We start from the raw sequence: 128,110 nt of genomic DNA, 5'->3' as shown, positions 1-128,110 counted from the left end.
ATTTCATGAGAGGGGCGTCATTTTCATGAGAGGAGTGAGCAACCCTCATCAAAATGTTTATTTTTCTTGAAGGTGGAAAAAAACCTCTCACGAAAATATATTTTTATGAAGGTATCATATTTTGCTTCCACAAAATATACATAATTTTCGTGAGAGTGTTGGGATCACCTACACAAAAATGAACGTTTTCATGGCAATTTGCCAAATTTTTGATCAATGTTAAATACTATTATAATTATTATGTGGTCATTTGAAGATAGAAGTTTGTATTGTCCATAGAAGACAATTTAATTTTTCATCTATCTCCAATTAATAAATAGTCTAGAATTGACCATATAAGTCTAAATATATTTTTATCCAATTTTTAAAATCTTACTGGAGGTACACCAGTTCAAATTTGGATTATTTTTTATAAGAATATATATTTAAATATGATCGGGTGCTCTAACCTAAGAGGGGGAGGGGGTGAATTAGGCACTATTAAAATCTTAACCTATGGCTCCAACTAGTTTGCACAAAACTCAAACTAGATCAAGTTATCTAGATGTGCAACTACGGATCACCTTAGTGTAAAACCCTCATCCTAAAAGAGTTTTGCAACCTATAGCCAATCCTAACAAGATACTACACTAAGAAAGTAAAAACACACAAGTTGCAATATGAAATGTGGAAGTTTAAAGGGAGGGATGAGAGGAAGCGAACTCTCGACACGAGGATTTATCCCGTGGTTCGGATTGCCACAAAGGCGCCCCTACATCCACGTTGTTGAAGCACTCACGAAGAGTATCGCTTTCGGCAATCAAGTCTCTTCCGTGAACACAATCACGGTCACCTTGATCTCGATCTTCACTAAGGGAGATTGCCCACGAAGAAGGGGTCTCCGTCCGCCGCACAATGTTGTCGACACTGCTCCACACCAAGCCGGAGGGTCGTTGACGTGACGGCGAGCCACCAATGCTCCAAGGAGGCCGGCCACCGAGATACAAGTTTGGTTCACTTTAGAACAACAGCACAAGGATCTAAACCTTACTTGATCACTCACTCAAGAGCTAACCTAGCACTAACACTCACAAAGTTTGTTCTAAGGACTAAGGATTTGATCTTTGTACTCTTGGATGGCTTGGAGGTGTTCTTAGATGTGTGTGTGATGTCTTGGGACTCCCGCAAGCTTCAAATGGCCGGTCAGCAAGTCCTGTAGCCGTTGCTCCAACGGTCAGCGGAAAACAGCATACCATCGGATGAACCGATGCCTCTGCATGGGGTGTCGTCGGTTCATCCGGTCACTCTCAAAACAGAAGTAGTCGTTCAGCTTCTGACGCACAGTCTATAGCACCATCGGTTTAACCGATAACTAGGTGTCGGTTAAACCGGTCACTCACAGCACTCAACTAGCCGTTGGACCTCTTTCTCTCCTGCTGACATCATTACACCAGTGCTATGCTCCGATGCACCATCGGTTCAACTGGCGCTGAAGGCGTGGCTCTTGCGCGCTTGACATTGTCTCTGGAACATAGTACATTGAATGCACCAATGCCTATCTTGACGCCGTCGGTTCAACCGGTGACCTAGCTATCTTGACTTGGTCTTCGCTTGATCTCCATTTGGTGCTCAGACTTGCACCAATGCCAGGCCGTCGGTGTTTGTTCATATTGAGCGTGAATAACATTCTCTTAGAGTGTTAACTCCACTGTGAGACTATAAAAGATAAACTTGTAAACATGTTAGTCTCAAGACACCAAAAATAGTACTCACAATTTGACGAGGGGCAGGGTCCGATCGAGTTGCTTGAGGGTGCTTTTGCAAAAGCTCGAGAACCGAACGTCCATGGCAGATAAGCCTCCTGGAGACTCCCGGCGCTTTGCTTTGCTGGATTTCAAAAGCACGAGAGACCATGGTGAGATGGGAATAAAGAGAGGAGGAGGAGGAGAAGGTCTCGTTGATGGAACTCGCCGGTGACAGGGGTCCTCGGGATGACCTGAAATCGGGGCCGGCGGCGATGGACGCGGTCCGTTCCGTGGCGAGGGGGCTCCGGCGTCGGGATAGCGACGAGGAGGGGCGGATGAGGTGCTGCAGGGCTTGGGGGTCTTCATGAGATGGAGACACGATCCAGGAGGGGGCACAGGCAGCAGGGTCGCTGGGAGGCTAGCCGATCGGCTCCAGCAGCACCGCTGCACCTGTCCACCAGCGTGCTGCACCAAGGATGAGGTGCAGGTGACGAAGATGGGATTCGTGGGCACCATCAGCTCCATGTGCGAGAGAGAGAGAGGGCAGCTGAGGCGGCGCTTCGTGGGGCGGTGCGAGACACAGGCGCGGCAAGCAGAGATGCAAGGAGGCCTAGGGCCGGCGGCAGGGGGGTGTCTATTCATCGCCTTCTGTGATTGGAAGGCGTCCAATCGCAGAATCGAGCGCTGCCCCCGCCGCCTCCGCCGCCCCTCTCACCGCCGCCACGCTAACCGAGCCCGCCACCGCGCCACCTAGCCACCGCCGCCACGCTAACCGAGCCTGCCACCGCGCCGCCTAGCCACCGCCGCGTCGTCTTCTCTTCGCCCCCGCCGCCAGCACCGCCCACCGGAGGTCCGGCCCCGCCGGGCCGGCGGTGCTCCCGCGCCGCCGCGCCCTCCGCCGGCCGAACCGCCTCCGCCGCCGGGCCGCCGCCACCTCCGGCCCCCTCCTCTAGGTCCGGTGACCATTGGAGTCCCGGCATCCCGGAACCTAAAAGCCACCGCCGCCCTCCACCACCCCGGCCGCCGGCGACCTCGCCGGTGGCTGCTCCGCCCACCTACCACCCCTCTCCAGCCAACCCTCCCCCTTTCCTATCTTGCAACCCCACCGGTGGCCGTCCCCCAACCCCCTGCTCGAGGAAGAAGATGAACAGGGGGTGCCGGCGCCTTCTGTGACGCGACGGCTCCCACCCGCGTGCGCGATAAATTGACACGGCCGGCGGCAGCGCTATGCAAGAGGAGCAGGGAGGAACGAGGACTCGTGCCAAGGATGCGAGGGAAATCGGCGAGGTTTCTCTGGGACTCCTACTTGCGTGTGCTACCTGGACTCAAGGGTCGGGCAGGGCAAGCTGGGCCAAGGTTGCATCCACGTTTTCTTTTGGGGCCTCCTAGCGTCCGTGGCGGACACGAAGTCCAGAGGGCGGCCAACACAGGCGTGTTGTGTGCTGCTCCTAGAATCGCTGGACAGGTCTGCCTGTTAGTGTTAGCTAGGTGCGGCCCAACTCATGCAGACCTGAGAGGAAGCTACAAGAAGACAAAGACTTGGAGAGAGGATATACGTGACCAGCTTTCAGAATTTTGCAGGCTAAAAAAAAGTCTCCAGAAAACAAAGTGAGAAGAGAAGAGGCATTCCGCATATTAGCGTAGACACAAAGAAATGAGATATAGATGCAAAAGCTCATGGAGCTTCGACTATGGCCAATTAAGGACCTCTGGCCGGCTGTCTTGCTGGTGCTCCATCAGTCTGGGGTTGCGGTTGAGGTGTGCGGGCAAGAGGCAACTCGTCGAGGCGGGTGCCGTAGGTTTCGACTGGCGCTCCATAACATCAAGTCGTGCGGCGTGGCGATCGGCTCATCGGAACGGCGGCGATGGCCCGCAGGCGGCGCGTCCGGAGATGGAGGGGAATGGGTACTGGCCGAACAAGTTGACCTCGACGTGGTGATGCTCGTGGAAAAGATATTTTTTAGAGCTTTCCAATAAATGAATTTATTTCAAAGAGCAAAAGATAATAAATGCTAGAAAAATCTTGAAAATTCTCAAAATATTTAGGGGATGGATAATTATATTCGAAAAGATGTTCACATCCCAAAACCGCCGTGCACCGTCAATCCACCGCCGCCGCGCCCTCCCGCGGCCGCACGCTGCCATCGCCGCTCCGCCAGGGAGTAAGGGAGAGAGGGAGGCGCCGCCACGCCGGGAGGGAGGGAGGTAGGGAGGCCGGAGGCGCTGCCACACCGGGAGGGAGGGTGGGAGGTGCTGCAGGCGCTAGCCGCTGCCGGCCCGGCAGGCGGGTGTGGGCGTGCGGCGGCGGACGGGGAGGGGGATGGTGGTGACGGCGGCGGCGGGCGCCGTGGGTGGGCGCGCATGGCGGCAGGGCTTGGGGAGGCAGGCACGGCGCGGCGGCGGGCGCCTAGTCAAGCCACGATGGCCGGCGGCTAGAGGGGGGCAGGGGCAGGGGCTGGCGGCTGGCAGGTTGGAGGTGGGAGCGGGAGTGGGAGGATAGAGGCTGATCTAGGGTTTGTGGCTTTGTGGGTCAGTTGGGCCTTTAATGGGCTATTGGGCTGAATGACTCGGTTCTTCGGTTAACCGGGGAACCGAACTGAATTAACCGAGTAAATTTGGTTCCTGATAAACAGGAACCGAACTACTCGGTTTTGGTTCTCGGTTATTTCGGTTCGGTTCTCGGTTTTCGGTTAAATTTGCCCACCCCGACAGCGGGGAGGGGGGGGGGGTTGAGCCGCCCCTACAAATGGTGTTTCTAAGGGCGTGTGAGTTTCTACAGTACCGAAGTCCATTTGTAGCAACATGTTAAATTTAGATCCGCCCCTAAAAATAATTGAGCCGTTGCTACAAATTATTTTTGCAACACCAATGCACCATGCATGGCTGCCCCTCTTGGCCACTATGCCATGCAACACAATGAGTACGTATACAAACTGGATTCTAAAGACTACACAACTGGACAAATAAGATTAACAAAATAAACAGCAAAGAGCGCGAGGATGGCGGCGAGGCGGCAGCAGACCGCAGGGAGCGGCGGGAGTGTTAGATATCTAGGCAATTTTCGGTATATTTTAATTCCAAAATTAAATGTATAAACTAACAATATTTCTATGACTTTAAGGAGTAAAATAAAACATGTGAACATGTTTATACTTATCACACATATAAGCATAAACAATATAAATAACCAAAGTTTCAGGGAGTACCCTGAAGCGGGGCCGTTGCCGGAGGCATTGGCTGCGCTGTTACCAACTGGAGTAGACATCTACTCGGTTGGCCTCAGTCGAAGTAGTCGAACTAAATCGGTGCAGGAAGAAGTTCGCAGTGCAGTCCCGCGAACGGTCACCAAGATGTAGTCGACGTAGTCGTTCGGCCACCAGAATGTAGTCGACGTAGTCGTTCGGCTCGTCCACCAGGAAGTAGTCGTACAATCGGGCAAAGCCTTAGTATTTTTGAGCAGTCACGCTAAAGCGTTACCCAAAAACCTGATTGCCCGCCTATCCCGTGCAGGATCTCAAGGCGAGCAAGGTTTCGGAGGCCTGCTCACGCTAATTCTGTGCGCGCAGAAATTAGCGTTGGGGAACTCAGTTGTTGCAACTAGAGAGGGAGAAGAGAGGAGCCGAGTTGCCTCAGTGCTCTGGTGCAGGATGGATGAGGGGCATGGCACTCCTTATATAGTGACTCAGGTGCTCAGGTTCGTTGAACCTGGACACCATCAGAGTCATTTAGGTGATGCGGTTATGGCCATTAATTACAGATTTAATTGCACGTTTAATCGCACGATTAATTGCTGTCAACAGCAAAATAGCCATCACATCACATCACATCACACCGCGCCGCGCCGCGCTGCACCGCACCGCACCGCACCGCACCGCCCGTCCGGCCGGCCGCGCCGCGCCGCGCCGCGCCGCGCCTCGCCTCGGCCTCGGCCTCGGCCACGGCCACGGCCACGGCCACGGCCACGGCCACGGCCACGGCCACGGCCCGGCCCGGCCCGGCCCGGCGAGGCGAGCGAGCGCGCGCGCGCGTGTGGTTCACCGTCCTCCTCTTACCGGCTTCACAAGTGGTGTACAAGAAGTCCACCTTTTAAGTCGGTTGAGATCCTCCTCAATTCCCGGTACGGAATTAAACATTGATTCCCTAGCATTAATAGTGGGCTTTAAATTCTTTTAATGCTTTAGAATAAATGGGCCAAGCCCATTACTCCAACAATCCCCACCAAGAAATTCAAGCCACACTAGAAATACCCTCATTCTCTCATTGATATACCAGTATTCGACAGAGACTGTTAAGTTGAACTTCCATCTAGGACAAAGGCTACACTTATTCACAACTGTGCAATGGACTATGCCTTGAATTGCCAGTTTTGTGCAAACAAGTTTGACCAGAGCCCTACACTGGTACTAGGCTGCAAAAGCATCCCCGCGGTTTGGAGCTTATAAGTCATACTCCAGGCCCTTCATGAGTTTCTAGAGAATACCCAATTCTCATAGACCATGACCAGTGGTCAAACTCATATAGGTGTGTTCCTTTCAGATGTTCTGTAGGACAACATCTTTTGTTTCAAGAAAACAACTCATTTGTTTAAAAGAAACCACCTGGCACACATTAAGGTATAGACCAACCTGCCATACAGATTAGAAGAGAAATGCACCTTATACACGGAATGAGCCCTTTTCACAAAGGTTCTCTTCTCACAGTCAGACTTTAGTTTTGTTTCACCATCCTAATTCACGGGATCTCCGATCACATAGGACAGGTTTCCACTATAGAATGACTCACGTGGGTCTCAAGCCCAATTCCATAGATGCATTGTCTATCACATTTCGTGAAAGACCCTTTGTAAACTGATCTGCCAGATTTTTAGCCGTCTGAACATAGTCCAGGGCTATAACTCCGGAGTTTCTCAATTTTCTGACAGATTTCAACCGCCTTTTCACATGTCTAGATGACTTCATGTTATCCTTTGAACTATTCACCTTGACAATTACCGTTTGATTGTCACAGTTCATTATGATTGCCGGTAACGGTTTTTCAACTATCGGCAAGTCCATAAGGAGCTCACGAAGCCACTCAGCCTCAACAGTGGCGGTATCTAATGCTGTGAGTTCTGCTTCCATAGTTGACCTCGTTAAGATGGTCTGCTTGCAAGACTTCCAGGAAACAGCTCCACCACCAAGTGTAAACACATATCCACTTGTGGCCTTTATCTCATCAGCATCAGAAATCCAATTTGAATCACTATACCCTTCTAGTACCCTTGGGTACCCGGTGTAGTGAATTCCATAGTTCATTGTCCCCTTCAGATAGCGCATTACTCTTTCAAGACCCTTCCAATGATCATCTCCCGGGTTTGAAACAAACCGGCTCAGTTTGCTTACAGCAAACGAGATGTCAGGTCTTGTAGCGCTCGCTAAATACATTAATGAACCAATGATCTGAGAATATCTCAGCTGATCTCGCATTATCCTTTTGTTCTTTCTAAGAATTAAACTGTCATCATATGGTGTTGAGACAGGTTTATAGTCGCTATAACCAAAGCGACTTAACACCTTCTCCACATAGTGAGACTGTGTAAGAATCACCCCACCATTGATCTCTTTTACCAGCTTTATATTAAGGATAACATCAGCTTCTCCCAGATCCTTCATCTCAAAATTTTGAGATAAAAACTCTTTGACTTCCTTAATCACATTAAGGCTAGTGCCAAAGATCAGTATGTCATCCACATACAAGCACAAAATCACTCCTTCAGCCCCACCATAGCGATAGTACACACATCTGTCAGCTTCGTTCACAACAAAGCCGACAGAGGTCAAAGTTCTATCAAACTTTTCATGCCACTGCTTAGGCGCTTGCTTGAGACCATATAAAGATTTTAACAACTTACAAACCATTCCTTCTTGACCCTTTGATACAAACCCATCCGGCTGATCCATATAGATCTCCTCTTCTAACTCTCCATTGAGGAAAGCCGTCTTAACGTCCATCTGATGAACGAGAAGACCATAAGAGGCTGCCAAGGAAAGTAACACTCGAATTGTGGTCAATCGGGCAACTGGTGAATAAGTGTCAAAGAAATCTTCTCCTTCTTTTTGTGTATAACCCTTGGCCACAAGCCTAGCCTTGTACTTTTCAATAGTACCATCTGGCCTAAGCTTTTTCTTGAACACCCACTTGCATCCAACCGGTTTACATCCATAAGGACGTTCAACGACCTCCCAGGTTCCATTAGACATAATAGAATCCATCTCACTCCTTACTGCTTCCTTCCAATAGTCAGCATCAGGAGATGAATATGCCTCTTCAATGGTTCTGGGTGTATCATCTATGAGGTATACAATGAAATCATCACCAAAAGACTTTACAGTCCTTTGTCTCTTGCTCTTTCTCGGAGCATCATTGTTATCCTCCTCAGGATTTTCTACAAGTGTATGTTCATTGTGTTCTATCGGCTCAGCAGAGCCATCATCCTTGATGAACTCTTGCCTAGATGAACTTGTTTCATCTCTCATGGGAAAAATATTTTCAAAAAATGTAGCATCTCTGGACTCCATTATAGTACCAACATGCATGTCAGGTACTCCAGATTTCACTATTAAAAATCTATATCCAACGCTGTGAATAGCATAACCTAGAAAGATACAATCCACAGTTTTAGGTCCAAGCTTACGTTTCTTGGTTATTGGCACACTCACTTTTGCCAAACAACCCCATGTACGTAAGTATGACAGTGTTGGCCTTTTCTTCTCCCATTCCTCGAAAGGAGTTATCTCTTTATTCTTTGTAGGAACACGGTTTAGGACATGACATGCAGTCAATATAGCCTCACCCCACCATTCCTTGGAAAGTCCCGCTGTATCTAACATGGCGTTAACCAAATCCGTTAGAGTGCGGTTCTTTCTTTCGGCAACCCCATTTGACTGAGGTGAATAGGGAGGCGTCCTCTCATGAATAATACCATGTTCCTCGCAGAATAAAGTGAATAAATTTGAGAAATACTCGCCACCACGATCTGACCTAACTCTTTTGATCTTTCTCTCAAGTTGGTTTTCTACTTCAGCTTTATAGATTTTAAAGTAGTGTAAAGCTTCATCTTTTGACTTCAATAAATAGATGTAACAAAATCTAGTACTATCATCAATCAAAGTCATGAAATATTTTTTACCACCTTTTGTCAACACTCCATTCATTTCGCACAAATCGGAATGAATTAATTCTAAGGGTGCCAAGCTCCTTGCCTCCGCGGTCTTATGAGGCTTACGAGTTTGTTTTGATTCAACACATACATGACACTTAGAATTTTTGACAAAAGTGAACTTTGGAATTAAGCTCAAATTAGCTAAGCGCATCATACAACCAAAATTAACGTGACAAAGCCTTGAATGCCAAACATTTGTTTCATCAACGTTAATAACATTGTATGCAATTTTATTACAAACATCTGACAAAGAAAGACGGAACAAACCTCCGCTTTCATAACCTTTTCCAACAAAAGTACCAAACTTAGACAAGATACATTTATTGGACTCAAAGACTAATTTGAAACCATCTCTACACAGTAGAGAGCCGCTGACGAAATTCTTCTTGATGGTGGGGACATGCTGTACGTTCTTCAGCTGCACGGTCTTCCCCGAAGTAAACTTCAGATTTACCGTACCAACACCAAGAACACGCGCATGTGATCCGTTCCCCATCAGCAAGGAGGAAGTCCCGCCGATCTGGTAAGAAGAGAACAAAGAAGCATCAGCACAAACATGAATATTAGCACCAGTGTCAACCCACCACTCGGGTGAACCAAAGACTGAAAGAACAGTAGGTAATAAATTACCGTACCCCGATGTTCCTCCAGGCTCGCTAATAACCATGTTGGCGGAGTCGTTGCCTTTGCGGTTCGGACACTTTGCAGCAAAGTGATCCGTACTAGCGCACACATAGCAAGCTCCCGTCTTCTTCTTCTTCTTAAAAGTGGTTGTCTTCTTAGTCTTTGGTTGGTTCTGCGGTGGCTTTTTCTTGTTCTTGTGGGAGTTGTTCTTCTGAACAAGATTGGCACTTGAAGCACCAACAACTCCTTTCCCACGTATGTCCTTTGCTCTCGCCTTCTCCTCAACATCAAGAGTCCCTATGAGTCCATCTATTATGAACTCCTGTCTCTTGTGTTTTAGAGAAGTAGCAAAGTCCCTCCAAAGAAGGTGGCAGCTTAGAGATTATACCTCCAGCCACAAACTTATTGGGTAACACACATGGGGACTCTTTGCTGCAATTTTTGAGATCTTTTGCCAGAGTATGTATTTCATGAGCCTGTTCCACTACAGAACGGTCTTCGACCATCCTGTACTCAAGGAACTGCTCCATGATATACAACTCACTCCCGGCGTCAGATACTCCATATTGAGCCTCAAGAGCATCCCACAATGCTTTGCCAGTTGGCAGCCGGATATAAGAATCCACCAGGTTATCACTGAGAACACTAATGATCAAGCCTCGAAAGAGGATATCAGCCTCATCGAACGCACTCCCTTCCTCTAGAGAGAATTGTTCAGGCTTACCCTCTTTTCACATGGATCACTCTCGATAGTGTTAATCACAGTATAAGCCGCTCTTGCCAACGTTTGTAATTTGAACCATCAAAAGGTGATGGTTTGATTGATGCAGCAAAGCTAGATACCGAAAGCCTATTAACACAATCAGGTTTTTGGATTGTTAGATATCTAGGCAATTTTCGGTATATTTTAATTCCAAAATTAAATGTATAAACTAACAATATTTCTATGACTTTAAGGAGTAAAATAAAACATGTGAACATGTTTATACTTATCACACATATAAGCATAAACAATATAAATAACCAAAGTTTCAGGGAGTACCCTGAAGCGGGGCCGTTGCCGGAGGCATTGGCTGCGCTGTTACCAACTGGAGTAGACATCTACTCGGTTGGCCTCAGTCGAAGTAGTCGAACTAAATCGGTGCAGGAAGAAGTTCGCAGTGCAGTCCCGCGAACGGTCACCAAGATGTAGTCGACGTAGTCGTTCGGCCACCAGAATGTAGTCGACGTAGTCGTTCGGCTCGTCCACCAGGAAGTAGTCGTACAATCGGGCAAAGCCTTAGTATTTTTGAGCAGTCACGCTAAAGCGTTACCCAAAAACCTGATTGCCCGCCTATCCCGTGCAGGATCTCAAGGCGAGCAAGGTTTCGGAGGCCTGCTCACGCTAATTCTGTGCGCGCAGAAATTAGCGTTGGGGAACTCAGTTGTTGCAACTAGAGAGGGAGAAGAGAGGAGCCGAGTTGCCTCAGTGCTCTGGTGCAGGATGGATGAGGGGCATGGCACTCCTTATATAGTGACTCAGGTGCTCAGGTTCGTTGAACCTGGACACCATCAGAGTCATTTAGGTGATGCGGTTATGGCCATTAATTACAGATTTAATTGCACGTTTAATCGCACGATTAATTGCTGTCAACAGCAAAATAGCCATCACATCACATCACATCACACCGCGCCGCGCCGCGCTGCACCGCACCGCACCGCCCGTCCGGCCGGCCGCACCGCTCCGCGCCGCGCCGCGCCGCGCCGCGCCGCGCCGCGCCTCGCCTCGGCCTCGGCCTCGGCCACGGCCACGGCCACGGCCACGGCCACGGCCACGGCCCGGCCCGGCCCGGCCGGCCCGGCCCGGCCCGGCCCGGCGAGGCGAGCGAGCGCGCGCGCGCGTGTGGTTCACCGTCCTCCTCTTACCGGCTTCACAAGTGGTGTACAAGAAGTCCACCTTTTAAGTCGGTTGAGATCCTCCTCAATTCCCGGTACGGAATTAAACATTGATTCCCTAGCATTAATAGTGGGCTTTAAATTCTTTTAATGCTTTAGAATAAATGGGCCAAGCCCATTACTCCAACAATCCCCACCAAGAAATTCAAGCCACACTAGAAATACCCTCATTCTCTCATTGATATACCAGTATTCGACAGAGACTGTTAAGTTGAACTTCCATCTAGGACAAAGGCTACACTTATTCACAACTGTGCAATGGACTATGCCTTGAATTGCCAGTTTTGTGCAAACAAGTTTGACCAGAGCCCTACACTGGTACTAGGCTGCAAAAGCATCCCCGCGGTTTGGAGCTTATAAGTCATACTCCAGGCCCTTCATGAGTTTCTAGAGAATACCCAATTCTCATAGACCATGACCAGTGGTCAAACTCATATAGGTGTGTTCCTTTCAGATGTTCTGTAGGACAACATCTTTTGTTTCAAGAAAACAACTCATTTGTTTAAAAGAAACCACCTGGCACACATTAAGGTATAGACCAACCTGCCATACAGATTAGAAGAGAAATGCACCTTATACACGGAATGAGCCCTTTTCACAAAGGTTCTCTTCTCACAGTCAGACTTTAGTTTTGTTTCACCATCCTAATTCACGGGATCTCCGATCACATAGGACAGGTTTCCACTATAGAATGACTCACGTGGGTCTCAAGCCCAATTCCATAGATGCATTGTCTATCACATTTCGTGAAAGACCCTTTGTAAACTGATCTGCCAGATTTTTAGCCGTCTGAACATAGTCCAGGGCTATAACTCCGGAGTTTCTCAATTTTCTGACAGATTTCAACCGCCTTTTCACATGTCTAGATGACTTCATGTTATCCTTTGAACTATTCACCTTGACAATTACCGTTTGATTGTCACAGTTCATTATGATTGCCGGTAACGGTTTTTCAACTATCGGCAAGTCCATAAGGAGCTCACGAAGCCACTCAGCCTCAACAGTGGCGGTATCTAATGCTGTGAGTTCTGCTTCCATAGTTGACCTCGTTAAGATGGTCTGCTTGCAAGACTTCCAGGAAACAGCTCCACCACCAAGTGTAAACACATATCCACTTGTGGCCTTTATCTCATCAGCATCAGAAATCCAATTTGAATCACTATACCCTTCTAGTACCCTTGGGTACCCGGTGTAGTGAATTCCATAGTTCATTGTCCCCTTCAGATAGCGCATTACTCTTTCAAGACCCTTCCAATGATCATCTCCCGGGTTTGAAACAAACCGGCTCAGTTTGCTTACAGCAAACGAGATGTCAGGTCTTGTAGCGCTCGCTAAATACATTAATGAACCAATGATCTGAGAATATCTCAGCTGATCTCGCATTATCCTTTTGTTCTTTCTAAGAATTAAACTGGCATCATATGGTGTTGAGACAGGTTTATAGTCGCTATAACCAAAGCGACTTAACACCTTCTCCACATAGTGAGACTGTGTAAGAATCACCCCACCATTGATCTCTTTTACCAGCTTTATATTAAGGATAACATCAGCTTCTCCCAGATCCTTCATCTCAAAATTTTGAGATAAAAACTCTTTGACTTCCTTAATCACATTAAGGCTAGTGCCAAAGATCAGTATGTCATCCACATACAAGCACAAAATCACTCCTTCAGCCCCACCATAGCGATAGTACACACATCTGTCAGCTTCGTTCACAACAAAGCCGGCAGAGGTCAAAGTTCTATCAAACTTTTCATGCCACTGCTTAGGCGCTTGCTTGAGACCATATAAAGATTTTAACAACTTACAAACCATTCCTTCTTGACCCTTTGATACAAACCCATCCGGCTGATCCATATAGATCTCCTCTTCTAACTCTCCATTGAGGAAAGTCGTCTTAACGTCCATCTGATGAACGAGAAGACCATAAGAGGCTGCCAAGGAAAGTAACACTCGAATTGTGGTCAATCGGGCAACTGGTGAATAAGTGTCAAAGAAATCTTCTCCTTCTTTTTGTGTATAACCCTTGGCCACAAGCCTAGCCTTGTACTTTTCAATAGTACCATCTGGCCTAAGCTTTTTCTTGAACACCCACTTGCATCCAACCGGTTTACATCCATAAGGACGTTCAACGACCTCCCAGGTTCCATTAGACATAATAGAATCCATCTCACTCCTTACTGCTTCCTTCCAATAGTCAGCATCAGGAGATGAATATGCCTCTTCAATGGTTCTGGGTGTATCATCTATGAGGTATACAATGAAATCATCACCAAAAGACTTTACAGTCCTTTGTCTCTTGCTCTTTCTCGGAGCATCATTGTTATCCTCCTCAGGATTTTCTACAAGTGTATGTTCATTGTGTTCTATCGGCTCAGCAGAGCCATCATCCTTGATGAACTCTTGCCTAGATGAACTTGTTTCATCTCTCATGGGAAAAATATTTTCAAAAAATGTAGCATCTCTGGACTCCATTATAGTACCAACATGCATGTCAGGTACTCCAGATTTCACTATTAAAAATCTATATCCAACGCTGTGAATAGCATAACCTAGAAAGATACAATCCACAGTTTTAGGTCCAAGCTTACGTTTCTTGGTTATTGGCACACTCACTTTTGCCAAACAACCCCATGTACGTAAGTATGACAGTGTTGGCCTTTTCTTCTCCCATTCCTCGAAAGGAGTTATCTCTTTATTCTTTGTAGGAACACGGTTTAGGACATGACATGCAGTCAATATAGCCTCACCCCACCATTCCTTGGAAAGTCCCGCTGTATCTAACATGGCGTTAACCAAATCCGTTAGAGTGCGGTTCTTTCTTTCGGCAACCCCATTTGACTGAGGTGAATAGGGAGGCGTCCTCTCATGAATAATACCATGTTCCTCGCAGAATAAAGTGAATAAATTTGAGAAATACTCGCCACCACGATCTGACCTAACTCTTTTGATCTTTCTCTCAAGTTGGTTTTCTACTTCAGCTTTATAGATTTTAAAGTAGTGTAAAGCTTCATCTTTTGACTTCAATAAATAGATGTAACAAAATCTAGTACTATCATCAATCAAAGTCATGAAATATTTTTTACCACCTTTTGTCAACACTCCATTCATTTCGCACAAATCGGAATGAATTAATTCTAAGGGTGCCAAGCTCCTTGCCTCCGCGGTCTTATGAGGCTTACGAGTTTGTTTTGATTCAACACATACATGACACTTAGAATTTTTGACAAAAGTGAACTTTGGAATTAAGCTCAAATTAGCTAAGCGCATCATACAACCAAAATTAACGTGACAAAGCCTCGAATGCCAAACATTTGTTTCATCAACGTTAATAACATTGTATGCAATTTTATTACAAACATCTGACAAAGAAAGACGGAACAAACCTCCGCTTTCATAACCTTTTCCAACAAAAGTACCAAACTTAGACAAGATACATTTATTGGACTCAAAGACTAATTTGAAACCATCTCTACACAGTAGAGAGCCGCTGACGAAATTCTTCTTGATGGTGGGGACATGCTGTACGTTCTTCAGCTGCACGGTCTTCCCCGAAGTAAACTTCAGATTTACCGTACCAACACCAAGAACACGCGCATGTGATCCGTTCCCCATCAGCAAGGAGGAAGTCCCGCCGGTCTGGTAAGAAGAGAACAAAGAAGCATCAGCACAAACATGAATATTAGCACCAGTGTCAACCCACCACTCGGGTGAACCAAAGACTGAAAGAACAGTAGGTAATAAATTACCGTACCCCGATGTTCCTCCAGGCTCGCTAATAACCATGTTGGCGGAGTCGTTGCCTTTGCGGTTCGGACACTTTGCAGCAAAGTGATCCGTACTAGCGCACACATAGCAAGCTCCCGTCTTCTTCTTCTTCTTAAAAGTGGTTGTCTTCTTAGTCTTTGGTTGGTTCTGCGGTGGCTTTTTCTTGTTCTTGTGGGAGTTGTTCTTCTGAACAAGATTGGCACTTGAAGCACCAACAACTCCTTTCCCACGTATGTCCTTTGCTCTCGCCTTCTCCTCAACATCAAGAGTCCCTATGAGTCCATCTATTATGAACTCCTGTCTCTTGTGTTTTAGAGAAGTAGCAAAGTCCCTCCAAAGAAGGTGGCAGCTTAGAGATTATACCTCCAGCCACAAACTTATTGGGTAACACACATGGGGACTCTTTGCTGCAATTTTTGAGATCTTTTGCCAGAGTATGTATTTCATGAGCCTGTTCCACTACAGAACGGTCTTCGACCATCCTGTACTCAAGGAACTGCTCCATGATATACAACTCACTCCCGGCGTCAGATACTCCATATTGAGCCTCAAGAGCATCCCACAATGCTTTGCCAGTTGGCAGCCGGATATAAGAATCCACCAGGTTATCACTGAGAACACTAATGATCAAGCCTCGAAAGAGGATATCAGCCTCATCGAACGCACTCCCTTCCTCTAGAGAGAATTGTTCAGGCTTACCCTCTTTTCACATGGATCACTCTCGATAGTGTTAACCACAGTATAAGCCGCTCTTGCCAACGTTTGTAATTTGAACCATCAAAAGGTGATGGTTTGATTGATGCAGCAAAGCTAGATACCGAAAGCCTATTAACACAATCAGGTTTTTGGATTGTTAGATATCTAGGCAATTTTCGGTATATTTTAATTCCAAAATTAAATGTATAAACTAACAATATTTCTATGACTTTAAGGAGTAAAATAAAACATGTGAACATGTTTATACTTATCACACATATAAGCATAAACAATATAAATAACCAAAGTTTCAGGGAGTACCCTGAAGCGGGGCCGTTGCCGGAGGCATTGGCTGCGCTGTTACCAACTGGAGTAGACATCTACTCGGTTGGCCTCAGTCGAAGTAGTCGAACTAAATCGGTGCAGGAAGAAGTTCGCAGTGCAGTCCCGCGAACGGTCACCAAGATGTAGTCGACGTAGTCGTTCGGCCACCAGAATGTAGTCGACGTAGTCGTTCGGCTCGTCCACCAGGAAGTAGTCGTACAATCGGGCAAAGCCTTAGTATTTTTGAGCAGTCACGCTAAAGCGTTACCCAAAAACCTGATTGCCCGCCTATCCCGTGCAGGATCTCAAGGCGAGCAAGGTTTCGGAGGCCTGCTCACGCTAATTCTGTGCGCGCAGAAATTAGCGTTGGGGAACTCAGTTGTTGCAACTAGAGAGGGAGAAGAGAGGAGCCGAGTTGCCTCAGTGCTCTGGTGCAGGATGGATGAGGGGCATGGCACTCCTTATATAGTGACTCAGGTGCTCAGGTTCGTTGAACCTGGACACCATCAGAGTCATTTAGGTGATGCGGTTATGGCCATTAATTACAGATTTAATTGCACGTTTAATCGCACGATTAATTGCTGTCAACAGCAAAATAGCCATCACATCACACCGCGCCTCGGCCTCGGCCTCGGCCACGGCCACGGCCCGGCCCGGCGAGGCGAGCGAGCGCGCGCGCGCGTGTGGTTCACCGTCCTCCTCTTACCGGCTTCACAAGTGGTGTACAAGAAGTCCACCTTTTAAGTCGGTTGAGATCCTCCTCAATTCCCGGTACGGAATTAAACATTGATTCCCTAGCATTAATAGTGGGCTTTAAATTCTTTTAATGCTTTAGAATAAATGGGCCAAGCCCATTACTCCAACAGTGAGGGAGTCGCGGAGCACGCCACACGCGGACGAGGCACTTGAGGAGAGGAGCTCGTCGGGGAGCGCGGAGATGGGGGATCCTTGGTGTCGAAAACTGGGTTGGTTGTGGATCCATGGCTGCCAGATTGGGAGGGAGTCGTTGCTCACTCGATCACTGGCTCACTGCGTCCGATCCCGCCCCTCTGGCCTCGCACTCGCCTTGCTTCTTGTGGAAGTCCACGGGTGACAAATTTGGGAGTAAGGAGGAGGCGGGAGGTGGGGGACGAGCCGTTGGGCACAGCTAGTGCCGCTGACCCGCGGGCGACGGATCGCGGTGGTTTGAAAAATCAAAATGGAAATGGGCGTGTTTTAATAAGGAAATTGCACGTTGTTTGTAATGTGTGAAAAATAGTCAGCTTTCTAGTGAGATGTTTATCATCCTGACTCGACAAAGGAATATCATGCTAGCACTAACTAGCACCATGCATTGACCAAATAACCAAGCATGTGGCGAGTTGCGGCGGAAGCTTCCTTTTTTCATTAGAAAAGGAATGCTAGTGTAATAATAATGGAACACGTGGTCTCGTGCTCTTCAGAATTTCTTAAGTTGCACCATGATTGGAGCAAGAATAATTTCAAACACTACGCGAAAACGCGTATTTGCCGTGTGCTTTCTATCAAGCACACGACAAAGAAACTCTTGGTCATGTGCACCCACAGCAAAAATATAATACATGGTAAAGTCATGCTTTGTTGTGTGTTTCTTTTTTGCGCTTTGCCGTGTGCTTTTTTCTGACGCAAAGCCATGCTTTGGTGTGTGTTTTATTTAGGCATACGTCAAAGTAAACATTTTTTTCTCTCTTCTCACCTCAAAACTCTTTCTACTATTCACATACAACATATGGTGCTCCATGTTAAAATTTTGTACATTTTTATGTTTATTTGCTATATTTAACTAATTAATTGTATTTCAAGCAATTTTTTGAATTAAATCAAATTTGAACCGCAAGTGATTCAAATAATATAATAAAATAAGTGAAAAATGATATTCATGTTATTTAACCTAGTTTATAGCCTTATCCACCAAATGAAAATAAATTTTGAACATCATGTCCTCGAAACACGACCATGAATGTGTGTTCGAATGACTTTAAAATTCTAAAATAAGAAAATCAAGTTTGAAAATTATGAGATTTGTCAATATCTCATGATATCATACATGAAGGCTGTGGTAAAAATTTGAGTGGGTTTCGCAATTTTGTCACGTACGTGCTTACAAATAGAAATATTTGCGAAGAAGAATTAGAAAGTTGAGAAGGATGTGGTTAGGTTTGGAGTGAGAGTGACGATCGAATTCGGATTTGACTTTAAATTTTTTTCTATAGCCAATGGACAATATAAATTGTTGCATATAAATTTTGGTAATTTTTTGGAACCGATTGATAATTTTAATGTAACAAGTGGAATTACAGAATTAATATATAATATGAATTTGAGCTTGAAACATATGAAATAATAATTTTTTTCACATAGAATCATCAAACATGAATTGTTGAGTCACTTTGACAAGCTAAAAATTGTGACAAAGTTATGCAAACATGAAATAGCGGAACAAATTGAATGGTAAAAAAATTAAAAGTAAAAATAATTATTTCAAACAGACTTTGCCGTGTGCCAGCTGAAGGACATACGGCAAAGCAAGTCTTTGACGTGTGCCAGATCAAGGCACACGGCAGATGACCAGGCTTTGCCTTAAATTCAAATTTCATAAATAACCTTGGATGGGGAAACGCCCAAAACAAAAGTTGTAGATCTCAAAAAGTTATAAAACTCTGTAGTTGACAACTTTTTGATTTAAATCCGTTTAGAGTCTCAAACAAGTAATTTACACTTGAATTAGTATAATATGTGAGGAAAGAAAACGTAGTATAAACACAAATGAGTGTGTCGTGTAGTGGTAGAGAAGGTTACAAGTAAGGGAGAGGTTGTGGATTCGAATCCCGTTGGATGCGTAGTGTCTGAAAGATACCGCAACTTGCGATTAGGGGGAGCGGGTGTGTGGCTGGCCGGTGGGTTCCTCCTCAGATTATTTTTTTATTTTTAAAGTCAGTTTTCTGAAATTTTTTTTTGCCGAATGTTTTTAAGTACTTGGCAAACTCTTTACCGTGTGCCCGATAAATGGCACATGGCAAAAAACCTCTTTGCCGACGCCTATCTGCCGTGCGCCATTTGCCGTGTGCAACATACGGCAAAAGCTTTGACGTGTGTAAAAGAGCCTTTGCCGTGTGCCTCTAGCACACGCCAAACTGGCCGACTCCGATAGTGAAATGACTAATTTGGTGACCAGCAACCACGATAAGAAGAGCGGAAACAATGCCAGTTGCCACTTGTACTTCCAGACCGCAGGGATCGGAAACAAGTTCCTCCACAGCATCCCACAATGCTGGCGACATCAGGTTGTAGAAGCGGCCAGTGGGGTGGCTTCTTCCTCCAAGCTGCCATGAACGCCGACGGTATATCAGGTGGGTACCCTCCCGCTCGGCTGCGGCTGCGGCAGGAGCTGAGGCTAGCAGGGGCCACCGCCACCCACCGAGCCATGTCGCCCACCCTGGCGGCGCCGCCCAGTGGCGACGAGGAGTTCACAGAGGTGGTAGTGGTGCGGCATGGGGAAACCACCTGGAACGCCTCCCACATCATCCAGGTCGGTCGCCCCTCCTGATTCTCCGCCATCTCCGCCATCTTGCTGCGGCAGGAGCTGAGGCTAGCTGGGTCACAACGTACCACACATGATTGGTTGCTGGCAATTTGTCCATCCTTCGAATGTTAATGCATTTATTTATGCATGTTTTGATCTGCCATCCATCTCTTCAATAAAAATACACTCCAAAGATTCAATATTTAACTACCTCATACCACAATGTCTCTTTTGTCATATCTGCACCTAACTAGAAAATGGCGATATGACTGGAAGAAAACAATACCTTTAGCGTCCATATTTACTTACATGATGTTGATGATGAATGGATAATCCAGCAATACTATCTTGACTATATAAATCAGTCATGCGTGTAGTATATATGTGATATCTTTTGGTTCTTAAACGTTGAATATTGGCTGGTTGAATTTTGGAAGCTGCTGGAAAAGGACGCGGCATCTATTTATCACGCACGCGGGTGCGATGCGTGTTGTCGCAGAAGGCATAGCTGCGGCACCGCTGGAACTCCGCCAGCACCGTCGGTTGTCAAGCTACTGGGTTAGGGTCCTAGGGGTTCTAGGTTGCCGGAGTTGAGATCGGGCCACCGGGTTCTGAGGTATAGATGGTCGCCGGGGGTCGTCGGCCCGCGGTGGAGCCGGTCAAGAAGGCGGTGAGGTGGGGCAGCGGGGGCGCTGCCCGCGGACAGTGGAGGATGGCGGCCGGGCGGGGATGGTGAGGGGGAGATGGGAGCGTGATAATTAGTGATGGCAGTGGTGGAGGATGACAATGGAGGCGCTGGAGCCGGGGGAGAAGGGGTGCAGCAACTGATGCAATTCACTAAAAGTGATGATTAGACACCCTTAGAAAAGGATGCGAAACCTTTTGCATTAAACTGCAGCAATATGGTCCTATCATCTACGAAAAATGCTAGATTTTGGAGCTCCTTGTAGCCATTCCTCCATTAGCTGTCATTTCTTTAAGAAAAAGGAAATTATTTTACTGACGGAAATAAAGATCCTTCAACAGGGACAATTGGACCCAGAGCTAAATGAGATTGGTAGACAGCAAGCCCTTGTGGTATGGTTCATTTTCTCAAACTGCAATTCAGAACTGATTATTGTTTGCAGTTCCATGACAAGCAATGCAATAACATTTTTGTAAAAAATCTGGTAAATTTATAAGGTGGCTCATCGGCTGTCAAAAGAAGGCAAACCAGCTGCCATATACTCTTCCGATTTGAAGCGTGCTGCTGAGACTGCAGAAATTGTAGCAAAAGTTTGTGGTGTAACAAATGTAAGGGCATTCTATTCTTTTTTTTTTGAAAGGAAATGGAATAAGTTCATTGTGTATTCTATCTGTCCCGTTTCTCAAATGTTTTTTTCTTCAGTTGGTGGTGAATGAGGCACTGAGAGAAATGCACATGGGATATCTCCAAGGCTTGAAGTGGGATGATGCTGTAAATAAAAATCCAGATGTTTTTAGGAGCTTTGGCATTTTTGGTATTACTGAGGGCTCTGATCCTGATAGTAGAAATAAAGAAATACCGGTAAATTCACATCTTAATTTATCCAGATTGAAATATTAATTCGTGACTTGTGAAGTAAGGCTAGGATGTCAAGCATATATCATCCTCAAGCTTTTAAAGTTTTAATGCGAAAATAGTACTGAAGATTTGGCATATATGGGCCGGGCAAGATAGCCTTGTCCTTCTTGTTTTTCTTTTCACTTACGAATTACAATGGCTGATCATACTTATTCAGATCTTGAATCGACTTAAGCCATGTGAATAGCTGTACCAATGTTTTGAACATGCTGTTGCTAGTTACAACTGAAGGAGAAGTTGATAATAGCTCAAGTTTCCCTTAAGTACTTTACTTTGCACCGATGATAAACCCATGGAAGTATGTACTTCACTCTCAAGGCTTATCAACACTTTGTATTTTCAGGGTGGTGGAGAGAGCCTGAAACAGTTGACCGAGCGATGTGTCTCCTATTTGAATAAGATTGCCCAGGAACACAGAGGTATTCTGCAAACCAGATTCTTATTAATACTCTGCCACACCATTTGAATCAGTCTAAACTAATGTGGAGCTTCTATCAACTTTTTGTCAATTTTGAGTGATTAGAACTTGATTTGGAATTCGAAAAGTTTGAAACAATTCGTAAAAGTTTTTTTCTATATATTTTGGAAGTATATATATGAACTTGTTTGAGAGCATGGGATGAGTTTACGGACCATTATATATGTGAATTTTGAGAGTACGAGGACCGGGATGAGAACTCGGGACAAATTCAAGGACTGGAATGAGAGCGTGAGAAAAGTTCAAGGACTATTATGTGCATTATAAGAATACCGGGATTGGGATAAGAGCCTAGGACAAGTTTAAGGATTGCCGGTGAAATTTACCCTAAACTAGTCTATCAACTGGTGCTCCGCACGAGCTAATTAAAATTAATATAAGAATGAGGCCAATAATTATAATTATCTATCTCATGCCCTTTTTCATCTATTAAATATTCTAACACATACTCTATAATATATATTTATCATTATCTTGTTCCAATAGATTTTATTTTGCATCACACCTCCACATGTATTCAATATATATTTAGTTGAACTATTTGTTTGTAAATTATATTCTTGTCTCTTCCATCATACATGAATACATGGCGACTTATATCTTTGGTAGTGTTTTTATATAAATAATATATTAATAATGATAGAAACAATAATTTTTAGAATTTTATATTGGTGCACTTTAATATTTTAGTATAATTATATAATTTAGATTTATATTTAGGAGTAATTTAACTTGTAATAATAATAATACAATTGGATAATCTATATGCAAATTTAAGGGGTATTTGTATTATTTTTATAATGGTGTAGGTGAGTAATTTACACAAAGATTAGGGGGTTACTTTAGATTTCTTTTATAATGACAGAGGTGGATAATTTAGATACATGTTTAGGGGGTTATTTTAGTTTATTTTCATAATGATAGAGGTGGATAACTTATTAGAAAAGATAACAGATCCGATAGTTATTATAATTAGAGTTGTTAGATTGATGGCCAGATGTTTTTAATTTCTGTGAGAATTTATAGGATTTCTCAATTTTTTTAGAGTGTCCATCTAGGATCCTAGGAGGCTTCATTGGCAGTAATAGCAAGTTACCTGCTCATTGGCAGCTTTGACGTCTGATGTGCTTGGTTCTATGCTAAATTGATAACCAGGCCCGTATTTGGCCCCGTGCGGGCCGTGCGACCGCACAGGGCCTCCAAATTCGAAGGGCCCCTAAAATACTAGGTATACATTAAGTATAATTATATAGATAATTTAATTTAGTTGATTGTTGGCCCAATTTGTGGCAAAACATGGCCCAAATTGCTCCTGGAAGATGAATTATCGTAGGCGTATCGCTTGCCGCTTCCTTTCGCACGGGTGCTGCTCGGGGTCACGCGTGTGACCCCGAGTGGACCTGTCACAGCACCCCAACCTCTCCAGAATTTCATGTTTTGGGCCTAAAGTCGGTCCAATAAACCAGGCCACTGTGTTTTGTTGCTAGAACAAATTTCTTTTGTTCCGTAATGATTTTTTTTCTTGCGCAAACAATAATAATTGTTGCAGCAACAATAAAAATTCTAGAATAAAAATAGTTATTGGCCCTTATGTGATGATTTGACTGTCAGTCACACGTGGGACTTCTAACATTTGCGCTTTCACACAGTACATCGCGCTTGCCGGCTACTATCGCTTGACATTCGCGATTCTGCACAATGCACTAGGGCCCCAGTGCATTGTTTCGCACAGGGCCTCCGGATTTGCCGGTACGGCCCTGTTGATAACAATATTGTCACTGCCTTGACAGGGGAGCGGGTTGTGGTGTTCTCCCACTATGCAGCCATACTAGAGCTGTGTCGTTACACAGATCCACCCAACGGCTCGATTCGTCGGAAAATTCCAAACACTTCACTGAATGTTTTCCGTATCTCCGGCGTCACCGGCAAGTGGATCCTTGAGAGGTATGGAGACGATAGCCATGTCGATGGAAATGACTTTCTGGAGAACTCTTTCAGCGGTGACGGTGCCTCTGCCTAACGCGTGCAGTGAGGGGGGTCATCAGTTCATGGAGACGACGCGATCGTTGCAGGCGATAGATTTAATTAGGCACGCGCTAGCTGAAGGGGTTTCCGTGTTTTTACATTACTATTTTTTTTCTGTGTACTAGTAACATTGCACGTGCGTGCTATGTTTTAATACGGTAAAATAAAAAGTTGTGAAAGATCAAATTGGTTTGGAATTGAGTCCCAAGCAATCGAGCTCCACAATTCCTTTACTTTTACACAACCTTCAATGAGGATTGAGGGCTGATCATATTTGGTGAACGAGACTCGAGCGACTAGCAGGCCAGCCTCTAAATCAAATGGTCTGGGTTTGAATCTCGTCGGCCGCACGCTCGTTAGAGTTGGAGGGTGGGTTAGCCGAGGCGTAAGAACCCTGGTGCCTAGCGTCCTTTACGCAGGGGTGCTGCTCTAGCCTTTGGCCCCTCCATATTTGGTTACAAATACAAAAATATAAACTTAATATGCAACATTCATAACCTATGCTTTTAATCAAGCCATAGCTGCCACCGGCACCAACGAAATAGATTATCCAGCTGCACTTTTAAGGAAGAACGTAATGGATGTAGGATGATTTCTCGAATAAGTCTAAATCCTTGCTGTTGATTGTTAGACATCGAGCCACCGAGAAGCGCGGTGCTAAATTACTAACGTGATCGAAACACCGACACACACTTTGCGAAATACCGACGCACACTTTGCTTAAATTCTTTCCTAGCTTCCTTAATTTCTCACAAGGTGAGAAAATGAATTGTACCGTCTCCCTTTATATTATGCCACTAGTGGGCACAATTAGAGAAGCAGCTGTAATATCTAAGAACTTGGTTGTTATCAAACTAGTGCATAGCCAAAATTCTCGCAACTTGCATTATTGAAAACCTTTGCACGGATGGGTGTAATCAGCGGCGGATCTAAGGGGGGGGGCTGGGGGGGGGCTCCAGCCCCCCTAAGAGTAACTAATCACACTTACTTTAAATCACCATTAAATCTTCATGCAAATTAACAACTCCATTGATTCAGCCCCCCCTTGTCCTCCATCCTAACTCCGCCACTGGGTGTAATGAAGGCGGCATCCTTGTAGCCTGTTCACACATTGAAGGTTTGGGAGTCGAAGCAGTGCACAGCCTGGACAAAGCGGACACTACTGGTGTCGTCCTTGCTGGGCATGAGCAGGCCCATCATCTTGTGCATGACGATGACGGCATGCCTATCGGCGGGGAGCAGGACCAGGTACTTGGTGTTGACATGCTTGACCCGCTTCCGGCACTGCACATCTATGGGCTTGTAGTGGCATGGATCGGTGCGGCGGGGTCTTGACTCTTGCCGAGTCGGGGAGGAAGCGGGCTCGGGGCAGACACGGGAAGACGGCTGAGGTCACCGGGTGAGGATGAGATTTGTCGCCGCCACCGGATCTCCACTTGTGTCAGGCAGCTTGGGAACTCCATGGTCCTCTATGCTCCTACCTTGGCCGCGGGGCGGGCGCGAGGGTGATCGGATGGCTGCGGCTGCGCAATAGAGAGGAGGCAGGGATCTGGGGTAAGCTTGAGGGAAAGGAATGGGTCGGGTGGGGAGGTGGAAGATGGAAGGGTGCGGAGAGCAGTGGCGGCCATGGGAGGAGGACTGGAGGATTCCGCATCGAGTGCATCCGAGGAGGCTGAGGGATGGGAAAGAGATGCTAGGATTTCAGATGAGCATTATTTATATGGTGGGGACGTGATCAAATCCATCGAATCGGCGATGGACGGCTAGGAAGATTCGATGACTATTTGGGGCGGGCCAAGTTTTATTCCTTCTATGCTCAATGTTTTCTCTTTTTCTTTTTTATTTTATTGCACTATTGGAAAGTAATGCACAAAAATAATAATTTTTTATATAGCAATATATTTTGTACACGTAATATACAACATCTAAGTTGTCATGCGGGAGTTTAAATTTTATTGAATTTCTGCGTGCTTATTGTAATTCCAAGTTGAATTACATGTACCTCCAATAAAATTTAAAAGAAAAAATTAATAAAAATTACATTTAGGCACATATGATCCATTCTAGACCACATCTCGAGATAGAAGAAAATTTCAATTGTCTTCTAAGGACAATTCAAACTTTTGTCTCCAAATTATCACTTAATAATTACAATAATATCTAAATTTAGTCAAAATAATTGTAGAAATTGACATAGTAATATAATTTTAGTTTATAAGCTTGCCATTAAAAAACTTAAATAGTCTTAAAACATAGGAACATTCATAAAAGATACATCTGTCATACAGTTTCTTATAACTCAAGTCAAACTCGTACACATCTCAAATTTAGACGGAACCTTACCTTTAACTTCCTATTCATAAGTATGAATTTACATCCCCAATTGTTATAAACAAGTTATTTTTCTTTTTTTAAATAAATAATTAAGGCACCCTTGCATAGTAGCTCACAAAATAAATTCTTTTAGATACACTAATATTTTTCAAATGTAATATACAACATCTACGTTTTCATTTACTTGTTTCAAATTTTTTTGAATAGATTTGGTATTTTATATTATTTTGTAACGAACATGGCACCATTTATGCCATTTCGAGTGATTTTGGTGATCATATGACAACGCAATCAATGAGACTAATGGTTTTGTTAAGTGAATATTTCTAGATCCCAGGGATAAAGTAAAAATGCCATACAAAACAAAACACAAAGAAAGAACTCAAAGAAACGCTGAATTGGACGAGTTCTACTAAAATCAGTAGCATCGGAAGAACCGATGCCTATAGCATCGGTGCATCCGATGGTTGTCGGAAGATTCAATGCCTTGGCATTAGTGCAAGTCTGAGCACCAAATGGAGATCAAGCGAAGACCAAGTCAAGATAGCTAGGTCACCGGTTGAACCGACGGCGTCAAGATAGGCATCGGTGCATTCAATGTTCAATGTTCCAGAGACGATGTCAAGCGCGCAGGAGCCACGCCTTCAGCACCGATTGAACCGGTGGTGCATCGGAGCATAGCACCGGTGTAATGATGTCAGCAGGAGAGAAAGAGGTCCAACGGCTAATTGAGTGCTGTGAGTGACCGGTTTAACCGACACCCAGTCATCTTTTAAACCGATGGTGCTGCAGACTGTGCGTCAGAAGCTGAACGGCTACTTCAGGTTTGAGAGTGACCGGATGAACCGACGCCAACCCATGCAGAGTCATCGGTTCATCCGATGGTATGCTGTTTTCCGCTGACCGTTGGAGCAACGGCTACAAGACTTGGTGGCCTATATATACGCCTCACTCCGACCATTTGAAGCTTGCGGGAGTCCCAAGACATCACACACACATCCAAGAACACCTCCAAACCATCCAAGAGCATAAAGATCAAATCCTTAGTCCTTAGCACAAGCTTTGTGAGTGTTAGTGCTAGGTTTGCTCTTGAGTGAGTGATCAAGCAAGGTTTAGATCCTTGTGCTATGGTTCTAGAGTGAACCAAAGTTGTATTTCGGTGACCGGCCTTCTTAGAGCATTGGTGGCTCGCCGGCACGTCAACGACCCTCCGGCTTGGTGTGGAGCGGCGTCGACAACATTGTGCGGGGGACGGAGACCCCTCCTTCGTGGGCAATCTCCATTAGTGAAGATCGAGATCAAGTTGAAAGTGATTGTGTTCACGGAAGAGACTTGATTGCCGAAAGCGATACTCTTCGTGAGTGCTTCAACAACGTGGACGTAGGGGCGTCTTTGTGGCTATCCGAACCATGGGATAAATCCTCGTGTCGAGAGTTCGTTTCTTCTCATCCCTCTCTTTAAACTTCCGCATTTCATATTACAACTTGTGTGCCTTTACTTTCTTAGTGTAGTATCTTGCTAGGATTGGCTATAGGTTGCAAAACTCTTTTAGGATGAGGGTTTTACACTAAGGTGAATCGTAGTTGCACATCTAGATAGTTTGATCTAGTTTAAGTTTTGTGCAAACTAGTTGGAGCCATAGGTTAAGGTTTAATAGTGCCTAATTCACCCCCTCCCCCTCTTGGGCTAGAGCATCCGATCGCTTTCATATTTAAATATATATTCTTATAAAAAATAATCCAAATTTGAACTGGTGTACCTCCAGTAAGATTTTAAAAATTGGATAAAAAATATATTTAGACTTATATGGTCAATTCTAGACTATTTATTAATTGGAGATAGATGAAAAATTAAATTGTCTTCTATGGACAATACAAACTTCTATCTTCAAATAACCACATAATAATTATAATAGTATTTAAAATTGATCAAAAATTTTGCAAATTGCCATGAAAACGTTCATTTTTGTGTAGGTGATCCCAACACTCTCATGAAAATTATGTATATTTTGTGGAGGCAAAATATGATACATTCATAAAAATATATTTTCGTGAGAGGTTTTTTTTGACCTTCAAGAAAAATAAACATTTTGATGAGGGTTGCTCACTCCTCTCATGAAAATGACGCCCCTCTCATGAAATCTCCGTTTTTTGATAGTGAAATGTTCGGGTGTTAACCTCTCTGTGGACTGCTTGGTGTACAAGTATATCTTCTACATAGACAAAACCCTACAAAATTCCACATTTCTGAATTTAACACCCTAATTTTCACTTTAGAAGTTCTAGAGTAGTTCTATAATTTTCAGGTTTCAAAAAGACAAGTTTTTGGAATATTTAAAACTCACCATAGGCTCAAAATTTGAATTATTGCATTCATGCTGGCGTATATTTTATTTTGGTAAGGTTGTGTTTGAGTTTCTGAACATCCCAGAATTTTTTCTGAATTTTATGGGATTTATTTCTACTTTCTATGAGTTTATTTTGTTTTCTTATTGTTATAAACCATTTTGGCACTATTTTCCGTGCATTGTGGCATCGTTTCGACGCTGCACCGGCGATCCGCCACTGTGGCAACTGGCGGCGCCGCTGCCCTCTGGCGTTTCGCCACTTTTTTGCTGCCCCGACCATCGGATCCCAATTTGGTGGCACAGATTCAGGCCTAACCCAGTCAAACCCCAGCACCGCCAGTCAACCCTGCAAAATTACCCCTTAGTTTGTCCAAAATCAACCAGCCCTCCGGTTCTATTAAAAAATAATTCCTTTTCAGCCCAAATTCTTTCACAAAACCCCTCTGACTTTTTCTAGAATAGAACCCTCTATCCAATTAGGTATTTTATCACGTTAGCTCTTCAATTTTTATACAAAATTATGTTTTAGCCCCCGGTTTTTTCTGTTTAGCTCTTTTAATAGATTTTCTCACGTATAAGTCCATACAGAGCCTATTTAGCATATATTTAGCATTTTAAGTCCGTTTTAAGTGCTCATAATACTGTTTTGATCACTGTAACACGTAGAACTAGGTTTTAAGCCTTTTGTCAATGGTTGGTGTAGTGTTTTAATTTATTTTTATTGTTTGCTTGTATGTCTTTGTGTGCTTGGCCTGTTCGTGACGAGTAGATGAGGAGCCGTTCGAGAATCTTCAAGATCAAGAGTTTGAAGACTTTGAGCAGTAGCAGCAAGTATATTCCTTGATAATGTTTCAGTCCTAATAATTTTTATGCTTGCATGCATTAAATTGATGGGGTCCTATTAGGATCCTAATTGATTATCCTTGTTCTTGAAAAGCTGGGTTACTTTTACAAAACTTTTTGGGTAGTTTGCTTAGCTGCTGAACAATGGTTAGGGGTGATTTATGAAATTGATACTTGAGGCATGAGACCTTAATGTATACCTTTTTGGAACCATACCATGGTTGGGTGAACTTAATTAAAATCAACCATGAAGCGACCACTCGGGAAAACAACACAACCACGAGAACTATATGGCTCTGGTCTTAGCTAATTAATTACATGTCTCTAGCTTGTTAGTGGAACAACGCAACCACGAGAACTATATGGCTCTGGTCTTGGCTGATTAATTACATGTCTCTAGCTTGTTAGTAGCTTACCGAAAGGCACATGGGGGGTCTGTGATGAGGGGTTCGCTACCTGCCAAGGGTGAATTCTTTTGTTTGGTTTTTTGTCACGCCTTGGGGAGGTTCACTTACGCAGTTGCTGAAATCTTAGTGGGCTACTATTGGTTAGGGGGGCTACTATTGGTTAGGGAGTCTTTGTGAAGACCTCGCAGTGTACCCATAGAGCCATACCTTTATAAAGAAGTGTGGTGAATATGCCTGATCATCACTGTGTCACAGGTAACACGACTCGTGGGTAAAGTGTGCAACCTCTGCAGAGTGAAAACTGATATATCAGTCGTGCTCACAATCAAGAGCGGCTTAGACCTTCATATGTCTACTTAATTGAATCATTGTTTAATTCAGTGGTTTAATTGTTCCCATATTCATTTGTTATTTCAGTTATCAATATATTTTTCATAGATGTGGGATGATTTCACGCATGTTAGTAAATAGGGAAATTTGGATCTGTACCATTAAAAGATCACAAAATTAGATATATACCATCGTTATCTCACTGACATGTGGGGTTCACATGAGTCAATGATATATGGGTCCGATGGTATATATCTAACTTTTGGATCTGTTAATAGGTTGTTACAGCTGTTGTTATAATGCTTACCGCTTATTCAGCTAGTCATATTCCTTGTTTAAGTCTTTCATGTCATTTATTTTCCAATATACTTGCTGAGTATGACATGTGCACACCCTGGTTATAACCAAACTACTTAACAAGGCCAGTTTGAGGACTTTCCGGAGGATACTCGGGACTTCTAGGCGTATGTTCCCCCAGACAACTGCCTGTGAAGTTTGGATGATCCGCTGCTAGAATAAATGCAAATTGAAACACTTATTTATTTATGTTATGACATTCATCTTAGTTTGTAATGAATAACTGCGGTACTTTATGACATTGCTACTGTTATTCACTTATGTCATCATGTGTGTAATTTTTATCCTGACGCACATATAATTTATGGCTCGATTTATTCCTTCATAATTTGGTGTGACACCGAACATATCTGAATCTCATATAAGAAGTAATATGAGGTCCTAGATTATGCATGAAATGAAAAAGAGATCATTTGTGGCAACTAGTATCATTTTATTGAATTCAAATTTAGACAATGTATTTTAATCTAAGACGTTATAAATTGGCATGCACTACCGCATAAAAGGTTTATAGGGGCGGGTAAAATAGTATTTTTAGGGGCGGACGTCGCACCCGTCCCTGGGTACGTTACCCGTTCCTAGAAATTGATTTCCAGGGGCGGGTCATCCCATCACCCGTCCCTAGAAATCGATTTCTAGAGGCGGATGATGGGGCGACCCGTCCCTAGTAATCAATTAAAAAAATAAAAACAAACCACCGCTGCGTGTGCGCGTCCACGCCGCCGTGCGTCCGCGTCCGTGCCGCAGCCCCACGTGGAGTCGAGTGACTGCCAGGTGCCGCAGCCCCACGTGCAAGAGGAAGAAGACTGGGGAGACAGTGACGAGATTCAGATGGGGACTGTGGGGAGGAAGAGAGAGAGAGAGGTGAGTGCGGTGCATGTGCGCTGCTGATAGTTTGTAGGGATAAGGAGGAGACAGACATGTGCAGACCCGCGCCAGTCCGCACCACTGGGTTTCAATTTTTCAGGGCGTGGGTTGTTGTCACCCGCCCCTAAAAATGGGCAGCTATTTGTAGGGGCGGGTGGTGCCGTCACCCGGCCCTGAAGATGCATTTCCAGGGGCGGGTGAAATGCTATGGTACCCAAATTTTTTTTGTAGAAACGGGATATATTTGCACCCGCCCTTAAAAAAAAAGAGGCGTCCTTAAAAATCGTTTCTGTAGTAGTGATGTATTATTGATGGCAGATTTTTTTAATATTTTCTTTTGTGGATGGATGCCATATGATTTTCGTTTTCTCAAATCAACATGATATGTTCTTAAAGTCTATGATTTGCATAAGCATGCACGATAGATAATTAGATATCTCCTTTTTTTGTTGGTTTTTGGTAAATGCATGTATCACCTGCTGATAGGTGTTGCATCCATAGCATAGTAGGCATGCACCCAACCGAAAGTAAAATAGCCCACAAACATGTATTCATCACATTTCCTTAGTTAATCAAAGCTACACATATGTCATAAAGGTTATGCTTTGAATATTTTTATTAGTGAAGTGGATATATCTCCTTTATCAAACTCCATCAGGGATGAAAGCTGCATCCGTCTGCACCACAACCTGGCAGCAAAAACATGACCAATTCATATTGCTACTTATCAGCGGATTAAATGCTGGATAATAAGTGAAATATGAAATGGATAAGCTGTTGATGCTAATTACCTGGTGATTATGATGAGGAGATGGAGGAGGACTATAAACTACACAGAGGACTTCCAGATCTCGGATCCTTTTTCCGAAGGCTTCCTGTTCCACAAGTTTAAGTAGTTTAACGATGCAGTCCATGTCCATCCCCGGCACTTCTCTCACCGTTCTGCAACAGCGTGACCAGGGCTGAGGCGCATCGGTAGGTTTATCCCTATGAATGTAAGATGCACAGTGGATGATGATGGCTTGCTTCTGCGCCCTGGTACAATGACCATGAACAGCTACTTGGGGGGGACAAATGATTGCAAACACAAGGAGGAGAGCTGCTACTCTCTTAGGCATCATTTTTATGAGCTAACCTGATCATATATTTGGCTCTGACATAGTGCTCCAATATATATAGGAAACAAACTGTGAGAGAGAAAGGTCTGGATACCATGCCATTGATGAAGCTTAGTTAATATATACCACAACACAACGAGCAAGATGGATACTCATATGCATCAGACAGGATATGTTAACATATCTGTAGGATAAGTTAATATATATTGCAGTAGTGACTCTTTGTCTGAGTGAGCTTGTTGCAATATGAAAAATGATTGAAGAAACCAGATACATAAATTGAGGCCATCATCCGATCCCATCCATCTTCTCCTACCACCACAAATTTATCCCATCTGATTAATTAAAGAAATCAGCTAGAATTGACCCAGAAACTAAACTAAAGGCCGGTTTGGAACAAATAAAAATATTAAAAGGAATCTGAAAATCTCCAGTCTATATAGAAAAGATGCTGTGAGAGTTGTTTTAAAACCCTCTCTGATGAGAAACATCTGGATACCATATGCACGGTGGCAAGATACAACAACAACAACAACAACAAAGCCTTTTATCCCAAGCGAGTTGGGGTTGGCTAGAGATGAAACCCCAAAAACACAAAAGTCATGGTTCAGGCACGTTGATAGCTACTCTCCAAGCGCTCCTATCCAAAGCTAGCTCCTCAGAGATATCCCAATCTCTAAGGTTTCTCTTAACCGACTCGTCCCAAGTCAGTTTAGGTCTACCTCTACCCCTCTTTACCTTATCAACACGCTTTAGCATCCCACTACGCAGCGGCGCCTCCGGAGACCTCCGTTGGACATGTCCAAACAATCTCAACCGATGTTGGGTAAGTTTCTCCTCAATTTGTGCCACCCCTACCCTTTCCCGAATAGCTTCGTTCCGGACTCTATCCCTCCTTGTGTGCCCGCAAAACCACCGTAACATCCGCATCTATGCCACACTCAGTTGCTGGACATGTCACCTTTTTGTACGCCAACATTCATCACCGTATAACATCGCCGGGCGAATCGCTGTCCTATAGAACTTACCTTTTAGCTTTTGTGGCACCCTCCTGTCATAGAGGACACCAGAAGCTTGACGCCATTTTCAACCAACCAGCTGAGATTCTATGCCTAACATCTTCATCAATGTCGCCATCCTTTTGTAGCATCGAACCTAAATACCGAAAAGTATCCTTATGGGTTACCGCTTGCCCATTGAGACTAACGTCACCACCCTCATGCCTAGATGCGCTGAAATCGCACATCATGTACTCGGTCTTAGTCCTACTAAGTCTGAACCCTTTTGACTCTAATGTGCGTCTCCACAGCTCTAACTTCCTATTTACCCCTGCTCTACTCTTGTTCACTAGCACCACATCATCAGCAAAGAGCATACACCAAGGGATATCATCTTGTATGTCCCTTGCGACCTCATCCATCACCAAAGCAAATAAATAAGGGCTCAATGCCGACCCCTGATGAAGGCCTATGTTAATAGGAAAGTCAGTGGTGTCGTCACCACACGTCCGGACAAACGTCATCGCATTCTTGTACATATCCTTGATGAGGGTAATGTACTTAGTTGGGACTTTGTGCTTCTCCAAGGCCCACCACATGACATTTCTCGGTTTGAGAAAGATATGCTACCATTTATTAATCATTGTTAATGCCAGAACAACCTTTGAGAAAGATGGATACTCTTCTCAGTTTGCTTACAATAAGATTTGAGCTCATTATTATTGGAGGAATTATTTATGTAGGCATCAAAATTGCAGATGTTATACTGTTGAAAAGAACATTAGATGACAAACCATAAATTCTCAATGCAAAGACATTTTTTCCTGATATAGGTAGTAGTGCAGAATAAATTTTGAATTCGCATAAAAAACATGCAGTGACTGTCAAACCGCTTGTGCTGTTCAAATTTGACCATTATTGTACTAGAATATTTGGGAATCAACCACCAGACCTTCAAGAGAGGCACAAACCTTGAATTGGGTAGTCACGGGTAGTCTGTTGCCGGTTAGAGTATCTAATAATAACATGAAGGAAAATCAGAAGTTTAACATCCACTTGTCTCCCTAATTAAGGAATATAATACAACAATCTATGGCTAATTATTAGAAGTTAGGAATTGAAGTGACATCGTATTTGGAAAATCTGAATAGGTTACTTTGTGTTTGCATGTTAATCTGAAAAACAAAGCAACAACCACAAGTAACAATATATTGATGCTCCTACTGTAGTAATGAATAAAATGCAGATGTTTTCTTAGACATGAACTTTTTCGTGTCTATAATTGTTATTCTGTACATGTCTACTGGGCCGACAAGTATATATATATGGTTGCTCCAGAATTGGTTCAGTCAAATATTGTAGCAGGCTGTAAAACCTAAAAACGAATGATGATTTCACGTTTCGGAGAGATGACCTAGCAAAGAATATTTTAATTTCCAAAATGTAAGCAAACTAACAATTGCATGAAGTAAGTTAATTGAACTTACCTTTGTTTTCAGCATTTGTTTTTACCACTACTGTAAAAAAACAACTAGAAAACCCTTCTCCCAGAAGGCGGAAATCTGCATTTCCATCTGTTAAAAAAATGAGGATGCTGAAAATATGCATCTATGTCATAAGAGTAGGACCACAACATTATTGTTAAAAATATGGAGAAAGGAGGCACACAGTTTTTCCTTCGCAAGCACACTAAGAGGTCATTGAATTCATCAAACAGTAGGAAAAATGTTGATTCGTCTGCACTGTTCCTTTCCTTATCTTACTTTTCTAGTTGTTCAAATTTAAAAGGTACAACCATATTATCTAATTTCCAATCCACATAAGCTTGTACATTCCGACCTCCTCTTCACTCATATCATGTCCTAAGCTTGACATATAATTATGAATCTAACTTTATGTTCATATGTTTCTCATCTTTTTAATTCATATATATGACTTTCTGTAAACTCAACTTTTTGTAGAACATTTTTTTAAGATAATGCAGTTATTTTGATAATGCACAGCCAACAGCACATATCTGGTCTGTGAAGTTCAGAGATCAACTTCTTCACCACCATTTTCGTTTTAATCATGTAATCAAAGACTCAGTAGTCACCTGGCTTACTTCTCTGTAACTATTTTTTTTCTCTCTCTCTCCCCCCTGTAAGTATCTCTCCTAACATTTTCTTACCTTATTAATGAAAATGAAGCGCTGTGGGGATCTCCCCCACAGTTTTCCCTCAAAAAAAATCTTTTATGTATCAAAATGATCGATGATTACTGCATTATATATATAATGAAATTATTGTGGTTATTTTCAATTCCTGGTAGTGGGCTTATTAAATTTACATAAATGACTCTAATAAGAAAAATAGTCTAACTTATCAGTAGCTATAGACACTAATAATCCACCAGAGCTGCTGGAGATAGATATAGTTGCATAACTATAGTGACCATAAATAGTGCGTGAATAGTTAATTAAGAATTCTGCATGGCCATAACAGAAAGTCATTTTTGTAGTGTCAAAATATCTAAAAGAGACATCATTGAGATAAGTTGAATTCCAAAGTTCTAAAACATTCAGTAATCAAACTCATCAGCATTTCAGACTGTGATCTCAACTCAGAATGAACTCATTTACTTGAATGGGTAACAAGCAATAAAGTCAGCAAAAAAGATTTTGTGGACCCGGCATCTGTCGTCAGTGAACAAGCATACACATGGTTGCATGATTTGGCTCAAACATGAATAGCATTCAAACATTTGATGTTTTGAAATGATATTAGCAGAAGCAGTACAGATTGTGAAGACTGAAGACACTGGCGGATTTAGGCCTAGGGCCACTAGGGGTAGGGATGCAAGTGGGTATCCAATGGTATTTTTTGGGTCAGCTAATTAATTACGATGGCATGCCACTCTAGTTCATTTCTCCTCCCAAATTATTTACACATAATGTCATTCTAGTTCATTTTATCTTCAAGCTCAGGCATCCCATTGAGCATCCACTGGAACCAGCTTTGGGACTCCATGTGCCCATGTTAGTGAATAGTCTACAACTAGGACGAAATATGTAGTAGCTACAGATAAACCATTGGAGTTTTGCAGCATGATTGCAGACATTCTTTGAGAAAATAGGCAAGAAATAATAGAGCTCAAATACTAATGAGGTCTCAATTGATATATGTTATGAAACAAAATCCCAGTAACTCATCAGACATATGGAACGAATACGAGGTTAGTCAGCTCAGGTATCGGACAAAGCATATATCTAATTTGAGTACGTTTATCTAAATTATATAATACATCAGTGATAATTTTGCAGTTTCCACAAAACAAACATTACTTAAATGACATAACTTCCACGAAATAACACTACCCATTATTACATCCAGTGTTTAAAGGATGGCAATGTACTCAGTTTATAGCACAGTACATGATCATATGCTTTTATTTCACTCCAGAAAGTTGACATCATTCAAAACCTACATAAAACCTTGAGGCATATCTGGCTTGATTGAATGACTAGCAGAAACATTTTCTCCAGCATAGTTGGCAGCCTTTCTTCCTCTAGCATATTTGCTTGTACCTGTATACCAAATATGTTATATTGTCATGTTGACCATAATAGGGAAAAAATTATTTGGAACTTGGAAGATTGATTAAGGCATTAAACAGTTCATGATGTTCCAGCTTTGCTAGTAAATTAACACTAGTTGCATCGTTAAATCATTCCGTACAAAGTAAAGTTTCCAAGCTGCATTGCAAAATATAGCAGCTGCATAGAGATCAACACTACTACAATTCTGGATTTTGCAAGGCACTTAAAAAAGGCCTCTGAGGCGGGCACAAAAAATGAATGCCTCTGGGCATTAACAGAGGCGGTCATTATTTATTAACTGAGGCGGTTACAAAAAACACCTCAGAAAATTGATTAACAGAGGCGGTCAAACATAACACGACCGCCTCAGTTAATAGATCGGCCCAATTGAAGCCCAATTGAGCCCGATTGCTGAGAGAAGTATATAAGAAACCCTAACTCTCTTTCTCTCTCTCTCTGGCGGCCGCACTCTCCCTCAGAGTGGCATGCACCAAAACGCCTCAGAAAATGCTCATTTTCTATGACCTTAGGTCTGAGGCATTTCCAAGAAACGCCTCTGAAAATAAAAAATGCACGTCTCTGAAAATAAAAAATGTAGTAGTGCAAATAGTCTCTCAACTTAAGCATATTGGATATGTATATACAGTTGAAGGGCACATACCGGCTGAATTATGACCACCCGGACAAGCTGTCTTCTGCATAAACCAAAAATATGAATGAATCAAGTTATATATTTATGGAAACAAATACATAATAGTACTATGATGATTTTACTGATGCGACAGTTGCACTAAAAGAGATCTATCTGATTATAATGTAGAAACTTTATATTTATATCTGGTTATATATGGGTATTCAGGCGGTGGTGGACACATTTATTCTCGTGCTATAAGTTTTTGAAAAGGGGTGACTACCTTCTTCTGAAGTTTTCTCCCTTTGAACATGCCTGTTTTCAACCCATTTCCATTCTTCAGGAAGTCTTTCACATCATTTTTGGAACGGAAGTCCCTGCGGTACTCCCTATGTTGAAAGGTCTACATATAACCAATTTACATGTCGTTAATATCATACATTTACATAAAAATAATGATTGGAGAAAAATGTATGCTATAGTCCCTTGATTACAAGGACTGTATGTTTTGTTCCCAGCCACTTGCATCAAAATTTTTCTTTCAAACAACAAATTCTATGCTGCATACATGCACAACATAATAGAATTATAATATCTTGCGAAAATAAACTCATATCAATTTGAAACATCATTGATGGAAATTTTCCAGGATTTTGAGACACAAGGTGGCCCATCCTAGTTTAGAGATTTTTCAACACACAATGCACCATCCCTGCATTATTAAATAATTGTCTTCAACATTAGTTTCTACTGCCATGGGCATGCATAACATACAAAACTATATATAATATATTGTGAACTATTTTTCGTGAAATTATTCAACTCATACCGATTTCAGAAAATGTTGACAGAAAATTAAAACTTAAATGTTTTCACCGTGCAACAGATCTTTATTTTCCATGAATAAAATAAGAATGATGTCATTGAATGCATGTTCTTTAGTGATAATGTGCTCAGTATTTTATTGAGCATCCCTACATTTACTGAAACATTACTAAGATATTATGATATAGATCACTGGCTCATTATATATCAGAATAGCTAGCGGCAATGACTTTTTGCTCTACAACATTTCATGCACTTCCTCTTCTTCTCCTCACGGATAAAAAATGATATTCATAATAAACACAAGATTCAGGATAAAATTAATAATGTGCGCACACAAGCATTATTAGAATATAATGCTACAGAAGCAACTCTTATTTCGAACTTTCTTGAAATATGATTGAAAAATGCAAAAAGTGCCTTGAAACCACTCAACAAAATGTCCAGATATAAATTTATATATTTGAAAATAGTGCCATGCATGAATATAATCCTGGTCAACTGAAACACGCCAAGATGCTATAGTTACATAAAAAAAGATAGTTTAAATGAATTTACACATAACATAGAACAACGCAATAGGCAGAAGAGCGATCAGAACGATGTGTTGACATCTAGGGGATGAAAAAGCCTACGAAGAGAACATCGCTTGTCTGTGCATATGTACAGAGAGAGGGTATATATGTCCTACAAGGAATTATATCTATGTATATCATTTAACTTCAGGACCAAAAAATGCCAGTTTCGAATAGATATATTCTTCAGTTAGCAGTGAATATTTTTCAGGTCCGGTAGCATAAGGCATATGTGAACAAAGCCACAGATCTAGATATTTCTTTTTTGCGAGGAAGATCTAGATATACAGATGCAAAGCTAATCAAATATGGAGAAGATCTCAGCACTTTTTATATAGAAATACTAACCCAGTCCTTGCGCCCATCATTTCTAGTTTCAATGAAAGCTGTCCAGTCTCCTTCCTTGTAATATTCATGTGACTTCAAGTCGGAGGGAACGGGAACTTCTTGTTTTCCAGCACGAGCAGATTGGCCTCTTAAGCGGCGTAGTTCATCTGCATCAAACGGGACTGGATTCGTACCTCCATAGGGAGCCAGAATCATACGTAAAGGAACCGCTTCTACCGGATTCAGACCCTTCATCTTTGGATCTTGAATATTCACCGGAACTAGCGCAGCAGACACAGTCTCTTCCTCCTCTGAATATATCACTGCAGGAGGGACTTCACTATCGGAACAGGTTGATGAGCTCATCTCAGAGTCACTCCACGGATCTAGGGTTTCCGTAGTTGATGAATCCATGGACTAGACTACTGACAGAGCTGCTTGCCTTATTTCTCTTCTTATTTGTTAGTGGAGCGAGGGGGCTTGTGAGTGTTATATAGTCCAAAACAAAATGTTTGCTTGTTCTTCTGGATGAACTCTAAAGCTATAATAGTCCAGAATTAAAGGCTGCTTGTTTTACGTGAACTATAAAGCTAAACTAGTATGCAAAATGGAAGCTTGCTTCTTTTCCTAGGTGAACTGTACAAGCTATACAACGTAGTAACGGACACTAGGGATATCATCCAGCTATGTAAATTTAATGCATTCCTAGCAAAAACCATTTGCCAGTTTTTCCAATCTGTGTTCTACCAAGAGCAAGTTGTTTTCCTCAGGCTGACGGTCTGATCCAGCCAAATTGTTCAACCAGCTTTTAAAATCCAGCTTGTGATTCAAACACCACCTCGGGTTATGGTACAGTTTTTACTGTCCACCAACCCCAAGAATCTCACAAGCTATGCTCATCCCGCGTGGAGCACCTGAATCTATTTGTTGGCCACCACAGTGGCCCCCACTGACATGGCCGCCGCTGCATGCTGCCACAATGAGCACGCGCCGCAACAGGCCTCACCCTGGAGCACGTTGATTCCTTTCCCTTCGCTGCCTGTCCTGACCTTGCGCCAGTGGGAGACCTTAGCAAGTCAATGAGGTAAGTTAGGGTACACAAACATTGCATCGGATGGAGATGCAAAACAATTATTCATACAAGCACACACACTCTACAAGACAAGTTGTAACATGAGGATGCCATCAAAACTAGTTGTGCTAATACTATTTGTGATATACATTAAGGATAAGTAGCTCACACAACATCAAGCATCGACCATGGAAATTAGTTCATGATTGCTATCAACATAGAGTGCTAGAGTCTAGAGCATGCTCGTATAAGTTGATAGTATTAATTAAGGTAGTTGCTAGCTAATTTAGACAATCAAGAAATAATGATAGCTACTGGAACATCACATTTTAGTTTAGGTAGAGATCTTCATTATATAAGAGAAGCTAACAAATCTTATTCTACTTAATTAAAACAGCATCATTACTCAAGCTATTCCATGGAGGTTACTAACCACAAAAGCATATCGTAATTATTTTTCATTATGAGAGAAAGGTTGATAGCTCACATAAGCACAAGTGATTCACTAGGCATTTTGCGAGTAAATTAATCCTAGAACGACATATATTCAAATTTGTATCCATCTACAAACATTTAATGAAAGCTAATATTGACAACAACTTATCATGGTTATAGGTAATTAACAAGAGTGTTTCAAGATTTTAGAAGAGCTGCATGAAATAATTAACCATGCAATCAACTAGGGAACAAGCTCTTAATTAATAAATTAGAAACTATATGAACATACAACCATTTCATAGGTGTTATAAATTTTAGACAGTAGATAAAGGTTGAGCATAATAAATAAAATTGGATTCACAATTTTTTAGGCACATATGCACTTGTTGTGGAATTTACTAGTTAACTAGGTTTAAATAGATATAGATTAAACTATACCAATCTAGAAACAATTCACACAAAACAACATGTCTAATGGATAGTACACATCATAAGTAAGCTAGCAAAATTGGTTTCATAATTTTTGGAATAATAGGGAATTAATTATGCAATTAACAAGATAAAAAAATGTTTAATTAAATTGGAAAATAATATAATTATTTTGGGAGCAAAATATTTTTAACAAGTAGAGAACGTCAAGACGAAACCAACAAAATTTGTTTCACATCAATTGGAGCTATTTTCAACTTTATATGAATTTTACAAGATGATGCATAGTTGAGCACATAAACCGGTTACTGTTCCTACCGCGCTACAGTACTGCGGACCGTCCGGTCTGCCGTACAAGCCCGGGATGAGTTCTAGAAATACAAGTTCTGTGTGGAATTTGGAAGTGAACTGCGGACCGTCCGGGGGTGAATGGCGGACTGTCCGCCGTAGAAAATTCTAGAGACGTGTTTTTGTGCAGAGGCTCGGTGTTGGAGGCCACGACTCGCGGACTGTCCGGCCGTAGGTCGCGGACCGTTCGCTCGTCGGCCAAGGTTCACCGGCGGCACCTCCGGCATCGATTTTGAGTGCGGTTTGTTTTTATAGGTTTCTAAGGACATGGGAAACTTGTTTTGGCTAGAAGATTTGACATGCATGGAGTTTCTAAAGCTCTAAGTCATCAATGGTGAAGGACCATGAATGGGCTAGGGTGCTTGATTGAGGGCAAAGGAAGGAAGATGATTGGCAAGGGGAGCTCACCGGCGATGAGTAGAGCACGAGTAAGGGGCCACTTGTTGGAGTAGAGCGGCGTCGGTGTAGATCGGGTCGAGTTCATCCTTGAGAGCTTGGGGAAGATGAAGAAGAAGCTTGGGGATGTCCTTCTCCTCGATCTTCTGCGAGAAAGAGGTGGCCGAGGTGGTGGAGGAGCTCGTCGGCATCATCCTTCTCTAGTCCTCCATCGATCTCCGGCGAGGGTGGGGTGGATTTGGTGGGAGAGTGTGAGTTCTTCCTCCATGTCTTGGTTGGGGAAGAGCAAGGAAGAGGAAAGGAGTGTTATGTGGGGGAAGAGAGGCAACGGGAAGGGGAGGGGGCGCTGGTGGTGGTGGAGCATCAGTGGGACTGGACAAGGATATGTGGCACATCTTCTCTACGCAGGCGACACGCACGCAGGGTCCTCTCGCGGACCGTCCGCGGTAGAGGAGCGGACCGTCCGGAGGGGAGGGTTACATTACATGCTGGTTTTGTATAGAAACTTCTTCCTTTACTCCAACCTCAAAAACTGATCTTCCAAGCCTCTAAAAGTTCCACCAATTTTTGTGTTGATACTAGAAATCAAGAGCAACCCATTTTGTTTGGAATTGGTAGAAAATCTATTGTGCATTTGAAATGAAAATTCTTCCTGAAATGCTATTTTTGGATTTTCGGCTAAGCTGTTTGGCTTCAAGATGGTTTCCTAAAATCCGGGAAAAATCACCTAATTTCATATTTTTCAAAGTAGTATTTTATCAAAATAATTTCCAACATAAGTCATATAATTAAAATGCAAGTTGCTTCACAAACTATGGGTTCCACATATATAAACAATTCAAAATTAAAATTAGATTCATTCAATTCAAGCACAAAATCTTTATGAATGCTTAACTCAAGCTCGTGATGCAATGCTTAACATGATAATTACAGTTGGGTCGTTACAAATTTTACCCCACTTAGAAGAATCTCGTCCCGAGATTCAAACAAAAGCTTGAAAAAGGAGATGGTAAAAGATGGAATTGTTGGTAGAACACTATAGTGAGATATTCGATGGTAATATATGGCCAAGAGCTTGGTAGACCAGGAACTTTACAGTCTGATAATTAAAGATGAGTTCATCTAACTAAGATAGAATATGTGAGGTATTGACCTTGATTGGCTTGTGTAGAGATTTTTGTTTCCTAGGGAAGAGGAAGAAAGGGATAGTCACCATAGTTGTGGAATTTATAATTTTGGGTGTGCTAGCTCATTGAAAGTTTTCTCTAAAGGATCGAAGAAACACCTAAAGAAGGTAAAGATGCGAGATTGCAATCAATCCACTTAGATGTTGCCTACTAGATTTGGTGATGGACACATTTTTGGTGAAAGAGAGTATGAGGTAAAGTATAAAGGAAATTGAATTGGTTCTACAAAGGACTGATTTCAAGGGATTCCTATATGTTTATGAGCAGCTATAGGTACCTATTCTTGACAAGGTTACTCCCCAGCTTAATCTAATATTGGCTCAAAGGTAGCATTTTGGCTATTCCCCAAATCCCTGTTCACGGTATATGCTCATTTGAAATCACATGATTGCTCATGACAATTGATGGGTGATGCAATTATTTACATAGATGCAGTTTTATTAATAGTAGTCCTAAGGGGACAACATGGAAACACAATGCATGACATGATGCAATTCTTGGTGCATCGCATGATTGTAATGGTGCAATACACATATGAGATGGTGTAGGTGCAATAGTGCAGATTATAGTGCACATAAATACATGATTGCAATTTTTTTTGAAGAATGGGAACACTTTGACTAGGACATATGTGGCATACCTACAACTTGCTAGAGGGGTTGTCATGGTGTTACTTCTATCTTACACCTAGCACAAGGATAGTTAGTTATGAACCAAGTTCACTTGCTTAAGGCACACTATGGTTCGAACTAGGTAGGATCATGGTGAGTGGGAGCTATTTTTGAGATTATAGATAGGCTTTTTCGGGGTCAAGAATGATTGATTTTAACCTAGAAGGTCATCACAACACGCATAGCCTACAAAGCATTAGGAAGGGTTGACTTGGCAAAATATTAGATGGATTGGTGTTTATAAGATGGAATAGAGTAGAGGGGATCTAAATTGGAAGCTACTATTACCATGAGAATGACTTACTTTGTTAGATAGGATCGGAGCTATAGGATGTGATTGGGTATCAAGAATAAGAGCACTAGAAACTTTAAAGACCAAAGTAGTGCACCAGAAGACTTTTGTAGCATGTCAAAACCATATGCCCGAGCACCAGCGCGCGCCTAACGGCACAACCATGTGGTTGCAGCACACATGGGGCCCTAGGTTCCGTCGCGGCACTATGGGTCACATGGAATGGCACCACCATAAGCAAGCCACCGATAGCAACCAAATGGCACATATCACCAAAGAACATATTTTCTAAAGTTTTGGATAGCAAGGAGGTGATCAATTTAGTAGGTAATCTATGGAATAAAAACTGGTAAAATATCTAGTTATTGATAACATGGGAAAGTTAGATGACTCATGTGAAAGAATTTGGACAACAAGAGTGGAAGATTTCTATAGATGTTGGACAGCAAGGTACCAAATACAAAATCATGTATGCTCATGAAAATCATTAGCAATACATATACAATGAATGGATGCAACATGATGATGACTACATTACCGCAATTCTAGCCACTATGCCAGAAACGCAGATTGGAGACGCGGAAAAACATGCATCGGAGACGAAAAAACTCGCGTCACCAAATTTTCGTCACCGATGTAAATCACATCGGTGACGCGGATTTCTCGCGTCACCGAAGACCTCTTATCGGAGACGCGTTTCTTAATTATCCGCGTCACCTATAAGGATTAACAGTGACGCGCCTCATTACTCCCGCGTCTCCAATATTGGGTCATTGGAGACGCGGATTAGTAACTAGCATCTCCTATTACGAATTAAAAAAATATAAAAAAATAAAAATAGGTGACAGAAATTAACAAAAATAAGCCAAATCTACATCATATATAGTTCATCCTCTGATCACACATACATATGTGCATACATCTGTGCTCATACATACATCATAGTGCCTCCTCTATTCTGCTACCTTATTTTCCAGCGGTTCCTAACACTTCTTATCTGAACTAATACATAAGCTAAACCCAATAGCGTTCTACAAGAACTAAACCTTGACATTTCACTTTTGAGCCATGTTGGTGAATACTACATACTGGATCATCTGATAGTTTCGATCCAGAAGCATACATTCCTGCAAGTAATCAACAGTAGCATATAGGTTAGATGATAACTGCTAGCAAGGTTTATTTCAATTTAGTTTAAGGATGGTATGGAAGCATCAACAGTAGCAGTAAAAACAGTGAACAAAATACTCCAAAGAGCACAATAAACAAGCTTTGAATCTACAAAGCCACAAGGGACAGAAGATCAAGCAAATGCAGATATAGTCCTCAAAAAGCCAGAGATTCAGCAGATTCTTTTGGGAATTTCTACATAGAAACAAAATGATCAAATTTCTTAACTAGAGCAAGGGTAAACTGTGGCCTTATCAATTCGGAAGTGAGAAGGCAAGCTGCAGGCTATTACGTCAACTAACAGGGCACTTAATTACTGTGACAAAAAAATTGGTTCACATAGTGTGCCAGAACCGTCTAAATTAAACCGGCTTAAGTGTGCTAACTATTATCTTAAGTGTCAATCAAGTCACCGCGCACTTAAAACGGTGTAATCTGGCAGCCTGTTGGGTTAAGGATCGAAAACACCGGAAGTCTCACACAAAGGTGAGCGCAGATGATTACAAGCAGACAGAAGTTTTTCAAATTTAAATTACAAAATAGAGTTTAACAAAATGAATTTAAATAAAATATCAGAGTTCAAAATACAGCGGAAATTAAATAGAAGTTTGATTTAAAAACCACGATACTACGAAGGCGTGAGGATGTCACATCGAGCCCACCGGTGTGAATCCTGGTTAGTTCCAACCAGCAACAAATACCTGAAAACAGGGTAACAACAAACCCTGTGTATACTAATACTCAGCAAGACTTACCCGACTAGTGGTATATACTTAGCCGACTCCTAGACATGCAAAGCTTTTTGGCTCTGGAGTTATTTTACTAAAAAAGCTGCTAACAATGGATCCTCACCTTCAAATTTTAGCTCAGGTTTAGTATAAATTTACCAACTATATTTGCCTGAATTTCTAGAGCACACATGGTAGAATAGAGAAATTATCTGGTAACATCACAATCCAGTTCTCTTCATTCCATTCTCGTTCCAAGTTCTTACTACGATGTGACGAAGTGACCAAAGTTCTCATATTCGCGAGTCACGGCGAATCGATCCGATTTAACCTTGCAAGGTGGACCTAACCAACACGACACATATAAACCACACTGGACCACACATGTCAACTGTTCTCATCATTACCACGACATCTGAACCACGCCTGCCAAAACCCGGGTGAAGGGCCCCTCGCATCGAACTCCCAAAGAACCTGGAGGCGACATACAATCCAACAACCGCCATCATTCCATGCCCAGAGTAGCAGGTTGCATTTCAAAGTATCGTTGTAAATCAGGTCTACAGCTTACCGGTTTCGACTACCTCCTACTTCTATCATTCCACGCCCAGAGTAACACGTTTTAGGATTCTATCATATAGAGCATAAAAAGATACAGCTAACAAAACTGATTTTGTATTTTTAGCATTTTTCTACAATTTACTATGCATTTTTCAAGTTTTCAGCTAAATTTTGAAAAAGGTCCTGCAGCCACTATTCATATGAGTCTCAGACTTCGCAAAAAGACCCCTGGAATTCTTCCTATTGTTGCGTGGGGTCCCTGGCTGCCATTACAGTGAGCACAAGCTCACTGAGCTCCATGGGGATGGCACTCCCGGCCTCCGTTCTCGAAGCCAAGGACATGGGGAGAGAGAGGAGAGTGAGGGGGTTCTATTTGGTGACTCCAAGCACGGGAGAAAGGGTGGAAGGCGGTCGACACCAAACGGCCATTGTTGCCGCCTCGGGAGCTCGTGAGGAGCTCTGTTCCGACAGGGAAAAGGAAGGGCACAAATTGGGGCGGGTAGAGGAGGGTACGGGGGTGCTCACCACGGCCTCAATCAGGTGAGGGACCGCCGGAGGAAGGGGATCGACGGGCGGGTCGGAGCTTCGAGCAGAGCTCCAATGGCGGCCAGGCGGTGCGGGACTGATTCCGGTTGCTTCAGCCGGAGAGGAGCGCGGCCAGAGCTTGGGGAAGGTGGAGGAGGGGTTGGAGATGGCGCTCGCGCGAGGAATCGAAGGGAGGGTGACGGGAAAGGCCGGTGCAGCTCTGCTCACCTCTAGTCGATGTGAGGAGAAAAGGGTATCGACCAGGGAGCGAAATGGATCCAGACGGGAGGATAAGGTTGGACTGAGGCATGGACATGCGTATAGGGAGCAGGTGGTCCAGTGGAAGATTTCAAACAAAATTTAGCTCGATTTTGATCATCCAAATCTCAGTATTTCACATTGAAACTTGAAATTAGATCAAAACAAGAGTTGTAAAGGGAGAAAAGATCTACAACATTTATATTGGACAAAAGTTGATCTGAGTCTTGGATTATGGCGAAAATTCACTACAAGAAACCATTTAATCTGTGACGAATTCTGACAAATTTTTGTAACGTTTTCAGAGATCGTCACAGATTTGCAAATGGCCCATTTGGGCTCTAATTCGGGCCCAGTTTCTATGACGAACCTTTGATAATCGTCATGGATTGAAAATTAAAATCCTCACAAAATAAGTTGCCTTTATTTGCTTGTGATGGAAGAAAAAAAATTCTCCCGCAGAATTGGTGATAAGAAAAACAAAGAGCTGCTCACCAAAAAAATAACGATAAAAAATTGGGAAAAAAAAAGAGAGAATGGAGCATTCGAACCATGGTCTCCAAGACTAGGCCGCCGCACCATAACACTGTTCTACACTTTCATTTGTGAAAAAGTTTGGTATTATCCTTTATATACTAATATACGTGGTATTATCCTTTATATACTAATATACGTGCTTTAATTTAGAAAAATAAAAAAAAACGTGAGCTAATAGGGCATCGAACTCTGATCTTCAAGATAAGAAGCGCAAGCCCTACCAACTGCTCTGTACCTTCGGTTATGATGATGAATGGTATTATCCTATTTATAGACTAGTATCTCATGTTTTAATAATTTGGAGAAAAAAAAGGCGCAGAGAGCAGCGGGGATTCGAACCCAGGGCATGGCGATAAGACCCGGGTGCCCTACCAATGAGCCGGGCCTTTGGTTGTGGTGAATTGGATAATAATTATTTTATATACTAGTGTTGTGACGTGGCCCTACAATGAAGAACTGATGTGTGATTCATTTTTTTCTTTTTGATCCGGAATTAAATTTTGTAATTAGTATTTCTTCCTCATATGAACTCCAAATTTGATGGTTCTTTTTTCTGAATTTTTGTAAAATCAGGATATTTTATTTAGTGGCTTTTGTTTGTACGTTAATTACTATATCTTGATTGTTTTCGTAATACATGTTTTATTCCAATTAAATAGAGAATTGAAAAACATGTTTTTGCATAACAATTGGTAATGTAACTTGATATTTGTTCAATGTTATGGTCAACATAAGGTGGTGTCTAAATTTGAGGCGCATACAAGTTTGAACATGTTATGAGGTATTCAAATCTCAAAGTTTGACTTGAGATATATGAAACTATGTGAGAGAGGTATCCATTTGTGAACAATGTATAGTGACATACTATTAGAACTACTTGATTTTTTTATGGGAAGCTAAACGACCAAAAATATGTTGTCATTCCAATTTGTAGAATTTTCAGACCAAATTTAGATATTATTATAATTATTCTATGGCATCTTAGTGAGATAGAAGTATGAATTATCTATAGGAAACAATTGAATTATTGATCTATCTGGAGAATATGGGTTATAATGGAACATATGAGGCTAAATATTGATCTATTAAATGTAAAAATTGTACTGAGGTATATAAGATAAATTATTTTATAAGTTATCTTGCAAGGGTGATATTTTTAACTACATGTAAAAACAATAAATAGTATTGGGCTCAAAGTAACATCAAATTCGGCTTGGCCAGCTCACCTCCCATTTGGCCCCACATGTTAGTCACACGAGATATTTTAGCTGCCCCACCACGCGCAACTCGCCCGCGTGCGAAATTTTCCAATGAACGGGCGCGGGTGTTTCAAATTTCAGAGACGTAAAAACCTTCCCCTAGCTGAACCCACTTCCACCCTTCTCCCTCTACCTCCCCTCCTCCCCGCCGCCACCCTCCTCCCTCTCCCTCTCCTCCCAACGCTGCCACGCCCACCCCTCCCCAACCACCACCGCCGCGCCCTGTACTTCAACCACCTGCCGGATGCTCGACCCCGCGACGACAGGCAGCGACCGGCCGTCGATGCGCCAGATCCGTCGTCACCTCCTCCCTCCTCCATCCTCGCCTCCTGCCGTCGTGGACAGCCCTACCCCCGCTGCCGGCAGATCCACCGCTGTACGCCCGGATCCCGGGCTCCCCCTGCCGGATCCGTCCCCTGCCGGCCCGGGAGGGCAGTTCCCGCTCTTCCCGGTGCCTCCTGCTGCTCGGATGGGGCATGGCTGCTGCGCGTGGCTCCCGGGGGCCCCCGACTCGCGTGGCTCCGGCGCAGGCAGCATGACTCATGGAGTCGGGCCCAGCCGTCGCGTCCTCCCGTCCACCCACCACTGCAGACAGGAGGCTGCCGTTGCCATGGAGGATCCTCTTCTCAGATCCATCTCCGCCCTCCACAACTCACCCTGCAGCAGCGACGGGTGCAGTGGATCCACAAACTCCTCCACCATTCCGCCATGGCAGCCTGGGCGCCGTGGCCCTTCTTCGCCGCGGATCTTGGGGCGATGTTCTGGGCGGAGCCCCCCTTCCAATCGCCACCTCCGCATCTTCCCGACCCAAAGCAGTGGAGACGGCACTGTGGCGAGATCCAGGTGGGGGCTGTAGGCTAAATCCTGCACGGTAACACACTATAGCCACATAGTAGTGTTTCTCCTCTCTTTTTCTTGCATAGGTGTTCTTGCTTGTGCAAATTTTGCTCCGATCCCTTTTAACCATCCTACAACCAGTACTACTACAATAAGGGTAGCAGAGTAATAGAAGAGAGCAGATGGGGCATGCACATAACCTGTTTGATTAAATGCCTTAATGCTCAACATCTATTATGCCTCTCTACCGTAACTATGGATGTGTTTTTACTTAAGTCTCTTGAAAAGCAAATGCTTGAGCACATCTCTTCATTGTTCTATCTTTTCTATTTATCATCTGCTGTAATGATTATTAAATATCTCACTGTGCCCTTGATGTATGCTTGGTGCTAACTGCTTGCACTGTGCCCTTGATGTATGCTTGGTGCTAACTGGTGTGTTGCTATGCTGATGCTTCCACTCCCCATGGTCCTGAGGCTGGAGCTCCTCGCCGGCGGCCGTGGCGATGCGCAAGCCCAAGGTAAGCTGTCCTCCCTCCGATGTGGACAACTAGGAGCATTGGTTCTGAATGTGTTTCATCACAAGCAACAATATACTTTCAGTCTATTTGTGCAGGGACAACAACAGCTGAGGTCTTTTCTCGTCGACAGTGCAACAGTTGCAGCTGGACTTCTCTCAGTTTGATCTGATGGTGTCCTACTGAAGCTTGGCACTTGTATCAGGTAAGCATGTAAGGAGCCGAAGGTCTATGAGGTTTGTAATGTTTGAAGCCAAATGTAGAAAGTTGATCTAACATGCTTAGAATTCTTCTTATATATTTTCTCAATTGTTTTAGATTTTGAAAATGAACCCTGAGGACGAAGCTGAAGAGGATGGTGCTAATATTGACTTGGACTCACAAATAAATAAACTTACCTGAATTGATTTTAGTTGATGTCTAATGTCATGAATGCTCTTCACTTTATCATTGCCTGTTGATTGAATAATGTGCCTGTCTAATTTACAAGAGATATCTGATAGTTATGCACTTGCCTGTTGAGTGTTGAGTGAATAATTGGTTGTTACTTCGACTTATGAAAGATGACAACTGCGCCCCGGATTGCTTCTGTTATAAGAATACTATTAGGATAATATAGTTGATCTATTTGCTACATGCATCAAAATAATGTAGGGATCTGTTTTGCTACATGCATCTGTTCAGCTCTGAATGTCTATTGCATGAACTTTTTTAGCATGTCCTTTTGCCTGCATTGTCTCTGCTAAATGATACTAGTTTTGTTCCTCAGTGCTTGTGGTAGTAGCTACCTAATATCGATTAGTACTGTATAGTAGTATTTTACTAGAGATAACTTAGTATATGTTTGAAGAATAGATAGATGTCTTTCTTCTATTATGCACTTGTTTTTATCTAGATCTTAGGGTTTTAGCTACCTGACTAGGATGAGCATTCATACAGTAGGATGTGCTTAAGATTTGTTATTGCAACCAAATGCTAAGATCTGTTTGTACATATGTGAGTTATACTGCAGATTTGTTATGTTTAAGGACATTCAAAATATAATAACTACACTACCTGCTAATAGTTTTTTGTGTTGTTTTTTTATTTGCTGGTTGGAGCAAGCAAGGAAGGATGCGAGAGACTGAGCATCACAACCCAAAAGATGGTACACTTCTATAAAAAATGGTTGCAGCAAGCAAGGGAGTATGTGTTAATCAGACTTCAACTGATATTTCAGAGAACAAGTGTAATCAGCTATTGTGATGTGCTTCTGAATGTAACCTGAGATGTTGAATCTTTTGTTTATTGAGATTATGATATACTGGACCTAATATGCTGTAATTCTGATAAATGGGCTGAAAACTTACTATGTCATTTGGGCTGTAATGACTATTCTGGTGAATGTATGACAAATTGGATTGAATTTGATGGGCTCAAATTTAGTGCACTTGTTTAGTGAGCTTTGATTTGATAGTGGATAAAAAAATGGCCCAACTGACTGGCTCAGTTCTAAAATGGGCTGTCATTCTCCACATCATTAGTGATGTCACCAGCCACGTCATCAATGACGTCATCATCCACGTCACGAGCCATGTCATTGCACACGTGTCATCATCATTATCCACCTCACTAGTCCTGTTGGTTGACGTGGCAAACATTTGTGACGTTAAATTTCGTCACGAATGTTGGGTTTGGGCTGGACTTGGATTTGGTTGCACAGGCCTAAGGGCATTTTACGACGGTTAGAAAACGTCATAGATTGTGCTGATTTGTGACGATTTTAAAGAAAACATCACCTGATTTAATCTATGACGCTCAATACATGACGCTGTCTGAAATCGTCACTAACAATTTTTTATGACGAATTTTCAGCGATCTATGACGAAAATGTTCCGTCATAGAATAAATGGTTTCTTGTAGTGTTAATATTGTTTTAATGGATGTATAATTCTAACATAAAAATTTTATAGGAATTTAAGATATTTGAGATATATGTTGTTTATATTTGACGTATGGCTAGGTAACAGATAGTATTAAAGAATCGTATAGAAATGGAAACAAATGTTAAAGTGTCATAGTGGTTCGCCATGCTTAGCACCAGCGATAGGTTCCAGTTTCGAATCCCTCTAGTGGCGCTTAGTTGCATTTTGTTTTTTTTTAATTGAAGCTTGACCAGGTGGATGTTGATCTGGCTGTCGCGCGCCGGGGCTCCCAACCGGGTGACACATGATGACTGGGCCAAGCCACACCAGGTTATCTAGGGTAAAATGCCACAAACTTTCAGAACAGTAGAAGTGGCACAGTGGTTAGAGCGTGTGGGCCTGAAACGCTAGATCAGGGTTCAAATCCCATCTTTTCCACAATTTTTTTGATTTAAATCCAGCATGCCCATACTGACACATGGGCCTGTGCCAGACACGTGGAACTGGTGGTTCAAGATGACTAGGCCAGAAAACTATTTTTTTAGCAAAACCAGAAAACTAATGACGGCTTCATTTTCAATCTATGACGGTTAGTGAGGTTCGTCACAGAAATCGGGCCCGAATTTGGGCTTGGATGGGCTATTTGCAAATTTGTGATGAAAATTCACAAATCGTCATAGATGGTCCATCGTTTATGACATTCTTTGAATTCGTCACGAAAAATTCGTCACAGATTAAATGTTGCATACTAAGTTTATATTTTTGTATTTGTAACCAAATATGGAAGGGCCAAAGGCTAGAGCAGCCCCCCTGCGTCAAGGACGCTAGGCACCAGGGTTCTTAATTAGGCCTCGGCTAACCCACCCTCCAACTCTAACGAGCGTGCGGCCGACGAGATTCAAACCCAGACCATTTGATTTAGAGGCTGGCCTGCTAGTCGCTCGAGTCTCGTTCCCCAAATATGATCAGCCCTCAATCCTCATTGAAGGTTGTGTAAAAGTAAAGGAATTGTGGAGCTCGATTGCTTGGGACTCAATTCCAAACCAATTTGATCTTTCACAACTTTTTTTTTACCGTATTAAAACATAGCACGCACGTGCAATGTTACTAGTACACAGAAAAAAAATAGTAATGTAAAAACACGGAAACCCCTTCAGCTAGCGCGTGCCTAATTAAATCAATCGCCTGCAACGATCGCGTCGTCTCCATGAACTGATGACCCCCCTCACTGCACGCGTTAGGCAGAGGCACCGTCACCGCTGAAAGAGTTCTCCAGAAAGTCATTTCCATCGACATGGCTATCGTCTCCATACCTCTCAAGGATCCACTTGCCGGTGACGCCGGAGATACGGAAAACATTCAGTGAAGTGTTTGGAATTTTCCGACGAATCGAGCCGTTGGGTGGATCTGTGTAACGACACAGCTCTAGTATGGCTGCATAGTGGGAGACCACCACAACCCGCTCCCCTGTCAAGGCAGTGACAATATTGTTATCAATTTAGCATAGAACCAAGCACATCAGACGTCAAAGCTGCCAATGAGCAGGTAACTTGCTATTACTAATTGAAGGCTTCTTTGGAGCCTCTACATGAAGTCACCTAGGATCCTAAATGGACACTCTAAAAAATTGAGAAATCCTATAAATTCTCACAGAAATTAAAAACATCTGGCCATCAATCCCACAACTCTAATTATTGTTTCTATCATTATTAATATATTATTTATATAAAAATACTACCAAAGATATAAGTCGCCATGTATTCATGTATGATGGAACAGGCAAGAATATAATTTACAAACAAATAGTTCAACTAAATATATATTGAATACATGTGGAGGTGTGATGCAAAATAAAATTTATTGGAACAAGATAATGATAAATATATATTATAGAGTATGTGTTAGAATATTTAATAGATAAAAAAGGGCATGAGATAGACAATTATAATTATTAGCATCATTCTTATATTAATTTTAATTAGCTCGTGCGGAGCACCAGTTGATAGACTAGTTTAGAGTAAATTTCACCGGCAATCCTTAAACTTGTCCTAGGCTCTTATCCCAATCCCGGTATTCTTAAAATGCACATAATAGTCCTTGAACTTTTCTCACGCTCTCATCCCAGTCCTTCAAATTTGTCCCGAGTTCTCATCCCGGTCCTCGTACTCTCAAAATTCACAGCACTCAACTAGCCGTTGGACCTCTTTCTCTCCTGTTGACGTCATTACACCGGTGCTATGCTCCGATGCACCACCGGTTCAACCGGTGCTGAAGGCGTGGCTCCTACGCGCTTGACATCGTCTCTGGAACATAGTACATTGAATGCACCGATGCCAATCTTGATGCGTCGGTTCAACCGGTGACCTAGCTATCTTGACTTGGTCTTCGCTTGATCTCCATTTGGTGCTCAGACTTGCACCAATGCCAGGGCATCGGATCTTCCGACAACCATCGGATGCACCGATGCTATAGGCATCGGTTCTTCCGGTGCTACTGATTTCAGTAAAACTCGTCAAATTCAGCGTTTCTTTGAGTTCTTTCTTCGTGTTTTCCTTTGTATGGCCTTTTTACTTCATCCCTGGGATCTAGAAATGTTCACTTAATAAAACCATTAGTCTCATTGATTGTGTTGTCATACGATCACCAAAATCACTCGAAATGATATAAATGGTGCCATGTTCGTTACAAAATAATATAAAATACCAAATCTATTACATTTGAAAACGTAGATGTTGTATATTACATTTGAAAAATATTTGTGTATTTAAAAGAATTTATTTTGTGAGCTACTATGCAAGGGTGCCTTAATTATTTATTTAAAAAAAGGAAAAATAACTTGTTTATAACAATTAGGGATGTAAATTCATACTTATGAATAGGAAGTTAAAGGTAAGGTTCCGTCTAAATTTGAGATGTGTACGAGTTTGACTTGAGTTATAAGAAACTGTATGACAGATGTATCTTTTATGAACAATGTATGTTCCTATGTTTTAAGACTATTTAAGTTTTTTAATGGCAAGCTTATGAACTAAAATTATATTACTATGTCAATTTCTAGAATTATTTTGACTAAATTTAGATATTATTGTAATTATTAAGTGATAATTTGGAGATAGAAGTTTGAATTGTCCTTAGAAGACAATTGAAATTTTCTTCTATCTCGTGATGTGGTCTAGAATGGATCATACGTGCCTAAATGTAATTTTTATTAATTTTTTCTTTTAAATTTTATTGGAGGTACACGTAATTCAACTTAGAATTACAATAAGCACGCAGAAATTCAATAAAATTTAAACTCCCGCATGACAACTTAGATGTTGTATATTACGTGTACAAAATATATTGCTATATAAAAAACTATTATTTTTGTGCGTTACTTTCCAATAGTGCAATAAAATAAAAAAGAAAAAGAGAAAACATTGAGCATAGAAGGAATAAAACTTGGCCCGCCCCAAATAGTCATCGACTCTTCCTAGCCGTCCATCGCCGATTCGATGGATTTGATCACGCCCCCACCATATAAATAATGCTCATCTGAAATTCTAGCATCTCTTTCCCATCCCTCAGCCTCCTCGGATGCACTCGATGCGGAATCCTCCAGTCCTCCTCCCATGGCCGCCACTGCTCTCCGCACCCTTCCATCTTCCACCTCCCCACCGGACCCATTCCTTTCCCTCAAGCTTACCCCAGATCCCTGCCTCCTCTCTACTGCACAGCCGCAGCCATCCGATCACCCTCGCGCCCGCCCCGCGGCCAAGGTAGGAGCATGGAGGACCATGGAGTTCCCAAGCTGCCTGACACAAGTGGAGATCCGGTGGCGGCGACAAATCTCATCCTCACCCGGTGACCTCAGCCGTCTTCCCGTGTCTGCCCCGAGCCCGCTCCCTCCCCGACTCGGCAAGAGTCAAGACCCCGCCGCACCGATCCATGCCACTACAAGCCCATAGATGTGCAGTGCCGGAAGCGGGTCAAGCATGTCAACACCAAGTACCTGGTCCTGCTCCCCGCCGATAGGCATGCCGTCATCGTCATGCACAAGATGATGGGCCCCTGCTCATGCCCAGCAAGGACGACACCAGTAGTGTCCGCTTTGTCCAGGCTGTGCACTGCTTCGACTCCCAAACCTTCAATGTGTGAGCAGGCTACAAGGATGCCGCCTTCGTTACACCCATCCGTGCAAAGATTTTCAATAATGCAAGTTGTGAGAATTTTGGCTATGCACTAGTTTGATAACAACCAAGTTCTTAGATATTACAGCTGCTTCTCTAATTGTGCCCACTAGTGGCATAATATAAAGGGAGACGGTACAATTCATTTTCGCACCTTGTGAGAAATTAAGGAAGCTAGGAAAGAATTTAAGCAAAGTGTGCGTCGGTATTTCACAAAGTGTGTGTCGGTGTTTCGATCACGTTAGTAATTTAGCACCGCGCTTCTCGGTGGCTCGATGTCTAACAATCAACAGCAAGGGTTTAGACTTATTCGAGAAATCATCCTACATCCATTACGTTCTTCCTTAAAAGTGCAGCTGGATAATCTATTTCTTTGGTGCCAGTGGCAGCTATGGCTTGATTAAAAGCATAGGTTATGAATGTTGCATATTAAGTTTATATTTTTGCATTTGTAACCAAATATGGAGGGGCCAAAGGCTAGAGCAGCCCCCCTGCGTAAAGGACGCTAGGCACCAGGGTTCTTACGCCTCGGCTAACCCACCCTCCAACTCTAACGAGCGTGCGGCCGACGAGATTCAAACCCAGACCATTTGATTTAGAGGCTGGCCTGCTAGTCGCTCGAGTCTCGTTCACCAAATATGATCAGCCCTCAATCCTCATTGAAGGTTGTGTAAAAGTAAAGGAATTGTGGAGCTCGATTGCTTGGGACTCAATTCCAAACCAATTTGATCCTTCACAACTTTTTTTTTACCGTATTAAAACATAGCACGCACGTGCAATGTTACTAGTACACAGAAAAAAAAATAGTAATGTAAAAACACGGAAACCCCTTCAGCTAGCGCGTGCCTAATTAAATCAATCGCCTGCAACGATCGCGTCGTGTCCATGAACTGATGAACTGCACGCGTTAGGTAGAGGCACCGTCACCGCTGAAAGAGTTCTCCAGAAAGTCATTTCCATCGACATGGCTATCGTCTCCATACCTCTCAAGGATCCACTTGCCGGTGACGCCGGAGATACGGAAAACATTCAGTGAAGTGTTTGGAATTTTCCGACGAATCGAGCCGTTGGGTGGATCTGTGTAACGACACAGCTCTAGTATGGCTTCATAGTGGGAGACCACCACAACCCGCTCCCCTGTCAAGGCAGTGACAATATTGTTATCAATTTAGCATAGAACCAAGCACATCAGACGTCAAAGCTGCCAATGAGCAGGTAACTTGCTATTACTGCCAATGAAGGCACCTAGGATCCTAGATGGACACTCTAAAAAATTGAGAAATCCTATAAATTCTCACAGAAATTAAAAACATCTGGCCATCAATCCAACAACTCTAATTATAATAACTATCGTATCTGTTATCTTTTCTAATAAATTATCCACCTCTATCATTATGAAAATAAACTAAAATAACCCCCTAAACATGTATCTAAATTATCCACCTCTGTCATTATAAAAGAAATCTAAAGTAACCCCCTAATCTTTGTGTAAATTACTCACCTACACCATTATAGAAATAATACAAATACCCCCTTAAATTTGCATATAGATTATCCAATTGTATTATTATTATTACAAGTTAAATTACTCCTAAATCTAAATCTAAATTATATAATTATACTAAAATATTAAAGTGCACCAATATAAAATTCTAAAAATTATTGTTTCTATCATTATTAATATATTATTTATATGAAAATACTACTAAAGATATAAGTCGCCATGTATTCATGTATGATGGAAGAGACAAGAATATAATTTACAAACAAATAGTTCAACTAAATATATATTGAATACATGTGGAGGTGTGATGCAAAATAAAATCTATTGGAACAAGATAATGATAAATATATATTATAGACTATGTGTTAGAATATTTAATAGATGAAAAAAGGCATGAGATAGATAATTATAATTATTGGCCTCATTCTTATATTAATTCTAATTAGCTCGTGCGGAGCACCAGTTGATAGACTAGTTTAGAGTAAATTTCACCGGCAATCCTTAAACTTGTCCTAGGCTCTTATCCCAATCCCGGTATTCTTAAAATGCACATAATAGTCCTTGAACTTTTCTCACGCTCTCATCCCAGTCCTTGAATTTGTCCCGAGTTCTCATCCCGGTTCTCGTACTCTCAAAATTCACATATATAATGGTCCGTAAACTCATCCCATGCTCTCAAACAAGTTCATATATATACTTCCAAAATATATAGAAAAAACTTTTACGAATTGTTTCAAACTTTTCGAATTCCAAATCAAGTTCTAATCACTCAAAATTGACAAAAAGTTGATAGAAGCTCCACATTAGTTTAGACTGATTCAAATGGTGTGGCAGAGTATTAATAAGAATCTGGTTTGCAGAATACCTCTGTGTTCCTGGGCAATCTTATTCAAATAGGAGACACATTGCTCGGTCAACTGATTCAGGCTCTCTCCACCACCCTGAAAATACAAAGTGTTGATAAGCCTTGAGAGTGAAGTACATACTTCCATGGGTTTATCATCGGTGCAAAGTAAAGTACTTAAGGGAAACTTGAGCTATTATCAACTTCTCCTTCAGTTGTAGCTAGCAACAGCATGTTCAAAACATTGGTACAGCTATTCACATGGCTTAAGTCGATTAAAGATCTGAATAAGTATGCTCAGCCATTGTAATTCGTAAGTGAAAAGAAAAACAAGAAGGACAAGACTATCTTTGCCCGGCCCATATATGCCAAATCTTCAGTACTATTTTCGCATTAAAACTTTAAAAGCTTGAGGATGATATATGCTTGACATCCTAGCCTTACTTCACAAGTCACGAATTAATATTTCAATCTGGATAAATTAAGATGTGAATTTACCGGTATTTCTTTATTTCTACTATCAGGATCAGAGCCCTCAGTAATTTCAAAAATGCCAAAGCTCCTAAAAACATCTGGATTTTTATTTACAGCATCATCCCACTTCAAGCCTTGGAGATATCCCATGTGCATTTCTCTCAGTGCCTCATTCACCACCAACTGAAAAAAAAACATTTGAGAAACGGGACAGATAGAATACACAATGAACTTATTCCATTTCCTTTCAGAAAAAAAGAATAGAATGCCCTTACATTTGTTACACCACAAACTTTTGCTACAATTTCTGCAGTCTCAGCAGCACGCTTCAAATCGGAAGAGTATATGGCAGCTGGTTTGCCTTCTTTTGACAGCCGATGAGCCACCTTATAAATTTACCAGATTTTTTACAAAAATGTTTTTGCATTGCTTGTCATGGAACTGCAAACAATAATCAGTTCTGAATTGCAGTTTGAGAAAATGAACCATACCACAAGGGCTTGCTGTCTACCAATCTCATTTAGCTCTGGGTCCAATTGTCCCTGTTGAAGGATCTTTATTCCCGTCAGTAAAATAATTTCCTTTTTCTTAAAGAAATGACAGCTAATGGAGGAATGTCTACAAGGAGCTCCAAAATCTAGCATTTTTCGTAGATGATAGGACCATATTGCTGCAGTTTAATGCAAAAGGTTTCGCATCCTTTTCTAAGGGTGTCTAATCATCACTTTTAGCGAATTGCATCGGTTGCTGCACCCCTTCTCCCCCGGCTCCAGCGCCTCCATTGTCATCCTCCACCGCTGCCATCACTAATTATCACGTTCCCATCTCCCCCTCACCATCCCCGCCCGGCCGCCATCCTCCACTGTCCGCGGGCAGCGCCCCCGCTGCCCCGCCTCACCGCCTTCTTGACCGGCTCCACCGCGGGCCGACGACCCCCGGCGACCATTTATACTTCAGAACCCGGTGACCCGATCTTAACTCCGGCAACCCAGAACCCCTAGGACCCTAACCCGGTAGCTTGACAACCGATGGTGCTGGCGGAGTTCCAGCGGTGCCGCAGCTATGCCTTCTGCGACAACACGCATCACACCCGCGTGCGTGATAAATAGATGCCGCGTCCTTTTCCAGCAGCTTCCAAAATTCAACCAGCCAATATTCAACGTTTAAGAGCCAAAAGATCTCACATATATACTACACGCATGACTGATTTATATAGCCAAGATAGTATTGCTGGATTATCCATTCATCATCAACATCATGTAAGTAAATATGGACGCTAAAGGTATTGTTTTCTTCCAGTCATATCGCCATTTTCTATTTAGGTGCAGATATGACAAAAGAGACATTGTGGTATGAGGTAGTTAAATATTGAATCTTTGGAGTGTATTTCTATTGAAGAGATGGATGGCAGATCAAAACATGCATAAATAAATGCATTAACATTCGAAGGATGGACAAATTGCCAACAACCAATCATGTGTGGTACGTTATGACCCGTCAACAGCTTCCCTTTTGTTTGGAAAACAGCAAGATGGCGAAGAATTAGGAGGGGCGACCGACCTGGATGATGTGGGAGGCGTTCCAGGTGGTTTCCCCATGCCGCACCACTACCACCTCTGTGAACTCCTCGTCGCCACTGGGCGCCGCCGCCAGGGTGGGCGACATGGCACGGTGGGTGGCGGTGGCCCCTGCTAACCTCAGCTCCTGCCGCAGCCGCAGCCGAGAGGGAGGGTACCCACCTGATATACCGTCGGCGTTCACGGCAGCTTGGAGGAAGAAGCCACCCCGCTGGCCGCTTCTACAACCTGATGTCGCCAGCATTGTGGGATGCTGTGGAGGAACTTGTTTCCGCTCCCTGCAGTCTGGAAGTACAAGTGGCAACTGGCATTGTTTCCGCTCCTCTTCTTATCGTGGTTGCTGGTCACCAAATTAGTCATTTCACTATTGGAGTCGGCCAGTTTGGCGTGTGCTAGTGATAAAATTGCGAAACCCACTCAAATTTTTACCACAGCCTTCATGTATGATATCATGAGATATTGACAAATCTCATAATTTTCAAACTTGATTTTCTTATTTTAGAATTTCAAAGTCATTCGAACACACGTTCATGGTCGTGTTTCCAGGACATGATGTTCAAAATTTCTTTTCATGTAACATGAATATCATTTTTTACTTATTTTATTCTATTATTTGAATCACTTGCGGTTCAAATTTGATTTAATTCAAAAAAATTCTTGAAATACAATTAATTAGTTAAATATAGACAATAAACATAAAAATGTACAAAAATTTAACATGGAGCACCATATGTTGTATGTGAATAGTAGAAAAAGTTTTGAGGTGAGAAGAGAAAAAAATGTTTACTTTGACGTATGCCTAAATAAAATACACACCAAAGCATGGCTTTGCGTCAGAAAAAAGCACACGGCAAAGCGCCAAAAAGAAACACACGACAAAGCATGACTTTACCATGTATTATATTTTTGCCGTGGGTGCACGTGACCAAGAGTTTCTTTGTCGTGTGCTTGATAGAAAGCACACGGCAAATACACGTTTTCGCGTAGTGTTTGAAACTATTCTTGCTCCAATCATGGTGCAACTTAAGAAATTCTGAAGAGCACGAGACCACGTGTTCCATTATTATTACACTAGCATTCCTTTTCTAATGAAAAAAGGAAGCTTCCGCAGCAACTCGCCACATGCTTGGTTATTTGGTCAATGCATGGTGCTAGTTAGTGCTAGCATGATATTCCTTTGTCGAGTCAGGATGATAAACATCTCACTAGAAAGCTGACTATTTTTCACACATTACAAACAACGTGCAATTTCCTTATCAAAACACGCCCATTTCCATTTTGATTTTTCAAACCACCGCGATCCGTCGCCCGCGGGTCAGCTGTGCCCAACGGCTCGTCCCCCACCTCCCGCCTCCTCCTTACTCCCAAATTTGTCACCCGTGGACTTCCCCAAGAAGCAAGGCGAGTGCGAGGCCAGAGGGGCGGGATCGGACGCAGTGAGCCAGTGATCGAGTGAGCTGCGACTCCCTCCCAATCTGGCAGCCATGGCTGCCTCCTCAACCAACCCAGTTTTCCGCGTGTGGCGTGCCCCGCGACTCCCTCCCGCCGCTCCCTGCGGTCTGCCGCCATCCTCGCCTCTTTGCTGTTTATTTTGTTAATCTTATTTGTCCAGTTGTGTAGTCTTTAGAATCCAGTTTGTATACGTACTCATTGTGTTGCATGGCATAGTGGCCAAGAGGGGCAGCCATGCATGGTGCATTGGTGTTGCAAGCGCCTGGCTGCCCGCCCGCACACGCTTAAGTGGGATGAAACTTCTCTGCGGTGGTGTCGCACGATGCATGTGTGCAATACCACAAAGGATGATTACGCGTGGCGAGATCAACACTCACGGGATTGTGATTCTGCGTGAGTGTTGATCACCACATATAGGGGCGGATTTAGCGGTGAGTCTAGAGGGGCTCGAGTCACTGCTATAAAAATAATTTGTAGCAACGGCTCAATTATTTTTAGGGGCAGATCTATATTTAACCTGTTGCTACAAATAGACTTCGGTACTGTAGAAACTCACACGCCCTTAGAAACACCATTTGTAGGGGCGGCTCAACCCCCCCCCTCCGCTGGAACCGAAACCGAAAGAACCGAAACTAAGTAGTTCGGTTCCCTGTTCGGTTCCTGTTTCTCAGGAACCAAATTTACTCGGTTAATTCGGTTCGGTTCCCCGGTTAACCGAAGAACCGAGTCATTCAGCCCAATAGCCCATTAAAGGCCCAACTGACCCACAAAGCCACAAACCCTAGATCAGCCTCCATCCTCCCACTCCCGCTCCCACCTCCAACCTGCCCGCCGCCAGCCCCCTGCCCCTGCCCCCCTTTAGCCGCCGGCCATCGTGGCCTGACTAGGCGCCCGCCGCCGCGCCGTGCCTGCCTCCCCAAGCCCCGCCGCCATGCGCGCCCACCCACGGCGCCCGCCGCCGCCGCCGCCACCTCCACCACCACCACCCCCCCTCCCCGGCCGCCGCCGCACGCCCACACCCCCCCCCCCCCCCCCCCGCCGGGCCGGCAGCGGCCAGCGCCCGCATAACCTCCCTCCCTCCCTCCCTCCCGGCGCGGCGGCGCCTCCCTCTCTCCCATACTCCCCGGCGGAGCGGCGACGGCAGCGCGCGGCCGCGGGAGGGCGCGGCGGCGGTGGATAGACGGCGCACGGCGGCTGTCACAGCCCAAAATTTCAATTTTGGGATGTGAACATCTTTTCGAATATAATTATCCATCCCCTAAATATTTTGAGAATTTTCAAGATTTTTCTAGCATTTATTCTCTTTTTCTCCTTGAAATAAATTCAGTTATTGGAAAGCTCTAAAAAAATCTTTTCCACGAGCATCACCACGTCGAGGTCAACTTGTTCGGCCAGTACCCATTGCCCTCCATCTCCGGACGCGCCGCCTGCGGGCCATCGCCGCCGTTCCGATGAGCCGATCGCCACGCCGCACGACTTGATGTCATGGAGCGCCAGTCGAAACCTACGGCACCCGCCTCGACGAGTTGCCTCTTGCCCGCACACCTCAACCGCAACCACAGACTGATGGAGCACCAGCAAGACAGCCGGCCAGAGGTCCTTAATTGGCCATAGTCGAAGCTCCATGAGCTTTTGCATCTATATCTCATTTCTTTGTGTCTACGCTAATATGCGGAATGCCTCTTCTCTTCTCACTTTGTTTTCTGGAGACATTTTTTTAGCCTGCAAAATTCTGAAAGCTGGTCACGTATATCCTCTCTCCAAGTCTTTGTCTTCTTGTAGCTTCCTCTCAGGTCTGCATGAGTTGGGCCGCACCTAGCTAACACTAACAGGCAGACCTGTCCAGCGATTCTAGGAGCAGCACACAACACGCCTGTGTTGGCCGCCCTCTGGACTTCGTGTCCGCCACGGAGGCTAGGAGGCCCCAAAAGAAAACGTGGATGCAACCTTGGCCCAGCTTGCCCTGCCCGACCCTTGAGTCTAGGTAGCACACGCAAGTAGGAGTCCCAGAGAAACCTCGCCGATTTCCCTCGCATGCTTGGCACGAGTCCTCGTTCCTCCCTGCTCCTCTTGCATAGCGCTGCCGCCGGCCGTGTCAATTTATCGCGCACGCGGGTGGGAGCCGTCGCGTCACAGAAGGCGCCGGCACCCCCTGTCCATCTTCTTCCTCGAGCAGAGGGTTGGGGGACGGCCGCCGGCGGGGTTGCAAGATACGAAAGGGGGAGGGTTGGCCGGGGAGGGGTGGTAGGTGGGCGGAGCAGCCACCGGCGAGGTCGCCGGCGGCCGGGGTGGTGGAGGGCGGCGGTGGCTTTTAGGTTCCCGGTTGCCGGGAGTCCAATGGTCACCGGACCTAGAGGAGGGGGCCGGAGGTGGCGGCGGCCCGGCGGCGGAGGCGGTTCGGCCGGCGGAGGGCGCGGCGGCACGGGAGCGCCGCCGGCCGGCCGGGGCCGGACCTCCGGTGGGCGGTGCCGACGGCGGGGGCGAAGAGAAGAAGACGCGGCGGTGGCTAGGCGGCGCGGTGGCGGGCTCGGTTAGCGTGGCGGCGGTGAGGGGGGCGGCGGAGGCGGCGGGGGCAGCGCTCGATTCTGCGATTGAACGCCTTCCAATCACAGAAGGTGATGAATAGACGCCCCCCTGCCACCGGCCCTAGGCCTCCTTGCATCTCTGCTTGCCGTGCCTGTGTCTCGCACCGCCCCACGAAGCGCCGCCTCAGCTGCCCTCTCTCTCGCACATGGAGCTGCCATGGACGTTTGGTTCTCGAGCTTTTGCAAAAGCACCCTCAATCAACTCGATCGGACCCTGCCCCTCGTCAAATTGTGAGTACTATTTTTGGTGTCTTGAGACTAACATGTTTGCAAATTTATCTTTTATAGTCTCACAATGGAGTTAACACTCTAAGAGAATGTTATTCACGCTCAATGTGAACAAACAATTCTATGAGAGTGATTAGATAAATTGTACTTTCATGTATATTGAGTCATGCTTTATTGAACTTAAATGCTCATATATAAGTTCATATGCTATGCGCTCATACATTTGCTTAACATTGGTGTACCAAGTGCTCAATTGGTATCTTTGTCAAATTTCTTATCATTTTTAGAGCTACCTCCGTGCATGATATGATCTAAACTTTCTAGTTATAACATCTAGTTGTGCGCTTGATTTTTACATTATCTTTTTGTGCACATACTTATGGAAAACTTAGCTCATATCATGCTAGTTTTGTGATTTTGTGATCCACCGTAGTAAATTTTCAATTGGTATCTTCATTGATATCATACAATTGGATCATGAGTCATGAAACAAACTCCCTAGCCTACTAATCTTCTCTTGAGCTATATTGTTTTGCAAGACCTTTTAGGTAAAAGACTTTTTAGGTGATTTGATTCCAAAGGAGGAGAGATGTGGATTAAAGCAAGTCATGTTCCCAACAAAGGAGGAGAAATGCCAAGTGAATCAAGTCATGAGGGAGAAGTAGCGAGATAGGAGGAGGAACAAAAGGGGGAATCATGGTTTTAGGGGGAGGCCAAACCATCATTGGATGGTAGTAAGCATCCAAGCGAGTGTAAGTGGTTCAATTTGTAAATTCTTGCAAATTTTATGCTTGCTTTGATTGTGTTGTCATCAATCACCAAAAAGGGGGGAGATTGTAACGAACATGGCACCATTTATGCCATTTCGAGTGATTTTGGTGATCATATGACAACGCAATCAATGGAACTAATGGTTTTGTTAAGTGAACATTTCTAGATCCCAGGGATGAAGTAAAAATGCCATACAAAATAAAACACGAAGAAAGAACTCAAAGAAACGCTGAATTGGACGAGTTCTACTGAAATCAGTAGCACCGGAAGAACCGATGGTTGTCGAAAGATCCGACGCCCTGGCATTGGTGCAAGTCTGAGCACCAAATGGAGATCAAGCGAAGGCCAAGTCAAGATAGCTAGGTCACTGGTTGAACCGACGGCGTCAAGATAGGCATCGGTGCATTCAATGTACTATGTTCCAGAGACAATGTCAAGCGCGCAGGAGCCACGCCTTCAGCACCAGTTGAACCGGTGGTGCATCGGAGCATAGCACTGGTGTAATGACGTCAGCAGCAGAGAAAGAGGTCCAACGGCTAGTTGAGTGCTATGAGTGACCGGTTTAACCGACACCCAGTCATCGGTTAAACCGATGGTGCTACAGACTGTGCGTCATAAGCTGAACGGCTACTTCTGGTTTGAGAGTGACCGGATGAACCGACGCCACCCCATGCAGAGGCATCGGTTCATCCGATGGTATGCTGTTTTCCGCTAACCGTTGGAGCAACGGCTACAAGACTTGCTGACCGGCCATTTGAAGCTTGCGGGAGTCCCAAGACATCACACACACATCCAAGAACACCTCCAAGCCATCCAAGAGTACAAAGATCAAATTCTTAGTCCTTAGCACAAACTTTTGTGAGTGTTAGTGCTATGTTATCTCTTGAGTGAGTGATCAAGTAAGGTTTAGATCCTTGTGCTGTGGTTCTAAAGTGAACCAAACTTGTATCTCGGTGACCGGCCTCCTTGGAGCATTGGTGGCTCGCCGTCACGTCAACGACCCTCCGGCTTGGTGTGGAGCAGCGTTGACAACATTGTGCAGGGGACGGAGACCCCTCCTTCGTGGGCAATCTCCCTTAGTGAAGATCGAGATCAAGGTGACCGTGATTGTGTTCACAGAAGAGACTTGATTGCCGAAAGCGATACTCTTCGTGAGTGCTTCAACAACGTGGACGTAGGGGCGCCTTTGTGGCAATCCGATCCATGGGATAAATCCTCGTGTCGAGAGTTCGCTTCCTCTCATCCCTCCATTTAAGCTTTTGCATTTCATATTGCAACTTGTGTGCCTTTACTTTCTTAGTGTAGTATCTTGTTAGGATTGGCTATAGGTTGCAAAACTCTTTTGGAATGAGGGTTTTACACTAAGGTGAACCGTAGTTGCACGTCTAGATAGCTTGATCTAGTTTAAGTTTTGTGCAAACTAGTTGGAGCCATAGGTTAAGGTTTTAATAGTGCATAATTCACCCCCTCACCCTCTTAGGTTAGAGCACCCGATCGCTTTCATATTTAAATATATATTCTTATAAAAAATAATCCAAATTTGAAATGGTGTACCTCCAGTAAGATTTTAAAAATTGGATAAAAAATATATTTAGACTTATATGGTCAATTCTAGACTATTTATTAATTGGAGATAGATGAAAAATTAAATTTTCTTCTATGGACAATACAAACTTCTATCTTCAAATAACCACATAATAATTATAATAGTATTTAAAATTGATCAAAAATTTTGCAAATTGCCATGAAAACGTTCATTTTTGTGTAGGTGATCCCAACACTCTCATGAAAATTATGTATATTTTGTGGAGGCAAAATATGATACCTTCATAAAAATATATTTTCGTGAGAGGTTTTTTTCCACCTTCAAGAAAAATAAACATTTCGATGAGGGTTGCTCACTCCTCTCATGAAAATGACGCCCCTCTCATGAAATCTCCATTTTTTGATAGTGAAATGATCGGGTGTTAACCTCTCTGTGGACTGCTTGGTGTACAAGTATATCTTCTACATAGACAAAACCCTACGAAATTCCACATTTCTGAATTTAACACCCTAATTTTCACTTTAGAAGTTCTAGAGTAGTTCTATAATTTTCAGGTTTCAAAAAGACTAGTTTTTGGAATATTTAAAACTCACCATAGGCTCAAAATTTGAATTATTGCATTCATGCTGGTGTATATTTTATTTTGGTAAGGTTGTGTTTGAGTTTCTGAACATCACAAAATTTTTTCTGAATTTTATGGGTTTTATTTCTACTTTCTATGAGTTTATTTCTTTTTCTTGGTGTTATAAACCATTTTGGCACTATTTTTAGTGCACTGTGGCATCATTTCGACGCTGCACCGGCGATCCGCCACCGTGGCAACGGGCGGCGCCGCTGCCCTCTGGCGTTTCGCCACCTTTTTGCTGCCCCGACCATCAGATCCCGATCTGGTGGCACAGATTCAGACCTAACCCAGTCAAACCCAGCACCGCCAGTCAACCCTGAAAAATTACCCCTTAATTTTTCAAAATCAACCAGTGCTCCGGTTCTATTAAAAAATAATTCCTTTTCAGCCCAAATTCTTTCACAAAACCCCTCTGTCTTTTTCTAGAATAGAACCCTATATCCAATTAGGTATTTTATCACGTTAGCTCTTCAATTTTTATACAAAATTATGTTTTAGCCCCCGGTTTTTTCTATTTAGCTCTTTTAATAGATTTTCTCACGTAGAAGTCCCTACAGAGCCGTATTTAGCATATATTTAGCGTTTTAAGTCTGTATTAAGTGCTCGTAATACTGTTTTGATCGTTGTAACGCGTAGAACTAGATTTTAAGCCTTTTTTCAATGGTTGGTGTAGTGTTTTAATTTATTTCTATTGTTTGCTTGTATGTCTTTGTGTGCTTGGCCTGTTCGTGATGAGTAGATGAGGAGCCGTTCGAGAATCTTCAAGATCAAGAGTTTGAAGACTTTGAGCAGTAGCAGCAAGTATATTCCTTGATAATGTTTCAGTCCTAATAATTTTTATGCTTGCATGCATTAAATTGATGGGGTCCTATTAGGATCCTAATTGATTATCCTTGTTCTTGAAAAGCTGGGTTACTTTACAAAACTTTTTGGGTAGTTTGCTTAGCTGTTGAACAATGGTTAGGGGTGGTTTATGAAATTGATACTTGAGGCATGAGACCTTAATGTATACCTTTTTGGAACAATACCATGGTTTGGTGAACTTAATTAAAATCAACCATGAAGCGACCACTCGGAAAAACAACACAACCACGAGAATTATATGACTCTGGTTTTAGCTAATTAATTACATGTCTCTAGCTTGTTAGTAGAACAACGCAACCACGAGAACTATATGGCTCTGGTCTTGGCTGATTAATTACATTTCTCTAGCTTGTTAGTAGCTTACCGGAAGGCGCATGGGGGGTCTGTGATGAGGGGTTCGCTGCCTGCCAAGGGTGCATTCTTTTGTTTGGTTTTTGGTCACGCCTTGGGGGAGGTTCACTCACGCAGCTGCTGAAATTTTAGTGGGCTACTATTGGTTAGGGGGGGCTACTATTGGTTAGGGAGTCTTTGTGAAGACCTCGTAGTGTACCAATAGAGCCATACCTTTATAAAGAAGTGTGGTGAATATGCCTGATCATCACTGCGTGACAGGTAACACGACTCGTGGGTAAAGTGTGCAACCTCTGCAGAGTGAAAACTAATATTTGCTCATAATCAAGAGCGGCTTAGACCTTCATATGTCTACTTAATTGGATCATTGTTTAATTCAGTGGTTTAATTGTTCCCATATTCATTTGTTATTTCAGTTATCAATATATTTTTCATAGATGTGGGATGATTTCACGCATGTTAGTAAATAGGGAAATTTGGATCTGTACCATTAAAAGATCACAAAATTAGATATATACCATCGTTATCTCACTGACATGTGGGGTTCACATGAGTCAATGATATATGGGTCCGATGGTATATATCTAACTTTTGGATCTTTTAATAGGTTGTTATAGCTATTGTTATAATGCTTACCGCTTATTCAGCCAGTCATATTCCTTGTTTAAGTCTTTCATGTCATTTATTTTCCAATATACTTGCTGAGAATGACATGTGCACACCCTGGTTATAACCAAACTACTTAACAAGGCCAGTTTGAGGACTTCCCGGAGGATACTCGGGACTTCTAGGCGTATGTTCCCCCAGACAGCTGCCTGTGAAGTTTGGATGGTCCGCTGCTAGAATAAATGCAAATTGAAACACTTATTTATTTATGTTATGACATTCATCTTAGTTTGTAATGAATAACTGCGGTACTTTATGACATTGCTACTGTTATTCACTTATGTCATCATATGTGTAATTTTTATCCTGACGCACATATAATTTATGGCTCAATTTATTCCTTCATAATTTGGTGTGACACTGAACATATCTGAATCTCATATAAGAAGTAATATGAGGTCCTAGATTATGCATGAAATGAAAAAGAGATCATTTGTGGCAACTAGTATCATTTTATTGAATTCATATTTAGACAATGTATTTTAATCTAAGACGTTATAAATTGGCATGCACTACCGCATAAAAAGTTTATAGGGGCAGGTGAAATAGTATTTTTAGGGGCGGACGTCGCACCCGTCCCTGCTTTCCGCAGCTAAAAATAACTGTTTGCAGGGGCGAGTACGTTACCCGTTCCTAGAAATCGATTTCCAGGAGCGGGTCATCCCATCACCCGTCCCTAGAAATCGATTTCTAGAGGCGGATGATGAGGGTGACCCGGCCCTAGTAATCAATTAAAAAAAAATAAAAAAAACCACCGCTGCGCGTGCGCGTCCACGCCGCCGCACGTCCGCGTCCGTGCCACCGCCGCGTCTGCGGCGCGGCCACGCCTCCGTCGCCGCGGGTCCGCGGCGCATCCACGCCGAGCCAGACCACCGGGCCCACATTGCCGCACCCGCGCTGCGCCTAGCCGCCGGAGCAGCGCCCGCGCCGAGCCAGGCCGCCGGATCTGCAGGTGCGCATCATATTTTGTAGGGATAAGGAGGAGACAGACATGTGTAGACCTGCGCCAGTCTGCACCATTGGGTTTCAATTTTTCCAAGGGCGGGGATTGTTGTCACCCGCCCCTAAAAATGGGCAGCTATTTGTAGGGGCGGGTGGTGCCGTCACCCGCCCCTGAAGATGCATTTCCAGGGGCGGGTGAAATGCTACAGTACCCAATTTTTTTTAGAAACGGGGTATATTTGCACCCGCCCTTAAGAAAAAGATGCGTCCTTAAAAATCGTTTCTGTAGTAGTGATGTATTATAGATGGCAGATTTTTTTTAATATTTTCTTTTGTGGATGGATGCCATATGATTTTCGTTTTCTCAAATCAACATGATATGTTCTTAAAGTCTATGATTTGCATAAGCATGCACGATAGATAATTAGATATCTCCTTTTTTTTGTTGGTTTTTGGTAAATGCATGTATCACCTGCTGATAGGTGTTGCATCCATAGCATAGTAGGCATGCACCCAACCGAAAGTAAAATAGCCCACAAACATTTATTCATCACATTTCCTTAGTTAATCAAAGCTACACATATGTCATAAAGGTTATGCTTTGAATATTGTTATTAGTGAAGTGGATATATCTCCTTTATCAAACTCCATCAGGGATGAAAGCTGCATCCGTCTGCACCACAACCTGGCAGCAAAAACATGACCAATTCATATTGCTACTTATCAGCGGATTAAATGCTGGATAATAAGTGAAATATGAAATGGATAAGCTGTTGATGCTAATTACCTGGTGATTATGATGAGGAGATGGAGGAGGACTATAAACTACACAGAGGACTTCCAGATCTCGGATCCTTTTTCCGAAGGCTTCCTGTTCCACAAGTTTAAGTAGTTTAACGATGCAGTCCATGTCCATCCCCGGCACTTCTCTCACCGTTCTGCAACAGCGTGACCAGGGCTGAGGCGCATCGGTAGGTTTATCCCTATGAATGTAAGATGCACAGTGGATGATGATGGCTTGCTTCTGCGCCCTGGTACAATGACCATGAACAGCTACTTGGGGGGGACAAATGATTGCAAACACAAGGAGGAGAGCTGCTACTCTCTTAGGCATCATTTTTATGAGCTAACCTGATCATATATTTGGCTCTGACATAGTGCTCCAATATATATAGGAAACAAACTGTGAGAGAGAAAGGTCTGGATACCATGCCATTGATGAAGCTTAGTTAATATATACCACAACACAACGAGCAAGATGGATACTCATATGCATCAGACAGGATATGTTAACATATCTGTAGGATAAGTTAATATATATTGCAGTAGTGACTCTTTGTCTGAGTGAGCTTGTTGCAATATGAAAAATGATTGAAGAAACCAGATACATAAATTGAGGCCATCATCCGATCCCATCCATCTTCTCCTACCACCACAAATTTATCCCATCTGATTAATTAAAGAAATCAGCTAGAATTGACCCAGAAACTAAACTAAAGGCCTGTTTGGAACAAATAAAAATATTAAAAGGAATCTTAAAATCTCCAGTCTATATAGAAAAGATGCTGTGAGAGTTGTTTTAAAACCCTCTCTGATGAGAAAGATCTGGATACTATATGCACGGTGGCAAGATACAACAACAATAACAACAACAACAAAGCCTTTTGTCCCAAGCGAGTTGGGGTAAGCTAGAGATGAAACCCAAAAGACACAAAAGTCATGGTTCAGGCACGTTGATAGCTACTCTCCAACCGCTCCTATCCAAAGCTAGCTCTTCAGAGATATCCCAATCTCTAAGGTCTCTCTTAACCGACTCGTCCCAAGTCAGTTTAGGTCTACATCTACCCCTCTTTACCTTATCAACACGCTTTAGCACCCCACTACACAGCGGCACCTCCGGAGGTCTCCGTTGGACATGTCCAAACAATCTCAACCGATGTTGGGTAAGTTTCTCCTCAATTTGTGTCACCCCTACCCTTTCTCGAATAGCTTCGTTCTGGACTCTATCCCTCCTTGTGTGCCCGCAAAACCACCGTAACATCCGCATCTATGCCACACTCAGTTGCTGGACATGTCGCCTTTTTGTAGGCCAACATTCAGCACCGTATAATATCGCCGGGCGAATCGCTGTCCTATAGAACTTACCTTTTAGCTTTTGTGGCACCCTCCTGTCACAGAGGACACCAGAAGCTTGATGCCATTTCAACCAACCAGCTGAGATTCTATGCCTAACATCTTCATCAATGTCGCCATCCTTTTGTAACATCGAACCTAAATACCAAAAAGTATCCTTATGGGTTACCGCTTGCCCATCGAGACTAACGTCACCACCCTCATGCCTAGATGCGCTGAAATCGCACATCATGTACTCGGTCTTGGTCCTACTAAGTCTGAACCCTTTTGACTCTAATGTGCATCTCCACAGCTCTAACTTCCTATTTACCCCTGCTCTACTCTCGTTCACTAACACCACATCATCAGCAAAGAGCATACACCAAGGGATATCATCTTGTATGTCCCTTGTAACCTCATCCATCACCAAAGAAAATGAATAAAGGCTCAATGCCTACCCCTGATGAAGGCCTATGTTAATAGGAAAGTCAGTGGTGTCGCCACCACACTTCCGGACAAACGTCATCGCATTCTTGTACATATCCTTGATGAGGGTAATGTACTTAGTTGGGACTTTGTGCTTCTCCAAGGCCCACCACATGACATTTCTCGGTTTGAGAAAGATATGCTACCATTTATTAATTATTGTTAATGCCAGAACAACCTTTGAGAAAGATGGATACTCTTCTCAGTTTGCTTACAATAAGATTTGAGCTCATTATTATTGGAGGAATTATTTATGTAGGCATCAAAATTGCAGATGTTATACTGTTGAAAAGAACATTAGATGACAAACCATAAATTCTCAATGCAAAGACATTTTTCCTGATATAGGTAGTAGTGCAGAATAAATTTTGAATTCGCATAAAAAACATGCAGTGACTGTCAAACCGCTTGTGCTGTTCAAATTTGACCATTATTGTACTAGAATATTTGGGAATCAACCACCAGACCTTCAAGAGAGGCACAAACCTTGAATTGGGTAGTCACGGGTAGTCTGTTGCCGGTTAGAGTATCTAATAATAACATGAAGGAAAATCAGAAGTTTAACATCCACTTGTCTCCCTAATTAAGGAATATAATACAACAATCTATGGCTAATTATTAGAAGTTAGGAATTGAAGTGACATCGTATTTGGAAAATCTGAATAGGTTACTTTGTGTTTGCATGTTAATCTGAAAAACAAAGCAACAACCACAAGTAACAATATATTGATGCTCCTACTGTAGTAATGAATAAAATGCAGATGTTTTCTTAGACATGAACTTTTTCGTGTCTATAATTGTTATTCTGTACATGTCTACTGGGCCGACAAGTATATATATATGGTTGCTCCAGAATTGGTTCAGTCAAATATTGTAGCAGGCTGTAAAACCTAAAAATGAATGATGATTTCACGTTTCGGCGAGATGACCTAGCAAAGAATATTTTAATTTCCAACATGAAAGCAAACTAACAATTGCATGAAGTAAGTTAATTGAACTTACCTTTGTTTTCAGCATTTGTTTTTACCACTACTGTAAAAAAACAACTAGAAAACCCTTCTCCCAGAAGGCGGAAATCTGCATTTCCATCAGTTAAAAAAATGAGGATGCTGAAAATATGCATCTATGTCATAAGAGTAGGACCACAGCATTATTGTTAAAAATATGGAGAAAGGAGGCACACAGTTTTTCCTTCGCAAGCACACTAAGAGGTCATTGAATTCATCAAACAGTAGGAAAAATGTTGATTCGCCTGCACTGTTCCTTTCCTTATCTTACTTTTCTAGTTGTTCAAATTTAAAAGGTACAACCATATTATCTAATTTCCAATCCACATAAGCTTGTACATTCCGACCTCCTCTTCACTCATATCATGTCCTAAGCTTGACATATAATTATGAATCTAACTTTATGTTCATATGTTTCTCATCTTTTTAATTCATATATATGACTTGCTGTAAACTCAACTTTTTGTAGAACATTTTTTTAAGATAATGCAGTTATTTTGATAATGCACAGCCAACAGCACATATCTGGTCTGTGAAGTTCAGAGATCAACTTCTTCTCCACCATTTTCGTTTTAATCATGTAATCAAAGACTCAGTAGTCACCTGGCTTACTTCTCTGTAACTATTTTTTTTCTCTCTCTCTCTCTCCCCACTGTAAGTATCTCTCCTAACATTTTCTAACCTTATTAATGAAAATGAAGCGCTGTGGGGATCTCCCCCACAGTTTTCCTTCAAAAAAAATCTTTTATGTATCAAACTGATCGATGATTACTGCATTATATATATATAATGAAATTATTGTGGTTATTTTCAATTCCTGGTAGTGGGCTTATTAAATTTACATAAATGACTCTAATAAGAAAAATAGTCTAACTTATCAGTAGCTATAGACACTAATAATCCACCAGAGCTGCTGGAGATAGATATAGTTGCATAACTATAGTGACCATAAATAGTGCGTGAATAGTTAATTAAGAATTCTGCATGGCCATAACAGAAAGTCATTTTTGTAGTGTCAAAATATCTAAAAGAGACATCATTGAGATAAGTTGAATTCCAAAGTTCTAAAACATTCAGTAATCAAACTCATCAGCATTTCAGACTGTGATCTCAACTCAGAATGAACTCATTTACTTGAATGGGTAACAAGCAATAAAGTCAGCAAAAAAGATTTTGTGGACCCGGCATCTGTCGTCAGTCAACAAGCATACACATGGTTGCATGACTTGGCTCAAACATGAATAGCATTCAAACATTTGATGTTTTGAAATGATATTAGCAGAAGCAGTACAGATTGTGAAGACTGAAGACACTGGCGGATTTAGGCCTAGGGCCACTAGGGGTAGGGATGCAAGTGGGTATCCAATGGTATTTTTTGGGTCAGCTAATTAATTACGATGGCATGTCACTCTAGTTCATTTCTCCTCCCAAATTATTTACACATAATGTCATTCTAGTTCATTTTATCAACTTTTTGTGTCGACCCAACAACCCAAAAATTATCTAACATGCATCCTTAACTAGGGGCGAGAAGAATCTCTGTTCCAGTGGTGACGTCCAACTTCAAGCTCAGGCATCCCATTGAGCATCCACTGGAACCAGCTTTGGGACTCCATGTGCCCATGTTAGTGAATAGTCTACAACTAGGACGAAATATGTAGTAGCTACAGATAAACCATTGGAGTTTTGCAGCATGATTGCAGACATTCTTTGAGAAAATAGGCAAGAAATAATAGAGCTCAAATACTAATGAGGTCTCAATTGATATATGTTATGAAACAAAATCCCAGTAACTCATCAGACATATGGAACGAATACGAGGTTAGTCAGCTCAGGTATCGGACAAAGCATATATCTAATTTGAGTACGTTTATCTAAATTATATAATACATCAGTGATAATTTTGCAGTTTCCACAAAACAAACATTAAATGACATAACTTCCACGAAATAACACTACCCATTATTACATCCAGTGTTTAAAGGATACCAAACTAGCAAACATATTTCCTCCATAAGAAGCATCATATTGTTTGATGCACTTTATGGACTTGTTCTTACAGAAGTAATGGATGGCAATGTACTCAGTTTATAGCACAGTACATGATCATATGCTTTTATTTCACTCCAGAAAGTTGACATCATTCAAAACCTACATAAAACCTGGAGGCATATCTGGCTTGATTGAATGACTAGCAGAAACATTTTCTCCAGCATAGTTGGCAGCCTTTCTTCCTCTAGCATATTTGCTTGTACCTGTATACCAAATATGTTATATTGTCATGTTGACCATAATAGGGAAAAAATTATTTGGAACTTGGAAGATTGATTAAGGCATTAAACAGTTCATGATGTTCCAGCTTTGCTAGTAAATTAACACTAGTTGCATCGTTAAATCATTCCATACAAAGTAAAGTTTCCAAGCTGCATTGCAAAATATAGCAGCTGCATAGAGATCAACACTACTACAATTCTGGATTTTGCAAGGCACTTAAAAAAGGCCTCTGAGGCGGGCACAAAAATGAACACCTCTGTTATTGCCTAGCATTAACAGAGGCGGTCATTATTTATTAATTGAGGCGGTTACAAAAAACACCTCAGAAAATTGATTAATAGAGGTGGTCAAACATAACACGACCACCTCAGTTAATAGATCGGCCCCATTAAAGCCCAATTGAGCCTGGTTGCTGAGAGAAGTATATAAGAAACCCTAACTCCCTCAAACCCTAACTCTCTTTCTCTCTCTGGCGGCCGCACTCTCCCTCCCTCCCTCCCTCCCTCCCTCCCTCTCTCCCCCCCTCTCTCTCTCTCTCTCTCTCTCTCTCTCTCTCCTCTCTCTCTCTCTCTCTCTCTCTCTCTCTCTCTCTCTCTCTCTCTCCCGACGCCGCCCGCGCACAGATGCCGCGCAGCCTTGACGTCGTCCCCTCCCCACGCTGCCCCCGCCCCGACGTCGTCCCCTCCCCGTGCGCAGCCCTCTCTCGCACTGTGTAGTCCCTCCCCGCGCCGAGCGAGGGCCAGATCCAGCAAGTCGGGGCCGGATCCAGCGAGCGGGGATCCGTGGTGCGCGGTGGCGGCGGCCGTGGATGGCGTGCGGCGCCGGGAGTGTGGCAGCGGGCCCCGTGGCGGCGCGGTGGCGGCGACGGGCGTGCAATGGTGGGCCGCCGTGGCGGCGCGGACGGCCCGGCGGCGGCACAGAGGGCGTGCGGCAGTGGACGACGGCGGCCGCCGCGGCTGGCGGTGGCGCGACCCAGATGGGCTCGCCGGGCCCGTGATGGGCTCGGCGGGCCTATCATGGGTTTTTATTTTTTTATTTTTTTTATTTGATTAACTGAGGCGTGAACTAAAACGCCTCAGAAAATGCTCATTTTCTGTGACCTTAGGTCTGAGGCATTTCCAAGAAACGCCTCTGAAAATAAAAAATGCACTTCTCTGAAAATAAAAATGTAGTAGTACAAATAGTCTCTCAACTTAAGCATATTTGATATGTATATACAGTTGAAGGGCACATACCGAATGAATTATGACCACCCGGACAAGCTGTCTTCTGCATAAACCAAAAATATGATTGAATCAAGTTATATATTTATGGAAACAAATACATAATAGTACTATGATGATTTTACTGATGCGACAGTTACACTAAAAGAGATCTATCTGATTATAATGTAGAAACTTTATATTTATATCTGGTTGTATATGGGTATTCAGGCGGTGGTGGACACATTTATTCTCGTGCTATAAGTTTTTGAAAAGGGGTGACTACCTTCTTCTGAAGTTTTCTCCCTTTGAACATGCCTGTTTTCAACCCATTTCCATTCTTCAGGAAGTCTTTCACATCATTTTTGGAACGGAAGTCCCTGCGGTACTCCCTATGTTGAAAGGTCTACATATAACCAATTTACATGTCGTTAATATCATACATTTACATAAAAATAATGATTGGAGAATAATGTATGCTATAGTCCCATGATTACAAGGACTGTATGTTTTGTTCCCAGCCACTTGCATCAAAATTTTTCTTTCAAACAACAAATTCTATGATGCATACATGCACAACATAATAGAATTATAATATCTTGCGAAAATAAACTCATATGAATTTGAAATATCATTGTTGGAAATTTTCCAGGATTTTGAGACACAAGGTGGCCCATCCTAGTTTAGAGATTTTTCAACACACAATGCACCATCCCTGCATTATTAAATAATTGTCTTCAACATTAGTTTCTACTGTCATGGGCATGCATAACATACAAAACTATATATAATATATTGTGAACTATTTTTCGTGAAATTATTCAACTCATACCGATTTCAGAAAATGTTGACAGAAAATTAAAACTTAAATGTTTTCACTGTGCAACAGATCTTTATTTTCCATGAATAAAATAAGAATGATGTCATTGAATGCATGTTCTTTAGTGATAATGTGCTCAGTATTTTATTGAGCATCCCTACATTTGCTGAAACATTACTAAGATATTATGATATAGATCACTGGCTCATTATATATCAGAATAGCTAGCGGCAATGACTTTTTGCTCTACAACATTTCATGCACTTGCTCTTCTTCTCCTTACGGATAAAAAATGATATTCATAATAAACACAAGATTCAGGATAAAATTAATAATGTGCGCACACAAGCATTATTAGAATATAATGCTACAGCAGCAACTCTTATTTCGAACTTTCTTGAAATATGATTGAAAAATGCAAAAAGTGCCTTGAAACCACTCAACAAAATGTCCAGATATAAATTTATATATTTGAAAATAGTGCCATGCATGAATATAATCCTGGTCAACTGAAACACGCCAAGATGCTATAGTTACATAAAAAAAGATAGTTTAAATGAATTTACACATAACATAGAACAACGCAATAGGCAGAAGAGCGATCAGAACGATGTGTTGACATCTAGGGGATGAAAAAGCCTACGAAGAGAAGGAACATCGCTTGTCTGTGCATATGTACAGAGAGAGGGTATATATGTCCTACAAGGAATTATATCTATGTATATCATTTAACTTCAGGACCAAAAAATGCCAGTTTCGAATAGATATATTCTTCAGTTAGCAGTGAATATTTTTCAGGTCCGGTAGCATAAGGCATATGTGAACAAAGCCACAGATCTAGATATTTCTTTTTTGCGAGGAAGATCTAGATATACAGATGCAAAGCTAATCAAATATGGAGAAGATCTCAGCACTTTTTATATAGAAATACTAACCCAGTCCTTGCGCCCATCATTTCTAGTTTCAATGAAAGCTGTCCAGTCTCCTTCCTTGTAATATTCATGTGACTTCAAGTCGGAGGGAACGGGAACTTCTTGTTTTCCAGCACGAGCAGATTGGCCTCTTAAGCGGCGTAGTTCATCTGCATCAAACGGGACTGGATTCGTACCTCCATAGGGAGCCAGAATCATACGTAAAGGAACCGCTTCTACCGGATTCAGACCCTTCATCTTTGGATCTTGAATATTCACCGGAACTAGCGCAGCAGACACAGTCTCTTCCTCCTCTGAATATATCACTGCAGGAGGGACTTCACTATCGGAAAAGGTTGATGAACTCACCTCAGAGTCACTCCACGGATCTAGGGTTTCCGTAGTTGATGAATCCATGGACTAGACTACTGACAGAGCTGCTTGCCTTATTTCTCTTCTTGTTTGTTAGTGGAGCGAGGGGGCTTGTGAGTGTTATATAGTCCAAAACAAAAGTTTTGCTTGTTCTTCTGGATGAACACTAAAGCTATAATAGTCCAAAATTAAAGGCTGCTTGTTTTACGTGAACTATAAAGCTAAACTAGTATGCAAAATGGAAGCTTGCTTCTTTTCCTAGGTGAACTGTACAAGCTATACAACGTAGTAACGGACACTAGGGATATCATCCAGCTATGTAAATTTAATGCATTCCTAGCAAAAACCATTTGCCAGTTTTTCCAATCTGTGTTCTACCAAGAGCAAGTTGTTTTCCTCAGGCTGACGGTCTGATCCAGCCAAATTGTTCAACCAGCTTTTAAAATCCAGCGTGTGATTCAAACACCACCTCGGGTTATGGTACAGTTTTTACTGTCCACCAACCCCAAGAATCTCACAAGCTATGCTCATCCCGCGTGGAGCACCTGAATCTATTTGTTGGCCACCACAGTGGCCCCCACTGACATGGCCGCCGCTGCATGCTGCCACAATGAGCACGCGCCGCAACAGGCCTCACCCTGGAGCACGTTGATTCCTTTCCCTTCGCTGCCTGTCCTGACCTTGCGCCAGTGGGAGACCTTAGCAAGTCAATGAGGTAAGTTAGGGTACACAAACATTGCATCGGATGGAGATGCAAAACAATTATTCATACAAGCACACACACTCTACAAGACAAGTTGTAACATGAGGATGCCATCAAAACTAGTTGTGCTAATACTATTTGTGATATACATTAAGGATAAGTAGCTCACACAACATCAAGCATCGACCATGGAAATTAGTTCATGATTGCTATCAACATAGAGTGCTAGAGTCTAGAGCATGCTCGTATAAGTTGATAGTATTAATTAAGGTAGTTGCTAGCTAATTTAGACAATCAAGAAATAATGATAGCTACTGGAACATCACATTTTAGTTTAGGTAAAGATCTTCATTATATAAGAGAAGCTAGCAAATCTTATTCTACTTAATTAAAACAGCATCATTACTCATGCTATTCCATGGAGGTTACTAACCACAAAAGCATATCATAATTATTTTTCATTATGAGCGAAAGGTTGATAGCTCACATGAGCACAAGTGATTCACTAGGCATTTTGTGAGTAAATTAATCCTAGAACGACATATATTCAAATTTGTATCCATCTACAAACATTTAATGAAAGCTAATATTTACAACAACTTATCATGGTTATAGGTAATTAACAAGAGTGTTTCAAGATTTTAGAAGAGCAGCATGAAATAATTAACCATGCAATCAACTAGGGAACAAGCTCTTAATTAATAAATTAGAAACTATATGAACATACAACCATTTCATAGGTGTTATAAATTTTAGACAGTAGATAAAGGTTGAGCATAGTAAATAAAATTGGATTCACAATTTTTTAGGCACATATGCACTTGTTGTGGAATTTACTAGTTAACTAGGTTTAAATAGATATAGATTAAACTATACCAATCTAGAAACAATTCACACAAAACAACATGTCTAATGGATAGTACACATCATAAGGAAGCTAGCAAAATTGGTTTCATAATTTTTGGACTAACAGGGAATTAATTATGCAATTAACAAGATAAAAAAATGTTTAATTAAATTGGAAAATAATATAATTATTTTGGGAGCAAAATATTTTTAACAAGTAGAGAACGTCAAGACGAAACCAACAAAATTTGTTTCACATCAATTGGAGCTATTTTCAATTTTATATGAATTTTACAAGATGATGCATAGTTGAGCACCTAAACCGGTTATTGTTCCTACCGCGCTAGAGTACTGCGGACCGTCCGGTCTGCCGTACAAGCCCGGGATGAGTTCTAGAAACGCAAGTTCTGTGTGGAATTTGGAAGTGAACTGCGGACCGTCCGGGGGTGAATGGCGGACTGTCTGCCGTAGAAAATTCTAGAGACGTGTTTTTGTGCAGAGGCTCGATGTTGGAGGCCACGACTCGCGGACTGTCCGGCTGTAGGTCGCGGACCGTTCGCTCGTCGGCCGAGGTTCACCGGCGAGGTCATCGGCGGCACCTCCGGCATCGATTTTGAGTGCGGTTTGTTTTTATAGGTTTCTAAGGACATGGGGAACTTGTTTTGGCTAGAAGATTTGACATGCATGGAGTTTCTAAAGCTCTAAGTCATCAATGGTGAAGGACCATGAATGGGCTAGGGTGCTTGATTGAGGGCAAAGGAAGGAAGATGATTGGTAAGGGGAGCTCACCGGCGACGAGTAGAGCACGAGTAAGGGGCCACTTGTTGGAGTAGAGCGGCGTCGGTGTAGATCGGGTCGAGTTCATCCTTGAGAGCTTGTGGAAGATGAAGAAGAAGCTTGGGGATGTCCTTCTCCTCGGTCTTCTGCGAGAAAGAGGAGCTCGCCGGCGTCGTCCTTCTCTAGTCCTCCATCGATCTCCGGCGAGGGTGGGGTGGATTTGGTGGGAGAGTGTGAGTTCTTCCTCCATGACTTGGTTGGGGAAGAGCAAGGAAGAGGAAAGGAGTGTTCTGTGGGGGAAGAGAGGCAACGGGGAGGGGAGGGGGCGCTGGTGGTGCTGGAGCGTCAGTGGGACTTGACGAGGACATGTGGCACATCTTCTCTACGCAGGCGACACGCACGTAGGGTCCTCTCGCGGACCGTCCGCGGTAGAGGAGCGGACCGTCCGGAGGGGAGGGTTACGTTACATGCTGGTTCTGTACAGAAACTTCTTCCTTTACTCCAACCTCAAAAACTGATCTTCCAAGCCTCTAAAAGTTCCACCAATTTTTGTGTTGATACTAGAAATCAAGAGCAACCCATTTTGTTTGGAATTGGTGGAAAATCTATTGTGCATTTGAAATGAAAATTCTTCCCGAAATACTATTTTTGGGTTTTCGGCTAAGCTGTTTGGCTTCAAGATGGTTTCCTAAAATCCGGGAAAAATCACCTAATTTCATATTTTTCAAAGTAGTATTTTATCAAAATAATTTCTAACATAAGTCATATAATTAAAATGCAAGTTGCTTCACAAACTATGGGTTCCGCATATATAAACAATTCAAAATTAAATTTAGATGCATTCAATTCAAGCACAAAATCTTTATGAATGCATAACTCAAGCTCGTGATGCAATGTTTAACATGATAATTACAGTTGGGTCGTTACAAATTTTACCCCCCTTAGAAGAATCTCGTCCCGAGATTCAAACAAAAGGTTGAAAAAGGATATGGTAAAAGATGGAATTGTTGGTAGAACACTATAGTGAGATATTCGATGGTAATATATGGCCAAGAGCTTGGTAGACCAGGAACTTTATAGTCTGATAATTAAAGAAGAGTTCATCTAACTAAGATAGAATATGTGAGGTATTGACCTTGATTGGCTTGTGTAGAGATTTTTGTTTCCTAGGGAAGAGGAAGAAAGGGATAGTCACCATAATTGTGGAATTTATAATTTTGGGTGTGCTAGCTCATTGAAAGTTTTCTCTAAAGGATCGAAGAAACTCCTAAAGAAGGTAAAGATGCGAGATTGCAATCAATCCACTTAGATGTTGCCTACTAGATTTGGTGATGGACACATTTTTGGTGAAAGAGAGTATGAGGTAAAGTATAAAGGAAATTGAATTGGTTCTACAAAGGACTGATTTCAAGGGATTCCTATACGTTTATGAGCAGCTATAGGTACCTATTCTTGACAAGGTTACTCCCCAGCTTAATCTAGATATTGGCTCAAAGGTAGCATTTTGGCTATTCCCCAAATCCCTGTTCACGGTATATGCTCATTTGAAATCACATGATTGCTCATGACAATTGATGGGTGATGCAATTATTTACAAAGATGCAGTTTTATTAATAGTAGTCCTAAGGGGACAACATGGAAACACAATGCATGACATGATGCAATTCTTGGTGCATCGCATGATTGTAATGGTGCAATACACATATGAGATGGTGTAGGTGCAATAGTGCAGATTATGCAAGGATGCACATGCTCATAATGGTTATTATAGTGCACATAAATACATGATTGCAATTTTTTTTGAAGAATGGGAACACTTTGACTAGGACATATGTGGCATACCTACAACTTGCTTGAGGGGTTGTCATGGTGTTACTTCTATCTTACACCTAGCACAAGGATAGTTAGTTATGAACCAAGTTCACTTGCTTAAGGCACACTATGGTTCAAACTAGGTAGGATCATGGTGAGTGGGAGCTATTTTTGAGATGATAGATAGGCTTTTTCGGGGTCAAGAATGATTGATTTTAACCTAGAAGGTCATCACAACACTCATAGCCTACAAAGCATTAGGAAGGGTTGACTTGGCAAAATATTAGATGGATTGGTGTTTATAAGATGGAATAGAGTAGAGGGGATCTAAATTGGAAGCTACTATTACCATGAGAATGACTTACTTTGTTAGATAGGATCGGAGCTATTGGATGTGATTGGGTATCAAGAATAAGAGCACTAGAAACTTTAAAGACCAAAGTAGTGCACCAGAAGACTTTTGTAGCATGTCAAAACCATATGCCCGAGCACTAGCGCGCGCCTAACAGCACAACCATGTGGTTGTAGCACACATGGGGCCCTAGGTTCCGTCGCGGCACTATGGGTCACATGGAATGGCACCACCATAAGCAAGCCACCGATAGCAACCAAATGGCACATATCACCAAAGAACATGTTTTCTAAAGTTTTGGACAGCAAGGAGGTGATCAATTTAGTAGGTAATCTATGGAATAAAAACTGGTAAAATATCTAGTTATTGATAACATGGGAAAGTTAGATGACTCATGTGAAAGAATTTGGACAACAAGAGTGGAAGATTTCTATAGATGTTGGACAGCAAGGTACCAAATACAAAATCATGTATGCTCATGAAAATCATTAGCAATACATATACAATGAATGGATGCAACATGATGATGACTACATCACCGCAATTCTAGCCACTATGCCAGAAATGCAGATTGGAGACGCGGAAAAACAGGCATCGGAGACGAAAAAAACTCGCGTCACCAAATTTTCGTCACCGATGTAAATCACATCGGTGACGCGGATTTCTCGCGTCACCGAAGACCTCTTATCGGAGACGCGTTTCTTAATTATCGGCGTCACCTATAAGGATTAACAGTGACGCGCCTCATTACTCCCGCGTCTCCAATATTGGGTCATTGGAGACGCGGATTAGTAACTAGCGTCTCCTATGACGAATTAAAAAAATATAAAAAATAAAAATAGGTGACAGAAATTAACAAAAATAGGCCAAATCTACATCATATATAGTTCATCCTCTGATCACACATACATATGTGCATACATCTGTGCTCATACATACATCATAGTGCCTCCTCTATTATGCTACCTTATTTTCCAGCAGTTCCTAACACTTCTTATCTGAACTAATACATAAGCTAAACCCAATGGCGTTCTACAAGAACTAAACCTTGACTTTTCACTTTTGAGCCATGTTGGTGAATACTACATACTGGATCATCTGATAGTTTCGATCCAGAAGCATACATTCCTGCAAGTAATCAACAGTAGCATATAGGTTAGATGATAACTGCTAGCAAGGTTTATTTCAATTTAGTTTAAGGATGGTATGGAAGCATCAACAGTAGCAGTAAAAACAGTGAACAAAATACTCCAAAGAGCACAATAAACAAGCTTTGAATCTACAAAGCCACAAGGGACAGAAGATCAAGCAAATGCAGATATAGTCCTCAAAAAGCCAGAGATTCAGCAGATTCTTTTGGGAATTTCTACATAGAAACAAAATGATCAAATTTCTTAACTAGAGCAAGGGTAAACTGTGGCCTTATCAATTCGGAAGTGAGCAGGCAAGCTGCAGGCTATTACATCAACTAACAGGGCACTTAATTACTGTGACAAAAAAATTGGTTCACATAGTGTGACAGAACCGTCTAAATTAAACCGGCTTAAGTGCGCTAACTATTATCTTAAGTGTCAATCAAGTCACCGCGCACTTAAAACGGTGTAATCCGGCAGCCTGTTGGGTTAAGGATCGAAAACACTGGAAGTCTCACCCGAAGGCGAGCGCAGATGATTACAAGCAGACAGAAGTTTTTTAAATTTAAATTACAAAACAGAGTTTAACAAAATGAATTTAAATAAAATATCAGAGTTCAAAATGCAGCGGAAATTAAATAAAAGTTTGATTTAAAAACCACGATACTACGAAGGCGTGAGGATGTCACATCGAGCCCACCGGTGTGAATCCTGGTTAGCTCCAACCAGCAACAAATACCTGAAAATAGGGTAATAACAAACCCTGAGTATACTAATACTCAGCAAGACTTACCCGACTAGTGGTATATACTTAGCCGAGTCGTAGACATGCAAAGCTTTTTGGCTCTGGAGTTATTTTACTAAAAAAGCTGCTAACAATGGATCCTCACCTTCAAATTTTAGCTCAGGTTTAGTATAAATTTACCAACTATATTTGCCTGAATTTCTAGAGCACACATGGTAGAACAGAGAAATTCTCTGGTAACATCACAATCCAGTTCTCTTCATTCCATTCTCGTTCCAAGTTCTTACTACGATGTGACGAAGTGACCAAAGTTCTCATATTCGCGAGTCACGGCGAATCGATCCGATTTAATCTTGCAAGGTGGACCTAACCAACACGACACATGTAAGCCACACTGGACCACACATGTTAACTGTTCTCATCATTACCACGACATCTGAACCACGCTTGCCAAAACCCGGGTGAAGGGCCCCTCGCATCGAACTCCCAAAGAACCCGGAGGCGACATACAATCCAACAACCGCCATCATTCCACGCCCAGAGTAGCAGGTCGCATTTCAAAGTATCGTTGTAAATCAGGTCTACAGCTTACCGGTTTCGACTACCTCCTACTTCTATCATTCCACACCCAGAGTAACACGTTTTAGGATTCTATCATATAGAGCATAAAAAGATACAGCTAACAAAACTGATTTTGTATTTTTAGCATTTTTCTACAATTTACTATGCATTTTTCAAGTTTGCAGCTAAATTTTGAAAAAGGTCCTGCGGCCACTATTCATATGAGTCTCAGACTTCGCAAAAAGACCCCTGTAATTCTTCCTATTGTTGCGTGGGGTCCCTGGCTGCCATTACAGTGAGCACGAGCTCACTGAGCTCCATGGGGATGGAACTCCCGGCCTCCATTCTCGAAGCCAAGGACATGGGGAGAGAGAGGAGAGTGAGGGGGTTCTATTTGGTGACTCCAAGCACGGGAGAAAGGGTGGAAGGCGGTCGACACTAAACGGCCATTGTTGCCACCTCGGGAGCTCGTGAGGAGCTCTGTTCCGACAGGGAAAAGGAAGGGCGCGAATTGGGGCGGGTAGAGGAGGGTACGGGGGTGCTCACCACGGCCTCAATCAGGTGAGGGACTGTCGGAGGAAGGGGATCGACGGGCGGGTCGGAGCTTCGAGCAGAGCTCCAATGGCGGCTAGGCGGTGCGGGACTGATTCCGGTTGCTTCGGCCGGGGAGGAGCGCGGCCGGAGCTTGGGGAAGGTGGAGGAGGGGTTGGAGATGGCGCCCGCGCGAGGAATCGAAGGGAGGGCGATGGGAAAGGCCGGTGCAGCTCTGCTCACCTCTATTTTTTTTTCACCTTCAAGAAAAATAAACATTTTGATGAGGGTTGCTCACTCCTCTCATGAAAATGACGCCCCTCTCATGAAATCTCCATTTTTTTATAGTGAAATGTTCGGGTGTTAACCTCTCTGTGGACTGCTTGGTGTACAAGTATATCTTCTACATAGACAAAACCCTACGAAATTCCACATTTCTGAATTTAACACCCTAATTTTCACTTTAGAAGTTCTAGAGTAGTTCTATAATTTTCAGGTTTCCAAAAGACTAGTTTTTGGAATATTTAAAACTCACCATAGGCTCAAAATTTGAATTATTGCATTCATGCTGGTGTATATTTTATTTTGGTAAGGTTGTGTTTGAGTTTCTGAACATCCCAGAATTTTTTCTGAATTTTATGGGTTTTATTTCTACTTTCTATGAGTTTATTTCGTTTTCTTGTTGTTATAAACCATTTTGGCACTATTTTTCGTGCACTGTGGCATCGTTTCGACGCTGCACCGGCGATCCGCCACCGTGGCAACTGGCGGCGCCGCTGCCCTCTGCCATTTCGCCACCTTTTTGCTGCCCTGACCATCGGATCCCGATCTGGTGGCACAGATTCAGTCCTAATCCAGTCAAACCCCAGCACCGCCAGCCAACCCTGCAAAATTACCTCTTAATTTTTTCCAAAATCAACCAGCGCTCCGGTTCTATTAAAAAATAATTCCTTTTCAGCCCAAATTCTTTCACAAAACCCCTTTGTCTTTTTCTAGAATAGAACCCTCTATCCAATTAGGTATTTTATCACGTTAGCTCTTCAATTTTTATACAAAATTATGTTTTAGCCCCCGGTTTTTTCTGTTTAGCTCTTTTAATAGATTTTCTCACGTATAAGTCCCTACAGAGCCGTATTTAGCATATATTTAGCGTTTTATGTCCGTTTTAAGTGCTCATAATACTGTTTTGATTGTTGTAACGCGTAGAACTAGATTTTAAGCCTTTTGTCAATGGTTGGTGTAGTGTTTTAATTTATTTCTATTGTTTGCTTGTATGTCTTTGTGTGCTTGGCCTGTTCGTGACGAGTAGATGAGGAGCCGTTCGAGAATCTTCAAGATCAAGAGTTTGAAGACTTTGAGAAGTAGCAGCAAGTATATTCCTTGATAATGTTTCAGTCCTAATAATTTTTATGCTTGCATGCATTAAATTGATGGGGTCCTATTAGGATCCTAATTGATTATCCTTGTTCTTGAAAAGCTGGGTTACTTTTACAAAACATTTTGGATAGTTTGCTTAGCTGTTGAACAATGGTTAGGGGTGGTTTATGAAATTGATACTTGAGGCATGAGACCTTAATGTATACATTTTTGGTACAATACCATGGTTTGGTGAACTTAATTAAAATCAACCATGAAGCGACCACTCGGGAAAACAACACAACCACGAGAACTATATGGCTTTGGTCTTAGCTAATTAATTACATGTCTCTAGCTTGTTAGTAGAACAACGCAACCACGAGAACTATATGGCTCTGGTCTTGGCTGATTAATTACATATCTCTAGCTTGTTAGTAGCTTACCGGAAGGCGCATGGGGGGTCTGTGATGAGGGGTTCGCTGCCTGCCAAGGGTGCATTATTTTGTTTGGTTTTTTGTCACACCATGGGGGTGGTTCACTCACGCAGCTGCTGAAATCTTAGTGAGCTACTATTGGTTAGGGGGGCTACTATTGGTTAGGGAGTCTTTGTGAAGACCTCGTAGTGTACCCATAGAGCCATACCTTTATAAAGAAGTGTGGTGAATATGCCTGATCATCACTGCGTGATAGGTAGCACGACTCGTGGGTAAAGTGTGCAACCTCTGTAGAGTGAAAACTGATATATCAGTCGTGCTCACAATCAAGAGCGGCTTAGACCTTCATATGTTTGCTTAATTGAATCATTGTTTAATTTAGTGGTTTAATTGTTCCCATATTCATTTGTTATTTCTGTTATCAATATATTTTTCATAGATGTGGGATGATTTCACGCATGTTAGTAAATAGGGAAATTTGGATCTGTACCATTAAAAGATCACAAAATTAGATATATACCATCGTTATCTCACTAACATGTGGGGTTCACATGAGTCAATGATATATGGGTCCGATGGTATATATCTAACTTTTGGATCTGTTAATAGGTTGTTGCAGCTGTTGTTATAATGCTTACCGCTTATTCAGCCAGTCATATTCCTTGTTTAAGTCTTTCATGTCATTTATTTTCCAATATACTTGCTGAGTATGACATGTGCACACCCTGGTTATAACCAAACTACTTAACAAGGCCAGTTTGAGGACTTTCCGGAGGATACTCGGGACTTCTAGGCATATGTTCCCCCAGACAACTGCCTGTGAAGTTTGGATGATCCGCTGCTAGAATAAATGCAAATTGAAACACTTATTTATTTATGTTATGACATTCATCTTAGTTTGTAATGAATAACTGCGGTACTTTATGACATTGCTACTGTTATTCACTTATGTCATCATGTGTGTAATTTTTATCCTGACGCACATATAATTTATGGCTCGATTTATTCCTTCATAATTTGGTGTGACACCGAACATATCTGAATCTCATATAAGAAGTAATATGAGGTCCTAGATTATGCATGAAATGAAAAAGAGATCATTTGTGGCAACTAGTATCATTTTATTGAATTCATATTTAGACAATGTATTTTAATCTAAGACGTTATAAATTGGCATGCACTACCGCATAAAAGTTTTCTAGGGGCGGGTAAAATAGTATTTTTAGGGGCGGACGTCGCACCCGTCCCTGGGTACATTACCCGTTCCTAGAAATTGATTTCCAGGGGCGGGTCATCCCATCACTCGTCCCTAGAAATCGATTTCTAGAGGCGGATGATGGGGGCGACCCGTCCCTAGTAATCAATTAAAAAAATAAAAACAAACCACCGTTGCGCGTGCGCGTCCACGCCGCCGCGCGTCCGCATCCGTGCCGCAGCCCCACGTGGAGTCGAGTGACTGCCAGGTGCGGCAGCCCCACGTGCAAGAGGAAGAAGACTGGGGAGACAGTGACGAGATTCAGATGGGGACTGTGGGGAGGAAGAGAGAGAGAGAGGTGAGTGCGGTGCATGTGCGCTGCTGATATTTTGTAGGGATAAGGAGGAGACAGACATGTACAGACCCGCGCCAGTCCGCACCACTGGGTTTCAATTTTTCAGGGCATGGGTTGTTGTCACCCGCCCCTAAAAATGGGCAGCTATTTGTTGGGGCGGGTGGTGCCGTCACCCGCCCCTGAAGATGCATTTCCAGAGGCGGGTGAAATGCTATGGTACCCAATTTTTTTTGTAGAAACGGGGTATATTTGCACCCACCTTAAAAAAAAAAGAGGCGTCCTTAAAAATCGTTTCTGTAGTAGTGATGTATTATAGATGGCAGATTTTTTTTAATATTTTCTTTTGTGGAGGGATGCCATATTATTTTCGTTTTCTCAAATCAACATGATATGTTCTTAAAGTCTATGATTTGCATAAGCATGCACGATAGATAATTAGATATCTCCTTTTTTTGTTGGTTTTTGGTAAATGCATGTATCACCTGCTGATAGGTGTTGCATCCATAGCATAGTAGGCATGCACCCAACTGAAAGTAAAATAGCCCACAAACATTTATTCATCACATTTCCTTAGTTAATCAAAGCTACACATATGTCATAAAGGTTATGCTTTGAATATTGTTATTAGTGAAGTGGATATATCTCCTTTATCAAACTCCATCAGGGATGAAAGCTGCATCCGTCTGCACCACAACCTGGCAGCAAAAACATGACCAATTCATATTGCTACTTATCAGCGGATTAAATGCTGGATAATAAGTGAAATATGAAATGGATAAGCTGTTGATGCTAATTACCTGGTGATTATGATGAGAAGATGGAGGAGGACTATAAACTACACAGAGGACTTCCAGATCTCGGATCCTTTTTCCGAAGGCTTCCTGTTCCACAAGTTTAAGTAGTTTAACGATGCAGTCCATGTCCATCCCCGGCACTTCTCTCACCGTTCTGCAACAGCGTGACCAGGGCTGAGGCGCATCGGTAGGTTTATCCCTATGAATGTAAGATGCACAGTGGATGATGATGGCTTGCTTCTGCGCCCTGGTACAATGACCATGAACAGCTACTTGGGGGGGACAAATGATTGCAAACACAAGGAGGAGAGCTGCTACTCTCTTAGGCATCATTTTTATGAGCTAACCTGACCATATATTTGGCTCTGACATAGTGCTCCAATATATATAGGAAACAAACTGTGAGAGAGAAAGGTCTGGATACCATGCCATTGATGAAGCTTAGTTAATATATACCACAACACAACGAGCAAGATGGATACTCATATGCATCAGACAGGATATGTTAACATATCTGTAGGATAAGTTATTATATATTGCAGTAGTGACAAGAAACAACAACAACAAAGCCTTTTGTCCCAAGCGAGTTGGGGTAGGCTAGAGATGAAACCCAAAAGACACAAAAGTTATGGTTCAGGCACGTTGATAGCTACTCTCCAAGCACTCCTATCCAAAGCTAGCTCCTCAGAGATATCCCAATCTCTAAGGTCTCTCTTAACCGACTCGTCCCAAGTCAGTTTAGGTCTACCTCTACCCCTCTTTACCTTATCAACACGCTTTAGCACCCCACTACGCAGCGGCACCTCCAGAGGCCTCCGTTGGACATGTCCAAACAATCTCAACCGATGTTAGGTAAGTTTCTCCTCAATTTGTGCCACCCCTACCCTTTCCCGAATATCTTCGTTCTGGACTCTATCCCTCCTTGTGTGCCCGCAAAACCACCGTAACATCCGCATCTCTGCCACACTCAGTTGCTGGACATGTCACCTTTTTGTAGGCCAACATTCAGCACCGTATAACATCGCCGGGCGAATCGCTGTCCTATAGAACTTACCTTTTAGCTTTTGTGGCACCCTCCAGTCACAGAGGACACCAGAAGCTTGACGCCATTTCAACCAACCAGCTGAGATTCTATGCCTAACATCTTCATCAATGTCGCCATCCTTTTGTAGCATCGAACCTAAATACCAAAAAGTATCCTTATGGGTTACCACTTGCCCAGATGCGCTGAAATTGCACATCATGTACTCGGTCTTGGTCCTACTAAGTCTGAACTCTTTTGACTCTAATGTGCGTTTCCACAGCTCTAACTTCCTATTTACCCCTGCTCTACTCTCGTTCACTAGCACCACATCATCAGCAAAGAGCATACACCAAGGGATATCATCTTGTATGTCCCTTGTGACCTCATCCATCACCAAAGCAAATAAATAAGGGCTCAATGCCGACCCCTGATGAAGGCCTATGTTAATAGGAAACTCAGTGGTGTCGCCACCACACGTCCGGACAAGCGTCATCGCATTCTTGTACATATCCTTGATGAGGGTAATGTACTTAGTTGGGACTTTGTGCTTCTCCAAGGCCCACCACATGACATTTCTCGGTTTGAGAAAGATATGCTACCATTTATTAATCATTGTTAATGCCAGAACAACCTTTGAGAAAGATGGATACTCTTCTCAGTTTGCTTACAATAAGATTTGAGCTCATTATTATTGGAGGAATTATTTATGTAGGCATCAAAATTGCAGATGTTATACTGTTGAAAAGAACAATAGATGACAAACCATAAATTCTCAATGCAAAGACATTTTTCCAGATATAGGTAGTAGTGCAGAATAAATTTTGAATTCGCATAAAAACCATGCGGTGACTGTCAAACCGCTTGTGCTGTTCAAATTTGACCATTATTGTACTAGAATATTTGGGAATCAACCACCAGACCTTCAAGAGAGGCACAAACAGGATTGGGACCTTGAATTGGGTAGTCATGGGTAGTCTGTTGCCGGTTAGAGTACCTAATAATAACATGAAGGAAAATCAGAAGTTTAACATCCACTTGTCTCCCTAATTAAGGAATATAATACAACAATCTATGGCTAATTATTAGAAGTTAGGAATTGAAGTGACATCGTATTTGGAAAATCTGAATAGGTTACTTTGTGTTTGCATGTTAATCTGAAAAACAAAGCAACAACCACAAGTAACAATATATTGATGCTCCTACCGTAGTAATGAATAAAATGCAGATGTTTTCTTAGACATGAACTTTTTCGTGTCTATAATTGTTATTCTGTACATGTCTACTGGGCCGACAAGTATATATATATGGTTGCTCCAGAATTGGTTCAGTCAAATATTGTAGCAGGCTGTAAAACCTAAAAACGAATGATGATTTCACGTTTCGGCGAGATGACCTAGCAATGAACATTTTTTTAAGATAATGCAGTTATTTTGATAATGCACAGCCAACAGCACATATCTGGTCTGTGAAGTTCAGAGATCAACTTCTTCTCCACCATTTTCGTTTTAATCATGTAATCAAAGACTCAGTAGTCACCTGGCTTACTTCTCTGTAACTATTTTTTTTTCTCTCTCTCTCCCCCCTGTAAGTATCTCTCCTAACATTTTCTAACCTTATCAATGAAAATGAAGCGCTGTGGGGATCTCCCCCACAGTTTTCCTTCAAAAAAAATCTTTTATGTATCAAACTGATCGATGATTACTGCATTATATATATAATGAAATTATTGTGGTTATTTTCAATTCCTGGTAGTGGGCTTATTAAATTTACATAAATGACTCTAATAAGAAAAATAGTCTAACTTATCAGTAGCTATAGACACTAATAATCCACCAGAGCTGCTGGAGATAGATATAGTTGCATAACTATAGTGACCATAAATAGTGCGTGAATAGTTAATTAAGAATTCTGCATGGCCATAACAGAAAGTCATTTTTGTAGTGTCAAAATATCTAAAAGAGACATCATTGAGATAAGTTGAATTCCAAAGTTCTAAAACATTCAGTAATCAATCTCATCAGCATTTCAGACTGTGATCTCAACTCAGAATGAACTCATTTACTTGAATGGGTAACAAGCAATAAAGTCAGCAAAAAAGATTTTGTGGACCCGGCATCTGTCGTCAGTCAACAAGCATACACATGGTTGCATGACTTGGCTCAAACATGAATAGCATTCAAACATTTGATGTTTTGAAATGATATTAGCAGAAGCAGTACAGATTGTGAAGACTGAAGACACTGGCGGATTTAGGCCTAGGGGGGTAGGGATGCAAGTGGGTATCCAATGGTATTTTTTGGGTCAGCTAATTAATTACGATGGCATGTCACTCTAGTTCATTTCTCCTCCCAAATTATTTACACATAATGTCATTCTAGTTCATTTTATCAACTTTTTGTGTCGACCCAACAACCCAAAAATTATCTAACATGCATCCTTAACTAGGGGCGAGAAGAATCTCTGTTCCAGTGGTGACGTCCAACTTCAAGCTCAGGCATCCCATTGAGCATCCACTGGAACCAGCTTTGGGACTCCATGTGCCCATGTTAGTGAATAGTCTACAACTAGGAGGAAATATGTAGTAGCTACAGATAAACCATTGGAGTTTTGCAGCATGATTGCAGACATTCTTTGAGAAAATAGGCAAGAAATAATAGAGCTCAAATACTAATGAGGTCTCAATTGATATATGTTATGAAACAAAATCCCAGTAACTCATCAGACATATGGAACGAATACGAGGTTAGTCAGCTCAGGTATCGGACAAAGCATATATCTAATTTGAGTACGTTTATCTAAATTATATAATACATCAGTGATAATTTTGCAGTTTCCACAAAACAAACATTACTTAAATGACATAACTTCCACGAAATAACACTACCCATTATTACATCCAGTTTAAAGGATACCAAACTAGCAAAGGCCTCTAGGGCGGGCACAAAAAATGAACGCCTCTGTTAATGCCCAGGCGGTCATTGTTTATTAACTGAGGCGGTTACAAAAAAACACCTCAGAAAATTGATTAACAGAGGCGGTCAAACATAACACGACCGCCTCAGTTAATAGATCGGCCCAATTGAACCCAGTTGCTGAGAAAAGTATATAAGAAACCCTAACTCTCTTTCTCTCTCTCTGGCGGCCGCACTCTCCCTCTCTCTCTCTCTCTCTCCCTTCTCCCTCTCCCGATGCCGCCCGCGCACAGATGCCGCGCAGCCTTGGCGTCGTCCCCTCCCCGCGCCGCCCCCGCCCCGACGTCGTCCCCTCCCCATGCGTAGCCCTCTCTCGCGCTGCATAGTCCCTCCCCGCGCCGAGCGGGGGCCAGATCCGGCGAGCCGGGGGCGGATCCGGCGAGCGGGGACCGGATCCGGCCCTCCCCGGCAGAGGGCTGCGCTCGGCGGGCGTGCGGCGGCCCCGGATGGCATGCTGTTGCGGGCATGCGGCGGCGGGCCCCCGTGGTGCGCGGTGTCAGCGGCCGTGGATGGTGTACGGTACCGGGAGTGCGGCAGCGGGCCCCGTGGCGGCGCGGTGGCGGCGGCGGGCGTGCAATGGTCGGCCGCCGTGGCGGCGCGGACGGCCCGGCGGCGGCACAGAGGGCGTGCGGCAGTGGACGACGGCGGCCGCCGCGGCTGGCGGTGGCGCGACCCAGATGGGCTCGCCGGGCCCGTGATGGGCTCGGCGGGCCTGTCATGGGTTTTTCTTTTTCTTTTTCCTTTTTTTATTTGATTAACTGAGGCGTGCACCAAAACGCCTCAGAAAATGCTCGTTTTCTGTGACCTTAGGTCTGAAGCATTTCCAAGAAACGCCTCTGAAAATGAAAAATGCACGTCTCTGAAAATAAAAAATGTAGTAGTGCAAATAGTCTCTCAACTTAAGCATATTTGATATGTATATACAGTTGAAGGGCACATACCGGCTGAATTATGACCACCCGGACAAGCTGTCTTCTGCACAAACCAAAAATATGAATGAATCAAGTTATATATTTATGGAAACAAATACATAATAGTACTATGATGATTTTACTGATGCGACAATTACACTAAAAGAGATCTATCTGATTATAATGTAGAAACTTTATATTTATATCTGGTTATATATGGGTATTCAGGCGGTGGTGGACACATTTATTCTCGTGCTATAAGTTTTTGAAAAGGGGTGACTACCTTCTTCTGAAGTTTTCTCCCTTTGAACATGCCTGTTTTCAACCCATTTCCATTCTTCAGGAAGTCTTTCACATCATTTTTGGAACGGAAGTCCCTGCGGTACTCTCTATGTTGAAAGGTCTACATATAACCAATTTACATGTCGTTAATATCATACATTTACATAAAAATAATGATTGGAGAATAATGTATGCTATAGTCCCTTGATTACAAGGACTGTATGTTTTGTTCTGTAACACCCGTATTTTCAAATTAGGAGCCTAAATAAATTTGATTAGGTTTACTGTAGGCTCGATAAGGTTTCATCTAATTTATCTTGAATTTAGAGCATTTGTCGGGAATCAAATAAAATATTTAGCCATAAAATAAATATAAGAAAAATAGGTGTGTGCATTTCATGCTGGTTTGCATCTTTATTTGCTTGTTGTTCAATTTAAATTCAAATCCTTGGGTTTGAATTTAATTTGAAAGAGTTTGAATCGTTTCAGAAAATGAGAAGGCTTTTCTTTTTCCCCTTCCCTTTTCCAGCCCAAACCGGCCCACTTTCCTTTTCCTTCCCGCGGCCCGGTTTCCTCGCGCCGGCCCGTTCCCCGCCTCCTGGCCCAGTCCAGCCCAGCGCCCTCTCTCCCTCTGTCGCGTGGGGCCCGTCCGTCATCCCCGACCTCGGGGAGGACTCGGACTCTCCCCGAGTCCGGGAGGAGCACGCTGCGCGCGCCGCCCCGACCCGGCGTGGCCCGCACGCCAAGACCCAGTCCCGTACTATAAAAGCAACGCCCCGCGACCCCTGAACCCCCAATCGAACCGAAGCCGCCGCCTCCACAAACCTTAGCTGCACCGTCGCCTTTGAAGTTCCGCCGGAGCTCGATCCAACGCTGCGCCGCCGTTCCGTCGCGCCCCCGCCGCTTTCAAGCCCTCCAGGAGCTTCGCATCAAGGTGGTGATGCTCTTCGATCCTTTTTCTTCCTTTATCTTGCTTTTTCGCGCGCGCATTAGCTCGTCGGAGCAAGCGCCGCCGCCGTTCCGCCATGCGCCGTAGCGAGCTCTGCTCCGCCCGCCTCAGCTAGCGCAGCTACCCCAGATCGTTTTCCCGCGCCGCGCTCTTGCTCCCAGTGCCAGCCGCGCTCGAAATCTATCCCGGACGGCCGTTTTCGGCCCATGCCGGCGATGCGCTGCCGCCCAGTCTCGCCGCCGGCGCTATGCGCCGCCACCAGCGCCGCCGCTCAGCCCCGACCCGCTTGCGGCCGTCAGATCTAAATCGGACGGTCCAAATTAGATCGGATCTCAAGTCAACTAGTCAGAAAACGGTCAACTGTGTTCTTTTTGCACTAAAGCCCCTCTGATTTTCCAAAATTAATCCGCCGTCCACTGCTGTTGAAAAGTATTTACGAAAAAGTCCTTTCTTTTATGGTTTAGCCCCTGAGTATAAGGTTTAATTACGTTTTAGCCCTTAGATCTTGTTTTAGCCATAACTTTCTCGTTTTAGATCCGTTTTCGATGATCTTTACGCTCACGCGATCGTTGCAACGAGTAGTATAGTTTAGTAACCTCTTTTTGTACTGTTTATGTTGTTTGGTGTACTGTTTCTTATTGTTTGTACTTGTTTGCTTGCATGTGCGTGTTCGGTGCGATAGACGGTCCGCAGTTCGAGGAGCAGCAGCAAGATCAAGACTTCGGAGGACCGGACCAGCAGCAGTTTGAGAAAGGCAAGTGGACCCTTGATCATGTTTTGACCCATGAAATCACCAAATCTATCACATTTACTTTTATGTTCATGCATGTGTCTATAATATGATGGGAACCGAGTTAAGGACATGCCTAGTATTGTTTACCTTATTCCTTGATCAACTTGGGTTTAATTTCATGTTGGGTAGCTATTGCTAGTTGCTTTACCTTGGATATGGGTGGATAATATTACAAATGCTATACTTGTACTTCATGTTCATGATGGTTTAATATTGTTAATCAAGATCATATGTGTTAATTGGAACATGGAGAACCACCCAAGAAAACAGTACAACCACAATTACTATATGGCTCTGGTCTTGGCTGATTAATTAGAAACTCTAGCTTGTGACAATCTTACCAAAAGGGCAAGAGGGGATGCATTGATGGGATATAGCTCAGTCCTCTTGGGGCAATTGGTATTGTTTTATGATCCTTTGGCAAGGTATCACCTCATTAGGGCAGTGCTATGACTACTTTGGCTTGAAACCTTAGCGGGTTGTCATAGGTTAGGGAATCTTTGTAAAGGCCTCGTAGCGTCCCTATGCAGTCATACCTAAGAAAGTGTGATATGGTGCTTGGCCCGCACTTGCATGGTTGGGTTTAAAGTTCTTCGGAGCTTTTACGCGAATTGTGGTGAAAGTGTACAACCTCTGCAGAGTTAAAACTAACCGGTTAGCCGTGCTCACGGTCAAGAGCGGCTTGGACCCTCACATGATAATTGAACCTGAAGTTGATCTAAATCGATGCTTTACTTATGGTTATGTTGTATATCTTCATATATGCTTATCTTGTGGGTTTAATGGTATATACTTATATCTAGTTAATGCTTGCTAATAAAATATGATCAACTAAAATTGCTGAGTGCAGTTAAAACCGTGTCAGCTATTCCTTGAAATAGCCTTGCATATATTATAGTTGTTTCCCTACCACTTGTTGAGTACCAACCATAAGTGTACTCACCCTTGCATACTTGCTGCTCAGACCGTAATAACAACTGCCCGGAGTTTCCAGAAGACTTCGAGGATTTCTAGGCATATGTCTCCCAGTCATCTGCATGTGCTGAAGAAGATTCCGCTGCTACTCTTTAGACGTTTATTTATTCGCTTTAGACTTTCGGTTTTGTAATAAAGTCTTTAATACTCTCTTTACGCTTGCACTAGTTGTGATATTCACTTATTGTTTAATCATATGTGTGTAAACTGATCCTGGCGCACATATGAGATGCATTCGGTTTGCCTTCATAAATCGGGTGTGACATGTTCCCAGCCACTTGAATCAAAATTTTTCTTTCAAACAACAAATTCTATGCTGCATACATGCACAACATAATAGAATTATAATATCTTGCCAAAATAAACTCATATCAATTTGAAACATCATTGATGGAAATTTTCCAGGATTTTGAGACACAAGGTGGCCCATCCTAGTTTAGAGATTTTTCAACACACAATGCACCATCCCTGCATTATTAAATAATTGTCTTCAACATTAGTTTCTACTGTCATGGGCATGCATAACATACAAAACTATATATAATATATTGTGAACTATTTTTCGTGAAATTATTCAACTCATACCGATTTCAGAAAATGTTGACAGAAAATTAAAACTTAAATGTTTTCACCGTGCAACAGATCTTTATTTTCCATGAATAAAATAAGAATGATGTCATTGAATGCATGTTCTTTAGTGATAATGTGCTCAGTATTTTATTGAGCATCCCTACATTTACTGAAACATTACTAAGATATTATGATATAGATCACTGGCTCATTATATATCAGAATAGCTAGCGGCAATGACTTTTTGCTCTACAACATTTCATGCACTTGCTCTTCTTCTCCTTACGGATAAAAAATGATATTCATAATAAACACAAGATTCAGGATAAAATTAATAATGTGCGCACACAAGCATTATTAGAATATAATGCTACAGCAGCAACTCTTATTTCGAACTTTCTTGAAATATGATTGAAAAATGCAAAAAGTGCCTTGAAACCACTCAACAAAATGTCCAGATATAAATTTATATATTTGAAAATAGTGCCATGCATGAATATAATCCTGGTCAACTGAAACACGCCAAGATGCTATAGTTACATAAAAAAAGATAGTTTAAATGAATTTACACATAACATAGAACAACGCAATAGGCAGAAGAGCGATCAGAACGATGTGTTGACATCTAGGGGATGAAAAAGCCTACGAAGAGAACATCGCTTGTCTGTGCATATGTACAGAGAGAGGGTATATATGTCCTACAAGGAATTATATCTATGTATATCATTTAACTTCAGGACCAAAAAATGCCAGTTTCGAATAGATCGAGTACCGCCAAAGAGAAACATACATAGCAATCATAAACCGCGTCATCTGAGAAAATATATATTCTTCAGTTAGCAGTGAATATTTTTCAGGTGCGGTAGCACAAGGCATATGTGAACAAAGCCACAGATCTAGATATTTCTTTTTTGCGAGGAAGATCTAGATATACAGATGCAAAGCTAATCAAATATGGAGAAGATCTCAGCACTTTTTATATAGAAATACTAACCCAGTCCTTGCGCCCATCATTTCTAGTTTCAATGAAAGCTGTCCAGTCTCCTTCCTTGTAATATTCATGTGACTTCAAGTCGGAGGGAACGGGAACTTCTTGTTTTCCAGCACGAGCAGATTGGCCTCTTAAGCGGCGTAGTTCATCTGCATCAAACGGGACTGGATTCGTACCTCCATAGGGAGCCAGAATCATACGTAAAGGAACCGCTTCTACCGGATTCAGACCCTTCATCTTTGGATCTTGAATATTCACCGGAACTAGCGCAGCAGACACAGTCTCTTCCTCCTCTGAATATATCACTGCAGGAGGGACTTCACTATCGGAACAGGTTGATGAACTCATCTCAGAGTCACTCCACGGATCTAGGGTTTCCGTAGTTGATGAATCCATGGACTAGACTACTGACAGAGCTGCTTGCCTTATTTCTCTTCTTATTTCACCATTTGCCAGTTTTTCCAATCTGTGTTCTACCAAGAGCAAGCTGTTTTCCTCAGGCTGACGGTCTGATCCAGCCAAATTGTTCAACCAGCTTTTAAAATCCAGCTTGTGATTCAAACACCACCTCGGCTTATGGTACAGCTTTTACTGTCCACCAACCCCAAGAATCTCACAAGCTATAGCTCATCCCGCGTGGAGCACCTGAATCTATTTGTTGGCCACCACAGTGGCCCCCGCTGACATGGCCGCCGCTGCATGCTGCCACAATGAGCACGCGCCGCAACAGGCCTCACCCTGGAGCACGTTGATTCCTTTCCCTTCGCTGCCTGTCCTGACCTTGCGCCAGTGGGAGACCTTAGCTGGAGCCGGGTTCTTGCCTTCTTGGATACAGAAGCAAGAGAAACTGAACAATGGAGAGAGGTGTACGTATTCCTGGCTGCTCTGCGACATTACCTCCAAATTTTTAGCTTGGAATAGCGGGAAGAATTGGGGCCGTTCAAGGTTTCGCTATCCGCCACATTGCATTTCATAGGAACTGTGAGGAACGGCCCAAATTATTTTGATTAAACCGGGTCATCATTCATTGATCAACCCAGCTTAAGCGAGATAACCCCGGTACTCCCTGGTATGCGCCTTGAGCATCGCCCAGGATCAACTCGCATACCGTTTGTTCACGTCGTAGCAACCATCACCAGGATACATAGGAGAGCAAAATTTTAAACTTTTGATTAAAAGTCTTAATTATCTTACAAAACTCATGGAGTTAACTATAACATAAACAACTAAACATGAGGATTTTCAGCATTTAAAGGTTCTCTACAAACTAAGGTGTATCCTAGGTCTAAGTGGATAACCTACCATGTTTTTCTCATGATTCAGAGTCTAAACGCAGCGGATATTTACAGAGTATTAGGTAGCAAATACTACACCCCATCACAAACCGCGCCGAATCCGCTCAATGAAGGGTCCGCGTATGGTACCAAGCTTACCATCCCATTATAAAGCATGTGGTTCGTACGGAAAAGTGCTCAAGAAACCGGCATCCAAAGAGACGGTCCTTAACCAACTCAAGCAAGCCTAAACAATTTGGATTGCACTTCCGACATGGCCTTACCACACTTGCTCAAGTCTCGATCCTTCATTCATATCTTTCTCATATTTTAATCTTTCTCATCTACTCGAGTATATTTAAGCAAACACCCTATAGCTCGCGAGTGATGGTGACCTTGCCATCTCTCGACTTCTACCGTAAGCTAAGCATGGCTAAGCAAATTAATTAGAGGAGTCTAAACATACATAATTTACCTAGTATAAGTTGTTCTAGAGCTAAAAGGAAAAACATGCCAAGTGGGTTCTACACAAATCACATGACTAGATAGTGTTAAGCCCATGCACAAGCAATAATTTATAATAGCAAATTAAGATTCAAAAGTAAGGTTTGAAATACATAGGTGCCTGCCTTGGTACTCCGCAACCACGACACTCCGGAACGTCATCCTCTAAGAAAGTAGAAAATGCATGAATTAGAAAGGATGACAATGCATATGCTCATGATGAATTAGAAAAGATGCCATGAATGCATATGCTTATGAGATGCAATGACTTATGAGAGGTAAAGGTTGACATGATTCAAGTTCATAAAGTAAGCAAGTCAATGAGGTAAGTTAGGGTACACAAACATGGCATCGGATGGAGATGCAAAACAATTATTCATACAAGCACACACACTCTACAAGACAAGTTGTAACATGAGGATGCAATCAAAACTAGTTGTGCTAATACTATTTGTGATATACATTAAGGATAAGTAGCGCACACAACATCAAGCATCGACCATGGAAATTAGTTCATGATTGCTATCAACATAGAGTGCTAGAGTCTAGAGCATGCTCGTATAAGTTGATAGTATTAATTAAGGTAGTTGCTAGCTAATTTAGACAATCAAGAAATAATGATAGCTACTGGAACATCACATTTTAGTTTAGGTAAAGATCTTCATTATATAAGAGAAGCTAGCAAATCTTATTCTACTTAATTAAAACAGCATCATTACTCAAACTATTCCATGGAGGTTACTAACCACAAAAGCATATCGTAATTATTTTTCATTATGAGAGAAAGGTTGATAGCTCACATGAGCACAAGTGATTCACTAGGCATTTTGCGAGTAAATTAATCCTAGAACGACATATATTCAAATTTGTATCCATCTACAAACATTTAATGAAAGCTAATATTTACAACAACTTATCATGGTTATAGGTAATTAACAAGAGTGTTTGAAGATTTTAGAAGAGCAGCATGAAATAATTAACCATGCAATCAACTAGGGAACAAGCTCTTAATTAATAAATTAGAAACTATATGAAAATACAACAATTTCATAGGTGTTATAAATTTTAGACAGTAGATAAAGGTTGAGCATAGTAAATAAAATTGGATTCACAATTTTTGAGGCACATATGCACTTGTTGTGGTATTTACTAGTTAACTAGGTTTAAATAGATATAGATTAAACTATACCAATCTAGAAACAATTCACACAAAACAACATGTCTAATGGATAGTACACATCATAAGGAAGCTAGCAAAATTGGTTTCATAATTTTTGGACTAACAGGGAATTAATTATGCAATTAACAAGATAAAAAATGTTTAATTAAATTGGAAAATAATATAATTATTTTGGGAGAAAAATATTTTTAACAAGTAGAGAACGTCAAGACGAAACCAACAAAATTTGTTTCACATCAATTGGAGTTATTTTCAATTTTATATGAATTTTACAAGATGATGCATAGTTGAGCACCTAAACTGGTTACTGTTCCTACCGCGCTACAGTACTGCGGACCGTCCGGTCTGCCGTACAAGCCCGGGATGAGTTCCAGAAACGCAAGTTCTGTGTGGAAATTGGAAGTGAACTGCGGACCGTCCGGGGGTGAATGGCGGACTGTCCGCCGTAGAAAATTCTAGAGACGTGTTTTTGTGCAGAGGTTCGGTGTTGGAGGCCACGACTCGCGGACTGTCCGGCCGTAGGTCGCGGACCGTTCGCTCGTCGGCCGAGGTTCACCGGCGAGGTCACCGGCGGCACCTCCGGCATCGATTTTGAGTGCGGTTTGTTTTTATAGGTTTCTAAGGACATGGGGAACTTGTTTTGGCTAGAAGATTTGACATGCATGGAGTTTCTAAATCTCTGTGTCATCAATGGTGAAGGACCATGAATGGGCTAGGGTGCTTGATTGAGGGCAAAGGAAGGAAGATGATTGGCAAGGGGAGCTCACCGGCGACGAGTAGAGCACGAGTAAGGGGCCACTTGGAGTAGAGCGGCGTCGGTGTAGATCGGGTCGAGTTCATCGTTGAGAGCTTGGGCAAGATGAAGAAGAAGATTGGGGATGTCCTTCTCCTCGGTCTTCTGCGAGAAAGAGGTGGCCGAGGTGGTGGAGGAGCTCGTCGGCGTCGTCCTTCTCTAGTCCTCCATCGATCTCCGGCGAGGGTGGGGTGGATTTGGTGGGAGAGTGTGAGTTCTTCCTCCATGACTTGGTTGGGGAGGAGCAAGGAAGAGGAAAGGAGTGTTCTGTGAGGGAAGAGGCAATGGGGAGGGGAGGGGGCGCTGGTGGTGGTGGAGCGTCAGTGGGACTTGACGAGGATATGTGTCACATCTTCTCTACGCAGGCGACACGCACGCAGGGTCCTCTCGCGGACCGTCCGCGGTAGAGGAGCGGACTGTCCGGAGGGGAGGGTTACGTTACATGCTGGTTCTGTATAGAAACTTCTTCCTTTACTCCAACCTCAAAAACTGATCTTCCAAGCCTCTAAAAGTTCCACCAATTTTTGTGTTGATATTAGAAATCAAGAGCAACCCATTTTGTTTGGAATTGGTAGAAAATCTATTGTGCATTTGAAATGAAAATTCTTCCTGAAATGCTATTTTTGAGTTTTCGGCTAAGCTGTTTGGCTTCAAGATGGTTTCCTAAAATCCGGGAAAAATCATCTAATTTCATATTTTTCAATGTAGTATTTTATCAAAATAATTTCCAACATAAGTCATATAATTAAAATGCAAGTTGCTTCACAAACTATGGGTTCCACATATATAAACAATTCAAAATTAAATTTAGATTCATTCAATTCAAGCACAAAATCTTTATGAATGCTTAACTCAAGCTCGTGATGCAATGCTTAACATGATAATTACAGTTGGGTCGTTACAAATTTTACCCCCTTAGAAGAATCTCGTCCCGAGATTCAAACAAAAGCTTGAAAAAGGAGATGGTAAAAGATGGAATTGTTGGTAGAATACTATAGTGAGATATTCGATGGTAATATATGGCCAAGAGCTTGGTAGACCAGGAACTTTACAGTCTGATAATTAAAGATGAGTTCATCTAACTATGATAGAATATGTGAGGTATTGACCTTGATTGGCTTGTGTAGAGATTTTTGTTTCCTAGGGAAGAGGAAGAAAGGGATAGTCACAATAGTTGTGGAATTTATAATTTTGGGTGTGCTAGCTCATTGAAAGTTTTCTCTAAAGGATCTAAGAAACACCTAAAGAAGGTAAAGATGCGAGATTGCAATCAATCCATTTAGATGTTGCCTACTAGATTTGGTGATGGACACATTTTTGGTGAAAGAGAGTATGAGGTAAAGTATAAAGGAAATTGAATTGGTTCTACAAAGGGCTGATTTCAAGGGATTCATATATGTTTATGAGCAGCTATAGGTACCTATTCTTGACAAGGTTACTCCCCAGCTTAATCTATATATTGGCTCAAAGGTAGCATTTTGGCTATTCCCCAAATCCCTGTTCACGTTATATGCTCATTTGAAATCACATGATTGCTCATGACAATTGATGGGTGATGCAATTATTTACAAAGATGCAGTTTTATTAATAGTAGTCCTAAGGGGACAACATGGAAACACAATGCATGACATGATGCAATTCTTGGTGCATCGCATGATTGTAATGGTGCAATACACATATGAGATGGTGTAGGTGCAATAGTGCAGATTATGCAAGGATGCACATGCTCATAATGGTTATTATAGTGCACATAAATACATGATTGCAATTTTTTTTGAAGAATGGGAACACTTTGACTAGGACATATGTGGCATACCTACAACTTGCTAGAGGGCTTGTCATGGTGTTACTTCTATCTTACACCTAGCACAAGGATAGTTAGTTATGAACCAAGTTCACTTGCTTAAGGCACACTATGGTTCGAACTAGGTAGGATCATGGTGAGTGGGAGCTATTTTTGAGATGATAGATAGGCTTTTTCGGGGTCAAGAATGATTGATTTTAACCTAGAAGGTCATCACAACACTCATAGCCTACAAAGCATTAGGAAGGGTTGACTTGGCAAAATATTAGATGGATTGGTGTTTATAAGATGGAATAGAGTAGAGGGGATCTAAATTGGAAGCTACTATTACCATGAGAATGACTTACTTTGTTAGATAGGATCGGAGCTATAGGATGTGATTGGGTATCAAGAATAAGAGCACTAGAAGCTTTAAAGACCAAAGTAGTGCACCAGAAGACTTTTGTAGCATGTCAAAACCATATGCCCGAGCACCAGCGCGCGCCTAACGGCACAACCATGTGGTTGCAGCACACATGGGGCCCTAGGTTCCGTCGCGGCACTATGGGTCACATGGAATGGCACCACCATAAGCAAGCCACCGATAGCAACCAAATGGCACATATCACCAAAGAACATATTTTCTAAAGTTTTGGACAGCAAGGAGGTGATCAATTTAGTAGGTAATCTATGGAATAAAAACTGGTAAAATATCTAGTTATTGATAACATGGGAAAGTTAGATGACTCATGTGAAAGAATTTGGACAACAAGAGTGGAAGATTTCTATAGATGTTGGACAGCAATGTACCAAATACAAAATCATGTATGCTCATGAAAATCATTAGCAATACATATACAATGAATGGATGCAACATGATGATGACTACATTACCGCAATTCTAGCCACTATGCCAGAAACGCAGATTGGAGACGCGAAAAAACATGCATCGGAGACGAAAAAAACTCGCGTCACCAAATTTTCGTCACCGATGTAAATCACATCGGTGACACGGATTTCTCACGTCACCGAAGACCTCTTATCGGAGACGCGTTTCTTAATTATCCGCATCACCTATAAGGATTAACAGTGACGCGCCTCATTACTCCCGCGTCTCCAATATTGGGTCATTGGAGACGCGGATTAGTAACTAGCGTCTCCTATGACGAATTAAAAAAATATAAAAAAATAAAAATAGGTGACGGAAATTAACAAAAATAGGCCAAATCTACATCATATATAGTTCATCCTCTTATCACACATAGATATGTGCATACATCTGTGCTCATACATACATCATAGTGCCTCCTCTATTCTGCTACCTTATTTTCCAGCGGTTCCTAACACTTCTTATCTGAACTAATACATAAGCTAAACCCAATGGCGTTCTACAAGAACTAAACCTTGACTTTTCACTTTTGAGCCATGTTGGTGAATACTACATACTGGATCATCTGATAGTTTCGATCCAGAAGCATACATTCCTGCAAGTAATCAACAGTAGCATATAGGTTAGATGATAACTGCTACCAAGGTTTATTTCAATTTAGTTTAAGGATGGTATGGAAGCATCAACAGTAGCAGTAAAAACAGTGAACAAAATACTCCAAAGAGCACAATAAACAAGCTTTGAATCTACAAAGCCACAAGGGACAGAAGATCAAGCAAATGCAGATATAGTCCTCAAAAAGCCAGAGATTCAGCAGATTCTTTTGGGAATTTCTACATAGAAACAAAATGATCAAATTTCTTAACTAGAGCAAGGGTAAACTGTGGCCTTATCAATTCGGAAGTGAGCAGGCAAGCTGCAGGCTATTACGTCAACTAATAGGGCACTTAATTACTGTGACAAAAAATTTGGTTCACATAGTGTGACAGAACCGTCTAAATTAAACCGGCTTAAGTGCGCTAACTATTATCTTAAGTGTCAATCAAGTCACCGCGCACTTAAAATGGTGTAATTCGGCAGCCTGTTGGGTTAAGGATCGAAAACACTAGAAGTCTCACCCGAAGGCGAGCGCAGATGATTACAAGCAGACAGAAGTTTTTCAAATTTAAATTACAAAACAGAGTTTAACAAAATGAATTTAAATAAAATATCAGAGTTCAAAATACAGCAGAAATTAAATAGAAGTTTGATTTAAAAACCACGATACTACGAAGGCGTGAGGATGTCACATCGAGCCCACCAGTGTGAATCCTGGTTAGCTCCAACCAGCAACAAATACCTGAAAACAGGGTAACAACAAACCCTGAGTATACTAATACTCAGCAAGACTTACTCGACTAGTGGTATATACTTAGCCGACTCCTAGACATGCAAAGCTTTTTGGCTCTGGAGTTATTTTACTGAAAAAGCTGCTAACAATGGATTCTCACCTTCAAATTTTAGCTCAGGTTTAGTATAAATTTACCAACTATATTTGCCTGAATTTCTAGAGCACACATTGTAAAACAGAGAAATTCTCTGGTAACATCACAATCCAGTTCTCTTCTTTCCATTCTCGTTCCAAGTTCTTACTACGATGTGATGAAGTGACCAAGGTTCTCATATTCGCGAGTCACGGCGAATCGATCCGATTTAACCTTGCAAGGTGGACCTAGCCAACACGACACATGTAAGCCACACTGACCACACATGTCAACTGTTCTCATCATTACCACGACATCTGAACCACGCCTGCCAAAACCCGGGTGAAGGGCCCCTCGCAGCGAACTCCCAAAGAACCCGGAGGCGACATACAATCCAACACCTGCCATCATTCTACGCCCAGAGTAGCAGGTCGCATTTCAAAGTATCGTTGTAAATCAAGTCTACAGCTTACCGGTTTCGACTACCTCCTACTTCTATCATTCCACGCCTAGAGTAACATGTTTTAGGATTCTATCATATAGAGCATAAAAAGATACAGCTAACAAAACTGATTTTGTATTTTTAGCATTTTTCTACAATTTACTATGCATTTTTCAAGTTTGCAGCTAAATTTTGAAAAAGGTCCTGCGGGCACTATTCGTATGAGTCTCAGACTTTGCAAAAAGACCCCTGGAATTCTTCCTATTGTTGCGTGGGGTCCCTGGCTGCCATTACAGTGAGCACGAGCTCACTGAGCTCCATGGGGATGGCACTTCCGGCCTCCGTTCTCGAAGCCAAGGAAATGGGGAGAGAGAGGAGAGTGAGGGGGTTCTATTTGGTGACTCCAAGCATGGGAGAAAGGGTGGAAGGCGGTCGACACCAAACGGCCATTGTTGCCGTCTCGGGAGCTCGTGAGGAGCTCTGTTTCGACAGGGAAAAGGAAGGGCGCGAATTGGGACGGGTAGAGGAGGGTACGGGGGTGCTCACCACGGCCTCAATCAGGTGAGGGACCGCCGGAGGAAGGGGATCGACGGGCGGGTCGGAGCTTCGAGCAGAGCTCCAATGGCGGCCAGGCGGTGCGGGACTGATTCCGGTTGCTTCGGCCGGGGAGGAGCGCGGCCGGAGCTTGGGGAAGGTGGAGGAGGCGTTGGAGATGGCGCTCGCGCGAGGAATCGAAGGGAGGGCGATGGGAAAGGCCGGTGCAGCTCTGCTCACCTCTAGTCGATGTGAGGAGAAAAGGGGATCGACCAGGGAGCGAAATGGATCGAGACGGGAGGATAAGGTTGGACTGAGGCATGGGCATGCGTATAGGGAGCAGGTGGCACAGTGGAAGATTTCAAACAAAATTTAGCTCGATTTTGATCGTCCAAAACTCAGTATTTCACATTGAAACTTGAAATTAGATCAAAACAAGAGTTGTAGAGGGAGAAAAGATCTACAACATTGATATTGGACAAAAGTTGATCTGAGTCTTGGATTATGGCGAAAATTCACTACAAGAAATCTGTGACGAATTCTGACGAAATTTTTGTAACGTTTTCAGAGATCGTCACAGATTTGCAAATGGCCCATTTGGGCTCCAATTCGGGCCCAGTTTCTATGACGAACCTTTGATAACCGTCATGGATTGAAAATTAAAATCATCACAAAATAAGTTGCCTTTATTTGCTTGTGATGGAAGAAAAAAAAATTCTCCCGCAGAATTGGTGATAAGAAAAACAAAGAGCTGCTCATCAAAAAAAATAACGATAAAAAAATGGGAGAAAAAAAGAGAGAATGGAGCATTCGAACCATGGTCTCGAAGACCAGGCCGCCGCACCATAACACTGTTCTACACCTTCATTTGAGCTAATAGGGCATCGAACTCTGATCTTCAAGATAAGAAGCGCAAGCCCTACCAACTGCTCCACACCTTCGGTTATGATGATGAATGGTATTATCCTATTTATAGACTAGTATCTCATGTTTTAATAATTTGGAGAAAAAAGAGGCGCATAGAGCAGCGGGGATTCGAACCGGGGCATGGCGATAAGACCCGGGTGCCCAACCAATGAGCCGGGCCTTTGTTTGTGGTGAATTGGATAATAATTATTTTATATACTAGTGTTGTGACGTGGCCCTACAATGAAGAACTGATGTGTGATTCATCTTTTTCTTTTTGATCCGGAATTAAATTTTGTAATTAGTATTTCTTCCTCATATGAACTCCAAATTTGATGGTTCTTTTTTCTGAATTTTTGTAAAATCAGGATCTTTTATTTAGTGGCTTTTGTTTGTACGTTAATTACTATATCTTGATTGTTTTCGTAATACATGTTTTATTCCAATTAAATAGAGAATTGAAAAACATGTTTTTGCATAACAATAGGTAATGTAACTTGATATTTGTTCAATGTTATGGTCAACATAAGGTGGTGTCTAAATTTGAGGTGCATACAAGTTCGAACATGTTATGAGGTATTCAAATCTCAAAGTTTGACTTGAGATATATGAAACTATGTGAGAGAGGTATCCATTTGTGAACAATGTATAGTGACATACTATTAGAACTACTTGATTTTTTTTATGGGAAGCTAAACGACCAAAAATATGTTGTCATTCCAATTTGTAGAATTTTCAGACCAAACTTAGATATTATTATAATTATTCTATGGCATCTTAGTGAGATAGAAGTATGAATTATCTATAGGAAACAATTGAATTATTGATCTATCTGGAGAATATGGGTTATAATGGAACATATGAGGCTAAATATTGATCTATTAAATGTAAAAATTGTACTGAGGTATATAAGATAAATTATTTTATAAGTTATCTTGCAAGGGTGATATTTTTAATTACATGTAAAAACAATAAATAGTATTGGGCTCAAAGTAACATCAAATTCGGCTTGGCCAGCCCACCTCCCATTTGGCCCCACATGTTAGTCACACGAGATATTTTAGCTGCCCCACCACGCGCAACTCGCCCGCGTGCGAAATTTTCCAATGAACGGGCGCGGGTGTTTGAAATTTCAGAGACGTAAAAACCTTCCCCTAGCTGAACCCACTGCCACCCTTCTCCCTATGCCTCCCCTCCTCCCCGCCGCCACCCTCCTCCCTCTCCCTCTCCTCCCAACACCGCCACGCCCACCCCTCCCAACCACCACCGCCGCGCCCTGTACTTCAACCACATGCCGGATGCTCGACCCCACGACGACAGACAGCGACCGGCCGTTGGTGCGCCAGATCTGTCGTCACCTCCTCCCTCCTCCATCCTCGCCTCCTGTCATCATGGACAGCCCTACCCCGGCTGCCGGCAGATCCACCGCTGTACGCCGGATCCCGGGCTCCCCCTGCCGGATCCGTCCCCTGCAGGCCCGGGAGGGCAGTTCCCACTCTTCCCGGCACGTCCTGCTGCTCGGATGGGGCACGGCTGCTGCGCGTGGCTCCCGGGGGCCCCCGACTCGCGTAGCTCCGGTGCAGGCAGCATGACTCATGGAGTCGGGCCCAGCAGTCGCGTCTTCCCCTCCACGCACCACTGTAGATAGGAGGCTGCCGGCGCCATGGAGGATCCTCTTCTCAGATCCATCTCCGCCCTCCACAACTCACCCTGCAGCAGCGACGGGTGCAGTGGATCCACAAACTCCTCCACCATTCCGCCATGGCAGCCTGGGCGTCGTGGCCCTTCTTCGTCGCGGCTCCTGGGGCGATGTTCTGGGCGGAGCCCCCCTTCCAATCGCCACCTCCGCATCTTCCCGACCCAAAGCAGTGGAGACGTCACTATGGCGAGATCCAGGTGGGGGCTGTAGGCTAAATCCTGCACGGTAACACACTATAGCCACATAGTAGTGTTTCTCCTCTCTTTTTCTTGCATAGGTGTTCTTGCTTGTGCAAATTTTGCTCCGATCCCTTTTAACCATCCTACAACCAGTACTACTACAATAAGGGTAGCAGAGTAATAGAAGAGAGCAGATGGGGCATGCACATAACCTGTTTGATTAAATGCCTTAATGCTCAACATCTATTATGCCTCTCTACCGTAACTATGGATGTGTTTTTACTTAAGTCTCTTGAAAAGCAAATGCTTGAGCACATCTCTTCATTGTTCTATCTTTTCTATTTATCATCTACTGTAATGATTATTAAATATCTCACTGTGCCCTTGATGTATGCTTGGTGCTAACTGCTTGCACTGTGCCCTTGATGTATGCTTGGTGCTAACTGCTGTGTTGCTATGCTGATGCTTCCACTCCCCATGGTCCTGAGGCTAGAGCTCCTCGCCGGCGGCCGTGGCGATGCGCAAGCCCAAGGTAAGTTGTCCTCCCTCTGATGTGGACAACTAGGAGCATTGGTTCTGAATGTGTTTCATCACAAGCAACAATATACTTTCAGTCTATTTGTGCAGGGACAACAACAGCTGAGGTCTTTTCTCGCCGACAGTGCAATAGTTGCAGCTGGACTTCTCTCAGTTTGATCTGATGGTCTCCTACTGAAGCTTGGCACTTGTATCAGGTAAGCATGTAAGGAGCCGAAGGTCTATGAGGTTTGTAATGTTTGAAGCCAAATGTAGAAAGTTGATCTAACATGCTTAGAATTCTTCTTATATATTTTCTCAATTGTTTCAGATTTTGAAAATGAACCCTGAGGATGAAGCTGAAGAGGATGGTGCTAATATTGACTTGGACTCACAAATAAATAAACTTTCCTAAATTGATCTTAGTTGATGTCTAATGTCATGAATGCTCTTCACTTTATCATTGCCTGTTGATTGAATAATGTGCCTATCTAATTTACAAGAGATATCTGATAGTTATGCACTTGCCTGTTGAGTGAATAATTGGTTGTTACTTCGACTTATGAAAGATGACAACTGCCCCGGATTGCTTCTGTTATAAGAATACTATTAGGATAATATAGTTGATCTATTTGCTACATGCATCAAAATAATGTAGGGATCTGTTTCGCTACATGCATCTGTTCAGCTCTGAATGTCTATTGCATGAACTTTTTTAGCATGTCCTTTTGCCTGCGTTGTCTCTGCTAAATGATACTAGTTTTGTTCCTCAGTGCTTGTGGTAGTAGCTACCTAATATCGATTAGTACTGTATAGTAGTATTTTACTAGAGATAACTTAGTATATGTTTAAAGAATAGATAGATGTCTTTCTTCTATTATGCACTTGTTTTTATCTAGATCTTAGGGTTTTAGCTACCTGACTAGGATGAGCATTCATACAGTAGGATGTGCTTAAGATTTGTTATTGCAACCAAATGCTAAGATCTGTTTGTACATATGTTAGTTGTACTGCAGATTTGTTATATTTAAGGACATTCAAAATATAATAACTACACTACCTGCTAATAGTTTTTTGTGTTGTTTTTTTATTTGCTGGTTGCAGCAAGCAACGAAAGATGCGAGAGACTGAGCATCACGACCCAAAAGATGGTACACTTCTATAAAAAAATGGTTGCAGCAAGTAAGGGAGTATGTGTTAATCTGATTTCAACTGATATTTCAGAGAACAAATGTAATCAGCTATTGTGATGTGCTTCTGAATGTAACCTGAGATGTTGAATCTTTTGTTTATTGAGATTATGATATACTGGACCTAATATGCTGTAATTCTGATAAATGGGCTGAAAACTTACTATGTCATTTGGGCTGTAATGACTATTCTGGTGAATGTATGACAAATTGGATTGAATTTGATGGGCCCAATTTTAGTGGACTTGTTTAGTGAGCTTTGATTTGATAGTGGATAAAAAATGGCCCAACTGACTGGCTCAGTTCTAAAATGGGCTGTCATTCTCCACATCATTAGTGATGTCACCAGCCACGTCATCAATGACGTCATCATCCACGTCACGAGCCATGTCATTGTACACGTGTCATCATCATTATCCACCTCACTAGTCTTGTTGGTTGACGTGGCAAATATTTGTGAGGTTAAATTTCGTCACGAATGTTGGGCTTGGGCTGGACTTGAATTTGGTTGCACAAGCCTAAGGGCATTTTACGACGGTTAGAAAACGTCATAGATTGTGCTGATTTGTGACGATTTTAAAGAAAACGTCACCTGATTTAATCTATGACGCTCAATACATGACACTGTCTGAAATCGTCACTAACAATTTTTTATGATGAATTTTCAGCGATCTATGACGAAAATGTTCCGTCATAGAATAAATGGTTTCTTGTAGTGTTAATACGCCATAAAATTGTTTTAATGGATGTATAATTCTGACATAAAAATTTTATAGGAATTTACGATATTTGAGATATATGTTATTTATATTTGACGTATGGCTAGGTTACAGATAGTATTAAAGAATCGTATAGAAGTGGAAACAAATGTTAAAGTTGCATAGTGGTTCGCCATGCTCAGCACCAGCGATAGGTTCCAGGTTCGAATCCCTCTAGTGGCGCTGAGTTGCATTTTGTTTTTTTTTTAATTGAAGCTTGACCTGGTGGATGTTGATCTGGCTGTCGCGCGCCGGGGCTCCCAGCCGGGTGACACATGATGAATGGGCCAAGCCACACCAGGTTATCTAGGGTAAAATGCCACAAACTTTCATAACAGTAGAAGTGGCACAGTGGTTAGAGCGTTTGGGCCTGAAACGCTAGATCAGGTTTCAAATCCCATCTTTTCCACAATTTTTTTGATTTAAATCCAGCATGCCCATACTGACACATGGGCCTGTGCCGGACACGTGGAACTGGTGGTTCAAGATGACTAGGCCAGAAAACTAATTTTTTAGCAAAACCAGAAAACTAATGACAGCTTCATTTTCAATCTATGACGGTTAGTGAGGTTCGTCACAGAAATCGGGCCCGAATTTGGGCTTGGATGGGCTATTTGCAAATTTGTGATGAAAATTCGCAAATCGTCATAGATGGTCCATCGTTTATGACATTCTTTGAATTCGTCACAGATTAAATGATTTTTTGCAGTGTTTTTTTTTTTGTTGTATGGATGGTCTGCGGTAAGAAACTTGGTTGTTTGGCAGTATTCAATTGTCTACCTTTTCTGACATGCCATGCTTATGGAGTTATGGTAACATATTTTTCTCCATGATAGATATGCTAGGCACCAGGGTTCTTACGCCTCGGCTAACCCACCCTCCAACTCTAACGAGATTCAAACCCAGACCATTTGATTTAGAGGCTGGCCTGCTAGTCGCTCGAGTCTCGTTCACCAAATATGATCAGCCCTCAATCCTCATTGAAGGTTGTGTAAAAGTAAAGGAATTGTGGAGCTCGATTGCTTGGGACTCAATTCCAAACCAATTTGATCTTTCACAACTTTTTTTTTACCGTATTAAAACATAGCACGCACGTGCAATGTTACTAGTACACAGAAAAAAAATAGTAATGTAAAAACACGGAAACCCCTTCAGCTAGCGCGTGCCTAATTAAATCAATCGCCTGCAACGATCGCGTCGTCTCCATGAACTGATGACCCCCCTCACTGCACGCGTTAGGCAGAGGCACCGTCACCGCTGAAAGAGTTCTCCAGAAAGTCATTTCCATCGACATGGCTATCGTCTCCATACCTCTCAAGGATCCACTTGCCGGTGACGCCGGAGATACGGAAAACATTCAGTGAAGTGTTTGGAATTTTCCGACGAATCGAGCCGTCGGGTGGATCTGTGTAACGACACAGCTCTAGTATGGCTGCATAGTGGGAGACCACCACAACCCGCTCCCCTGTCAAGGCAGTGACAATATTGTTATCAATTTAGCATAGAACCAAGCACATCAGACGTCAAAGGTGCCAATGAGCAGGTAACTTGCTATTACTGCCAATGAAGCCACCTAGGATCCTAGACGGACACTCTAAAAAATTGAGAAATCCTATAAATTCTCATCGAAATTAAAAACATCTGGCCATCAATCCAACAACTCTAATTATAATAACTATCAGATCTATTATCTTTTCTAATAAATTATCCACCTCTATCATTATGAAAATAAACTAAAATAACCCCCTAAACATATATTTAAATTATCCACCTCTGTCATTATAAAAGAAATTTAAAGTATCCCCCTAATCTTTGTGTAAATTACTCACCTACACCATTATAAAAATAATACAAATACCCCCTTAAATTTGCATATAGATTATCCAATTGTATTATTATTATTACAAGTTAAATTACTCCTAAATCTAAATCTAAATTATATAATTATACTAAAATATTAAAGTGCACCAATATAAAATTCTAACAATTATTGTTTCTATCATTATTAATATATTATTTATATAAAAATACTACCAAAGATATAAGTCGCCATGTATTCATGTATGATGGAAGAGACAAGAATATAATTTACAAACAAATAGTTCAACTAAATATATATTGAATACATGTGGAGGTGTGATGCAAAATAAAATCTATTGGAACAAGATAATGATAAATATATATTATAGAGTATGTGTTAGAATATTTAATAGATGAAAAAGGGCATGAGATAGATAATTATAATTATTGGTAACATTCTTATATTAATTCTAATTAGCTCGTGCGGAGCACCAGTTGATAGACTAGTTTAGAGTAAATTTCACTGGCAATCCTTAAACTTGTCCTAGGCTCTTATCCCAATCCCGGTATTCTTAAAATGCACATAATAGTCCTTGAACTTTTCTCACGCTCTCATCCCAGTCCTTGAATTTGTCCCGAGTTCTCATCCCGGTCCTCGTACTCTCAAAATTCACATATATAATGGTCTGTAAACTCATCCCATGCTCTCAAACAAGTTCATATATATACTTCCAATATATAGAAAAAACTTTTACGAATTGTTTCAAACTTTTCGAATTCCAAATCAAGTTCTAATCACTCAAAATTGACAAAAAGTTGATAGAAGCTCCACATTAGTTTAGACTGATTCAAATGGTGTGGCAGAGTATTAATACGAATCTGGTTTGCAGAATACCTCTGTGTTCCTGGGCAATCTTATTCAAATAGGAGACACATCGCTCGGTCAACTGATTCAGGCTCTCTCCACCACCCTGAAAATACAAAGTGTTGATAAGCCTTGAGAGTGAAGTACATACTTCCATGGGTTTATCATCGGTGCAAAGTAAAGTACTTAAGGGAAACTTGAGCTATTATCAACTTCTCCTTCAGTTGTAGCTAGCAACAGCATGTTCAAAACATTGGTACAGCTATTCACATGGCTTAAGTCGATTCAAGATCTGAATAAGTATGCTCAGCCATTGTAATTCGTAAGTGAAAAGAAAAACAAGAAGGACAAGGCTATCTTTGCCCGGCCCATATATGCCAAATCTTCAGTACTATTTTCGCATTAAAACTTTAAAAGCTTGAGGATGATATATGCTTGACATCCTAGCCTTACTTCACAAGTCACGAATTAATATTTCAATCTGGATAAATTAATATGTGAATTTACCGGTATTTCTTTATTTCTACTATCAGGATCAGAGCCCTCAGTAATTTCAAAAATGCCAAAGCTCCTAAAAACATCTGGATTTTTATTTACAGCATCATCCCACTTCAAGCCTTGGAGATATCCCATGTGCATTTCTCTCAGTGCCTCATTCACCACCAACTGAAAAAAAAACATTTGAGAAACGGGACAGATAGAATACACAATGAACTTATTCCATTTCCTTTCAGAAAAAAAGAATAGAATGCCCTTACATTTGTTACACCACAAACTTTTGCTACAATTTCTGCAGTCTCAGCAGCACGCTTCAAATCGGAAGAGTATATGGCAGCTGGTTTGCCTTCTTTTGGCAGCCGATGAGCCACCTTATAAATTTACCAGATTTTTTACAAAAATGTTATTGCATTGCTTGTCATGGAACTGCAAACAATAATCAGTTCTGAATTGCAGTTTGAGAAAATGAACCATACCACAAGGGCTTGGTGTCTACCAGTCTCATTTAGCTCTGGGTCCAATTGTCCCTGTTGAAGGATCTTTATTTCCGTCAGTAAAATAATTTCCTTTTTCTTAAAGAAATGACAGCTAATGGAGGAATGGCTACAAGGAGCTCCAAATTCTAGCATTTTTCGTAGATGATAGGACCATATTGCTGCAGTTTAATGCAAAAGGTTTCGCATCCTTTTCTAAGGGTGTCTAATCATCACTTTTAGCGAATTGCATCAGTTGCTGCATCCTTTCTCCCCCGGCTCCAGCGCCTCCATTGTCATCCTCCACCACTGCCATCACTAATTATCATGCTCCCATCTCCCCCTCACCATCCCCGCCCGGCCGCCATCCTCCACTGTCCGCGGGCAGCGCCCCCGCTGCCCCGCCTCACCGCCTTCTTGACTGGATCCACCGCGGGCCGACGACCCCCGGCGACCATCTATACCTCAGAACCCGGTGACCCGATCTCAACTCCGGCAACCCAGAACCCCTAGGACCCTAACCTGGTTGCTTGACAACCGACGGTTCTGGCGGAGTTCCAGCGGTGCCGCAGCTATGCCTTCTGCGACAACACGCATCGCACCCACGTACATGATAAATAGATGCCGCGTCCTTTTCCAGCAGCTTCCAAAATTCAACCAGCCAATATTCAACGTTTAAGAACCAAAAGATCTCACATATATACTACACGCATGACTGATTTATATAGCTAAGATAGTATTGCTGGATTATCCATTCATCATCAACATCATGTAAGTAAATATGGACGCTAAAGGTATTGTTTTCTTCCAGTCATATCGCCATTTTCTAGTTAGGTGCAGATATGACAAAAGAGACATTGTGGTATGAGGTAGTTAGATATTGAATCTTTGGAGTGTATTTTTATTGAAGAGATGGATGGCAGATCAAAACATGCATAAATAAATGCATTAACATTCGAAGGATGGACAAATTGCCAGCAACCAATCATGTGTGGTACGTTGTGACCCGTCAACAGCTTCCCTTTTGTTTGGAAAACAGCAAGATGGCGAAGAATCAGGAGGGGCGACCGACCTGGATGATGTGGGAGGCGTTCCAGGTGGTTTCCCCATGCCGCACCACTACCACCTCTGTGAACTCCTCGTCGCCACTGGGCGGCGCCGCCAGGGTGGGCGACATGGCTCGGTGGGTGGCGGTGGCCCCTGCTAGCCTCAGCTCCTGCCGCAGCCGCAGCCGAGAGGGAGGGTACCCACCTGATATACTGTCGACGTTCACGGCAGCTTGGAGGAAGAAGCCACCCCGCTGGCCGCTTCTACAACCTGATGTCGCCAGCATTGTGGGATGCTGTGGAGGAACTTGTTTCCGCTCCCTGCGGTCTGGAAGTACAAGTGGCAACTGGCATTGTTTCGGCTCCTCTTCTTATCGTGGTTGCTGGTCACCAAATTAGTCATTTCACTATCGGAGTCGGCCAGTTTGGCGTGTGCTAGAGGCTAGCACACGGCAAAGGCTCTTTTACACACGCCAATGCCTTTGCCGTGTGTTGCACACAGTTTGTCGTGTGCTGCCATATGTTGTATGTGAATAGTAGAAAAAGTTTTGAGGTGAGAAGAGAAAAAAATGTTTACTTTGACGTATGCCTAAATAAAACACACACCAAAGCATGGCTTTGCGTCAGAAAAAAACACACGGCAAAGCGCTAAAAAGAAACACACGACAAAGCATGACTTTACCATGTATTATATTTTTGCCGTGGGTGCACATGACCAAGAGTTTCTTTGTCGTGTGCTCGATAGAAAGCACACGGCAAATACGCGTTTTCGCGTAGTGTTTGAAACTATTCTTGCTCCAATCATGGTGCAACTTAAGAAATTCTGAAGAGCACGAGACCACGTGTTCCATTATTATTACACTAGCATTCCTTTTCTAATGAAAAAAGGAAGCTTCCGCCGCAACTCGCCACATGCTTGGTTATTTGGTCAATGCATGGTGCTAGTTAGTGCTAGCATGATATTCCTTTGTCGAGTCAGGATGACAAACATCTCACTAGAAAGCTGACTATTTTTCACACATTACAAACAACGTGCAATTTCCTTATCAAAACACGCCCATTTCCATTTTGATTTTTCAAACCACCGCGATCCGTCGCCCGCGGGTCAGCGGCAGTAGCTGTGCCCAACGGCTCGTCCCCCACCTCCCGCCTCCTCCTTACTCCCAAATTTGTCACCCGTGGACTTCCCCAAGAAGCAAGGCGAGTGCGAGGCCAGAGGGGCGGGATCGGACGCAGTGAGCCAGTGATCGAGTGAGCTGCGACTCCCTCCCAATCTGGCAGCCATGGCCGCCTCCACAACCAACCCAGTTTTCCGCGTGTGGCGTGCCCCGCGACTCCCTCCCGCCGCTCCCTGCGGTCTGCCGCCGCCTCGCCGCCATCCTCGCCTCTTTGCTGTTTATTTTGTTAATCTTATTTGTCCAGCTGTGTAGTCTTTAGAATCCAGTTTGTATACGTACTCATTGTGTTGCATGGCATAGTGGCCAAGAGGGGCAGCCATGCATGGTGCATTGGTGTTGCAAGCGCCTGGCCGCCCGCCCGCACACACTTAAGTGGGATGAAACTTCTCTGCGGTGGTGTCGCACGATGCATGTGTGCAATACCACAAAGGATGATTACGCGTGGCGAGATCAAGACTCACGGGATTGTGATTCTGCGTGAGTGTTGATCACTATATAGGGGCGGATTTAGTGGTGAGTCTAGAGGGGCTCGAGTCACTGCTACAAATATAATTTGTAGCAACGGCTCAATTATTTTTAGAGGCGGATCTAAATTTAACATGTTGCTACAAATGGACTTCGGTACCGTACAAACTCACACGCCCTTAGAAACACCATTTGTAGGGGCGGCTCAACCACCCACCCCCCCGCTGTCGGGGTGGGCAAATTTAACCGAAAACCGAGAATCGAACCGAAATAACCGAGAACCGAAACCGAGTAGTTCGGTTCATGTTTCTCAGGAACCAAATTTACTCGGTTAATTCGGTTCGGTTCCCCGGTTAACCGAAGAACCGAGTCATTCAACCCAATAGCCCATTAAAGGCCCAACTGACCCACAAAGCCACAAACCCTAGATCAGCCTCCATCCTCCCACTCCCGCTCCCACCTCCAACCTGCCAGCCGCCAGCCCCCTGCCCCTGCCCCCCTCTAGCCGCCGGCCATCGTGGCCTGACCAGGCGCCCGCCGCCGCGCCGTGCCTGCCTCCCCAGGCCCCGCCGCCATGCGCGCCCACCCACGGCGCCCGCCGCCACCGCCATCACCATCCCCCCTCCCCGGCCGCCGCCGCACGCCCACACCCACCCGCCGGGCCGGCAGCGGCCAGCGCCCGCAGCACCTCCCTCCCTCCCGACGTGGCGGCGCCTCCGGCCTCCCTACCTGCCTCCCATCCCGGCGCAGCGGCGCCTCCCTCTCTCCCTTACTCCCCGGCGGAGCGGCGACGGCAGCGCGCGGCCGCGGGAGGGCGCGGCGGCGGTGGATTGACGGTGCACGGCGGCTGTCACACCCCAAAATTTCAATTTTGGGATGTGAACATCTTTTCGAATATAATTATCCATCCCCTAAATATTTTGAGAATTTTCAAGATTTTTCTAGCATTTATTCTCTTTTGCTCCTTGAAATAAATTCATTTATTGGAAAGCACTAAAAAAATCTTTTCCACGAGCATCACCACGTCGAGGTCAACTTGTTCGGCCAGTACCCATTGCCCTCCATCTCCGGACGCGCCACCTGCGGGCCATCGCCGACGTTCCGATGAGCCAATCGCCATGCCGCACGACTTGATGTTATGGAGCGCCGGTCGAAACCTACGGCACCCCACTACTGGAAAAACGCACATTCGTCCGCGGCCGTTAGTACCGGTCATGGCTTTGGCCGGTACTAACGGGTAAATTTAGTACCGGGCCAAAGGAACAGTTTAACCAGCCGGTACTAATGCGCCCACTATAAATTGGCACCCTTCTTCCTCCCCGAGCCCGAGCCAGTGCCATTTAACCAGAGAAGCTCGAGCTCGGGGTTGTTCTTCCCTTAGAGAGTTGCCGCCATTTGTTCTAGTTTTAGTGAGTGTTCTAGTTATCCAAGTACTCCAAAGGTTTGGAACTTCATCCTCTCTTCATTGATAGTCTTTATTCTTCGTTTTATGCTCTATAGATAGAGAAATTTGTGACTTTTAGAAATTGAGGATGAGTATGATTTCTTTGATTTATGCAATGATTTGAGATATATAGAACCGATGACTTTAATGTGGGAGTAGGTTTATTGGCTAGGTTGAATATGAAAAATTTATAGACATATTTTTCAATCATTTTCTATATATTACAAATGACCGTAGCACATTTTTTATTTTTAGATTCAGATGAGCATGTGGACAGTAGAAATTTTTAGAATGAGTGTAGACAAAACATGTGATTGTAGTAGATATAACCATAATGTGGATAGTTAATTTTTTTATAATGAACTAATGAAAGAATTATAATAGATTTTTTATTATGAATTGATTATTTTGACACTCTAGTGATGTATTTATTCAGGCTCACGTTGAAACTATCTATAAGCTAAAAAAATCTTTATTTCGAAACAAGTATACGTCGTTAATCTCCATCCAATAGTGATGACACTACCTTTCGGGGAAACACTATGCGCTATATGGACGTCGCGAATCGGTTGGTCGTATCACCAGCACTTCCGATTGATACGAAGACAGCATTTGACGTAGTCAGCGTGGCCGTTGTTGCACTGAGAGCAGATCAACGAGCACGCTGCCTGTGCCTAGTGCTGTGTTCCTATTAACCGGAAATGTTGGTGCTGCGACTGGCCGATTGGTGACATCCTTGTACCGCACCGTGTCCCCCCGAAAGGCATTGTCATCACCGCAGGGTCGAGGTTACCGACATATATATTTTCCGAAATAAAGTTTTTTTTTCTTCTAGATGGTTTCTGGATATTGAAAAGTGTATTCTCCTGGAACTGAAGGGTGTCAAAATAATTAGGAGTCATCATCCTCTCTTGTTTGATGGTATTTATTATTTGTTTCATGCTTTGTAGTTTGAAATATTTGTGATTTTTAGAAATATATAGAACACGATTTCTTTGATTTATGCATGGATTTGAGATGTATAGAATCCATTACTTGAATTTGGAGAAGGTGTATTGGATAGTTTCAATGTGGATAATTTATAGGGATTTTTTTTAATTTTTTTCAAGTGGCATGGTTAATTAGTTTGGTATTTGTTATGTATTTAGTTGCATTATTTTGGCACTCTAATGATGTATTTATTCGGGCTCATATGGAAACCATCGAGAAGTTTTAAAATATATGTTTCGGATCATGAATATGTCGTTAACCTTGATCCTGCAGTGAAAACACTGCTATTCGGGGCTAGCATCGATATCCACGATACGGTGCAGTATATATGAGGACGCGATGAAGGAGTACGGTCTTGGTCTCAATTATGAAATCCACACCTTTTGAGCCAGTTAAGAATGAAATTATCCGGACCAAGGCCGTACTCCTTCATCTGGTCCTATTGTACCGCACTGTGTCGTGGATGTCAATAGTAGCCCCGAATGTCAGTGTTATCACTGCAGGGTCAAGGTTGACGACATAGACATGTTTCAAAATAAATATTTTTTCTTCTCGATGGTTTTAGAGAAAGTGAGCCTGAAACAAAGCCGCGAACATTGATTGCGCATCCCTTTTGGCGTGGAACGACGTGTTCGCGTTGAACTGAAGAGTGTCAAAATAATTATAGTTTATAATTTATGTTTTCATTTTAATTCTAATAATTTGTTCATATTTTTTTCAATTTTTTTCAAGTGGCATGGTTAATTAGTTTTGTATTTGTTATGCATTTAGTTGCATTATTTTGTCACTCTAATGATGTATTTATTGGGGCTCATATTGAAAACATCGAGAAGTTTAAAAAATGTATGTTTCGGATCATGAATATGTTGTTAACCTTGATCCTTCGGTGAAAACTCTGCTATTTGGGGCTAGCATCGATATCCACGTTGCGGTGCGGTATATATGAGGACGCGATGAAGGAGTACGGTCTTGGTCCCAATAATGAAATCCTTCAGGCGGCGGTACGCAATCAATTGGAGTGCACCGGTCATTCGCTTGAGTTCCACCCTGCAGAGCATGTTGGTCTTGTTAGCGGTCGTATTCGTCGTTTGATTAAGAAAGCTTTTTATATATTCTCCCTTGGCAAAGAAAACCATAAATTTTGTCATGAATTTAATGTCGAGTTGCATGATACTGATGATGATCGTGAGTTGATGGCTCTATGTAATGCAAGACGTGAAGAGTCGGGGTTGGCGGAATATGACCGTTCCGTGTGAAGACTTCGCGAGGCAGTTCATGAGGCATTGGTCCAAAGATTCCATGATGAGTAGTTTGTATTAGGTAGCTAGCATGTAGTGTAATGTATATATTAATTTGGACTTCTATTTATCATGTTCTATAATTTAAGCATGTAGTGTAATGTATCTATTAATTTGGACTTCTATTAATTTTGTATTTCAATGTTAAATTCGCAAAAATGGCTTTTCTATTTCATTATGTTATGTGCCAATTTAAATGTATGAATACAAATAAAATAATGTTGTTACTTAATTCAAAATTGTAGATCGATGGACCGACAATGGATGTACGGCGACCGGTGCACCATGGAGTGGATTAATGGTCTAAAGTCTTTTCTCGATGCAGCGGATGCCCACAAGTCATCGAAAGGTTTTATGTGTTGTCCGTGCCGCGTTTGCCAAAATAAAAAGGAATACTCTAAGAGGAGCACTCTACATGCCCACATTTATGAAAAGGGTTTCATGGATAACTATACTCTTTGGACCAAGCACGGTGAACCTAGAGTTGTGATGCAAGATGGTGAAGAAGATGATGATCATAATAATGCAGACTGGACTCATCTATATGAAGCGGGAGCCTTTGAAGATGAACCCATGGACGATGCTGAAGAAATGGACGAGGCTGGAGAAAATGCAGCAGAAGACCGACCACCTGATGAATTAGGTCAGGTTCTAGTGGATTCACAAAGAGACTGTGAAACTTTAAAGGAGTCAAAGAAGTTTGAGAAGATGTTGGAGGATCACAAAAAATTATTGTATCCAGATTGCAAGCAGGGGCTAAAAAAGTTGGGTACCACACTTGAAATGCTGCAGTGGAAGGCAGCTAATGGTGTCACCGATAAGGGATTTGAGGAGCTACTTGGAATCATAAAGAACATGCTTCCAGAGGGAAATGAACTTCCCTCTACAGCATACGAAGCAAAGAAGGTTGTTTGCCCTCTTGGATTGGAGGTACAGAAAATTCGCGCATGTCCTAACGATTGTATTCTCTATAGAGGCGAAGAATATGAGAAACTGGATGCTTGTCCTGTCTGTGATGCGGTAAGGAATCACCATAGGTGCGGCCCTTCGGGCCTAGCTACGCCTATCTTCTCTTTGTCATCACTTGAACCTAAAAGCCTGAGAGAATGGTCATCTTAACAATCATATTAGTCCAAGTGTTGTGTTGTCTATATCAATCACCAAAACATTATATTGAAATATGGCATGAGAGGCCATTTTCGCTACAGATGCAAAACGGTACAAGATCAGGCAAAATGATCCTGGTGAGGTCGACGGCGAGCCCGTCAAGAAAAAAGTTTCCATTAAGGTGATGTGGTATTTCCCAGTAATACCATGTTTGAAGTGCTTTTTCAGAAATAAATCCAATGCTAAATTGATGCGGTGGCACAAAGAAGAGCGTAAGAAAGATCAGATGCTGAGACACCCTGCGGATGGGTCCCAGTGGAGAAACGTGGATAGAGATTTCCCAGATTTTGATAACGACCCAAGGAACATAAGGTTCGGTTTAAGTACGGACGGAATGAATCCATTCGGCGAGTGGGGCAGCAGTCACAGTACATGGCCTGTGACCCTCTGTATGTTCAATCTTCCTTCTTGGCTATGCATGAAGCGGAAGTACATGATGATGCCGGTGCTTATCCAAGGCCCAAAACAACCGGGCAATGATATTGACGTGTACCTAAGACCATTGGTTGATGAACTTTTGCTGCTGTGGAAGGAGGAAGGTGTACGTGTTTGGGACGAGTACAAACAGGAGAATTTTGACCTGCGAGCATTGCTTTTTGTTACCATCAACGATTGGCCTGCACTTAGCAATCTGTCCGGACAGTCGAATAAGGGATACCATGCATGCACTCATTGTCTAGAAGAAACTGACAGCTTGTATCTAAAAAATTGTAGGAAGGTCGTGTACATGGGTCATCGTTGATTCCTTCCCCTCAACCACCCCTTAAGAAGAAAAGAAAAACATTTCAAAGGGGAACCAGAAACTCGTGCTAAGCCTATATTCCGAAACGGGAAGCGTGTTTTCTCGATGGTGAAGCATGTCCATGTCGTGTTTGGAAAGGGCCGTGGAAGCAAACAAGTTCCGAATGATGAAAACGGCCATGCCCCAATGTGGAAGAAGAAGTCCATACTATGGGAGCTCCCATATTGGGATGTCCTGGAGGTCCGCAACGCAATCGATGTGATGCACTTGACAAAGAATCTTTGCGTGAACCTGCTAGGATTCCTTGGTACGTATGGGCAGTCAAAAGATACACTAGAAGTAAGACGTGATTTGTAAGAAACAAAACAACGAGAAGACCTACGTCCTGAGAAAAGAGAAAATGGACAGCACTACTTACGTCCTGCTAGTTACACTCTCAGCAAAGAGGAGAAGGAAAGCATGTTTGATTGCTTGAACAGTATGAAGGTACCGTCCGGTTACTCCTCGAATATGCAGTGAAGAATTAATATGAAAGAGAAAACGTTCACAAACCTAAAGTCTCATGATTGCCATGTTTTGATGACCCAATTGCTTCCAGTCGCGTTGA

At 42.6% G+C, this 128,110-nt stretch overlaps 3 protein-coding genes and 3 long non-coding RNA genes across 6 annotated transcripts; 1 reads left to right on the top strand and 5 right to left on the bottom strand.

Annotated features, from left to right (window-relative positions):
- The first annotated feature begins 19,558 nt into the window (after window positions 1–19,558).
- LOC120684750 (phosphoglycerate mutase-like protein 4) lies at window positions 19,559–23,914 on the top strand. The gene is made up of 6 exons (XM_039966633.1): window positions 19,559–19,819; window positions 20,840–20,890; window positions 20,996–21,106; window positions 21,201–21,359; window positions 21,760–21,835; window positions 23,685–23,914. The coding sequence occupies exons 1-6, from the start codon at window positions 19,559–19,561 to the stop codon at window positions 23,912–23,914; spliced, it is 888 nt and encodes a 295-aa protein (XP_039822567.1).
- Window positions 23,915–45,139: 21,225 nt separating this feature from the next.
- Window positions 45,140–47,570, bottom strand: LOC120684321. Its single transcript, XR_005679238.1, has 2 exons — window positions 47,273–47,570; window positions 45,140–45,415 (listed from the first exon to the last, which is right to left on the bottom strand). It is a non-coding gene; the product is annotated as an uncharacterized LOC120684321 (long non-coding RNA).
- A 6,251-nt stretch (window positions 47,571–53,821) lies between these two features.
- On the bottom strand, window positions 53,822–61,396 carry LOC120684749 (phosphoglycerate mutase-like protein 4). The gene is made up of 6 exons (XM_039966632.1): window positions 61,136–61,396; window positions 60,067–60,117; window positions 59,851–59,961; window positions 59,600–59,758; window positions 59,123–59,198; window positions 53,822–54,051 (listed from the first exon to the last, which is right to left on the bottom strand). Exons 1-6 carry the CDS (start codon window positions 61,394–61,396, stop codon window positions 53,822–53,824), a joined length of 888 nt encoding a protein of 295 aa, XP_039822566.1.
- A 24,293-nt stretch (window positions 61,397–85,689) lies between these two features.
- LOC120684548 lies at window positions 85,690–88,113 on the bottom strand. Its single transcript, XR_005679345.1, has 2 exons — window positions 87,842–88,113; window positions 85,690–85,984 (listed from the first exon to the last, which is right to left on the bottom strand). It is a non-coding gene; the product is annotated as an uncharacterized LOC120684548 (long non-coding RNA).
- A 20,056-nt stretch (window positions 88,114–108,169) lies between these two features.
- LOC120686008 lies at window positions 108,170–110,564 on the bottom strand. Its single transcript, XR_005679917.1, has 2 exons — window positions 110,302–110,564; window positions 108,170–108,445 (listed from the first exon to the last, which is right to left on the bottom strand). It is a non-coding gene; the product is annotated as an uncharacterized LOC120686008 (long non-coding RNA).
- Window positions 110,565–116,772: 6,208 nt separating this feature from the next.
- LOC120684462 (phosphoglycerate mutase-like protein 4) lies at window positions 116,773–124,105 on the bottom strand. The gene is made up of 7 exons (XM_039966320.1): window positions 124,083–124,105; window positions 120,246–120,321; window positions 119,177–119,227; window positions 118,961–119,071; window positions 118,710–118,868; window positions 118,233–118,308; window positions 116,773–117,002 (listed from the first exon to the last, which is right to left on the bottom strand). Exons 1-7 carry the CDS (start codon window positions 124,103–124,105, stop codon window positions 116,773–116,775), a joined length of 726 nt encoding a protein of 241 aa, XP_039822254.1.
- Between the last annotated feature and the right edge of the window lie 4,005 nt (window positions 124,106–128,110).

This window comes from Panicum virgatum, chromosome 8N (assembly GCF_016808335.1).
Source record: "Panicum virgatum strain AP13 chromosome 8N, P.virgatum_v5, whole genome shotgun sequence".
NCBI lineage: Eukaryota > Viridiplantae > Streptophyta > Magnoliopsida > Poales > Poaceae > Panicum > Panicum virgatum.
This window is presented reverse-complemented; position numbering and strand designations above follow the sequence as displayed.

Bases quoted from the DNA above. Each gene is read 5' to 3' on its own strand.
- LOC120684462 (XM_039966320.1), bottom strand. From the start codon at position 124,105: ATGTCGGTAACCTCGACCCTGCG. The intron at 119,072-119,176 runs GTATGGTTCATT...TAAATTTATAAG, and splicing joins GTAGACACCAAGCCCTTGTG to GTGGCTCATCGGCTGCCAAA. The intron at 118,869-118,960 runs GTAAGGGCATTC...TTTTTTTTTCAG, and splicing joins AAGTTTGTGGTGTAACAAAT to TTGGTGGTGAATGAGGCACT.
- LOC120684750 (XM_039966633.1), top strand. From the start codon at position 19,559: ATGCTGGCGACATCAGGTTGTAGAAGCGGCCAGTGGGGTGGCTTCTTC. The intron at 21,107-21,200 runs GTAAGGGCATTC...TTTTTTCTTCAG, and splicing joins AAGTTTGTGGTGTAACAAAT to TTGGTGGTGAATGAGGCACT. The intron at 21,360-21,759 runs GTAAATTCACAT...TTGTATTTTCAG, and splicing joins GTAGAAATAAAGAAATACCG to GGTGGTGGAGAGAGCCTGAA.
- LOC120684749 (XM_039966632.1), bottom strand. From the start codon at position 61,396: ATGCTGGCGACATCAGGTTGTAGAAGCGGCCAGCGGGGTGGCTTCTTC. The intron at 59,962-60,066 runs GTATGGTTCATT...TAAATTTATAAG, and splicing joins GTAGACAGCAAGCCCTTGTG to GTGGCTCATCGGCTGTCAAA. The intron at 59,199-59,599 runs GTAAATTCACAT...TTGTATTTTCAG, and splicing joins GTAGAAATAAAGAAATACCG to GGTGGTGGAGAGAGCCTGAA.